Source organism: Corapipo altera, unplaced genomic scaffold (genome assembly GCF_003945725.1).
Source record: "Corapipo altera isolate COAL_440 unplaced genomic scaffold, ASM394572v1 255, whole genome shotgun sequence".
Classification (NCBI taxonomy): Eukaryota; Metazoa; Chordata; class Aves; order Passeriformes; family Pipridae; genus Corapipo; species Corapipo altera.
Window position 1 is genome coordinate 814,977 of NW_020884929.1, and position 144,179 is coordinate 959,155.

General features: G+C 41.9%; 1 protein-coding gene and 1 long non-coding RNA gene across 5 annotated transcripts; one reads left to right on the top strand and one right to left on the bottom strand.

Moving 5' to 3' along the window:
* Positions 1-11,875: 11,875 nt before the first annotated feature.
* NDST4 (N-deacetylase and N-sulfotransferase 4) lies at positions 11,876-117,820 on the bottom strand. 4 transcript variants are annotated; one of them, XM_027659010.1, is made up of 17 exons: positions 109,700-109,874; positions 108,585-108,713; positions 85,403-85,542; positions 75,751-76,514; positions 61,438-62,684; positions 42,090-42,177; positions 37,474-37,628; positions 32,386-32,571; positions 31,395-31,523; positions 19,993-20,175; positions 19,404-19,500; positions 18,854-18,977; positions 17,864-18,038; positions 16,684-16,854; positions 15,268-15,377; positions 12,406-12,508; positions 11,876-12,143 (listed from the first exon to the last, which is right to left on the bottom strand). In XM_027659010.1, the coding sequence occupies exons 5-17, from the start codon at positions 62,416-62,418 to the stop codon at positions 12,024-12,026; spliced, it is 2,622 nt and encodes an 873-aa protein (XP_027514811.1). In that variant the 5' UTR covers positions 62,419-62,684; positions 75,751-76,514; positions 85,403-85,542; positions 108,585-108,713; positions 109,700-109,874; the 3' UTR covers positions 11,876-12,023. The 4 variants fall into 4 exon arrangements, with proteins under 4 accessions (XP_027514811.1, XP_027514810.1, XP_027514812.1 ...); XM_027659009.1 differs by lacking the exon at positions 109,700-109,874 and adding an exon at positions 109,577-109,677; XM_027659011.1 differs by lacking the exon at positions 109,700-109,874 and adding an exon at positions 109,325-109,415.
* LOC113954533 lies at positions 109,824-113,093 on the top strand. Its single transcript, XR_003530260.1, has 3 exons — positions 109,824-109,998; positions 110,722-110,783; positions 112,942-113,093. It is a non-coding gene; the product is annotated as an uncharacterized LOC113954533 (long non-coding RNA).
* Positions 117,821-144,179: the final 26,359 nt, after the last annotated feature.

The window sequence follows — 144,179 nt, forward strand, 5'->3', positions numbered from 1 at the left end:
GTATTTGGCTTAGCACGGAATTATTGAAAAAGCAAATTGAATTACTTTTCATTGGTATGGAAAGCGGGAGCCGCATTCCGCAGGCTTCTGGAGCACCGGGATCTAACCTCATTCCTGCAGGCACTAGAGACCTGGCTTTGGCACAACTTTTCCCACTCAAAATGCAGCGGCTCCGGGTGTGCTCAGCATTTTTGGGAATTAGGAGAGCAGGAAGGCCACCCCTCAAGGACACTCGTCCCGGGTTTGTCTCCTGAATTCCGCTGCAGGAGCTGGAATTGTTTCCATCAGCAGGCGCCTCTCGTGTTTCGGGGAGGCTCTGGGAGGGGTGAAGGGCACGAATGACACAAGTGGAATATTCCAGCTCTGTATCTTAAGTGTAGTTATTATAGTTAACTTTGGGGATGGGGTTGGTGGTGCTGAAGAGTTACCAGTTTGAGTTGCCTTGAGCGATCCAGAGTGTGGCCTGGATCCTTTCCCTGCCTTTCCAGTGCACATGGGTGGAGGATGAAAACCATGTGTAGGCATGGGGAGGTCACAGTTTGGTTGTTTTGTTCGTGTTTCTTCAGGCATTTTGTTACATTGAGCTTTTGTCTGTTCATTTTTGTTTTAAATAATGGCTTGGGAGAAGTAAAAAAAGCTTGACTTTATTTTTTTCGCTTCCCTGTGCTGCCCGGGGTGTGCAGGCAGGCTGGTCCATGCATCCCCAAATAGAGAGGCCAGGTTCCAGGTGCTCTGTGGAAAAGAGGCCATCCCTCTTGGCTGGGACTTTGGAGGAGTTGGGATTGTAGCTCTGCAGCAACACCAGCAGTAAATCAGGTCAGGGAGGAGATGAGGCCCAGCCACTGCACCTCCCAGACACCCCATTCATGGAGGGATGTGAATTCCTGCTGGGAGGGTGGCGTGGGACTGGAGAGGCATCAGTTAAAGAACTGTCTGCTGGGGCATAAAAAAGATTTCTCCCTTTCCACAGGTTGTGAACTGGGGCTCCAGTGGTGCTGTCTCTGAGTTTCCAAACCTGTCCATCACTGCATGCTCTGCTAATTCCTGGTGAAGCGACCCCATTCTGGCTGGAAACAGTGAAGGGCTGGGAGGGATTTGGGAACCTGGGTGAAGGGGATGAGTTCATTTTAATTCCCCCACCTTTAAATTTTTCATACTCTAAGGGCAAAATAAAAAAAGGGTGGCTGCTTTTTCCCCCTGCAGGTGAGGCAGGATGAGTCAGCACAGCCCCCCCCTGCTCCGTGCCGTGTCCCTGGCACTTGGCAACCATCCCCACCAGCACACCCGGACTCCAGGAGCAGACATCCAATTCATCACAGTCTAATCACGCCAGGACAAGGCTTTGGCTGCTCCAACAACAGCGAGAGGGGTGTAAATTACGCCGCCCAATCTCGGGAAGGCGGCGGGAAAGACAGTCCATCAAAGCGGCATTCCGTGGCACAGCACGGCTCACTGCTGCTGCTGCTGCTGCTGCTGCTGGCTGGGCAGGCAGGTCAGTGCCAGCTCTGCTGGGTGACAGATTTAGTGGCAGAGCCCTGAGGAATTACTGCTGGTTACTGTCCTCACATCCCTCTCTCCCCACGGGCACAGGCGGGCGCTCGGCAGCCCTGGGTTAAATCACCCCCCCCACCCCCCGGCCCCGTGTGAGACCACTCGGAGCAGCAGCTGGAAACCCTCAGGTGTGGCTTCTGCTGGAAACCCTCAGGTGTGGCTTCGCAGGAAATCCCAAAGGAGATAAATACCTGATTTAAGACCATTCTGCCCCCAGAAAAACCCCTCAAACCAACAAAAACTAAACTAAGAGTTGGAGCTCAGGCACAAAATGGATCTGCAAGTTGCCTATTTATGCCCCAACTTCCCTGTTTCCCAGGCAATCCCTGGAATCATCTTTGCAGGAGGCGAAGGCTTGCTGCTTTCCTTCTGGTGTCTAATACTGATCCTTTGAAAGGTTATTATTGAGACACAACTGGGAGCAAAGACCTCAAAATAATGTCATCAGCAGTGCTGCCGGGCTGTTCTGGGCTTTGTTTTGTTGGTTTTTTTTGAGGAACACTCTTGTGCTGTCACGTTGTTTTGTGCTGGTTTTGCTTATTTTGCCTTTTTTCCAAGTGATTCCTGAACGTCTCTGTCATTCTTTTATTCCTTCTGAAAAAGCTTTGTCTGTTTGAAGAAGCTGCAGCGTGTCAGAATAAAGTGCAAATACCCACTTCAAGGCTCTAACAAGTTCTGTGCCACTAAGAGCCTTTGATTCCTGCATTTCATTGTGTCTCATTGGATTATAATAATCCTGTCTCTCCCTGTTTCTCGGTCTCAGTTTTCCATACGTGCCTTGCACTTAATTAAAAGTGCCTCCTTTGCCAGTGGTCTGGTGAAACAAAGGCTGACACGTGGGGGAACTTTTGCATCTCGAGGAATCTTATTTTTAACCTCCCAGACTCAGCAACTCTGTACATATATTTATCCCACTTCCCATTCTTCCCTTCAGTAAAGAAATACTCATCACAAGTCCAAAAGAGTGAAAGGTTACTTTGTGAATCTGCTGTTAAACATTTGCAAGCTATTTAGAGATGGAAGGAAAGGAAAGGTTGAACGCTGTGCTGGTTTCTAGCTAAATTTGGCTAAACTGCAGTTAATGTCTTGCCAAAGCTTTCCCCACCTCCCCTTTCTCTTTTAATAGTAGCGTTTGGACTTGCTGATCTTAAAGATCTTTTCCAACCTCGATGATTCTCTGATTCTCTGATTTTATCCTTAGTGATGAGTTTGGTTTTTTAACCACCAACAGGAGATGCTGCGAGGAGACAAAGCAAAGAAAATATACTTCTGGCACCGTATCTGTGATTGCATTTTGAGTTGGCAGCTGCTTTGAGGCATAGTATCTGATTTCGAGGTCTGTGTTATTTATATTTAACTTTTCTGGGAACTTTCAGCTGCTGCAGTTGAGAAAACTCCTTCAAACTTTGCGAGTACCTGCAGTTATTTCCAGCCCTAATCGCCTTATTTCAGCTTTGCTCCATTCGGCTCCATTCAGTGGAGTGTATTTTCCTGCATGGTCTATGACTCAAGACCCTTGAGTCGTCCTGGCTTCTTGGGATCAGCCAAAGGATTTTAGGGCATTATGCTCCTTATTCCTGAAGTGGTGATTTGGGATTTTTGAGATTAGCGCGGCTTTTTCCTTTGATTCCTACTTTCTCCTTTGATCCCTATTTTCTGTTTCCCGTGGTGCTAGAAGTGCAGATCTGGACATGGTCCTCCTGTGCCCTGGCTGTACCCACAGCCACATGGCTGGGTTTTCCAGGGGCTCCTCCCAAGTTTTCCAGAGGTTCCTCCTAAGCATTTCCAGCCCGGTCTAAGTGCTGCGGGTATCCGGTCGTTCCGCTGGCTGTCATCTCTGCTCCGGTGGATAAGGGAAAGCTTTTAAACTCTGCCACCATAATAGGATTACTCTTTTAAACCCTGAATGATTCCAGCTTCAGAGAAGCATTTTTGAAATCAGATTTGGATTCCCACGGCTTTTGATTATTTTGGGAAGCTGGAGAGCGATGGTGCGATTCCTCGAGCTAATTACGGTGAGGCACACACAGCGTGGGCTCCATGCTGCAAGGAGCAGGGCTTTGGCTTTCCTGCAACCAAAGAAAGCCCTCTGCTGTCGGAGGGGGCAGGACTCCCAGGGGTGACCCTGTCCATGGAGCCCAGGGGCTCCCACAGCGATGGGAATTCCCGGTGAAGCTCTGCTGGTTCCCGGTTTGGCTTCCAGCGGTTTGGCTCGTGTCTGAAACCAGCTCCCTCCTCCAGCACTCCTAAAACATTCGGTAACACAGAGTATTTAAAGGTGGTAATTGCTCCTCTGATCCGGTCCCTGTGGAAGTGCCTCTCCAGGTAGGATATCCAATCCATCCACCACTGAATTCCCTTTGTTGAGGCCTCGCACTTCACGCTGCTGCCAATTCTCTGCTCCTCTCACTCGCTAAAATAATATGTTGCAGTCGCCTCTTAAATTAGACTCAAGCTTAACCCTCTGGCAAAGCTCACAAAACCTGTTCCCTGTGAGGGTGAACTGAACATGCTTTTTAATTTGGGAAATGCCACAGGTCTGTCAGCTGGCTTTTGCATGGCAGTTCATAGGATCATAGACTGGCTTGAGTTGGAAGGGACCTTAAAAATCATCTAGAGGGCTTGGTTTTCCTGAGATGGTTTGCTAGGACTCCAGACTTTCTTTACCGTAGGCAAAACCCTGTCTCCAAGAAGGGCTTTCCCCTTCAGGATGTGTTAGTCATTCCCTATTTATTGCTGTGTTTTCCTATGCCCTTTTATTACATAGAAGGATGGGAGGTATGAAAGAATAAATTCCTAAGACAATTAATCAACAGGTGGCCAATGGAGAAGGCAGCCAAAATGTGATGGAATTATCTATGGGCAAAAGAGTCATTTCAAGTGGGTGCTAAGCTCTGTAATTGCAGGTGCAGGAGTGCAAAACTTAATGTTGGAAGGAAACCAGAAAATGGATGTACTTAAGGTTGGGCACCTAGGAAAGTAGTTTTACTGCACATTACCAAATTTTATAGTGGCTTCCTTGGGTCACTGTTAAGTGTCCAGAATTATTCTTCTTTAATGTGTCAAATAAAAACGTGTTTAACGTGCCAGTATTAAACAGGTCCACGGGAAAGACGGGTCTGCAAAGGACATTTCTGCTTTAGCACCCAAGATTTTGTCGAACAATGTTTTGTGGAAGACGTAGGAAAACCGTCCTTCTTTTAAGGATTTCCCTATAAATGAACATTCCAATTTCAAAAATCACCTTCAGGTTTCTGTCCTGAGCTCATTCATAGGCTCGCCCTGCACAATTCACCTCTTTACCTGATTAGTGGTTGGCTCTGCTACGCGAACGTGCCAAGCCTTAAGCGAGAGCACTTGGGGTTTATGAAAATATAGAGCTATTTGGGGGAAAAAAAAAAATCTGCAGCACTACAGAAATGGTGATTTAGGACCTGCACTAAAGCCTTCAGCTGCTGAGCAGGCCGTAAAAATTCTCCCTTGTACAGATGTTTTCCACAGCAGAGCTGAAACGCTGCTGCGAGATGTCCACAAGTATAAAACACCCCTGTCAAAATTTTGTCTCTCAGCTTGCCCCACATGGGAGGGGAGAAAAAAGAAATTGCTTGTCATGGAATGAGCTTTAGAAAGACCCTGACAATGTGGTCAGTGTGAAAGCACCAAGAGAAAACCTTCCTACAGCCACCCAGGGAAGCCCCAAAATGCGGCTTCTTCTGCCACGTTTTCCAACGTGGAGGGAAAGAAAAGAAGGGGCTTCCTGGGTGTGTGTGTGTCTGACCTTTGGAAAAATGGGGTTTGGTGTTGTGCCGAGCTGCCTGTCCGCTCTGATTGTCCTGGCTGCTTTTGATTGCCTCCCTGTACATTCCTAAGCTTTTATCCTCAGGTATCGGATCATATCTTTTAAGAAGATTGAAGGGAATTAGGTCCCGGGGCTCAGCTCTCTCCTCTTCCAGGCAGCTGACAAATTGGAGTGTGTTCTGTGTGGCAGCCACTGGAAATAGCTGAAGTCTGCAGAGGGTGAACCAGGATCCATAAAAATGTTCCTCCTGCTTAAGATGACGATTTATAATTGAACTGCAGCTCCCAAATTAATGAGGGCAGATTTCCACGTGGTGCCATCCCGCTCTGCCTCACTTTACAAATGGGTTCTGGGCACTGGGAACAGTGGGAAAAAGTGTGGGAATAACGCAGGAAAGCTGGTGACATCAAAGAGATCCTCAACACACTCCTAGAATGTGTCTTAATTAACTAGGATATTTAGAAGTAATTAAAGCCTGTATGGTCTAGGAAATGAAAGATTATGCTCACTAGGGAGATTTGCGTTTTTCCTCTCTGGAAGCTGGCAGCAGAAGTTAGTCAAAGAAGAAATTCAGTTGGGATTGAGATTTACAGGTAAATTAATAGAAGCAGCCCCAAGGAGGGCGGGTAAGTAGGAAAAAAATGGAGGGGAAGCAGGCAAGGAAGATGGCCTTGTGGGAAGGGAGAAAACAAGAATATCTAAGACAGAAAACTTTATCCTGAAATAAAAAGGTACCTGAAAGGTGATTTTTGCCTTTTTTTTTTTTTTTCTTTTTAAATCAGATTGCTTTATGAAATTTTAAACGCTCCACGTTGCAGAACAATTTTTCTTTGCTTACTCGGTGTGATTACACAAAGCTCTGCAGGAAGATGTGCTGCGGCTACAATGTCATTAAATAACATTTTCCGTTGGTGGGTTCATTCTCTCCTTCCCGAGCATATTTAATTGTCACCGATGCTAATGGGAATTGTTTGCCTTTGGAGGGCGTGCAGATTAATACGGAGATGATTCCCCGGCCAAGGCAAACACAGGGAAACACACACAGGAAAAAAATTAGAGAAAAACTCTGCAAATAAATATCTGCCTCAGAGCAAGCTCTGTGAAAACTCATCCCCTTGTATATCCAGCTCTTTCTTGGATCTGCTATGAGGGGAAGTTAAATTACCCAACAGGGAATGCGTGTTACAGATAAGTTCTGCAAGACGGCGGAGTTAGAGAAGCAGCGAGTCCAAAATCAATTGAATGGCAGGCAATTATCTCCCAAATTATAAACCGCATTTTTCAACCCCCGTAGCATTTTATGGAATTGCAGCTTAGATGGAGGAATCCCACTCCACCCACTGCTGACCTTCCCCTGGCTGAAAATAACCTCTGACAAAAAGCCCGGGGCGATTCCAACTCCCAGCTCATCAGCCGAGTTGAGCTTCTGCGATGGAAGCAGATTTGTGTATTAACATTCCCATTCCCATTCCCAAAGAAATACAGGAGCGCTATAAAGCTGGCCTGTGTTTGGTTAGACTTGGCTACAGCAGGACAAACAGCTTTGTAAACCCAAAGTGGCGTTTGTTTGGATATTTGGGATGTTTTCCTCCCCACCCAGCAGCTGCAGCTGACCGAAATGCAAACAACCAATCTGCTTTCTCTTGGGAAGTCTTTAATTCTTCATGAGTGGAAATAGGAATATAAATTATATGCAGAAATCATTTCTGCAAATCTACAAATCAGTTTCTAACTGGAATTTGGATATTTACATGCCTGACAAAGTGGTTCTCTCCTCTCCTCTTGCAAACTGCACATGGAAAAAGCCCTTTTCACAAACGGATCAGCTCAGAAGTTTATTGAGTGCTTTCAGGTTTCCAGTTTCTGGGAGGGAATAATCTGGTTCTAGGAGGGGAGAATACAAACCTTAATGAATTTTATAGAAATAGTAAATTTTTGGCAGAACTCTGCTGTTGTTTCACTAAATAAGACTCAGGCAGGAAACTCAGCTGAGCCTGGAGAGGTTTCTGGTTCAGGCCAAAACCTTTCAGGTTCAGCTGCAATTTCCACATGGCTTCCTTTGCCACCCAGGGAATATGAAAGGAATACAAGAAGTGGCCAAGAAAAGGCAAGGATCTGTGAGTGACAGGAAAACAACCTGGCTGTTTTCTTTTTATTCTTTTATTTTTTTTTCCAGTAATCACTTCATTTAACTCTATAAAGGCACTTGGGGTCCAAAGGAGCAGGGATACGAATGTCTGTGAGGGCTTTTAAAAGACATGATAGAAAGCTGGTTAATTTTTAGTTGCTAAGGACCAACAAGTAGTTTTTATCTTTTTTTTTTTTTTACGAACAGATTTAAAGTCCTGAAATACTTTGAATATTTCACTTAGCGTGTCTCCCTTGTCAGCAAACACCAAGCAGATCTGGGGGAAAAAAACTCCAAAATCCAAAACTGGTGTTCAGATAACTGTAGCGTCACTTGTAATTTGTGTGATGATAAAAGATCTAGAGAGGCGTAATTTGCTATTCTGTAAGGTTTGTACTAAGAATCCTCGACTCTGAGATGATTTAACCTCACCCTGACATAGATCTGTGAAACAAATGAATATTTTATAATAAAAAGTAGAAGCATTATGAGATTTTTGGAGGAGGGGTAATTCTGAGTGCAGGGTTTGGGCGATTTGCATCAGCTGAAATCAGAGCCTTTTTAAGTTCCTCAAACAGAGCAAGGGGAAATCATTATTAATTATTATTAATTAGAGCAAGAGCTTGCATGGGGCTGCCTGCATGTCCCCACCTCCCTGGGTGCAGGGAGGCAGAACTTTGGGAAGGCGGGCCCAGAAATGCATGTTGTGCAGCGTAACAAATATTGGAGTGTCAGACTTGCCTTGAATTCATGTTGCCTGCCTGGAGAAGGAGAAGGAGAAGGAAGAGGAGGAGGAGGAGGAGGAGGAGGAGAAGGAAGAGGAAGAGGAAGAGGAGGAGGAGAAGGAGGAGGAGGAAGAGGAGTTCAGTGGCACTCCCTGTGCTGGCGTAAATCCCACGTTGCTGTGTCACCTTGAGGAGATGCTGAGACAGAGCACTTGAAATACGTGACAGAGGTTATTGAAGAGCAGATTTGGGCTTGGGAAACGAGAGAGGGGATTTAAGGAAAGAAGAAAAGCGCTCTGTGATACACCCTCAGAAGTGTTTATTCTGCGGCAGTGAGAAGAACCGGTAATCAGGTGTGTGCACATCAATTATTTAAAACCATTCCAACAAATACAACCTTTGACCTCCCCCACCACCACCACCCCCCCCCAACAAAAATACTTTGAGGGATCAAAATTTATTTTGATTCCCTTTGCTTCAACACCAAGTACTCGTTCAACTGGACTTGCTGTTGTCACATAGGAGGGGAAAGAAAAATTTTTTAAAAAAAGAGCTTGGGCAAGACAGTGAAGTATTTCCTTCAGCTCTATCAACAGGATGTCTCTTGTTTTGAAATACTACAGAAATGATCATAAGTCTTATAAAAGTTATCCAATCACTGGAGCACTGAACACTTCAGAATTTGTGTTGCTTGCAAATCCTTATTTTTTTGGTAGCTTTTCTGGAAAGGAGTGGGATGGAGGAGTCGAATCCATAGGCAGGTCCACACCTTTGCAGTCATGCTAAAAGGATGAACTGGAAGGACAAAAAGAGACAATAAAGACAATGTGAGAGATGTTGTCCGATGGAAATTCCTGTCCCATGAACATACACTCAGGTAAAAGAAAAAGCAAAATGGATCTTACTTAACTACAATAGAATTGGACACTTGGCCACTGGTGAGTTCTGTACCTGTGTTGGACCCATTTTACATGACTGTCACATGCTCACACACCTTTCATAAACATCAATTTTAACTCATTATAAACAGAATTCCCTACTGGTGGAGACTAAGTGGCTGGTTTGGACTTGCCCTAGGTGTGGCAAGTCCACCCTAGGACTTGCCCAGTCTCACCCTAGGGTGGCCCAGCTGAGGGGAAATGAACACCCCGCACCCAATTTATTCTTGGCTGACCATTCAGGGGGTGAATGTTCCCCCATTTCACTGGCTCAAACTTTAGCAGGAATGGGAAGGGAAAGGAGGAGAGGGAAGAGGAGAAAACACTGAGCTCCTGCTTTTGTATTCAGGGCACCGTCCTGCTGCCTCATTATCACATCAGAGAGCCTGGACCCAGCAGCGCTTTCACTGTGCCATGTATCCCTCCCTCCAGAGTTTATAATTCCACCTGTCTGAGGGGACACTCAGAAGTCTGATCCCCTATTAGAGAGGAAATTTGTTTTATTAGAAAACATCCACGAGCAGTTAATCCCACAACTTTATTTTAGACCTTGAGAGGTCAGTGCATAATTTAGGAGGGTCTGGGTTCCGTTCTGATTGCTCTGCGCTCAAAGACAACCTCAGTTATGGGAATTGGGTTTTCCAAGCCCTGAAGTCCTGCTTTAATCATCAAATATGCTGCCACGGGCCCTGATGTCTGTGTCTGGCCTGTAGGGTCAGATCCTCAGTGTGGCAAAACTCCCAGAATCCCTGTTTCCAGGGGAATGGGAGCAAACCGCAGCTGCAGCCCTCCAGTGTGTAAAACTCTTACGGATTTGCAGCCTGCCCCATGTGAAGGACATAAATCCTGTGCCTTGTAAACAGGAAAGAAGGACCAGCACTGTCTTTCCTAGCTACAACCCCCTTGCCATGAATAAATGTTTCATTTTTTGTTGGGTTTGTGTTGCTGGTCTTTAAGAATCCCAACAATTACGTGGTCAGGGGATATGAAAGGCATGAAAGAAATGGCGATCATTTACGGGTAGTTCACAAAGGCTCCTCTATCCTAGGCTGGTCCAGAGACATTCCATGTTGATGGGTCCCATTACAAGTGGAAGGAATTAAACTTTGAACTGCTGTTATTTCATCTTTATGACACAAAATGGAATCAATTCAAATGTCAGTTTTCAACGGGACACGAGATCTCTCGGAAATGCGATGCCCATTCAAACTGGAAAAAGTAACAGTGGGGTATAAAAATATCTGGTGTGTTTTAAGGACATGATGCTATCACAGAGCTGAGGGTTGGGAGAGACAGGCTTCTCTCCTTTCCAAATGAAAAGCTAAGAGTGAGAACTAATTTTTTTAGATTTTATGGTATTGGTCTCATTTCCTTGAAAAACTCCTGAAACCAATGTCATGTTTATTTAGCTTTTAATCAAGAAGTTGGGAAGTCCTCTTTTAATTAATGATGAGCCAATTCTAATGCATTTTAACAGCTAAAATTCTACCACATGGTTGATTTAGATCTTCTGCACTGAGCAAGCCTTCCTTACCCAAAGCTCTCATCACACTAAGTGATCTTTGGCATTATCAGTGCTAAAAGATAAGTGGATTTGTGTGGTACATACAAAGTATGTAAATGACTCCTCTGCCCAAAAATGCCACATAAAGTTCCTTTTGTTTGACATTTATTTTGCCCTAGCTCCTTTTGTGGAGTCCTCCTGGTCAAAATATAAGGACAGTTCTGTCTCCTAAGCTGGGAGGTAAGGATCGAATCCACGGGGAGAGGAACTCATAAGGCCACTGCAGCACCTGATATTATTTGTGCCTAAGAAAGACAGAGAAGTTTGAAAATGAAAACCCGCTGCATTTTGAGCTGCATAAAGAATGTACAGCAAAACTTTGCCAGGTTTTGCTTTCCCGAGGAAAAGTGTTACAAGGCTAAAATGTCTGAAGGGTCTTTGCTCCCTCAACTTAAATTTCCCAGTGAATCTCTGCCCAGCCTCGCTGACCTTGGCCCTACATGTCTGAGACCCAAGCACAGTTCATATAATGGTTTTGGTAAACCACCCTGCCATTTCTCTATGGACACAAAAAGCAGATAAAGCTAAGGATGTGTCTGATCTAGATGCACAGTAGGTGGATACTGAGGCATTAAAATATATACATCATACATGTATATGTGCTATATACTGGCTGTGTTTGTCCTTTCAACTCCATAACAGCCCACGGAAAGAGTTTTGCTTCAACAGACTGTAGTTTGGGTTCAAACCCTTAAAAATGGTCATTAAAGTTATTTTTCTGTGACAGCTTACAGACCAGGACCCTGAACGACTTGCCCCATCCCTGAAGGCTTCAGAGCATAAACATTGCTCCCCAGACAGAGGCAAAATGGCTGATATTGGGTTATGGGCAGGGCACTGCTTGCATGGCCTGCTTGGAGTTTAAAAGGGTTGGAAAACAAATGTGGGAAAAGCCCAGGGGATGACCAACCTCACGGTCCAGAGAGAGATGTTCCCATCCTTTGCTCGTGTCCTGACAGACTGCAATTTGTCCTATACACAGTTTCTGGTACTTCCTGGTGGAGAGAGGAACTGGGCTATGCACGAATCCCGGCCTGGATAAGGGGTAATGCCACGTAGCTCCGGGTTATTTCCTGGAAGCCGACGAAAGGGGTCGATGCTGTGAACTGTCAGCACGTGCATATGAATGGTTGTCGGGTCTGGGGGGATTATTATTATTTTTTTGTTTTGTTTTAATCATTCTTGGGTGGATTGTTGTTTTATTTTTGCTGGGAAGAGCGTTGTCCATGAGGTCCGGCACTGACGATCACGAGTGAGTCGGAGAAGCGGGGGTTTGGTGGTGAAGGGAATGGTCCTGCTCTCGGGGTGCCCCTGGGTGCTACCTGACCTTCTGCAGCTCCTGTCGCAGCCAGGAGGGCAGGGGCTGCCCCAGCCTGTGCAGCAGCTTGGACAGCTCCACATTGTGGTCTCTGTAGTAGCTCGACAGAAACGCTCGAGACTGGAGGAGGGTGGGGAACAAAAAAAAAACACAGCAAAGGTTAAAGAAGGAAAGATTTCAGCACCCGCTCCTGCATCCCTGCTCTGCTCCCAGTGAGGGGCTCTTACAGGAGGCAGCTCATCTCCTGCTCCTGATCTTTTAAAGTATCAAGCTGGTGGAAATATAACAAATAAATAAAATAAAAACAAATCAGCGCGTCTCTATTTTGGGAGCCAAACACAGGCTCTGTGTTAAAAGTTGTAAACCCCTGGGAAGCCCTTACCTCTTGGTCCATTGGTGGGTATTTCCGACCTTTGCTTTTTCCCAGGCACTTTGTTTTCCCTCCTTCCAGTAACTGGCACCAGAAACCTTTCTGAGGGTCAAACCTATAGAGGATTATATAATTTAGAAGACCTCACCACAGAAGAATCTCTCAGCTACTAAGACATCAGTGTTAGCCCACAAATATCTCTGCACACCTCTCTCTAGATGAGTGGAATTCTGAGGACAGAGTGGGAAACAGCTTTCCTCTCTTGTGAAAGCTCGGGGGATCCGTTTTTTCCCTGCAAATTTGCCTTGGAAGTGGCTCAAGGCAGGGAGATTTTTCACACTGTGATTTACCTACGCTGAGTAAATTTTTATTCTGCTTGTCAGCATGCAGGGTACAAGTTTGAAGGGTTGATCTACAGGTCTCCTGAATGAATTACTGATTGGGTGTTCAGCCTCACCTGGGAAGTTGCTGTTCCCTATCACTAGATCCAAATACCATTTTCATTCCAAAGGTGGCATTGAGCATAAACACTGTCTCAGCAGCCTTATCTGAGATAGATCATTTGATTGTGATGTCTGAAATCCAGAGATAGAGGAATTTTAGATTAAGGTTCTAACACACGCACCCACTAAGGAATGAGCAGCACGTGGCGTTAAGTTTGGAATTCATTGCCATGGGACTTGCAGCATTGCATAAAACACTGGAATGCTCTGCATTCCTGCTATTCAGCAGATGTTTGAAAAGCATGAAGTGTAATTGGCTGGCACACAGAGGTAATTAGTTACAGAGCACCTTCTTGCCCTGGCTCTGTGTGTGTGACACGGGCGCACTCACAATTCGCTGCTGTGCAGAACTGAACTTATTTCAGCAGAAGGGTGAACCTTCTTCATGGGTTTTTTTGTTTCCTAGCCTATTACTGCAGGCCTGACCTTTGTTTCCTAAATTGTCTCGGTAGCTGTATCAATTAAAAACAAATAAATCGTTGATTAAAGGGGCATATTGATGACGGATTCATTTCTGCTGTGGCCTTTCCCATCTGCTCGTTGCTGGTGAAGTGCTTTGCTGCCTTGCACTAATTTCCCAAGAGGAGCAGCAATACAGTGTGCTGGGTAAAAGGAAAACTGCAAAACTATGCCCCAAACCATATTTCTGCCCCAGAAGAAGCATATTGAACATTATGAAGAGAATGTGCAAATTTGGGTAGGGGAAAAGAGGGCGAGACATCTCAGGTTGAATTCAACCCGCCGTGTTCAGGTCTCGCAAAACTCTCGGGTCTTCTGTAAACATAATTGGGCACAGTGGAAGTATTTATTTAAAAATAGTGATAGCCCCGAGGCTAAGGTTACAAGGGAGCTTTTTAAGGCAGTCAGCAGAAACCTTCCCAGGCCTGGTTACCTTCTCTTCCTGCAGAGTAAGCCCGTGGGAGAGGCAGGATTTGGGGATGGGCGGGTGCAGGGGTGAACAATGCCGCCGCGAGGAGCTTCCTCTTAGCCTGACAAAATGTAGCAGCACTCCAAGAGAGAAGATTTCCTTAAGCACACTCCCCTAATCCTGTATTTTCCTGCAGCCCTGCCTCTGTGTGCCCCCTGCTCTCCTTCCAAGGCTCTGGTAGCACCTCCCCTCTGCCTGGGCTGGTTTCACCCTCCTCTGAGACCTTCCCCTCATTACTCAGGGTGATGGACTTGTTGCTCACTGGTGTTGCGGGACTGGGTCCTGGGGCTGCTTCCTGACAACTTTAAAGATGTGTGGTGTGCACTTGTTAGGCAGTAATGACTAGGAACAATCCTGTGCAATCTTTTTCACTTTGACAAGTCCTGCCATAAAGCGACTCCAGGGTTTAACGCATTTTTCTCTTCCATCCCAAACCCGTGCGTGCTTCCATGGCACATTTGTATTCTTGATGCCTCAAAACAGTGAGTGCATAATTTTATAGATCTGTTTACAATCCATTTTTTCCTGTCCAAACCAGTAGGAGAGGCCAAATTTTTTTCCTGCCATGCGACTCCACTGACTTTAATTTAGTTCCGGAAAGGAAGATCTATGTCTGTGGGTGTGTATTTTAAAAACCTAGCAGAAGGCACTGCAGATGTGCAGCAGCAGTTGTTCAAACATCAGTAGCTCAGCTCTGAACTCAAACTCCTCCTCTCTTTCATCCGCTTCGGAAGCCAGTGACTTAAAAAATTACATTCTGAAATCCAAATTTTTTCCCTCTGGAGAAAGGTTTTGGCAGAGCAAGTCTCTTAAACGCTGAACTCTCGCTCTGCGCCTGTGACATAAATAGCATTGAACGGTAATTGTGAGCGGAGAGGAGCGGTGTGGGGCGGCTGGAAAGTCCAAAGGTCTGCTTTTCCCACAGTGTTCCTGCTACCTGCCTGCAGGGAAGGCAAGTGGAGGCTTTTCTGCTCCCCACCCCACTTGCAGGCTCGTGCTCTCTGCTCTCACAGTGACTCGGAGAGACCTCTGCTGCCATGCCAGGCTTCCCACCCCACGGATGTCCCAGGCCTCGGGCTGTGGGGAGATGACGCTGCTCACGTGGGGAGGCTCCATTTTCTGCTGGACTAAGGGGGGAGAGGGAAATTCAGCCCACTCCCACCCCTGCAGGAGTCTCAGCCACACGTGAAAATGGGATCAGGGAGTGAGAGCTTCTAAGCCAACCTCTGCCGTTGGGGCTCCTGTCTGAACGGGATAAAAACATGTAGTTGAACTTTTCCACAGCTGACAGCTCCTGCAGACTGACATAGGAAAGCCCTAAGCTTTGCAAAATTATCATTGTCATAATGTGTTGGTTGTTTGTAACTCATGATCCAGGGATCTGGGTGGGAGAGGATGTACCCCCTACTCCCGTGGGGCAGGTAAAAAAGGGAGTAGACTCACGTTAGAGCTTCAGAGTAGTTGTAATGAGGAGAGACTCCAAGGAACTTCTGCACTTCGTCCATCACAGTGGCTGGGTCACTCCTCAGCTGCTGTCCATCAATAATGAGCAACTGCAGGGGTAAATGGGGCAGATTTTTAGAAACAGGACTAAAGCTTCACAAAATGATGGCATTGTTTCCCTCCTGTGACAACCTGGGTTTAAGTTAGCACGTGACTTTGGACAGTGCTGATAACATTCATATGGATGGACTTTTCTTTAGGTATGCTTTTTATTTTATTGGCTTGAATTTTTGTAAGTGGGAACCTTTGTAACTCTGTGTGTGTGCCCCTTGTTCAAATACAAGGGTTAAACCTCCCAAGCCACACCCGAGTCTCAGAGAATTCTGAGAAAAAGAGATAAGGAAAGAATGTAAAATATTATTGAGGCTTACGATGTGCCCGTGGAAGATCTGGCACGGAATATGAAAAACAACAAAAGGTCATATACATATTGTAGAATTGAATGCTCAGAACAAGATGATTACACGTTCAAAAGTGATATTGTGGCAATTTATTTGAAACTTCCCACCAGCCTATCAACCATAAAGGCTTGCAAAATTGTTGACAGTGGGCTGGGTTTTTTGGTTTTTAATTAAAGATTACTGCGATGTAAAGGTGCATTGACCCCCATAAGCAAACAGTAAGACAATATGCCCACAGACTGCTGGAATACCAAGCAGAATTGCTGATAACTATTCTGGGCAGGCTTGTTTTGTATTTATTGTGAGGGCTTATTATGAATTATTAAGTTTTTGAGTGCCCAGGCGGGGTGAATGCACGTTACTGAGTGCCCATTAGCAGGCACTGGGAGTGCACTCCGTGTGTGCACCTGATCAGCAACGAGAGCATTTTGTCCTGTGTCTTGTAAAATTAATCACCATAACTGTGAAACACAAGCGCTTTGACAAGAAATGTGTCGCCGTGCCCCTGAATGTTTAATAAGAAGGTGTAGTAGGCAGACATACGGACTGACATATCACCATGTCCATGGATAAGGAGTGCCCACGTATGCATTTTGTGGTACTAAAAGGTTTGCCTTAGGTCAATTTATTGGTGTGATTATTTTAGCCATTTTCTTTAGGTCTCTGTGTTTAGGCAGATTTTTCATGGGAAAGATTACAAAAGACAGCACAATAAAATACCTGAAGGGAGATGAGGCAAAAGAAGGAATTTCTGTTGGGACCCCAAGAAAAGCCAATTCCATACCAGGATCAAAGACTTTTTTTAATTAACGGGAGTGAGTGGGAAGCAGGGTGAAATTTCTGTTTAGGAAATGAATTGACCAAAGCTTCCTACCACGCCGCAGCTGCTCTTTCTTGGGAGCCAGCAGCCTTGGGAAGCTTGGCTGGTGCCGGAAGGGAACCCCAAGGGCGTTACCTGGGAGGCGGGGTAGTGGGACAGCCACCTCTCGATGTGCACAGCGTACCATCCCGGGGTCAGGCACCTCTTCTGGAGGGCCCTGATCTCCGAGGGCGCCCGGGGGCCGGACGTGATCACTTCGTAAAAGTTGAATTTCAGGGCTGCGGGGTCCTCGTGGGAGCGCTGGTGCTGCCGGGAGATATTTGGGAACGCGTCACAAGGATGCTGAAGGTTAAGCCTTAAATCTTTCAAGAGCTGCCCCTCAGTGCCACTTGTGCCACGTAGGAGTGGGGGCTTCAAGGCAGCAGAGCCCCCATTCAGTCCGGGGCTCCCCTGGGAGCCGAGGAGTCAAATCCTGCCCAAGCAGGCACAATTCCTTTACTGCTTTGCACTGGCAGTTGTAAAGGTGCAAATGAGAGAGTAACAGGGTGCAAATGAGATATTAAAAGTGTGCAAACTGCAGCCCCAGGCCAAGTTTTATTCCTTGCAGAACTTTCTAACCACCAGAAGTGGTGTATTTCGTGCTTATTGCAACGTTATTAATTTCTATCTGTTCTGAGATGGCTTTTAGTCTTTCCTATATCTGTAGGCCCACACCATATTTCACATGGAGGGTTACACATGTCTCTAAAAGGAGCTCTTTTAAATAGTGCAGATTTTGTTAGGGAAAGGTGTGGGCTCAGTAAAAGGCAAGAAGGAGCATCCTAGAGATTCCACAGGAGAACAAAGGGCTTGCTTTTGCTTCCAAAGGGAGAAGAAGCCAACCTCTCCAGACACAGCTCTTTTGAACTCCTTGGAAACTTTGGAAGATGCCCTGTGTACACAGTCACGTATTGCTGAGCTCACAGCAGGGAGGGGATGAGGTGCCAGATCCTCAGCAGCAAGAGCTGTGATTTCCTGGCTAGGACACTCTCCTCTTCCCTGTGTCCCTCCCTGGGTGAGGAGCCCAGCTTTCCCTCCGGGCACTGTCAGCTGTGATGGAGATGAAGCTGTTTGTTTACTGCCGGTGGCAGCTCAGTGCCGGGAAGTTTCATCGTTTGTGACACCGGTGTCACAGGTGCCACCTGCCAGAGCTGGCACTTGGCACCCTCCTGCTTCCACAGGCTGCAGAGGCTTGGCAAGAAATCCCGCTCCTTGCTCAAGGACACGAATTCCCACCGATGCCGACCGTCATCCCCCGCCACCGATCTCCCCGTACCTGGTACCAGGAATACGCCCGGTCCGACGGGTCGATGAGGATGGTGATGATCTTGGCCTTGGGGATGAGGGAAGCAGCTCTTTTGGGAGCTTCCTCAGAGTGGAAATAGTTGGCACTTTTCTCGAAGAGGAGGTCGGTGGTCACATTGGAAGGAGTGGGGAAGAAACCCATGTACCTGGGAGGGGAGGAGACTTGTTAAGAATCAGCAGCAGCACAAAAGGGCCGTGTCCCTGCGCTTCCCATTGAAAAGGTGGATTTTCAGACATAATCCTGCAGAAGCAAAATTGAATTTCTCCACTCACTCCAGGCTGGAATAAGGGGAATGAATCTTGGCTCTTAGGTGGTGCTGGTAATAGCTAAAGCCACCCCGAAGTCAGGTAATTAGGTCTTTCCTTTGACGGATGGGATTTCTGCTAATAAGTCCGGTGTCAAAGGGATATCTTTCACCAGTCTGGAGTGAGTTCAGTTTTAGCTGCAGGATAAAAAAAATGGGAAAAGCTTCAAAATGTCAACCATTTAATTTTAACATTGCTGAAGTACTTCATTTTGGAGCTGACAAATCTTTGCTTTTGGATGCTTTTGGAATGCGAGATTTGAATTTTGGCTTCGATTTCTGTTTAAAATTGATTGGATGGATTCTCATGGAGAGAAGAATCAAACCTTACTTCATGAAAAGCCACTTTTGAAGGAAAAGGGTGTAACTCAGTGCAGATACAGAGATGCTGTTCAGCATGAAGACAGAAATGATGCCTGAGCTGGCTCTTGTATGAAAAATCTTGGTGTGAAAAATCAGGAAATTGTTACTGCAGTATCTAAACAAAATTAAGGACTTGATTAAATGTCCCATCATAGCCAATTAGACTCTCCCTCTGTCTGATAATGCCAAGCATAACAAATTCATCCAGTAATTATGGTGGTGTCATACATGCTCCTGGAATTGTTCCATTGTCATTTTCCATGTATTAATAATGAATTTGTTCTTCTCCTTACCAGTCAATTCCCTTGTGGTAGTTGTTGCCATTGAAGAACTGAACTTCTTCAAAAGTTTTTGGGCTGGGGAGGTTACTGATAATGGAAGGATGCATCAGAAGGAATAAATAAAGGGCTGTTGTTCCTAAGGTAACAAAAAGGGATGCCATTAGAAATAAGAGAAAAAAGCACCTTTGACTTTACTCGTTCCAGAAAGTTTCTGAAAGCTCTAACTGTGGGATGATGCTCTTGGGGCTCCCAGAACTGCACTTTTGTCCCCGGTGTGTTTTTCCTGGGAGTCTGTTCTGAGGAATGAATTGCCTGTCTCAGGGCTATCCATTCTGTGTGCAATAAGTACACTTTAAAATCCCAGGAATGTTTTTTTTTTTTATGGTGAACGAAGCAATTTTACAGCACAAACAGTTGTCTCTTTCTGTTGGCAGTGAAGGAGTAACTACAGAACTCTGGAGGGATCTGAAGTGCACCATCTCCATGGCAAGGAGTTGTCTTCTCTTTACAGAACACAAACACACGGGTACAAAACTTGGCTTACAAATTTGTGGCTTCTTACCTGTTTTCTGGGGTCCTATCACCAGGAATTTGGGCAGGTGGTCACAAGTTTTGTCTCTGGACCAGATGTCCCTGTGCCGTTTGTCGTCACATGGGTTCTGAGGGAGGAAAGGGGTTTGGGTTCATCGCACCACCCTAAATTTTTGCATGAACAATCTTTGCAGGATCTTAATGCACAGCGTTAGTTACACTGAGGAGTAAAACCCCACAGCGTGTGTCTAATGGTTTTGCATGACTGAGGATTAATTTCGGTCATTAGAAGAGAGAAGGAAAAGAAGGGGAAAAAAAAGATTAAAACATTGATTTAATCAAGGTTTTTTAAAACATTGATTTAATCAAGTTGTCATTCGAGGTTAAAAAGGAAACCTCTGAAGGCATTACTTTCTGGGGTGTCAAGATGCTTTTGGTTGACGTGAGGATGCAAAAAGGAAGGATGAAATAGAAATGTGGGATATTATTCATCTCCTTATCTTTCTACTACCCGTGAAGGCAAAATAAAACCCGGCGAACGAAAGACCCCTTTTTACCTGAAGAAATTCTCATTGCAAGAGGCGGATTGCGATGGGAGGAGGGAGAGGATGTGGCATTACCTGCCAGAGAGGGTCTGTCTGCTCCGGGAAGAGCTGGAAGTACTTGTGGGCCAGCTGGAGCGGGGGCAGCGTCTGCAGGTTGAGGTTGGTGGAGCTCTTGACGAAGCTGGCCAGGTTGGCAAAGGTGTAGAGGCCCAGGCGGTCGTTGCCGTAGTTGGACAGGTGGGTCATGAAGATGCTGATCTGGGAGGCAAGAGGGGGGGCTTCCAGTCACGGGACTCCTGGCAGTTTTGCCAGACCCTCTCCCCCCCACCCCCGAACACAAAAGAAGAGAGTGGAAAAGTTAAACTGGTCATGCTTCTCCTCCTCCTCTTTCCTCCCCTGTTCCTCGCCCCTGGGCAGGTGAGGTGCTGGCATATGGGACCCCTCCGTGAGGAGTCCCTGGCACCTCTGAGGGAGCTCTGCTCCTTGGATGTGCAGCTAAAGCTTCATTTCAAGGCTGAGGTGGTTAAACTCTGGCTGCAGGGCCTGGTTTCATAGAATCATAGAATCAGCTGCGTTGGAAGGGACCTCTGCATCAAGTCCAACCCTTGATCCACTACCACCACGGTTACTAGACCATGGCACTGATGCCACATCCAGTCTCATCTTAAAAACCTCCAGGGACGGAGAATCCACCACTTCCCTGGGCAGCCCCTTCCAATGCCTCATTGCCCTCTCTGTAAAGAATTTCCTCCTAATATCTAACCTAAACCTCCCCTGGCACAGCCTAAGACCATGCCCTCTTGTCTTACTGATTTTTGAAAAGAACAACTGTTCATTAGATTGCCATTATTTAGGTTTATGAAGGTGCCATAAACTGGGTGTTGTTACTTGGCTCTTTCCCTCAGCACGTCAGCCTGGGACAGGATGGAATAGCAGTGGAATCTGATTCCAGCTGCAGGCAGGGGTTGGGGGTATGAGCCAAGAGTATTTAAGGATCTGAGGACAGCTGATTCGCAGGTAAATGGTTTGATTTGCAGAGAGGTATCTGTGCCCATGTGAGCCCTGGTTTGGATGATTAGGAGTGGGAAGTGTGAGCTTATAAAGTGATGTGCAGGCAGAAGGGAAGAGACTGCAGGGGAGCATGTGCCCCTTCCTCTTTGGAAAGCTGCAGCAGGAGACACGTCCAGGTCAGTGAGTTGTGGTTTCTTTTCCTCTCTAATGTCCTGGGGAGAGCTGGATGTAGTTTGAGGCAATCCTTGGAATATCAAGGTGTGTGCTCTTGTTGCTGAGGGTAGTTTACGGCTGGAAACCAGGTGGGCTGTCCTGGCACCCTGGTCCTTGAGTTAGAGCTCTGGAAACACGTGTCTCAGTTGGGTGGCAGCCAGGCTTCCCAGCATCTACATTGATGGGGAGTGCTGAGTCTCAAAATTTAGGACCTTCATGCCTAAAATGTCTGCAGAATGCCCAGGTGTGTCTCAGAAAGGTTGTTACCACTGATCCACCCGGACATGAAGATTTCCCTTTGTTTTTTTTGAGGTCCCAAGCTTGTCCAGAGCACACTGTGCTCTCCTGTCTTTCATAATCCCTGTGGGATAACAAGCCACAAGCTTCCCACTCTCCCCGTCTCGCTCTGCCAACGTGGTGCTTCTCTAAATGAGAGTCCACAAGGTTTAAAAACACGTCCATTAGTTTGTTAAATTATTAACAAGGCTTTTAGTACTTCTGTAAGGTGGAGACAGATGGAGCTTAGGAGAGTGTCCCTCATGGCCCCTCTGCAGTGGGTTTGCAGTGTACACACTTTATCCCACTGAAGGTAATTTATCCTTCACTTTTATTCTGTTCTGAGCCTCTGTTGAGCCGAGGTTGGCAACTGTGCAAGTTCTTTTTGTTGTTGGCTTGACTTGGTGGGTTCTAGAGCCAGTGCATTTTATGACCAGAAGTATTTGACACGGAGTGAACGTGAAAAATTACCCTAAACTTGGTGCATGTTTCTATGTAGTACCCCAGAAACTTATAGGGAAGGTGATGAATCACCTTCTTCTCCCCCAAAAAAGCCAACACAAACTTATCCTTCCTGATTTAGAGTTCAGCCCCTCAAAATGTGACAAGTGCTTCCTCCAAACTAAGTGATGAAAACACTTGTAGGAAATGTTAATGAGGGATATAATCCTGTCTCTGAAGTGGTTTTTGATGAGTGCTCACAGGTCTGCCAATGACATTTAATATTATTGCAGCAAATGAAGTTCTGCAAGTAAATCTGTGTGCTCCTTGTGCTTTGTTTACCCTTGGAAATGGAGGAGACTTTCTTTCAATGTTAAGTTAATACCTATTTCCTACAAGTACCTTTATTTCAGGAGTCTCATTGGGCTGCAAACCCATTTAAAAGATCCAATTGATCGGTTTTTATGGAGCCAAAAGATCTTGGACCTCTCTCCAGACTTCTTTTGCTCCGTTGATCTTCTTTGAAGTGAGAAACCTCAGATCTGATGGATTATTCATGGGATAAAAACAGGGCTAATTCTTTGTTATCTACCTCCAAATCACTTGAGACAAAGGAGGGGGTTTTTTGCTGTTCATGTTTACAGCATGGATGGGCACTAAAGCCTGCTTCCACGCACATGCATCAATCCATGGAAAATGCAATGGGCTGGTGCTGGGGAATTACATGGATCTGAATGGAGACCTGTGGCCCTCGGACCATGGAAATTCAGATTTTTACTGTTGTAATGAGCTTTTCCCTCCTGTTTTCTTCTGCCTGCTCTGTACTAACATTTCAGAGGTGCCCTCAGTGGTCTGCAATAGCTGTGCTCTCAAGAAAGAGGTGAGAGGAGAACAGAGGTCCTAAATTTCTGAGAGCACCTGTGAAGTTAATGTGCCATTCTGGCTGCTAAATCATATTATTTCCACTAGGCTGGGTGGGTAGAGGGAAAGAAAGGTATTTTACACAGCCTTCACTTGACAGACCCCAACAGAAACTACATTGTGCATTGGGCTGTTTACCAGTTCTTCTGCTCCTAAACCATAATATTTGGTGACTGATTGACAAACCTGAACTGGTCACACCTATGACATGAGATTAATTTACAAACAATGGCAGCACCACCACACCATTTCACACTCTAGTTCTTGTTTCCTGGGCTCTTTAAAATCAGTTCTATCCAGAAATTATGCATCTATAGTGTATTCTCTACCTGTAATTTTTGCGTATGCATGCTTGTGTTATACATAAAATGAAATGTAGATTAGGTAGCAGAGAAAAACAAAGGGCTTGTTTCAAAATTATTGGACTATAAACCATGGTGGATCTGCTTGGAGTGCCCTGAAACTGCTTTCTGTGCTCACACTTGATGCACAGCTATTCATGCAGAGTGTAGAGGTTTGTTTCCTCCTGTAGTTGCCAAACTTAGTATAATCTTAGCAAAAAGCACTTAGTTTTGGACAAAGATTATCCACCTGCCTCTGGAGGGCACTAGGATGTTAGTCTACTCTGAGACTGGAAAACATGCTTGGTTTTTTTTGGGAGGTTTACTCTGGAGAACTGCCAACTGCTGTAGGTCCTGGAGTGTGGACAGAGCTTTAGAGAGGAGTTTGTGAGAAGTGTTGAACTCAGTGGGGTTTTCAAACTAACCCACCCCTGTTAGTGCTCCAGCTTCCAGCTGAAATGGCCCCCAATCTCAAGGATGGCAATCCCACACGGGGAATAAAACATTGGATGATTTCTCCATGTTGATGCTTGAAACTCTTCTTATCTGTCGATCAAGCACTTGCCATGGAGAAGTCAACAACAAAACTTATGTGTAAATGTGCTCCGCCTCATTCTCTCAGCCATTCCAGAATTAAATAGGATCAGTGTTCCCTTTTAGGTCCTTTCCTCCTGCTCATCGTTTGGCCCTGACCCATTGCTGGACAGCCCAGGAGCCAGAGATAGGGTCCATGTGGAAATCCTGCTCCTCTAAGAGGAACTTGTTGCTCACTGTCTTTAAGAACATTTTCCCTTGCTTTTGCACCTCTTCAGTAAGATTGGCAAGGCAGGGAGGGATTAATGCACACAAAACAAACCAGGGGTACAGCTCAGCCTTGTGCATGACAGAGACACGCTGGGAAATCCATGGGAGTACATTTCCTGCTCAGCTCCTCTCCTGCGTGCGTATTTCCCAGAAAAATGAGGTTTGCTGTTCCACCTTTTCCCGTTGTGCTCAGAAAACGCTGCCTGGCTTCTCCAAGAGCGAACTGTCCTAACGGGATCTTGCTGTTGTACGTCGCGATGGGATGTCACAGCTGAGGAATGCCCGGCTGCCAAGTGTTCCCTTGCTAACCCGGAGCAGCTCCGTGCCAGGCTGGCCACGGAAGTGCCTCCTTCCCTTTGGAATGTTTCATCCATTTCCCAGCCTGAGCAGCCTCCCGTTGTGGATTACAGACTTTGTACCTTGTGAGCCAGAGCCCCGTTCCCGGTGGTGAATCCCGGGACTCTCAGGTCCTTAACGCAGCCGTTTGTGCGGCAGCGCCCGGAGGAACCGGGGAAGGGAGAGTTCTGTGTTGACAAAGCAGTAATTTGAATAATGACAAATCGTGTCTCTGGAATTCGGCGCTATTCATATTCATGACCCTTCTGCCGCTGAAGCGAAATCATTTATACGCCTGAAAATCACCGCCTGGTTTTTTTTTAACTTTTACTCTATTTCCTCTCTGCACATCTTTTTATATTTGAACCTTCTCGACAGGATAATCAAATATTTTCCAAACATGATATCTCTCTCTAAAGAAAGCAACAGACGCAGTGTCTGGAAAGAAACATTTTTGCCTTTGACTGAAGGGGAAACAAAAAGCAGTTGAATGATGTTTTATTTCCCGTGCCCATATTCATGACTGGGTCTGTTTTCCAGGCCAAGTGTTCCCAGGGATGGGAGGGGAAGCTGCTGTCCATCAGTGGTGGGACGTGGCCTTGGGACAGCTGTACAAAAGAGCATCTATGTTGTTTTAAAATTCCCTATTCAAAGAGCAAAATTGTTTCTCATTTACCCGGGAATGCTTCCTACTTTTCCATTATTTAGTTGCTACGCTTTAAATGAATTCTTTATTATTGACAGAAAAATGCTGTGCGTTGTTCCTTTCCCTGTGAGAATAAAGCTGCTGGGTTTGCTTTCTTATTTTTATTTTCTAATATTTATCCAAGTTCTGCTTCTGAAATAAAGGTCAAATCATGACCATATTTCAGCACAGCAGCTGTTTCCCAGGTTATACACATTTTTGACACCATGGATGTGCAGGGTCCAAGATAAAGGAAACTAGTTAGGAAGTTTCAATCCATCAGTTCTATCTATTAGTTATATATATATATATATATTTTAAAGCCTGCAATTAAATAAAATGACTTTCTTTTTTTTTACTATGAGGGCATGTGAAATTCATGATATAGGAATTTGTTTTCTTGCCATCTGTGTTTTCTCATTGAAAAGACTTCCTTAGACTATAAACTCCCTCAGAAAAAAAATAAATCTACTCAGTTCAGGGTCAGGAATAAACCCAAGTTCAAATTAAAGAAGTAGAGCAGATTAAACTGTTTTTGGGTACAACTGGCTTAAGTCACACTCAACATGAAGCAGGGCTATAGAGGGAGGAAAGGGGACATCCAGGCAAAAAACAAAAAAAGGTCAAAATGATTCTTAGTTTGGATAAGACATTTCTCTTTAATGTGGTTAAACAAGGTCTGGCTCTAGCTGTGCTTGGGATGATGGGATGGATCTTGTCTGGTATCCTTGACATGGCCCTTCATAGTCTACAGGCAGAGGAAGGAAAAGTCTCTCAGATCATCCTTTAGATACTGGGCATTCTCATAAATGCTAAGGAGGAGTTTGCATCAGGATATTTACTCTAGAACTGCAAGGAAGTGCCAGGCAGGTTGATATAGATTGGAGGTGCAGGAAATTTATCACTTGTTTTTATAACTCTTCTCCTGTCATGTTGCTATTCCAGCAGTTTTCTGGAGAGCTGACGGCTCTGCGTTATGGAGTGTTCATAAATGATGATTAATTAATCCATTTCAGTGGCCTACCCTGAGCAAACAAACCTCAGAGTTAATTTAATTCTCCACTCTTGGTTTCAGAGGAAAAAAAAACACCAACAAACCAAAAACCCAGCATTTTCAGTTCACTAGAGGATATAATATTCTCCAATCAGCCACTTCCCAATTAATTTTGACTGGCGAACGCAGCAAGGAGATTTTGCTCTTGTCCATTTGCTTCTATTAAGGATTCATTTTCAATAATCAGGGAATTCTGAGTCAGCTGGTTTTTTACCTAAAAGGCTTGCTCCTGACACTTTAATAAATTCGTGGGTGGTGTGGGCTTGAAGGTAACAGATTCCCTCCCTCTCTCTTTGCCCAGTAACCCCCTTGCTGGATGCAGTTGTTTGTTGCTATTTCTGCCATCACCCAACTTGCTGGGGAGTAATTCTGCTAAAATAAGTGTGGTGTGGAGCATCAGCCTGCACAAAGCAGGGAAATGTCATGAAAGAAGGAAAGAGGGGATGTGTTATCCTTCAGATATTTTCTTCATGCTCCGAGTTTCGAGCTAATTAGTTTCTAAATCTGCTCCTGGAGGCTCGAGTTTCCACGGGATAATATTTTTCCTATGCCAGCTCTGTGCAGCTGGGGTAGCCATGTGGGATGAGGGGGGGGAAAAATAATGATTTACAAAGAGGAGAAAGAAAAAAAGAAGAGTCAAAAGCCTGAGGAAGGTCGGAGTTGCTTTGGTGCGTTTGTGACCGCTAAGATAAATTCTGATGAACTCGCTAACAAAACTCCCTTTTAATTTGGTAGATTGAACATTTCCCTCTTGTCAGGTTGGAGAGGGACACATCTGTCCCTGTAGGCAATACCTTGCTAATTGCAGCTCAAGAAATATTGACTTTTTTTAGTGGGGAGGTTGCTTCCTTTTTTTTTTTTTTCCTGTCTCCAAATTATGCTGAGATGCTCAATTCACAGGGCCCTTAGTAGAGCTGCATTATGAATTACTTTTGGATTGCAGCACATTTCCTCCAATGCCCAAGGTTATTTTTTATTCTTTCTGCAGCTCTGCTCAGAGAAACAAAGCAAATAAGAAGAAAAATATTATTAAGACTCAAGATGTTTCATAATAACACTCCCAAATCTCTTGTGGAAGGTATAAATTAACCCCTCTCTGCATTTACTTTTAATATGCTGAAGCAATAACATGTGATTCTCATCTGTTTCTGTGATGAGGGAGAGCAGGAAACAAGAAGAAAATCTTCCAAGTATGGCCCATGTGGGACATGGAGAACCCAGCTCCAACGGGCTGGGAACGAGCAATAACCCTTTAGTTACGGTGAGAGTTTAAAAATGTAAATGCATTTAAGTGGCCTTCAAAATTAAAAGCATCCCATGCCACTTCCAGGGGAGTTGGAATAATAATGTACATTATTATTCTGGGCTGCCTGTAGCTTCTGCTGAGTGGAGTTCAAAGTTACCTTTCAATCACCAGCCTGGTTTCGCTCTCGCCAGCCAAATTCCAGCAAAAGGAGTTAATCTTCCTGAAATTCATCTGCTACACTTCACCTCCAGCTAAAGCTTCTTAGGGACGTTTGATTGAAGGGGGAAGAGGAGTCTGAAGAAGTGTTTCACTTTTCCCTCTTTCTGCTGCTTTTCTGTTTTAATGAACTTTAGGAATGGACTGAGCTCTCAGTGGGCAATAAGTGGCGTTTTGTTGGCTTTGTGGACAAAGAGTGTTGTGCAGGGTGTGCTTGACTCTGGATCCTCTGTGGTGAGACAGGTGTAGATCTAGAGGAGAGAGATTTATATATATCTATAAAAATAAAATGCAGGAATGGCCTGTGCACATTATCATGGTGGAGCTATGGAAAGGAGATAGTGGGAGATGGAATAAAAACAGACCGTGTTTGACAGAGGTGCCTTTCGTGCTGTCACTTGCTGGCTTAATAAAAAGCTCTCTGGATTAAAGAGGTGGGGTTTTTTTAGGAGAAATGACTCTCTGGCTGTTGTTTGTAGGGGCAATAATATTTAGGGCTGTATTTATTAGCTTATCTTGGCTGTTAAATGTTTATGGCTGTTGTTTATGGCCTGTGGAGCAGGGGAGTAAAGGAGAGGAGCCAGCAGACAGATAGTGGGAGACCCTGTGGCTGCTGGAGAGGTGATAAATGGAACAATTTGTAAAAGCACCCTTTAAATATGTCAGGGCTTTCCCCAGGAGGCTGAATGAAGGGCAACAGTCAGGGAACATGGGCTGAACCCACTTAGTTTTGAGCCTGACATGTGGAGGTGGAAAATTCCCCTTAAAACTTCAACTCCTATGGAGATTTTTTTTGCTTTTTGCAGCTGGAAGTTTTTCAGTTTGGGAATTGTATGTTATCAGAGGGGTTGATTTTAGTGCTGCTTAACCTGTCTTTCTCTATGGAGTGTGTCAAAACCAGAAGTGCATGGAAAGTTGATGGGAATGTGTTTAAATAGAAATGGGAGGCTGAGAAAAGGAACCTGGCACAGAACTGCTGAAGTGAGCAGAGAGGAAGGGGGCTTTGGATATATTCTGTGAGAAGAAAAAGTCATTCTAAAGGACAATTAAGCTAAGTAAATAATGAGAAGTAGAATTTAAAAAAAAATGCTGAAAATGAATGTAATGCCATAGAAAAATTAATTTTAGTTATAATTAGATTAGGCACAAAACCAGTTTTTTCAGCTTTGACTGACTGAAGTTTTAGATGTCATATTTTCCCTTCCCTTCTTTCTACTGATTGTGGTGGTTTTGCTGCTCTGCTTTCACTGCTGATGTGCCAGTGCTGATGCTACGACTTTTGGAAGGTCTGTCCTAATTAAGCTGTAGTGAATAACTGGGGTTTGATGTTTGTCAGACAACATAGCAAATAACATCAGAGATGATAAAACTTATCACTGATTAAACATCCAGCTTTGGCCTGGCAAGGGAGATAGATAAAAACATTTCAGCTGAACGTTTCATTGCTTGTGAAGGAAAACCCCAAGAAGGCAATAATATCTCATTTTCTACCCCAAAGGGTACCTGTATTTCTTATTTGTGCATCCAACTAAAGCTCCTTGTTATTGTTCTGAGCCTCCAAACGAAGGAGACCCTTCGGAGGGGAGCTGGATTGATACCTTTTGGAAGAGTTTCGCTATTTGGGTTTATTTCAAGCCCAGTCTGTTCGCCGAGACTTTCCCACTACCTTTAATGAGCTTTGCTTTGAAGTGTTTATGCAAAGAATAAGTCTCCCACAAACTGCAGACTCCCTGCATTAGCTGAAGCCTGGAAAGGTCTGGCTGGGATTCCTGTCACCCTCATTAAAACTCAAAGGAAAGTTGGTTTGATTTCTGTGGGTCTTGGTGGAATTTATCCCTCCTCTGCCTGCTACTAAATCATCTCTGCCAGACGTGACTCATCTTCAGGATTCATAAATTAGAAAGTGAACATATCTCTCTGAGCCACAGAGTGCTCAGTAGCAGCCATTTAAAAAAAAAAAAATCCCTTCGGAAGATCCCCTTGACAGTGTCTCTGCAAAGTCTTTGTTCCAATGCAGTGTCACTTGGGCACTTTCTAATTTAACCAACTGCATGGAAGAGCAAACATTTTTGGTGTTTGAGCTTAATATTTGTTTGTGATACATTTGCTGGAATTGCTAATTAAGACCCGAGTAAGGGACAGGGTTCCTGTAAACCCCACTTGAAAAAAATGGTTCCTCTCAGCCAAAGGAGATGATGTGCTGATTGCTGATTTTAGTCAAGGCACTGGGATTATTCCTGAAGTTTGAAACAGTCTGAGAAAGTCTGTCTTGAACTGTGTGTGTGAGAGAGATACATGTAATAATTCTATTTACTGGAGTGTAAATTGTGGCTTTTCACTTTTGGAAGCCTAGTCTGTAAATAATGTGGAGCTGAACTGAACTACAATGAGGTGTACTCTTATTCTCCCTGACCAGTGAATATATTTGGTACTGGTTATCCAAGCTGATACCCAAACACTAAGGAAGCTTATTAATGAGGGGAGGTGTGTGAAAAGCTTCCAGGATATAAGATGGGAAGTGTCCTGCTGCTATTGCAGCGTGTGCTGCTGCCAGTTTGGAGAACACATCACATCCAAGGCATATCTTTTTAATCCAGCTGAATTTGCACCTGACCAGTGGAATAGGCACTGTATTGATTCTTTTCAGACCCTGGATTTTGGGTACTAACTTGTGAACTTTTGCAAGCTAACCACTGAAACACTACACTTTTGCACTGAATAAAAGAAAAGTCTTCCCTTCCATAAACGTGGGAGGGGGGATTTAAACATTAAGAGCAAAGAGAAGCTGTTCTTTTCAAATGCCACACAACAATATATATTGCACTCCCAAGTTATTGGGATGTAGATTGGCTGAGGAATTTGGGCTGTTTCAAGCAGCACTCGTGGAGTGAAAAAATGCTCTGCCCACATCTGAGGGAATCTTCAGATCAGTGAAAAATGCACAGGTATTGATCAAAGCGTGCTAAAGCTAAGCTTAAATTCCAAGTTACACTTAAGGAAACTATAGGGAGAAAAGCCAGCCTGAGAGAACTGCAAGGAATGGAGGGATAGGATAAAGAACAGGGATGTTTTTTATTCTCAAATTAGGTGTCATGTGGGTGGTACAGGCAAATTCCTGATAGAAATATCCCATTTCTTTAAGCCCACTGAATCTGGCTCGGATGCCAACTTAGCTCCCCAGCCAAAATTTTCACCCCCAAGCATCTAATTATATAATACCAAAAAAAATCAAAAAAAATCAAAAAAAATATCTATATTTAGGTGTCTAAATAAAAGTGACCTGGATTTGAGAGTCAGCTCCACCTGAAGTTTCTTTAGCTCTGCAGAGGAGTCAATGAGTGCTGCAATTTAAACCCACTGAAAATGAGGCCACCTGGCAAGACAAGGGACATTTATCTTGTGACTAGCGCAGCTTCTTTGGGTGGAGCAGGACCAAGGGAGGACAAAATAACTGACATATGGCTTTTTTTGTTTTGTTGTCCTTGCTCCTTGCACCTTTAGGCTGCTGTCTTAAATGGCATCAGACTTTTTAGCTGCTCAAAACCTGCTCTTAAGAGCCAGTGGTGGAGGAATGATATGAGGCCTGAGCTCTGGGGTTTCCACTGAGCTGTGTCAGGAGTGCCTGAGGAACCAAGCTTGTGGAAGAAAGGAAAAGAGGAATAAGGTCACAGGTTTTTCTACCCTTGCTGTCTCAAACAAGTTTCTTCCCAGTTTCACTATGAAGATGAAATTCATGCATTTTCCAGGAACTTGTTGCATACAGCTGTAGTTCAAAATAGGCAGAAGACATTATTCTCCTTTCTTCTCAAACTGCTTTTAAGCCCTGAGCAAGTGGTCCTGCTTTTTATTTCCCAAACAAGATCCAGGAAAACTGATCTCCCTCCCTCCCTCTTCCCTGTTAGTCCAAAAAAAATAGCAAAAGAAGGTACCTACGGGATTCAGGAGAATGGTGAGGAACAGTTCACCTCCTCGGATACTTTTGTCCAGCTCCTGAGGACCCCCAGGATATTCCTTGTAAAAAATGGTGTGAGTGAAAAGGCCACAGGTCTGTCGAGGGAGCACCTGAGAACAAAAGAACAGCTCCTTACAGGGATTGCCTAATCCATGCAGAGACGTAACTGACCCGGGGAAGGACTTTTGTCTCCCTTAATTCAATATTTTGATGTTTTTACTCGGTGAAAACAACAAACTAAACCCACATTCAGCAGAGCATTTGGATACATGCGTAAACACACTGCTGATTTTGAGTCTACTCCAGTAGGAATTGGACTCTGTTCAGGAACTTGGGGTTAGGACATTCCTTCTGCCTTGTTTAGGGGATCACGATTTTGGCTTGATGTGCACGGGGAATATTCAGATCAGCTGGGATTTGAAACCATCCCGGGGACCTGCTCTTGAAATGTGGGACAGGCCAAATAATTTTATACATTTTCCTGCCCTCTGTGCACTTTGAAGCGTGTGTGAGGAGCCTTCTCTCTCCTCACACACGTGCAGGGTCTGGAGCAGTCAGGCAGGTGTCCCAGTCCCTGGCTCTGGGAATTTCCGAAGCAAAGCCGACACCGGGGCCTTGCAGAAGTGTCATCCTCACAGGAGGAGATTACTTACACCTGCTCACCTTCCCAGGTGATGGCTTTCTAATCCTTTCATGCATAAAGATGAAGCAGAGCTGGAAACACAGGTCTTAGGCAGTTTAATGACTTTCCCAGAGTTAGTAGTTGATGGCACCACAAGTGCCTGAGTTCGTATGACTATTTTTTTTCCCCTTTGCTAAACTGGCTGCATAACAGACACACCATTTTGGCATCCTTACAAATCCTGGATCACGGGGAATTTTAATGGTTGCTGGGAAAGCTGAAGCCCAGCAAGCCCAGCCCTGCTGGGAGGCCCTGCAGTACAAGTGTCTGAACATGGAAATGCAGTGTACCATGATGCCATTGTGGATGAAGCCCCGTCTGTACCGTGCAGGCTTCAGGTGTGGATACTCTTCCGTGCTGGTCACTCGGATGTGCCAGACCTTCTTCCAGGCCTCGTACAGCTGGATGTGCACGGGATAGACCCCGGAGTGGTGCGGGGCCACCGCGTAGCCCATGCCGGTCGGGATGCCGTGCTCCTGCAAGGCAGCACAGGAGGAAGGTGTTTTAGGGATGAAAAAACCCCCCAGGGAATTATTCAAAGCTTTGTTTTTCCTGCCCACAGTGCCATTGGAGTGTCCTTAGACTGACTTGGGCCTGTTGTATTTAACCCAAGCTGACGATGGAGGGAACTGGAACTACAGGTTGGTAACTCCAGAGGAAGAAATCATCCCCCTGGATTATGTTACATCACTGTTGCACGGAATAGATTTGTCATCTATTTGAATACCCATCCTGCCTGTTTGGCCCTGTTTAAAGGTAATCCAGTAAACCAGTGCTAAGCCATCAAACAGCATCAGAGCAGCAAACAGATGGAAAAAAAATTGTTGCAGTGACATACATGGGATTTCATTTCTTATTTCTGGAATAAGAGCAAGACTCCTTCCCTGTTTAATAAGTAAATAAATATTCCTCGTAGCTTCTGAACTGCTTATTTTTTAACATGGTATTAAGGTAGAAGCAAAAAAAAAAAAAGAAAAAAAACCAGACTTTTTTCATTTCATAAATATTTATATTTGGCTCAATTTCTATGTGGAAATATGTGCACTTTCATGAATATAATCTATAGGTTATCTTGGAAATATCTTCTGGAGGCACAAATTCATTTTACTCCCAGTACTGCAGGATACATCAGCTCTTTTCCATTCCTATAAAATTGATGTGCAGAGAGAAATGGCCAAAATATGAGAAGATTGTATGAGGTTTTGTGTCCTTCCTCTTGCCCACATTATCCATTGATTACTTTAATTCCAGGAACAGCAGGTTCTGCTGGGCATCTTCAAGTACTTAACAAAGAAAGGGTTTTGATTCACTGACAAAAATTAAGTTAAATCTGTAGGGAGCACTTCTTCCAACATCACATAATGCAACCACTTAAAATTATCCATTCCTTACTAGTAAAGATCTTGAGTTACTGGCTGATCTTGTAAAAGAGAGACCCAAACTCTCCCTTTCACAATTTGCTGAGAACAAAATGTAATTTCAACCTATTAATGCTATTACCTACTCGAGAGGCATGAGTCAGTTCAGGGGGGAAATGAGGGATAGTTCTACAATGGGAAATGTTAAATCACCCTGTCCCCTATTTATTTTTTTTTTGACCACGAATGTGTATAAAGGAAAAAAAATCTGTACCTAAAGGTTTCATGAAGTCTGGCCATTTATTACGCTGCCTGAGTGGTCTGTGATGCTCACGCTGTTAAACTGATAACTTAAATATCCTGGGCCAGCTTGAATCTGCAAACCTGCACCAGACCTGTGCTAGGGAGTGCACAGAACCAGGAATGGGAGGTGAATGTGTCCCGAGGCAGATAATGAACACACTGCCCTGAACGGCAGATCCAAAGGGAGGGGTCTGGCTGGATATGCGTAAGATCCTGTTTATCTGCTTACTACTTGATGCTGGTGTTGCCATGGCAACGGGACGGTGACATGGTAATCTGCCATTCACAAATAAAACGAGGCAGCTTTTCATGAGTTCTTGACAAGAAAAGGAAATGAGCCTCCGGATACAAACCTGCTCACTCCATAGCTCATCCCACAAATACATGGCGGGCACTCGCATACCCGGCATGGCTTTAAGGAGAAACAACTAACAGATAATCACATTTCCTTTGGCCACTTCTATTTTCAGTTTACTCGGGAAAATTAAATGTTGTGTGTCCTGACTGCCCAGGACAACGTTATCCTATATATGCAGACCATTTACAGGCCATTTTTAGAGGCAGTCTCTTGTGGGCATCTCTCCTTCCCAACACTGAGTACAGATATTAATAATGAGACAAATTAGACACTTTTCATCATGTGTAGATACTTTGCCTTTGATATGTGGTCACTGGGCTTCACATTCTTGGTATTTAATTGGTTCATTAAAAGCCCATGGTTTCCTTGTGGTTTGAGCAGCTCAGAAGTTTCGGGCCGAGGAAGTGCTAATGTGCATCTGTAGTTGGTTTATAAGAGGAGATTGAGGCCAAGGAGTGTTTCTGTAAAGGTTCTGAATTGATTTGTTTTGTATCTGTTTCTTTCTCCATATCAGATCACAGCTCCCTTGACAGTCAGTGAGAGTTTTTTTGCCCAGTTTCTCCTGTGCTTTGGGCACGTGCACTCACAAATGAGCCCAGAAGATAATCACTGAGCAAACAAATCAAGGGATGAAATAAAGAGCTACAGGCTTTGGATTAAATATGTTCTACTTGTTTTTATCAGATAGGGATGTACGAAAAGGAGGAGGAAGAATATCTTGTTACTAATGGCCGTGCAAACTCGGTTTGGTTTATTTTTGGAATATGCTATCAGAGACAGGAATTTGTTTACCTATTTGTGTATCCATTGCATTGCCTACAAACAAAGACAATAATACTGGAAGTATTATCAGTTTGCACAATTTAATCCAAGGCTTAGTGTCTTTAAAGGGTTTTGGGATCCTCTGAAACAAATGTGCGTGGAAAGGAGTCCTTTGAAGGCTGTTGATTTTACTAAGCCCCAGATACACAGAGGTGTCCATATCTGCACTGGAATCAAGGCAATTAGTTACCTAATTAGCAATTAGTTCTGTGTGTACAAAACTGTTTAGGTGTCCAATTCCTACACGTGTTCTACATGAGCTTTGTCAGTCCCAAGCCTGATACTCTCTTGCATGGAGAAATGGCTGTGATGGGATTTGGGGGCAGGTTTCCTGACAGTGTGATCTGGTTTAGTTTTCTTCTAAAAAGAGAAAGGCAGAAGGAGCCAACAGGTCTTAACAAACAGAATTTTTGTGTCTTATCTGGGATCTTAAGCAACCTTGACTGTTGTTCTTGGATGTAATGATGTGCTCTCCCTTCCTGAAGACCCTGTTAACTTCTTAGTCATGTTTGAAACAAAATGAACAAAGAAATACCACACTAGGCGAGGAATTAATGTGATCACACTTCCACAGAATTACTGCAGCTTTCCTTGCAGAAACTCACACAAAGTGTCATGTCTACCTGCAGCTAAAACAGGAGGTGGGGAAATATGGTCGATAAATGAGAAACGCAAGAGGAAATGGCATCAGCATCAAGCTGTGCCCCCCTGAGTGTAATACTAAATGAAGATATCAGAAAACAAGCAAAACATGTGTAACATCAAGCAGATTTTATAAGTATTGTTCCAGATCTCTAATTTAAATTTGGATCCAGGTCGTGAAGTCAAAGAATAACGAGAAGATGTTTGCTTTAGCTTGGAGGACTTTGAGAAGTGCAGCTGTGGAACGGGGAGTTTCTTTCCCAAGTAATACGTGATGCTGAGGATGTGAAATCCAGGGAGGAATCAAACCCACTCCAGAGTCGTGGCTGGGACCTCTCTGATAGCCATCAGGAAGGCTGTCATAGCGGGAAGATGAATTTCTCCCACAAGAGAGACTTTCACAGGAAGCCTTTTGAAAAGAAATGTTCTCGTAAGTAAATTGTACAACTCATATAGATTCAAGGTCAAGGGGTTGGTACAACCCCTGTCCAAATGTTAGCAGGAAATAAAAGTGTAATAACGGCAGCCTTTCACTCACATCAGCTCCTTATTTATAGGCACCCTGAGGAGTCCCTGCCCTTCAGGATACGGGCTTTATCTTTCTGGAGTTAAAAACAGACTCTATTACCAGCTCTGTTTTCAGGTTATACTATAGATTTTAATCCTAGAGGTGGTTTGACCTAGAGGACTTCATGTTTCCTGAAAGCGTGAGGAGAATTTCCCCACAGGTTTAAAGATGAAGGGACTGTGTGTTTTTGAGATACGGATTATTTTAAAAATGACTCTTGCATTTAAATTCTCGACTCTATTTGGGTCTATGGCCAGGCTACACAAAAGGCCATGCCAGGAATGAGGCTGACAGCAACTGTAGGAAGGAAGAGAAGTCATCCAAAATGCCTCTATACTAACAGGAGATGGGAAAGGGGGAAGTCTGACAAGAAGACTAAACAGTTAAGCCATTTTTAATTAATTTTCTTTAAAGGTTGTTAGGAAAACATTTTCATAAACAAGGCAATAAATTGCTTCCAACTGCTCGTTCAGGTATTTGCCTCTGCCTTTTTCCCCATGTGCCTTGGCTCATGTGAGGGGTGGGAGGAGGGGTCCTGGCCTCTGGGAGATGGGAAGGGCTGAGATTTCTGTTCCCTGAGCATCTGGGAAAGCCCCACTGTGTCACTCTGCTCCTCTGAGTGGCTCTGGTTGCTTGGCATTCCTTGGCCTCCTCACAGACCACACAGTGTCTCTACCAAAGCCAGCATTTGTAGATTCCAGGTTTTCTTTGTCCTGCTCAGTCAGCCAGTAGAATCACCCTGAAAGGGCTGTAAATAGTACAAGTGCTCTGAGCTCTGGGCAATGTGAGGAGGATGGAACAGCAGCAAAACCAGGAAAAGGGAAAGAAACAGCATTATCTGTCATGATTAGCAACAGGTTAGCTACGTAAAAAGCATATTTTCAAGCAGCTCATTTTGAAAAAGCACAGTGAAATCCAGCAGCTTCCCTCATTTGCTTTGTCAAGATTTCTCCCAAACCATACACATGTAGGGTTTGCTGCAGCTTTCTCCCTCCCCTAGTGAGGATATTTGTGCCAGACTTCAGGGAACTGATAACCTGTGTACAAACCCTTTCCTAAAGCTTAAAAGGTCAGCTGGTACCTGCTGAGTTCCCACTGATTGTGTTCCCTGTGATCTCACAGGGATGCTTGGATGAGGGGCTGCTCCCTCCCCAGAAAACTTGTGTCAGTGGGAAAGGCTAAGACAAAATTCAGCCCAAGTTTAAGTCACAGAAAGGCTCTTTTCGGGCTCAGTTTCTAACCTTTCTGCCTTTGCTTATCTATGGAAATGCACAGGTGTCATATAGACAAAGGTATCCTAGTCAATCTTTTGGGAACTTTTACTCACTATTGCAAATTCTTTGTTGAGGATCATCTGCTCCACCAGCGAGGACTCGTTGTGGAAGAGATGGGGCTGCATGTGACTCCACATGTGGGGAAACCACCAGAACTCATCCACTGATCTCAACAGCAGGTCATCACCTTCATCCTCCTCCTCAGTCCCTGCAAGAGAAAGAAAGGGAGGGGAAAAAATGGTAATAGAAAAGCAACAGCAAAAAAAGAAAGGCCCGTGATTGGTTTTTAAACACAGAAGAGGCTGCCATAAAACCTGGTGTCCTTGCCCTGAGTGTCTCACTGTGCTGGGGGTGTATCACACAAGGCTAAAAAAAAAAAAATCAGTAGGGTTTTTTTTTTTTTTTTTTTTTTTTTGTGTATGTGATCTTAAAAGCCCACCCCCCCCATTTTCTCTATTGGCCTAATTTTAATGCCACTCTATCTTTACATCACCATAACCTGACGACTTGGATTTAATGGGACAAAAGAGTATCAGGAATATTAATGCTGGTTGCCAGGTCTTTTGAAAGCTGGACAAAGGATGACGTTGGATCAGTATTAAAGCAGGAAAGGTTCAGCATATGTCTGCTGTTTTCCATTTTGTCCTGATAATAATGTCACTGTTAAATACAAAATACTCTTAATAAAGGCAACATATGGGTGATAATGAAATCTTATCAATGCCACCCCTCCATCCCTCTTGGAACTGCCTCTTTATTAGCCTTGGTTAATTGAAATCTGATAATTTTTGGTGAAGTGTGAAACAAGTTTGCAGTAGTTTCAAAGTATAATTAGGTGGAAAGCATGCAGCAGCAATGGCAAAGGGCTTCCAAAGGTTTACTAGGGCTCAGTGTTAAGATTTAATGTTGAAGTCAAACCAGTCAAACCTCCTGTGCTAGTGAGGAGGATCTACTTCAGGCAGAAGAGAGGATGTGTGGTTATATCTCAGAAAACCTTCCATTTGGGGAAGGGTACAATGCTGCTCCACCCTCTGCACATGTGTGTGCCCTGCTTTTTAAACTGGAAAGGCACAGTGACATTCCAGTAACTTCCCCTCAGATAACTCAGCAATGTTTGGTTTATTAGCAGCTTTCCTCTGTGTTCCTTTACCATTTAAATGCTTTCATTTTGCTCCAGTGGAAGGAATAATTGCCAAAATCAGGGTAGTGATGCAAACACACAGATCCTGTCTTCTTACAAGCTTTTTTAATGTGTTGCAAAAATCACTGGGAGAAAAGGCTGCACGGATGTCAGTGTTTACTTGGCAGGAACACGCAGAGATGCCTGTTCAGTGCATGCACTTGAGCTCTTTAGTTTTATTATTCCCTTCTGCAGTGGTTTTTGAAGGATTCCACTACACAAGGAGAACATTCTTTGAAACTTTCTCCCGGAGTCCCTGAATCCCTTTGCTCCCCTCGCTCTGCCAGTTCTAAGGAAGTTGCTCCCACTGATGGAAGCGTTGCTGGAAAAAGAAAACAACCTTGTTTACCAGGTAATTCCTTACTGGAAAGAAAGGAGGGATGGCTGCTCCCTCTGTATCCTACGTTTGTAGAGTGACTGCTGACTTGCTTTCTGGGATGTGTGGTTCACCTGCAGTCACTCAGGCACGTGCAAGGGAAGAAACTTAACACAGGCTTTCAAAATAGGACAGAGGAGAGAGAAAATGGGGCTTGTGAAGCAAGTGAAGATATTTTTGATAAGCCAAAGGCAGGGAAAAAAGTGGATATGTGAAATATATAAAGAACTACAATCATGTCACAGAAGATTTAGGTCAGAGTATAATTTAGTGCCTTACTAGCTTTTGAAGTAGAGTGTGGTTCTTGAAATAACATCATTATTAAAACCTACGTTTTAAAATCCTATTTTTTCCTATTCATTACTTTGTAAATTTAGATATACAACTAATCAAACTTTGCACTTTTTTTTACTGTAACAAAAATCAAACAAGATGAAGCATAACATTTTCCAGTGTGAAGACAAACAGCCCCATCCTGTAATGGTAGAGCTGAAGCAGAGAGGTTGGGAGTTTAATAGTTGTTGTTGGTGTTGCTTTTGAGGACAAATTTCTTTGCAAACCTTGGGAAAGAATATTGTTTGAGTTTATGAATTCTTAAGTAGTGGTGTTTCAAAAATAATCTCTTGTAAAGTTTTAATGGATCATTTGGTGGGTGCTTATATTGTTTAAATATTGCTGCCCAACCCCTTACTCAGAGTGTTGGAGACAAAAAATTGGGATTTTTGGGTTTAATTTCTTGTACAATCAACATTGTCTATGTAACTTTCTCCATTTTAACCTGAAATCATACACCTGCTTTGGGATGTGGAGGGCTCTTTACACAGGTCATAATTCCAAGTTCGTTTGTGCATCGTAAGCAATCCCAATATTTTAAAACTTTTTTGTTAGTGGTGTTAAACCTGCAATGTGGAGTTTTTCAGTGCCACAGAGGGGATGGTGGTGGGGAGATGAGCAGCGTTGCTGATGTGTCAGCTGTTGTGGTACAGATGTCAGCAACGTCTTTGGATGAAAATGTATCACTGTTAAATCTGCCAACACGTCCCCACGCTCATCTCCCTCCTGCAGTTTTAAAATGATCCAAGTCTTGGAAAGGAGAACAAACTCACACATTAAGGAAGTCAATAAGGCACAGCAGTTGCAGCCTGCTAATAAAACACGTTGAATATCTGATACTAAAAGCGCCTCTGGGTAAACAAGCCACATTTCCAGTAATTAAAGAACACCTTTCCATGCTTTATTTATAACGAGTCAATAAAGTGTATATTGCATGGAGAATACTTTGAAACCTTTCCACTCAGCTGATATGACAAAACACCATCTCCAACTTGTAAATGAAGTGTTCAGTTAAAAACCCAGCTGCACCACTGAGTCCGGGTCCCTACATGGAGGCGATGACATCCTTCAGCTTGGAAGTGCCTCTGTGCTATTTCTGGGAGCCTGGAGAGCCTTAGGAGGATGGCACACATGCATATTCTTCTATTTTCTCTGTTAGATTTCAGCATTGTATCAGCTGATGGCCGTGTGGAGGGTGTTGGGATGAAGGAAGGAAAAATACATTGGCAGGTCAGGGGGTTGACTTGCAGACAGGCCGCATGTTTTCTGCCAGCCACTGTCCACTATGTCATAATATCTATTACAAAAATCATCCCTTTCTCCATCTCCTCCCTTCCTTGGACCACTTTTCTCCACGGTGGACATTAACAGCCACAGCCAAGCAGCTCCTGCTTTAGAGCAGCTCAGCACCTCAGGCTATTTTTGTTTGATTTCTTGTATGAAGTGTGTGTCCAATTAATCTCCAGAAGGAGTAACTACACAGGCAGGTCAAGATGAAGTGAGGAGAACACTGTAGTTCTGTCTCCAAAGTTGCTCTCTGATCACAAGTCTGCCACTGCCTTGTTATGTGACTCCAGGCAAGTAATTCCATCTCTGTCTCTCTCTCATTTTTCTCAGCCTCTCCACCCTGTATCCTCAGTCTGTCGGGTTTCCTGGGCAGCAGTTGCTCAGCATTATGTGCTTGCACAAGGGGAAAACAGCCTGGACTTAGGGACAGGGGGACAAATACGTCGTTTTGGTTGCCTTCTCTCTGCTCAGCCCTCGAAGGCTTCCTCATCTCCCTTCTCCCAGGGTGACCTGCCTTCCTCCACAGCTGCCTCATGGTCCATGGAAGCAGGGACTGCATCATTCCCAGCTTTTAAACTCACTCTCCCATCCTCTTGCTGCTCCAGATGAGCATCCCAGCTTCCCTGAATGTGCTGACACCTGAGGATTTTGGAGCTGGTCCTCAAAGGTGGGAAGGGTGTGGGGTTAGGAAAGGAGAAGGACAGGAGGTTCTCCCCTGCAGTGAGTCTCTTTTGGCAAAAGATCCACCAGGGATCCTCACGGCTCAGTGGCAGTGGAAGGAAGCCTGAGTGGAGGTGCAGCAAAATGTTAAGGAGAAGGCAAAAGAGGAGGAAAAGAAATAAAATTTTTAAAAAGGGGTATTGTGCTGGGGAGAAATGGAGCAAAAATGAGAAAGGGGTCATGAGGAGGAGAAGTAAAAGTGCCTAATGTTCCACAGGAGCAGTGCAAGTGCGCAGCCTGTTAGTGCCCCCGGTGTGGAGAGAGCAGGGTTTCAGGACAAATTCCTTTTCATGTTGTTTTCCTTTTATCATCCCTCCTGATTTGCAGATCCCTGAGACAGATCACCTTCACAGGCACGACAAAATCTTGTGCATCCATTCAAACGCTTCTGCCTCTTCAGAGGTTATGAAACAGGATTTTTCCAATCTTTTATATTTCATCGTGCCAAGAAAAAAAAACCCTTAGCACGTCTTCTGTGCTGTCCTGTGGAACCAAAGATAACTCAGCAGCTACTGTGCCTCCTTTAGCACCCTGAGATTTACTACCACACATCTTTCAGGAAAATACCAAGGGCAGCTGAGGATGTACCTGAGCAGCTCATCCATAGTGCACCTTTACCCCTTTGGACACTGGCTTCTAAACTGGGGGAACATGTATTTCCCACTGCTCCACTGGCTCACTGCGTTATTTAAAAAGGGCATGTTTAAAGCTAGGTTTGAAATTCTGTCCCCTATTTAACTGCAGCTACCTGAGAACATGAAGTTCCTTCTTACCTGTGTGGTAAAATTTTCCTGAAAATCCAAGGTTGAAGGTAAAATTTGCAACCTGAGTGCGCAGTAAATTTTGAGTCTCTAGTAAAGCCTGAAATAAATAAGAAATTAAGATGCATTTAGAAAAGTTAATATTGATTTTTGGAATGCCTCGTTTTAAAAGTTGTGTCCAGCTGAGGAGATACAAAAAAAGAAGATACTGTTAAAATGCTTCACATTTTATTTTGGGCTCATTCTTTTTTATGAGACTGTTACATCAGGGTCTGATGGTCTAGAAATGCTGGTGATAGTACCTAAGTACCCAAGGAGGGGATGGTTCTGTGGCTTGGACCAAGATATTATCCACTGTGGCAGTGATCTATGGCAGGACTTGCATCCAGCCATTCAGAGGCAGCAATACACTGGCTCTTCAAGTCCCCCATGCTCTGGGTTATTACTGAAGCTTGATAAAATGTGCTTAAAACCCAAAGTAAAATTAGGAATACTACTTGCCATCCAGACAGGGAGGCATTGGGCTTTACTTACCTGCAGAAAAGTTATGGATTGTGTCTGAATAGCAAACTGAGGCCTAAGTGTGAATGAGCAAAACTCCAGTGATGTCCACGTCAGGAAATAAATCCCTGTCTAAATATTTTTAGTCTCTCCTCCAGGTAAAAGATTGGCCTACTCTAAATGAAATGGAGGGAAAGGGTGTTGCTTATAGAAGAAATAGGTGTAGTCTTGCTCACTCATCTATTTGTTTTCCTTGGACATATTTCCAGTTACTAGAGAAGGAGAAAGGATGGTTCAGTCTGTGTGAGCTATTTACATTTACTATGAGTTGTCAACCTGGCACTGCTTCTAAAGCTGCTCCTTGTGCACTTCTAATCACCAGCCCACAGAATGCGAGCAAGCTACACGTGAGATGGGCAGTGCATTTATCTCCCTATTGGTCTTGCCAATGCTGGATGGGTTATAAACTCTTATTTTCATCAATTTTCCATGTCTCCATTATGTGGCTCTCAAGAACTCTTCCTATTATCTATTAATAACATTTCTATCGATCACGTTCTTGCCGAGTTCAGCGATAAAATGATTGCGGTGCTTTACACGCGCTCCCAGCCCAGCTAACGTTGTCCCTCATTTGAAAAAATTACATTTTGCGTGGTCATTACTAATTTCGCTGAACATTACAGGAAAATAGTTTTTTTTTGCCTTTTTGCTGAACCCACTGCTCTAATTTAAACTGCAGCAACCACCACCACCTCTACCTGGGACTGTAAACCAAAGTTATCTCTGGTCTGGTGTAAATGATGACACCAGGTTTAAGCAGCTGAGGTGTGTGAGTGTGACACAAAAGGTTGGCAGGCATTGTGCCTCTGCCTTCATTTTTTAAATAGAACCATTTATTAGGAGGCAAAGGAAGGTGTAAAGCAAAGAGGGTGTTTACCAGCTACAGCAGCCACCAAGCAAATTCCTCTCCTTGCTAAAGGAAATGAAGTAATGCAAGGACAGTAAATCTTGTGCTTTAGCATTAAATATTAAGGTAGCAGTATGGTTTGCAGCCTGTCTTGCCAGACATTTAGTAAGTTGATTATTTCAACCCCGTGACAATTTCACATGTGGGACTATATTTACATAATATATAACAACTAAACGCTCACTAAAATGTAAAACCTCAGAGATCAACACCACTGTTAGCTGAGACATTGAGGAGAACCCCCAGCTGGCAAAACCTGGCACTAAGTTGACACCATTAAAGTCAGAAGCAAGGAATCTGAGTCATTACATTTTAGAGCATCATTTTCCAAGCTGTATACAGCATTTTAGATACGTTGAGAAAGACTGATGGGCTGAGCAAAATCGATTTAATTTCCCTTTGAGGAAAGAACATCTCGAGAAATTATCGTCACTTAACATATAGTGCAAGGAGGTGCACGAAACCATCATCATTTTATATCAGCCTGGCTTTATCCCTCTCCTTTCCCTCACACCTCCATAAGACAACTGTGGGATGGGCAGGAGCCTTCCAGCCCGGGGAGGTCTCTCCAAAAACGCAGAGCGAGGATTAAGATGTAAATCCTATAACCTGCAGCGTGTCAAGCGTTTTTCTCTGTCTAAAGGGCAAATCTGTCACTCAAACAGGATTTGGCTCGATCCTAAAGACTTTTTTTTTTATTGCCATTTCCATATATGCATATTAATTAATATAATGTGCAGCCAAATTTCAGTTTTATGACCTCACCTCTTTTCAGTACTAAGAAGACCTTGTCACTTAAACCACTCCAAACTTATTTTGTCACTACTTGACTGTTTGGGGGAAGGGGAGTAATGTCTTCTACATCTTTAATTATGAAAAAACAGTTAAATAGATCATACTTAATCATTCTCCAAGGAAAGAACCATGGAACTCACCTGCACACGGAACACCTTTCCGTACCAGGCTAAGCAAAAAGTGGGTGTTTTTTAAGGTAATCTAAGCTGTTCTTTCAAACAAAAACCCTTAATTGCCTGGAATCTCTCAAAACCTCACGGTTTTCATTCCATTAATTGATTCTTTGCTTTGTCAATGAAGCTTCTCTCTGACACCCACAAGACACAGTTTTTTCTTTATGTTACATTTACATTCAGCAGCCTTTTACATTAATCCATATAATTACCTTTTGTAGATTTGAAGTTGCCATGTCTTTATTCTTCATAATTGGTGCATCTATTAGGAAGAAGTGATATTTTCCTGCTCTGTCCTTTTTAATTATAACTCTGTCCTTCATTTACATAATAAACTTTTTGGGGCGATTTCTGCAGGAACATTTCATGCCTAATAGGAAGCAATTTGCTTTCCTTCATTAAGTACATTAAAACTTCATGCCCCAGACATCATTGACTGTAAACATTTGATTCTGCTCGAATTTAATGCACCAAGGCATTTTGCTCTGCCATATTAGGTTTATTTATGTGCTCTGCTCTGGATTGTTAGCTGCTAATGAGACTTGGGCTCTTATTGCTCTAAGGCCTGAGCACTAACCTCATTTTAATGAGTTCATTATTTGCTGCCTCCTGAATGGAAGACAACAAATTTTCCTTTTAATTAAAGGTCAAAACACCTCTGGGTAAGGAAAGTGTAGAGGTTATCAAATCCTTAGAGAAGGGAGAAGAATGGCCATTTCTGATTTTGGTGCCAAGCATGGGCAGGCCAGGCTGAGGTAGGAGGTGTTTCTCTGGGGAGCAAAACTCCGAATCTAAGCTAAGTGATAACAACACTAAAATGTGGTACTAGTTAAAAAACAAACAAACAAACAACAAAAAACCAAACAAAACCAAACCTGAAAGTCAGCCAAAGTAATTAAAGGGGCTTTACTCCTCACCCAAAGGTCTGGGTGGATCAATAGTGCTGCTGAAGCATGAGCCCTTCTTTGCATGTGCAATGATTTATAGGGTGAAGAGGACAGAGCCAGATTAATTGAGCCAACCAAACGTAAGCTCATGTTTCTTATGGGGGAAAGTGAGGCAAAAGTGGTCAGTGCTGGGGCTGTTTGTAGCGAGACAGGTGGGAAATGCAGCCCTGGGTTTTTGTGTGTGCAAATGCTCCAACAGGGGGTTGGAAGCACAAATGGAAACTTTAGTTAAACCAATAAAAGGTTAATGATGGGAAATACTAGAGAGATCCTTGTCCTCTCTCTAGCATTCCATGCCTGGTCACCATCTTAAGGGCAGGCTGGCCAATATTGGTTCATGGGCAGGGAAAGTGTTCCAGACAGGAAGGGCAGAAAGCCCAAGATGTCATTAGAGCTCCTGGTCAGACATGCGCCCTTCCAGAGGCAACATTGGGAATGGGAATTTTGGGAAGCAGCAAAACCTCAAGGTCCTGGAGGTTCCTGTCCCTGTGGTGATGGTGCCCAGAGTGCCCAGCCTATGGGGCATTCCAGGCATTTCATTCCATGCCCAAGGAATCATGATTCTAAGCCTGTCCATGAGGGCTGCACAGTGTGGAGGGCAGATGAGAAAGTACCTCTTCACTCTGTCTGGAAGGAGATCAAGGGAAGGAGGGGAAGTCAGATATCCCTGTTTTCCATTGTATCTGTAATTTGCTGTCATCTTGAATTATTTTGCTTGCACAAACTCGTTCTAGGAAGTGCTTCTGGCGTGGGAGGATGTGCCAGTGTCTGGCATCCCAGGGGTACTTGGCCAAGGTTACGTTGTCCCATCACCTGCTGAGGGATATGACTGAGAATCTTGTCAAAAATGGGCTCACTTGCCATTACTCAAAGTCATTATTCATTTGGGAGCAGATCCTAGTGCTGGAAAGCGATTCCACTGCTGCAGGTTTTTTCTGTCTCGTGTGTGTGTATATAATATCTATATATATGCTCACTAGATACACTTTTCTATTTCTTTATATGTGCTGGAGATAGAAAATATGTGCAAATATTTGCACATTTCTAACTTCGACATTACCTCTGCTTTGAGCAGGGGCTTAGATTAGATCACCTCCAGAAATCCCTTCCAACCAAAATTGGTTTTCGCTTCAAGACAGTTTTCTCAGGCTTCTCTGGCACATAGCTGTTATTAATGCCAAGAAGTCTTTTAATGCATTTATTCATTTTTTGTCCCTAACATCTGTCCTTAGTGCTTTTGCAGTTATAGAGCCCCAAGGTTCATTCTCAAGCTGTTCCTTCCAGCAATTTGCTGGTGGTCTGTGGAAAGTTGGAGGACTACAAAGTAGTAGTTTTGCTCTTGATTTCCAACTGAAAATTTGTAGGGAAGAAAAAAAGCAGAGAATGTTTTCAGTGATGTTTCTGTGCATTGCAAGCAGCTGCTGTCAGGATGTGATTTTTTTTTTGGTTACCTCTTCCTGCTCTTGCTCATTCCCTGAAATCTATGCTAGGAAAAAAAAAAAATAAAAAAAATCTGACTATACTTGATGTGGTCTTGGCAATTTTCAAAGCCAGTGGAACTAGAATTGATAGGAATACCAAAAATAGTTATAATCATAGTAAAGATTGGAAGGAAGGTGTACAATAATAACTAGTCTTTTTTTTTTTTATTCTGATAGGGAAACTGAATTTGTAAAGAAAAAAAGTGCTGTCTAGCCTGACATCACTGATGGGGTCACTGCAAGACCAGAATTCTGGGTTCCTTATTTTCAGCTTTCAGTTTGGAGCCCAAATTTCTATCATAAGGGGGACAATCAGCTCAGCTGTGCCCGCACTTGGGGAGGAATTACAAACCCCCTGAAGCCGAGGGGATGATTTCTGGGTGGGGAGGATTTCAACCACTTCACATGCTCGTAATGGATAATACCATAGAGCAGGAATTGTGAGAAATTCACATTACTGACATACTGGCTGGAGTCTGAAAGGAGTTTAGGGGTTGAAGTTAGTCCAGTCTTTAGTGGGATTTTGCAATCCCTCACCCTGTGTGCCTGTGCCAAGCCTGGCTGGCGTAGCTGGTAACCAGTGCCCGACTCAGTGGGCGGCTGCCAACCCTCACGGATTCGTGTTCCCTCTGGAGACACTTTTCACCCAGTGCTTTACACACATGGTGTCATTCCCAGTGCTGGCTGCCAGAGCACTCAGCACCGCAGGATTTGGCCCTTGTCCTGCCTTCCTGAGAGGTAGGATTGCACTTGTTGTGTATTTATTTCTGTGAAGTGCTATGCTAATCTATAGTGCCATATAAATAATTAATAGGCAGCTCTGGGATGGGGCTGAGCGCAGCCAGCTCTGTCTGCAGATCTATTTTTTATTATAGAGCTATTACTTGAGTTCTGTTCAGCATTTCCCCCGAGTTGGCTGCCTTTGTGTGAGGTCTGAGAGGATGTGTGGGTTTATTTGAAGCAAGAAGAAAGTGATGATTTGCACTCGTGCGTAATATGTTTACTGCAAACAGAGAAATTTATTTTTCCTTTATGAGTGGAATACCCAATTTATCAGATCTACTTCTGCTGCTGTTTTGTAACTCTGCCCTAAAGTCAGGAGACTGCCAGGAGTCTACTTGCCTTTAATTCAGCACAGAGGAATGCATCTGTCCCAGCAAAGGTTCAGCTTGTTTCAGCTGAATGGGATGAATGGGGTGATATTGCATCAAATTTACTACCTACTCATGACCGGTTAATAACATCCCTGAGAACTCAGAATGTGCCTGTTGGTGAAGTATTAGATGAGAGATGATGCTGGAATTGTGCCACAGATATCCCAGAAAGTGAGACCACCTTGACCAACCACTCATGTTTGGGTGCACAGATATATAAAAATATCCATGGAAATTATTCAGTCCCCCGTCTTGGAAAAAGGAATTCATGGCCTTGTTAGAACACCTAGCAGCAAAAAGCTGAAATGAAGAGCAAGGGGACAGGCTAACGGGGCAAAAGGTATAAATTAAAAGTAAAGAGCACGAATAAAAAGCAGGGTTTGTTTTAACCGGGGCCACACAGGTGAGTTAATGCAACTGTTTCCCATTCTCCAGCCCTGTCTGGCTGGGGAAGATCAAAGGCATTGGGCAGGGCTGGGAGCATGCACAGGACCTGCTGCTGGTCCCACAGGAGCAGGGAATGGCTGCAGCAGTTCCCTGCCAGCAGTGATTGCTGTCCTGTGTCGGCGCTGCCTGCTGAAAAGATTTACAGCCTCTTTGGGAAATCACTGAGGGGCTCCAATATCAATCACTGCTGATTCTGAAGGATTTTTTAGGAATACTAAGCAAATCTGCTGACAAATCCTGGAAGGGGAAAACCAGCAGGTGCCCAGGCTGAGAATGGGTGGTGGTTCCCCGTGGCTGTGGGGACCCTGCTGCCTCAAGCCCCAGGGCTGGCAAGGATCCTTCCCCTCAGGTTCCTGCAGCAGGGACAGGAGCTGGGGGCAGAAGGGCTTTAGAGCTTATTTCTTATCAGTTCCAATTTCTCAAAAGCTGAAGCATTTTCAGTGAAAGAAATCTGTAGCAGAAAGGCCCTTCAGGCTGGGGAAGCAGGAGGAGGCAGGTGGGGTTTGTCTGTCTCCGGTTCCATTGCAGAGCTGGCAAGGAAGAGGCAGAACCATCATCTCAGCTCTGATCAATCACCAAAATAACCCCTAAAAAAAGCATTGAATGAGAAAACCATCTTGAGGCTTTAAAGGGACCAATCACATCAAGGTTTAAAATAGCATGTTAATAAAAAATTCAGGTTCAGTGCTCATGATCCCGTTGCAGCAAAGTGTAGTGTGTCAGTCACCGTGCTGTTTGTCACAACAGAAAAACCCAGGGAGGAGTTTAGAAACGTTTAGGCCATGCCAAAGAAAGATCAAAGTCTCCCCTTCTTTGGCACAACACAAATACAGAATAAAAGGCAATTAGCATCAACAACTGCAATTTGGTTTAGTTGTGTGTGCTTGCTTTCTCTGGTTTCTTGGTGGTTCAGAATTGCTTCCTTAAGCAAAAAAAACCCCAACAACAAAAAAAACCCCAACTTGTTATAGATGGGCACTCAGTTGCTGTAAATTATTTGAGGACTGGTCTAATGGAGACTACCTTATTTATCTTCTTTCATTTGTGGATTTGGATCTACTAAGCTTTAATCAGAGTAGTTTTCTGTTCCTTTACTGCCCTTGGAAATAATTTACTTGGAAATCTTGTCATAAAAATAAAACTTCCTTAAAGTTCTCAGCACAGACATTTATCTCAAAATTCTGAACTCCTACCAGCAATCTCAAAGTTCTGCTTTAATTTACTGCTTTACAAACTAACTGATGTATATGCTTTGTGCTGGGGAATTAAGCTTTTTTTTTTTTTTTCCAGCACAGTTTCAATCATAAGGAGAGATTGGAAGAGGTGATATATTGAAAATTCAGGTCTGTCCTTCAGCTTTTGGAATGGGCGTGTTGGCACAGTGATGGATAGATCCAGTGGCTCCAAGAGAGCACTTCCATATGTTTAAATAAGAGCTTCTAAAGCTTTTGAATGGGGAGGGGGGGGAAATGAACTCACAGCAGGTACTAATTTCTCTTTTCCTGTTGTCAGTGGTAAAAAACAGGAATGTCCAAAATATCCAATGCGAGAGCAGAAACAGGCCTTTCCTTGGCAGTTTTTTTCACCTGTGAACAGATATTTTTAAACTCACATGCTCAATACTTCCAATTTTATTGTCCTTCCTATCATTAATTGCTATTTTCCCTTATAACCTCTTCTAAAGTATGTAGTGGGAATACCAGATCATTTGCTCAAATAATTTCTATACACTTGCAGCCTGTGTGCTTTGTTAATTTTTTTTCCACTATGCAAGTGTGTGCATTGCCCACCCTCTCCATGAAAATCAGAAACCAGGGAAGTCCAGAGAACTATTTTCACCAGTTATTCTGAAAACTGGAGTTTGCAAAATCCATCCCAGAAAACCCTCCTGCTTTATTATCCTTCCCAGCTCGAAGCCAGCACAGTGAGTTGTCCAGTGAGAAGGAAGCTGGAAGACCCAAAGCAATGTTAAGTTTCTACTCAATTCTCTTGAATGGAAACATCAAAGGCCGGGATGTTCTCCAATAAAATCAATCCAGATCACCAACTGGGGCTGGCACATTTGAAATCAAGCACCTCAGAAATTCCAGTGGGTTACTTTTTCATAAAATTGAGGAATTATAGAGAAAAGTGACAATGGATCTCTCTAACAGTCAAAGGAAATGGTTCAGGTCAAAAAGTATCATCATACCTCCCCAAAAGCTCCCTGAGCAGGGATGAGGATCACCTGGCTCTCCAGGCTCTGGAACAGATCCTGAGCAAGGACAATACCAGCAGTGGGAGGTCCCCAGGGAATTTAGGCCACCAGAGAGAAAAAGAGGTTTGGGTTAAATTTCCTACTGTCTGATGGAGCTCATCCCTTTCTAGATGCTGCTAAATCATTCCTGACAGGGATGACTTTATCCTCAGGGTTTCCAAAACTGCTTCTGACAAACAGCCTTGTTTGGTGTTGGAATGTGTTGAATTTCCCGGAGCGCTGTACATCCATCCACAATATTTCCTGTTGGGAAGGTGTGCCTGTGTTCTCCTCGAGCTCCTCATCCCTGATTTCCTAAGTGCCACGGGACCAATGATGTGCTGTGCCTGAGAACCCCAGGTGAATTATTTGGCAGGGAAAGAGAATATTTCCAACAGGTATTTTTTTACAGAGAGTGGTTACTGATGTCTTTTATGACGTATTTTCTCGGCTGCTTGGAAGAGAATGGGAACATAATTCCGAAATTTCTCATTCCTTTGCTCAACTTATCATTTGTATGAGAACATGTTCCTGTGGTGGATAGAGCCTTCCACAGGGAACAGTTCCTGGGGAAAGCTTCGGCCAGGATCCTAGAAGAAGGTTATGTCTTCCAAGAGAATTAATGCCTGATGACAACAGTAATACGGTGGAAAATCAGTGTTTCTGATGTTTGTGGGCCTTTCATAAGTCTCAAAACAGCTGAAATTTTTGGGTTTTCTCTGTTCTCACACGTATGAGAATACTGGTTGTCAAACTTTATGGTGAATAGATCTCTAGGACTTAGGAAGAGGGAAGAGAGCTGGGCTCACCAGCACATCAAATACTTGCATAGCATTGTCTCAGAAAACAAAAGAAGCACAGAAAGGTTGTTTAAAAAAGGTCCCTATTTCAAATCATTCCTATGCATTTCAGTGGCAAGCCATTACTGAGTCAGTTCCCTTTTACATCTAATTGCTTTTGATCTTAATCATTAAAGGCAGAACTTTTTTTTCTCTAAATATTCCCGTTGAAAAGTGTAGAAAAGTATGAATCCATGTGAAGTATGAATCCATGTAACACAGGATCATCAAACAGAGAAAAATATGTTCAGCCGACTATCCACCTTTTAATTTTAGTTGTTACACTAAATTTCCACTCATTTCTGAAGTGAGGGATTCTATTACTCTCCTAGCTGAAGGGTAATGCCATAATTTTATTTTACACAGGAGTAGCTGTTTAAAAGTCATAAATCCTGACTTGCTGGGATAGGTTTCACTTGGCTCATGCTCTGCTAGACAAACAGGATCGTTGGGCAAGGTGTACATCCAAATCCTGAAAATAATCTGCATCGGGACATAGGTGGTACTTTTCCATTGTGGAAAATATTCCTTGTTCCTCAAGCTCTTCCATGGGCTCTGCATTCCCTCTTCTTTGCCCCCTGCTGGGGTTTAGCACCCCTACAAAGGTTAGAGAACTGGGAACCAGCCCCTGACATGACTAAAACCGGAATATTGTTGCTGGGCTTTGAAATGCACCTGCTGCCTGAAATCCCCTCTGGTCTGTAACTTGGGGCTCCTCTGCAACACCCACCTTGGAATATTTACAGCAGGGATGGGTAGCTTTTATTTCCTGATAATGTACTGGCAGCATGTTCCCAGTTACAGGAGAAATAATAGTGAGAGCATATGGGGAAACTGTATTCCCTTTCCTAATAACAAATACAGTGGAATCACACTTTATAATACCACAGACATATTTGTTTATGATGCACATAAATCCTGGGATATGTTACCAGGAAGACACATGCAGAGCTTTTTTTTATTAAAGCATTTGCATTCTGCAGATGAACCTGATTTTTTTTTTTATGTAATGCATTATTATTATTATTATTATTATTTTATTATTAACCATGCAGAGGGTATCCTCAGCAGTTCACACTTAAGCCTGGAACTCCATCAAAGATTTCCTAAATTAATACGATTATGGAGTATTTAGCCTCTATTAATTATAGATTCATATAGATTAATGCTTATTTATCCGTGTATATTCAATTAATTCCCAAACATTTGTGCTAATTTGTTTAAAAACTTACAGTAAATATTATTACAAAGGAGGTTTTCAGTCTTTGTAGCCCTTGGGGATTAAATGTTACTGGAAAATGGAGAGAGCATGGCTTTGATCCTCATCCCTTGGGCCTCCCTCCCGTATCCTGCTTTTCCCCAGGCACAACCTGCAGCCCGTGTGATCTGCCCTGTTCAAACAATTGGAACTCCACCAAAAAAGCACTTGTGCTCTGCAGAATCACTGACAGCTTTAAGAGCCAATATTTCATGAGGTTTGGGGAAGGCAAGCAAATCCAGTCTGCTGTCAAAAATGTGAATTCCAACATCCTTTATCCTGCTTTTACTTGAAGGGCTGATGTTTTGGGGTGAAAAACATACAGGTGCTTGAAGCCCATGGCTTTGATTCAATCTGAATTTAGTTCAAGTATAATATCAAGACAATTTTTAGAAATTGCCTCAGTGTTGGTATTTGGGATTTAATATGTAATGTAAAAGCTACATTAATAATTCTGGCTTTTACACGAAATGAAGAGGCAGTATAAACCTGAAATATCCATTGCCTGGGATATTCTCATATTAAAGAAGTCTCTCAGCAGAGTGTGAATTATTTTCATTTTTTAATTTCTGGAAGATCAGCAATTCCAAAGCTCCATTTAATTATGATCTTTGGAATACTTTTTTTTTTTAATATTCTACAAACTGCCCACTTTTGCTTTAGTCTGCCAGAGCAGATGAGCTGGCAGAACATAATTTTGTTTGAATCATATTCTGGTGAAACATTCTGCATTTAATAAATCAACATTTTGCCACGAGAAGCTGTTTCACTGGAGCAGTCCAAGTTGATGGAGTAGCAAGAATATAAACTTCATTTTCCTCTGCATTGCCACTTTGCCATTATGGAAGGATTTTTCACCCTATTTAGTCCAAGGATAAATGGCTACACAAGTTGGAAGGAAGGAAAACTAAAATCCTAACCTCAAATCCTTTAAATTTTTCCATGCTTTGGTCAGAAAGTATTGGGAAGGTGATATTAGTGGGAATTAAGAGAAAGAACAAAAACACAGAGAAGAGTAAGGTTTACAGATATTTAGAGGAATTATCCTGGCTCGGTAAATGATGTTTATAATTTAAAAAATTAATAATCCATGGTTTTATTTCCTAAACAAGACAAACTCTGGGCTCTAAGCAGGGAAAGGTGCTCGTGGAGAAGCCCTCAGTGGAAGGACACCACACTGCCCTGGTAGTCCTTCTGTGCCAGCCTTAACTGGAAATACAGGAGCTTTTTGTCATCTACTCCACTCACCAGTGATAAATGCTGGAGTTTTTACACCAGGACACTCCAATGCATCCAGTGTGGTGCAGTAAATCAAACCCTAACCAACAAAAACACTGCAGAGTGCTTTAACTAATGCACTGGTTTGCAGGAAATTGTGAATAGCTTATCCTCTGACTTTCTTGTAAATTTTGGAAATGAAATTCTACTTGGAACTTAACAAAAATAGTTTTGTTTTCTTCCTGAAATTTCTGGAGAGAAATTCCTAACTTTTATGAAATATTATCTATAAAATAGTGTAATGGTTGAAATGATAAATAACAGTATTTAGTATTTCCATTGCAAATTTAGAAGTTTTGTCAACCTATTTAAATTAATAAGTAGTCTTGTATCAGAATATTATAAATGCCTAAGAGACCAAAAATATTCTTTTGTACTTTTTTTTAAGAAACGAATTAACAGCAGTCAAAAATCATTTTTATCCAAGTAGTGTAGGACTGGTGAGTTTTTTACAATGTTCTATTCAACAGTAAAGAGAAGAATGTGAAAAATATATAGAATTTTAATAAAGAAAAAGACACTTAAACTGTAAGGTCCTGTGCAGGTGAATCTCTTAAACCGTGCTTTTGGTGCTCCTGGCTCTCACCCCACCAGGAGGAGGCTGGGGATGCACGAGCTGCAATTTGGTAACTTTTCCCTAAAAGCCCTTAATGTTATTCTCCCTGTGTGGAAAGGAGACAGGTGGAGATGTAAAACATCATAAGCAAAAGCAGTAATTGGAGGGGTCTTTAGCCATAGTCATAGAAAAGATAAAGATCATAGGATTTGAGTTGTGGGAGTATATATGTATATAGGTATAGGGATGGATGGATGGACAGGTGTATAGATATGTCTAAGGATTTGAAGCCAGACACAGTCACATATTTGTTTTTATACTACCTTATGATACAGAGATGGACAGAAAATGCCCAGTTAATTATTTAATTTAAACAACTGAAGTTTCAAATTTCTCCTTTTCTCTCGGAGATTTTCTCCATTACTCATCTGTTTGTCCATCCCTCTGTCTCTTCACCCTTTTCCCACTTTCCCATCATTTGAATAATGCCCACGGTGCCAAGCTGAGCTTTTGCTCTAAGTGTTCCTTCTGCTCACATTTGGATGACAAAGGCATATTTAAAGTTCACTTAAGTAACACTGCTCCTGAAGGCACTGCATTATACATGGCATTCAGGGTAATGTGTTTATTGCTGCATCAAGTGCTTTTAAGGCAATAATTACCACTGCTCTTGCAGCCTGCACTGCCTGGCCTTTCTACAAGGCTATTTCATCATTCCACAGTGGTATTTTGTTGTGCAGGAAGCAATTGTTATTGCTCTTTTTTAACTAATATGCCTTGTTTTAAAGCTCAGGTTAATGCAGGTCTCTCGAGGGGCTGCTATAAATCAGCTGTGGTTTTTGGCTCCTATGGATTCCCTAAATGAAACTAAATTAAGTAGAGTACCACGAGTGTCCTGGAAATATACTCCAGTATGACACAACCTATGACTTCAGAGTTATTTTGGAGAGGGGATTCAAGAAATCAGTACAAATCCAGGAAATTGGTGGAAGTGTAGCCAAAGGAATGTGTCACCAGGTAGTGGTGCTGAGTCAGGCTGTGAGCACTAGAAATCTCTGAATGAGACCAATAACTGAAAAAACTGCCCATTCCATATTTGAAAATGCATTGTGCTGGTTTTTTAACATTTCAGAATGGTTAATCTTTTTCAAAATTAACTTTTTGTTAAATAGCCGGCAGGATGATTTTTCTCAGATTTTTTTTTAAATTCACTTTCTTGCTTCATGGAAGAGTCAACTTTTTTCCCAACCCTTTCAGATTTGAGATGATTCTGTAGGGCTTGTACAAACACTATTGAATTGGACTGCTTGGAGTCATGCAACCCTGCAGACTAAAAACCAGTGTGTGTCCTCTGGGACAGGAGAACCCCGAGTGAGTCCTCAGACGTTCGGAAAAATCTCGATTAGACCATGTCACAGAGTGTGAGACACATGGAAGGAATGTAATTGTTTAACAAATGAAAGAGTGAGAAAATTAGAGCCACCAGAATTTGTTTTCTGTCAAGACCTACCAAATCTTCAGTGGGAATCTGGTGGAGGAGAGAACCCCAAATCTGTTATCATTCAGGGAGGGTACTTGGATACGCAGTCAATCCATCAGGCTGCCAAGGAGGAAAAGAAATGTTTTGCTGGTGGCAAAGGAATTGGTGGTTTTGAACTACACTGGTACTGAAATTCTGAATGAAAGAACAGTCTATTGAAACAAAAGAAATATAGAACATTTGGTGTGATGTATCTTGACAAGGCACTTGAGCAGTATTCAACACTCGAATTATTACAGAAAGAATTGGGTGATTCAGGAGACCCAGACAAGGAAAATATTGAATGAACTGTCATCTCTGATGAAGCAGAATGGAGCAGACACTCCCATTTTTAAAAAGATTGTCTGATTATTAAGGTTTTCTTATAATGCCTCTCAGCTACTATTTAAATTCATTTTTAAATGCTTTAGGACCATCCAAAAGTGGGAACTCCAGAATTTCACTTCATCGTGCTCTTCACTGCCACTCTCAAGTGCTTTAAAAGGTGACATTAGTGCCACACAGCCTGTAGTGACTAATGCTGGGCTGTCTCCTCTGGCCTCCTGTGCTCATTCATCTCCTGCTTTTGGTTTCTCCCTGAACTGCCCAGTGGTCTGGGGCTTATTAGAAGGGTAGAGGGATGATTATTTTATCTCACATCATCAGCAGGGAAGCAACTGCTCTTTGCGGCTTCTACTGAAGGAAAAGCCCCAGATGAATGAACAATAAAAAGGGGTTTGTTTCCTGGGTCTCTTCATAGCACAAGGGAGTTTTGAGTGTTGCCCAAGCTCTGGGGATTTAGGGGATTACAGTGAGGACATTTGGGAGCACCTGGATGCAGATTGAGGTGTTGGGCTGCTGTAGCTTTGCCATAACCTTCCCTGCAGTTCAGTGTGAGTGTAGGATGGGTACAAGGGCATCCAGAGGAACACCTCAGAAACCTGAGTTAGAAATCCAAGTATCCGTTGTCATCTTTGCACACATCTGCCTCTTTGCCCATCAGTTGTACCAACTGATCATTCTGCCATGCCTGGGGATGTGGCCCAGACATGTCCAGTTATTCCACCTGAAAGCAGTTGTCCTTGCTTAAAGATCAGGAAAAGCAAGTGCTGGAGAGGTTCAGTTGTTCAACTCAGCCTCCTGCTGAGCCAGTACTCTTTAATTTGGAATTACCATAAAAGATGCAACTCCAACATGAATTGTTGCCTTTGAAATGAGCCAAAAATCACAGCCTTTAAGTGTTCCAGGCATTTTAATGATGGTGAAGGTCAAAGACAAAGTGCAGACTGTGGCAGTGAGGAGGTGTCAGAGACTAATGCAATTCTTATTTTCACTGAAGTAAGTGGAGATCAGAGTGGAAGAAGGAGAGAGAACACAAGATGGGCTGCAAGGAGAAGGAAGGACTGCAGTCAGCAGCAACACAAACAACATTCCAAAGCTCCATCATTTTGTAGTGTCCCAGAAAGCCCAAGGATGCTCTTGTCCTTGTGGCAGCAATTAGAGGAACAGAGAAAAGGGAAGCATGGCCTTTAGAGAAGGGGCTGTGTGATATGGTGGTGCTGGGATGAGCAACTCCTCTTTGATTATGTACCAGCTCCACCTGAGAGAAGTAGGGAACAGAGGGAAGCAGGTGATTCCTAAGAGAGTCCACCTGAAAGAAGGCTATAAAAGGGGAGCTGTGGTGCAGTGTAAATTCTTGAGCTGAGAGGAGGAGTGAAAGTGCGTGGCTAATGCTTTTTAGTCTGTTTGGATTTTTTTTTTTTTTAAAAAACCTTTATTTGTTTTATTTATTGAAGAATAAATTCCCTAGCTTGCAATGTGCTCTTGCAGTGTTTTTGAGTTAACATTAGAAAGTCTATTTGAGAAAGGTGCTGAAAAATCCCTGGTCGCTGCGCTGAGCTCTTCCTGGGTGAGTAAATATTGTTCTATCTCATGCTACAGCAACAAAAAATAGAAAGGCTTGAGCAAGTTCTTACTCCCTGTTTGGGTAATGCAGCTTTGCTTGTGCTCAGTTAAAAAGAAACTGTAAAGGTGTAAGTTTTGTGTTTTTCCTGTGTGGCACTTCCAGGCACAGCATAACCAGATGTTTCTAAGAGTTTTTTGCTAAATCACTGATGCCCGTGATACTGGACTTTTGTGTGCTTGGGAACCAATACCATTTGCAAGTACACAAGTTCAGTAATTCTGCAGATTAGCTGATGACTTTTTTTCCTTCTAAAATCAAGCACTGAGATAATATATTGGCAGGCAGGAAAGGGAGACATTCATTTGCAGAGGCTTGCTAGGCTCAAGATAGATCTCTGCAAAGCTTGGGAAAATAGCTTTCTGTGGCTCTGCTGAGTTCCTGTTTAATTACTGAGCCAGACATGACCTTGCACAACTTGTACAACACAGGGGACCAGGAGATCTTCTGTGGTAAACACAGCCCCGTAATAACTCTGTTCTTTAATCTCTGTTTCTCTAGCTGATGCCACCCTTTATAAAACTACATATTATCCCTGAAGCGCCTAATTGAGGAAAGGCTTTGTGAGGGAATAAAAACATTGGAGTTGCAGGAAGTAATTACAGGGGAACAGGTTGACTTGTGTTATTATGGTTACATACTAATATTGTTATCAGAAGACTCATTTCTGGTCGTGTCCTCTGGGTTGGCAGTTATGTTTGGTCACTGAAGAGGTTGAACAGGGTGATGTTATTTAGTGATATTTTTCACCCAGATTAGGAGGTGTGTAATTGTTTACTTGCTTTTTTTGCATGCAACTGTTGTGTATTAAAGCATTTCAAAGGGACTTGGGTGTGCATGGCACCTTAGAAGAGCCTAACAGAGAGTCCCTATAGCTCTGCAAAGCAAACCCTCTCTGAAGGGCTGGACACAGCTGCTCCTTTGTGGAAATGCCTTGGCATCACTTAAATATCAACCTCCTAAATACTTGTTATTTCTGCCTCTCGAGCAGAGCTGCTCTGCCTTACGGGGTGAAGGAAGGTCCTCTGGTTCTCAATTGCCTCCTTTCCCAAGTGACTGGGGAGATTGTTCTCTAACTGGCTGTAATTATCCTTTTCTGTAAGCTAACCAAAGTGCACTCTGATTTCAGTGTTATGTTCATTAGCAAGTGCTCTGGTTTGTGTGTTAATGCATTCTGGGAACGTCCAGTCTCTAAGAATGGACCGAGGTGAGCAGCAAGTGTTTGTGAGACACCCTGAGGAACAAATCTGTGCCACGTAACTGATTTGAAATTAAGCCACAGAATACCTACAGGTGGTCAAGTTGCAAGTGGATTTGTGTGTGAACATCCATCTAAAGAGGGAGATGAACTCTGTATTGTCCCCAAAAGAGCACTTGATGGGAAGGTTGGTTCTGAGCCTGTGCCTGCCAAAGATTCCTCCCCGTGGTTTGTGTTTGTGGCATGATTCTTGTTTGAGGTGAGGAGAGGGTTTATCCCGTGAGTGGCACCGTTGGTGGTTTTGTGATGAAAGTGGGCAGCTATGTTGGCGCTGGAGAAATGTGGGAAGAATGAAAGCTTCCCTTTGTACCTTGACTCAAACATACTCCGTAAAGGAATGCTCACCACGCATTCCTTGCAGAAAGTCTGGATCCTAGCAAATCTTCCTTGTTGCTGTCTAGATGCTCAGCACTGTGGACTGGTGGGTTTTCAGATGGCTAAATGTGTGTGCAGCATATAAAAATAATGCTGAATGCTTTTAACAGCAGCCGGCTCCTACTCAGGCCCCTGGATCTGGAGTTCTTTGTCTCCTATACTGAGCGTGGAAGTGTGGCTGCTCTGCCAAGCACAGGGGGAGAGGTTTGCCTGGTAATGTTGTTGATTGCTGGGTAATAAAGGAGGTGACTTGTTATTTTTTAAGCATAATGAGATTATTCCGGTGAACAGTATGACCTGAATCTCCAAGTGTCTCTCTGTGGACTCTCCTCTGCTGGTAATGGGGGCTCTTTAACCGGTGTGGAATAATAATAGACTTCCTTGGTGGAGCAAACCACGTCAGAGAGACGCTCTCAAAAATGTGCAGGCGGAAAGCTATTGCTGGAAAACTTGTTTCACAATTGCCTTCTCAGTTAATTTCCTCTTGTATCCAAGCCCTTTCTCAGAGCATTTTCCCCGATATTTCCAGAGAGAGAGAGCACTTGATCACTGAGCTTGTGCACAGTGCTCAGATCTCACAGACACCAGGCACTCCAAATCAGCCCTGATGAGCATTCACATGCCTGGTTTGGCTAATAGAATTACCCAAACTGCTCTGATGTGCAAAATGGTTTTAATTGTATATGAGAATATTGCTTTTGCTGGGTGTTTTGATACGTCAGTGGTCTGGATGAGGAGGTAGATGAATACAGAAATTGTAGACATGGAAATAAAAATTTAGACATTAAATAGAAATCTGCATTTCAAAACAAAAGGCTTCCTTATTGTCCTTGAAAGCATTGGGGTATTTACAGAAAAAAACCCTCTAGAATAAAGGCTTGAGAATGTGCTATTGCACGCTTAAGGACTTCAATTAATCTCTGAATGTTATTCCCACATGTGGAAAATTACAAGGAAATAACTGTCAAGCTACAGAGTTGTGTCTATTCCTTCCAAGTTGCACACATCTTTGAAAATTACTGTGAACAAATCTAGTGGCATCCCTGGATACTCCAGATCATCAAATAGGTGTAAAGGAGCCCCTGAAGAATAGCCTGTTGGCTTTTTACTGTGTCAGATTGTTATGTCACTTGCTCCAGTGTGTGCTGTGCTTCCATCCTGTCATTGATACCTTTAAATGCTTATCTCAAACTTGAGCTGTAACTTTTTCAGGTTTTTTTTTTTTTTTGCTTTTTCTCTTTTCGTTCTTTCTCAATACAGTGATAGTGAGGTTTAAGAAGGCAACCATCTTCTATTGTTCTGTCTACTTTACAGGAATAGTGAAAGAAATAATACAGAAAAGGCCTATAAATGATATTTTTGATATATATATCCCCCACATACATGTGTATGCCTCTCCATACATCCACAGGTACATCTCTGGATGTGTGTGGGCAAACAGGCTTTTGAAGTAATCTCAGGTTGTGGTTTCTGTATCTGCTGGCTGCAGTTGTGCACTTTCAGCCTTTATTAGGAAATGGAGCTTTCCAGCTTTTCCAAGCTTTTTGTCTGTTTTTAAGCATCCCTTTGCACACACGTGTGTCTGGGATGGTATCCCCCAATCCTTGCCTTACCTTCACATCGTTGACGTTCATCCTCGTTCCCTCCTTGCCGACGAAGATGTCGTCTATGTCGACCAGAATGTACCTATCCAAGGACAGCGTGAGCTTCTTTCCCGACAGGAAAGAGATGGCGTCGATAAAGATGAGTTTGTGCAACCAGAAGGTCAGGTTGTTTCCAAAGAGGACTCTCTGGATCCCGTCATGGAGCCCCAGGTCCTGGATGACGGTCGCGTACAGAGCAGCCCTGGGCAGCGCCGGGGGGGTGGGTCTGGAGGGCTGCAGCTCTGTTAAAAGCACAGGTTGGTAGGTGGAATGGTTGAACTGGAACACTGTCCAGTCCTCCCCGGGCAGGGGCCCTTTCTCAGCCCTCGGTGCCTTGGTGATGCGCAGCAGGGGCGACTGGGGGTTCACCACGCAGTCCTTGAGGGCCACGTTGTTGTAGAGGTGTAATGGCAGCCCTTTCAGTTTGGTGCTCGGGGAGCTGTTCTCGTTGGCTTTATGAAAACCAATTATGCTAACACTGTATTCCACACAGTATTTTTCCAGGAGCTCTCTATTCCATGAGTCCATGGATACGTACTTCAAAATATTCTCGTATATAACAATTGTGTATTTCCCTCTTCCGTTGTCTGTGAGAGGGGGAATATCCCCCTTGGCTGGCGCTATGACCATGTGGTACCGGAATCTGCTGGACTCAAGGATGGCTATGATGTCTTGCCCCAGCTGGGAGTACTGGCTCTCCACAAACAGCAGGACAGTGGGATCAGTTTTGGACGGATCAATTGGCTTGGCCGTTCTCATCTCCACAGACCTGTAGGGTAGAAGTTGGAGGGGTTCACACTCTGCTTCTCTGGTGGTTTCCACGAGGGTCATTTCCTGCTTGTATCCAGTGTAGAGGAAGTAGGCAGAGATGAGGATGCTGGCCAAGCAGAAGGCTGCCAGGAGGATGACCAGCGTTCGGAAACTTCTGCGGAGCTTCACGATTAGATTCATCTTTCGCGGGACTTCCAGCCGCGGTTGGACCTGCCGCTTTTCCAGTTCTCCCTCTTCCTAAAGCGCCATGGGAATGAGGAGCTGCAGAGGTGCCGATTCCCCTTCCGAGACGTTCATGTGACCATTGCAGAGCATTTATGAAGCTGTCAGGGAGGTTGTAAAGCTGTCGGAGCGGGAAGTCAAAGGATCCGGAAAGCTAAATTGAAAGAGGTTTTCTCAGAATGCAGCAGCTGCCAATAATCAATGAAGAGAACTCTCAACATTATCTGCAATGAGAAGTAAAAGAAGAGAAAGTAAAATAAAATCCATAAAGCAATTAAAAACACACGTTAATAAGGCTGGTGATTGATGCTGGAAATCTGAGCTGAGAGGAAAGTTTGTGAGCAGCTCCAGGAGCACTCAGTGTCACTTTGCTTTCTTGATGCACTAGGAGAGGCTGCATCAAACAGCTCTGCCCTCTTCTCAAGGTATAAAAACAAAGTCTAACCATAACTTTTTGAGGATGTGTATCTATTTATCTATTTATTTCTTATCTGAAATGGCTCATTGCTTTTGCAAATGGGAATGATTGAAGACTGTAGGGCAAAATTAGGAAAAAGTAAATGTTATTTAAACATGGGGACGTGTTCCATGTCAAGCTGCATAAGTATTTTGAAGGGGTGATAAATTCTATGTTGGACTGGGAAATTAATGTGACCAAGGTGAAAGACACGAGAGGACTTTGAGGAAAGACTTGTAGGACTTGTCTCTCCAGTTTCCATTCCTTACCTGGAGTGATCAGTACTTCACAGTCATTTTAAGGAACAATAAAGATTGTACAGGGATTTTCCAAGTGGATGAGCAGGCTGTTAAAACTGCAGGGTGCAACTGTGCATGCCTCTGCCTCCATCAGGGATCAAAGGGAGGTGCTATGTAGAGTGAAAAGTACCACAAGGGAATTTTGTGAGTGTTGGGTGGGCACACAGGTGTGTGTCCTGGTCTGTGAAACCCGGAGCTGAAGGACTGGGCCTTCAGTGTCCTTGCATGGATGAAGTACAAGGTGCTCAAACCTCACTGCCTGGCTGGCTCTGAGGCTCTTGTGCCATTCCTGGTAGTTCTCCCTGCAATCATGACAAATTGCCATTGGTAACAGTAAACCATATGACTCAGAGGCAGTTCGAGCTAACTAAATAAATAACCCGTGCTGTTCTATGGATTTATAAAGGAATTAACATCTTCCTGAATTATTTATGTTGTTTGGCTGTGGGAACAGTGCGAGATGGTAAACAATGGATAATTTTGGAACTGCAAGGAAGAAGTGCTTTTTCCAGGCAGATACTTGGCAGTTGATGTGTCCTCCTCTAACAACTCGCGTTACACATTTTGAGTTTTATTCTGAAAACTATTCGTTTATCTTAAGCTTTGCACCTAAAACTGGAAAATGCTTGTAGGAAGCATTTAGAGAGAGGGAGTTGTTGCCGAGGCCGTTTGTGACTTTGCCAGGTTCAGGTTTGTGACTGATTTACCTTCCTCAGTTGGAAGTGTGCTGGGAGATTCATCCCCCTGGATTGTGGGCTGTTCCATCAGTGACCCTGCTGTGTGTCACACAGCAATTGGCCGAAAGGTGTGAGCGAGGCGGAGAGTTTACCCGTGCACAGAAGTGAACAGAAACGAGAAAAATGTCCTGCATTTACTAATTCCTTAACGTGTGAGAGAAGAAATATAAAAGAAATCACAGCCTTCACAAGGAAATTAAAATCATCCTGATAATTTTAGGAGTATTTGCCCTGCTTCGGTGCTTCCCTTGCTCTGCTGTTCTGTCTGCTTGCCGGGATTTCACTTCTTATTAAACCTCCAATTAAGATTTCCTCAGAAGATAAAACCGGATCAAGTGAAGCTTCTTCTGTGAGCCCGTGTTCGAGTAGCGGTGACGTTGATGAGTCACTCAGCCCGACTCCCGGGCTTTACCAGTTCAGGAGAGCAGCTCTCGATGGGAAGGGGAGCCTCGAGGGGTGGGTGGGTGGGTGATCTGCCCCCCAAAACAGCCGATTGCAACAAGCCTTAGTTGTGTTGGCGTGAGACAGGCAGGCGTCTCGGAAAAAATAATTGAACCCCCTGTCGGACTCTGCATCCTCCGCTTGCTTTCGGCACTAGAGGGCAATATATTCTTGCTTTTTAGAGCCAACACCTGCTCTCCCTTCGCCTCCAGAGCGCACAGCCCTGCCCGTGGGCGCGCTCCCTCCAGGAGGGGCTCCGAAACCCCCAGGGCAGGTAGAACGTCTTAATTAAGACTCCTGTGGTTAAAATTATGTAAAACCCAGGGCTTCTGCTCTAAGAAATGTGCTGCTAAATCACCCTGAGTACTTAGCAAACGTTTCAGCCCACACCTGTAGCACGAGGGAATAGCATGCAAGGAGACCTAAAATTGCAGATTTTCCCCTCAGAATAGCATGCAAGGAGACCTAAAATGGCACTTTCTCCCTCAGTCTACGGTCCTGCTGGATCTCCTGGGTACTGCTACTGCAAGCTGTCAAAATCAACTTCACAAATACTATTGCTTGTGTTACTAAAATGAGAAGCTTCTGACTTTATAGAAGCCAAAACAAAACTATGTCTTCATCCCAAATTACTTCCTCCAAATAATAACACTGGTGAAATCTCTTCCAGTTAAAATATTAATAATCAGGTTTAATGTAAACTGCTATCTGTTGTATGCAGATGTTATAACAGGTGCAAGCATTCTCACTTATCTGGATGTCTAAATACTAGAACTGATAAGGAATTTAAACTTGCCTATGGAAACCTGGCATTGGAGCAGACCTTCCTTTTAGTTTGCACATTTTGTTTGAACTGCTCTGTTGAATTGATTGTACTGTTCAGTGAAAAAAAAGAATAGTGTGAAGTAATTAAAGTTTATGAAAATAAATCAGCTATATTAGCCATTAGTGGGACATTTTCCAAGGCATAATTGGAAGTTAAGTGCCATTTGTGCCTTTGAAACTCTCCCCCTTAAAGTTCAACAGCTTTATATTCGCTCAGAAATTCAAAGACCTTTGGAGAGTTCCTGTGCTATATTAATTTGAAAAACATGGAAATAGGCTGTATTTCATAATTAGTGTTACTAATGGAGTTTTAGAAACCGGTATTTGAGGTCTTGTGTTCCCATGGTCACTGATGAGCGCTCATTGACTCCTCAGGGGGGTCAAGCCCAAAGCTGGGCACACTTTGGTCAAGGAATCAAGGAATTGGCCCTCAGTAGATCTTCAATTGTGGGGCCTTTCCCCAGCAAGAGCAGAGCTCTGCAGTGTAACTCTGTCGTCATGTCAGACATCTGCAGGGACTGTAATTTTTCTTTAATTCAGGCAGCTGAAGAAAAACGGAGGTTTAAAAATTGCTGCCTCTTTGCTAAATAATACTTCCTGCTTTCCCCCTGCAAATGCATTTGATTGATGACTGAAGTGTACTGATTTGGAAGATGATTGATTGGGAGATTAGGACTCGACTATTTAAAACCGATAGCATGATAGTGAAGAGAAACAGCCTCTTATTAACACCATGTGTTAACACTGCATCAGGAATTAAAGCTGTGATCCTCTTGTGCTCCAGTTCCTACACACAGACCTTCTCCCAGAGCTCAGTGGTGGAACAAGCAGGGTAAGAGCATGTTGCTGATGACAGCCCTGAGGAGGGGAGCGGGACACTTGTACCAGAGCACTGTGGTCATTCCTTATCTCCTGTCTGCACCGGAGTGTGTCGCTGGGAGTAATTCACCTGGAGGCAGGCCAGAGGTTTCCTTTCATCTTATTCCAGCATCAGTCAGAAGTCAATGTCTTTATTTTCTATATATAAGACTTCCCTTTAGGCTAAAAAAAATAATGTAAACCCTTCCCTCTTTTCCTTCCTTTCTAAGCTCGTATGACTCCTGCCGTTTACCAGCAGCCCAATGAATCATGATACCTGCTTGCTGCTCCTTGCATGTGACTCCTCATTCATTACAGAAACAAGTGACTGATTTGAGTGATATATGACTCCTGCTGGCCATTAGCAAAAATTCAGAGTTTCTGTTCACTGCAGAGGAAATAAACCCCAGCTTTTTTGTAGTTTTTTTTTTTTTTTCCTTCCAGAAGAGTTTCTAAGAGACATTTTTAGGGAGCTCACAGAACTGGTATGCTTCTTGAAAGTAACTTTTTTTTTTCTTTCTCAGGCTTAAGGTAGTAATGTGTTCTGTGCTTATAAGTGTGGCTTTGCTCATAAGGGGTGTTGCTGACAGCTGCTCATAACTCACCACAAGGATTTAGAAAACTCTTTTACCTAGACAAGGGCAGCTTCTCAGCTGGTGAAAGCTGTTGCAGGTCTTCTGGCTTCTGTTTTATGATTTCTGAGTGGAGGGGCTGCTCAGTACTTTGATCTCTTCTGTTTGTTTTCAATGCATAATCATCTGTAAGTGAAACCACCAGTTTTTCAGTATTTTCAGCAGTTTGGTCAGTCTATAGTGCACATGTAATCTTGTGTGATTTCAGAAAGCTAAATGATGCCAGAGGGTGAAGTCAATAATCGATGAATATAAAGCAAAGTGTTTGAAATACCTCAACTTGTGCACTCAGTGAAAGTAGAGTGGTCTTAGCGTGAGACAATACTTGGAAGGGAGCTGTTTGACCCCTCTGGCTTCTATCTCTCTGTGGCTTTCAGCTTTCCCAGATGATTTCAGAAATTGGAGCTTTGAAAAAGGCTCCCTGTAGCAGAGTGGCCAGAGGTATCTTTGGAGATGGGTTTTACACATGTACATATGATGCTTTTAGACAGGCAACTATACCTTCTGCAGGAATTTTACAGAAATTGGTGGGAACCTTTTGCAAATGGGAATTAATGGGACTGTTCCTTCTGCAAATCCTCCCTCACAGATTTGTTGCCTCCTTTGTTTCCCCAGCTCACATGTAACACTTTGTGTTGCTTTACTTGTGGCACAAATGTATTTATAAGAGTTAACTAATCCACACTTGTGGTGAATGCTGCCTGATGGACCTCAGCACTTTTTTCTTCTGACCCATTAACTTCCAACAGCCCCACAGTCATTTGGACCACCCAGGAACTCCTATAAATATCCCATCCATGATGTTTAGGTGACGTTTCCTCCAAATGTCACAATTTATGGATCTCTGACGCCTCAGTACTTCTGAACATAATAAGCAGTTGTAATATTTCCTCAGAAATAGCTGACTGCTGATTTCTCTGGAGTGTCAGGCGTGGAAGCTCCTGGAAACCAGTAATTTAGGTACAGTCTTAGGAGAACCATGGGTGAAGAGAGAGCCTATGTGTGTATTTCTTGTTTATTGACAGAGTGACTCTAGTCACCGTCATAACAAGTAGCTGTTAGTGACCACTTTCACTGAGCAGCTCCATAGGTTGTGTGGTGATATCACAATATATTAGTTTATCAAAATTACCAAAATATACGCATTTTGATGTCATCAGGTGAAACACCTTATCTCTGTGTCCAGATTTAAAATAATGTAATAATAATTTAAAAGTACCTTAGTTTTCAATGTATTTGTTCATCTTGCCTGAGGGGTGGTGATAAGATCTGTCATTTTAACCAGTAACTCACCAAAAACTCAAAAAGCTGAAGAGCATTATTTGGCACAGGCCTGACTTTTCCAAGGTCACTTGGCAGCCCCTTGGCAGCTGAGCTGGAAGCAACAGGCACTTGCTCTTGCATGACACCCTTCAGCAAATGTTTACAACCCTCATGACATCTGTAGGAAAGTAACTGAGCCACCAAGGATGAAAGGAAGGTGTTGAGAGATGATCTGAAGGTCAGAAGCTTATTGCTAAAGCCATGATGACAGAGCCAAAATGTCACGGCAGAAAGTTGTGCCTGCGATCACAGCAGAGATGGTGAGGGTGTGTGACCTACAGGACTGAGTCCTTGGAGTTGATGCTTTGCCTTCCCAGTGGGATTAATGGGAAGTGCAGATGGAATTAATGTGCTTTGACTGCCCCAGTCCTTTTGAAGGAAGCTGGTGAATAAAAGCAGGCTCCACGTGTTGTCCTGAGGCTGCTCACAAAACATTTCTCCTGACTCTGTGCAACAAATCTCCTGCCCTCACTTGGTTAATGGCTCTTCATCACTTTTCAATTCATAGTTTAATGCTTCAATGGAAGCCAATTTGAATTCATTTAGCTTTTCAAATGAAACTTCTGTGAGATATTGTATCAGAAGTTTTATTACAGTCCATCTATTCTGGTACCGTTTTCTGCTTTTATAAGGCTGTCAATTAGTTATCCAGTTCCAACAGAATGATTTGTGTTGTGAATTCAGCTGAGAGACAACATTTGTGCAATATAATGGCTGCCTAACTAGAACTCCTTAAAGTCAATCAATGCAGTAGTCAAACCCTGTACATCTTGTTTGATTGTATATACAAGGTAAGGCATTAAAAAAAAAATAATTTCAGAACCTTTTTATAGTTCTACTAGAATCTAAATATCTGCAGATTTTCTGTATCAATTTTGGACGTTTACCAAGGATTGCAGATTTGGTGGATGAGTGTTGAAACTTTACTTTTTGGAGGTTTTTCAGACAGAAAAAGTTTGAAAGCTCCCTTTTTAATGAAGAGGCCCTTTGCCTACAAGATACAGTCACAGGCTCTGGAATAGTCTGTTAGAAACTAAACTATATTTGATCTTTTTTTTTTTTTTTAAGTAGTTAATGGTTTCCCACACTGTCTATTCTCCTATTGCTTTTATAGGACCTAAAAATCTTTGCCACCATGTGAGATAATTAAAATGTGTCCACCCTGATATCAATGACAATATATTTCCCCAAATAACATGTTTTGTGGTGTCTATATCCTTGTCACAGGGGCTATTTGTGAGAAAGTCAGATGTGGTCACATCTGTGCTGGGAATTAAAAGGAGGCCACTAACTTATTTCAGAGGGACCACTACTGTCACATAGTGATGATCTATTGCTACTGCAAAGGAAGTCTATTTAAACCCAGATAACCAAGACTTTGTACCTAAATCTTTAGAGCAGCATGTTTACCACATGAAATTTAAACAGGGGTTTATTCTGAGTTTACTCAAGCCTGGTTCCAGCCAGCCATAAAGCATTTTCGAGCTCTGTATACATTAATTCTCATTATAACAACATCCTTTTATTTACTCTTTAAGTAATTTCTGGAGTTCCCTTGCCCAATCTTTTTGTCCTCGCTGGCTGAAGGGTTTTGTTATCACTGAGAGGATCTGGTAGAAAAATGGGGAGAATACACAGAGTTTGGTCCCAGCAACCTCTGATCAGAGCAGAGTTTAGGCTGGAGCTGGTGACAGCCTGGCTGGTCTGGGCAAGTAGTGGCTTTCAAGCAAAGTAAAGCAAGCAGAGTGGCCAGTTCTTTAAAACAGGCAAGGTGGGCTTTTTGTGGGAACCGGTTATGGCTGCACATATTATTGTAGTCAGTAAAACTAATCTACACAGAGCAACCTGATGATGCACTGAAAATACTACAATGCCCAACAGGCTATATCTCACTTTAATGTACTTAAGCATTGCAGACAAGACAGTCTGAGGAAGTTTTATGGAAGATTATTAATACAAATTCAACTCCTTATCTGGAAATGATTGGGTGGGTATTGTTTGCCTATTAAGAGGACTAATACCTGATTGGGAGAGGATAAGATAGGGAGCTGAACCTCTGATTTCTGTCTTTCTGCCACCACCATCATGTTTTGCTCTCTGGAGGCCACTGGCTTTTTCTAGTACTTTAGTTTTTCTGTCTATGTTGTGGGAATATTACTCTTTTCTACCTTTACATGCATATCAGCTGTAAAATGTTCTAAGATGATTCATGTTTGGTTCAAATGTGTATAGTGTGGATATTGCAAAGGGTGCATTTGGGAAAGACAGTGCAAAATCCATACTTTCATGTACAGTCAGATGTGTTTGCAGAGCTTGCTTCCTTTTTCCTATTTCTTGTACCCTTTTTCTTATTCCTGGTTAAATTCCGTTGTGTTAATTTCTGCCACTGTTTTCATGGGGTTTCTCTGCCAGAAGCCACTTTGTCAGTCAAATGAAAGATCTCTTTAGAGATTTCTGGTGTGTCATCCGTGCCCTATAGATACTGTTTTTTCTTTTGGTTCCAAATATAAACAAATGTTTCCTTTCCAAAGATGTATTCTTTGTTTTGTCTAGATAAAGTTCAATTGGGAAATGCCACTAGTAGGATAAGGGTCCTACTTAGGAATTCAAGGGATTTTTTTTGTTGAGTCACACTGAGCTCAGAGACTGGAGCTAGAACTAATAGCATTAGGGCTCTGTGACAGAGTAGAGAGGCTTTGATTAACCTCTTGTTTTCATGAAAAATCTCTGTTTATTGAACTACTGAGGTATTAACTTAGATGTGAAGGGGGAGGGTGTGGAAAAAAAAAAGAAAAATCCAAACGGTTGTCAAAGTCTTTCTGAGTGCCCCTGAATTAGGATGGGATTATTTATGTCTCTTTACATCCCTATGCTCTCCTGTGGGCTGGGTGCACAACTGTAATTGTGTTTTCCAATATGCATGTCCCTGGTGTATCATGGAAGAGAAAATCCTGGTTTTCTGGTTTACAGAAGGGTCTTACAAACCAACAGAATGATGTCTCATTAGTTGACACAATGATATGCTGTAATCCATAAAGCTCTGTTTTAGGCAACATATACATAGATACTTATATTTTCTGCCTGAGCATAAATATCTATCCATGGAGAAGAAAGCCTTTTTGGAGGCACTTCAGCTAAAAATCTGAATGTGCAGGATGATTGCTGCTGATTCATGCAGGCTCCAAGGCTGGTGGAGAGTTGGCCTTATGGAAGTCTGAGTTGTGGCAGGTGTTTTGAGCTGTGCATGGATTGCTTTGCTTGTTTTGTGGACAGTGCATGTCACAGAGTTCCCTTGAATTTTGATTGTTCATGTACAAATTACAGTAACATACAATTCTGCACATGATTCATTCATCAGGCTGGTTCCACCCTGGACAGTATGGGGGTAGAATAGTGAAACAATTTAAAATTGCAAACCAAACACAGTCTACTGACTAGTCATGAATAAAAATGCTCTAGTCTGTTATACCAGCTATTTAGGTAGGTAAAGTGCAGGTAATCTGGCAAAATATCCAGGCAGATGGCCCTGCTTTAGTTTAAATTTAAAAAAAAAATCTCTGAGGGCTTTAAAATCAATTGTGACCAGTAAGTCTAATTTCTGAATCTTACCCAGAGGCCTGGACACTGAATCTTCCTCTCATTTCCAAAAATTTGCCTGTGAAGCACTGACCACCTGCCCACTCCTCTGGTGGTTTAGGGGGTGATAAATATCCCAGTGAGAGAGAACAAATTCAAGAATACCCTGAGGCTTTGGAACTTGAGCTCTGGTCTTCTCCTTGCAAAATATGGTCCCACGAAAAGGCAAAGATGTTGGATAAAACCTCCCCTGAAACTGGAACATGGGGGTGGGTGCATATTTCATGACAGGCTGTTTTAACTTCCCAACCAGTCGCCTCTTTTATGGCCAGCAGCTACTATTAATTATTAATCAGAACACTTATTAATACACTAAGAGCTAAATGCAATCCTTTCAGTGGATGCCTGGCAGAGTGTGGGGTGGAATAAGTAGCTGTGGACGGTCCTGCAGGAGGGGAGGTTTTGCACAGGTCTGCTCAGGGAAGAGCCTGTTCACATTCTTCTCTCTGCTGCGTGTCTGATAATGATATTTATGTTTGGGGGATGAAGACCCAGCCATCAGTAAAAGTGTGTAGCTGTGGGTGCACCAGCCTGCTTTCCCTTGGCCAAGCTGAGGAAGCCAAAGGCAGTTCTTATCTCATCAGCTTCCAAGGAGGAAGAGGGAATCCCTTCCTCTTTACTTCCCTCCTCATGAAAGAAGCCTCCCCTGCCCTGGCTTCTACTTCTGTGTTTACTCTGGCTCTGAAAACCCATCCTGACAGCAGAGGAGGGAGGGTTCATTTGCTCACCTGAGGAGAGCAGTTGTGACCCCTCCTGTAGCCAGAGGGAAGGAAATATGTTTAAATACTTCTCTATTTCTTTTGGAATTGAGTTTAAATCATCTCATGGCCATAAGTGACTTCTGGTGGTGAGGAGTTTTTCTCGTCAAACACTGTCATGGTTTCTACACTGGTGTGCTGCTGCCATGTGATTCTGGTGGCATCACTGTTTAGGTAAAATATTATTATTTTTCTATTGCAGCTGTTTGTTTCAGAAGAATCTGTGATTCCATTGTAATCATTCCTGACAGTAGTTGTAACAAATGTTTTGGATTGATGTGAATGATTTTCATTTCTTCCAGCACCCGATTCTTTTAATAGCTCAATTTTTCTAATTTAAATGTTGACATAGATGGAGAATTTATTCTGTATTTCTCTCTAACACTCTTCTGGGTGGCTTACCTTCCTGAGGAGCATTGCTTTAACATCTTAGTAGGACTTGTTGCTATGATATGAACCTTCTTCAGCCTATCTCAAAATGTGGGACAGGGTACTTTGATTAGTGCCCCATGCAATTTCCAGCACAGAGACCCTCCTTCTCCCATATTCCAGCCCCTCAACCCGCTCCAATGGTCCTCAACTGCATCCCAGGCCTAAAAAGATGGGATCTGCTGGACTGCCACCTTACACTGTGCTCCTTAACACCTGCAAATGGTTTCAAACCCAAGCTCCCCTCACCAAATGTGGAGAGCCCTTGGCTCACCTTAAGCTCAGTGCCCTGCTCCTGCCATGACTCCACAGGCTGGGGAAATTGCAGTTTTCTGCACAATTCCAAGTGAACCTTTCCTTCAGCCATCCGGCTTGCAATGCTTTGCTGCCCTTAGTCCAAGGTTTACTTTGTTCAGAAAAGCCAGTTTCACAGGTATGGAAAGCAGGTCCTTGGATGCACCTTTGAAGCTGAAGAGAGGTGTCCCTGTCCATGACAGGGGAGTTGGAACTAAATAATCTTTAAGGTCCCTCCCAACCCAAACTGCTCTGTGGTTCTGTGATTATGAAAGCTTTGCAAAGCAAACACCTGAAACTCATCCAGCCCCTATGGTCATAGGGGCAATCAAACCAAAATTGTTTGTGGGCTAAATCAGACAGATTTGGAATAGAAATTATGTGGGTTTGGGGTTTTTTTGTTTGTTTGTTTGTTTGGGTTTTTTTTTGGTAAAAGATCATGGTATTTTTCCCTTATTGCTTGTAGAAAAATGGGAAAAATCTTCTTCTGGGGGCATGTGGCTAAATGCAATTTTTTGTTTATCTAACTGAAAACTCCTGGGTCACAACTAATAGTAACTCATCAGCGTTTTCTTTGCTCAGTATTGCCATGGGTTTGCAATATAGGGCCACATTTTCCTCAGAGTATCTCATTATACTGCTGGGATAATTCCTGTACTGTAAACCTTAAAAAACCCCATCTTTACTATTAGCATATTTTTCTCCCACTTGTGCTGAGTGATGGTTGAACTCTAGAGCAGCTCATGATTTCTGCATGCTGCCACATCAGCTGAGTGTGCTCATTGCCATTACAAACAGCGATATAGCAGATACCACAACCTCTAAGCATCCATAAAGTTTTAATAGGACTTCCAGAACTTGATAGTGTGAGTTAACAGGGTGTTCAGACTGAAATGGAGTTAAATGTTGGGATGTATATATATATATGTGTGTGTGTGTGTGTATGTATGTGTGCAAGTGGTCAGTCATTCAAGCCTCCTGACCCTTTGCATCTGATTTACTCCAATAAAATGAAAGAGGAGTATTTCTCCAGCCTCACAGAAGAGGGTGGTGTCAACAAGACATTAAGATACTCCTGCTTTCATTTCTGGGGCTTTCAGACGTTAGGCATCTATTATGAATCAAAAAAATTGGCCATGTTCTGAGGAAATGGCACAGAAAACTAATACACAGCCTTAAACTTCTACACAGAGCAATGCCATTAGGAACATCTAATCTAATTGGGCAGATCATATTGTCTGCAGTGATAAGATTCAGAGGAAAACTGGAAGCCAGGAATTTTCTTAGTTAAAAGCAACTTGGCATTTCACACACCACCCCCTCCCCTTCCTTTAGAGCAGTATTTTGGAAAGCAAGTCAGACAGTGCAGCTGGGGGGATGCAAAAATGTGCACGAGGGAAGTGTACAGGCGTGGTGGGGCAAGACAGGGAAGTGCCTGGAAAACGTTGCCAACTATTGAAACTTTGTGAAGAAGGAGGTTCTGCTACCCTTCCAAAAGCTGAACATCTTGTAGCCAGAGAATGTTAATTAAAACTACCGAAGAAATGGGGTGAAAATGACTTTATCTTTTTCTCTGATGGTATTCAGGGCTAGAAGTGGCAGAGTAACCTGCTACATGGGGTAGGCCAGACTCTGCAGCATTTATTCCCGGGGTGGGAGGGTTCAAGCAATGTGATTGAGAACTGCAGAAGTTGGTAAATGGTAAATTTGGTAGAATGGCATGGTAGATTCTCTGGGGAAAAGAGAACTCGATGAGTGTGGGGTTCTCTATGTGTGTGTGCTGACACTAGTGTAGTGCTTGTAGGAAGGGACTTATTCACCTCTAAACACTCCTCCTTTGAGTGTTCATTCCCAGCAGCAATGACTTGGAGCTGCTGTGCCAGCTGGAAGGTGAAAACACAGGGCTGCTGCTGGACTCTGGCTCTGTAGTGTCTGAAGAGCACACACTGATTTCTTCAGTTTGCCTCTCTCTACCTGAAACAACCCTTGCTTCCACTCTATGAATGGCCACGCTCTTTAAAAAAAAAATGTTGCTGACAGATGTTGTTTGGTATCAAAAGTGCTGCAAGAGAGCAGATCTGTAGGTCTTGGCTTCCTCACAGTACAATTACTCTTACTTTAAATAGTGCATGTTTAATATATACCCAAGCTTTCACTCCGTTATTTTAATACAGTAGTTCTGCTTAACTTTGCTAGATGGTAGCAAAGTAAAGCAAAGGATATGGAGTGGGCTAAAGAACTACAACAGCATCCTCCTTTTCCCCACACATAACTTCCCATGCTCTACCTTCCGGGATCTTTCATATATTTAGGCAGACAAGTTTCCCTTCAGAGATTGTGCATCTGTTTACATCGAGGGCACTTGCATGCAAACGTGGCAAAGACTATCCCAAACTTTCACATAATCCTTGGAATGCCAGGCTCTAGGCAGCTTTCTGAGGTGTACTCACTGTGCATAGGTTCAAGGCACATTGTCTGACACGCTGTGTAGGTATTTGTACCTGCTCTGCACTGCTTTCTAGCCTGAGCACAGGCACTGTCTGTGTGGTTGTATGAATATATCCCCAGAAGTATAGGTTCAGAAGCTGAACAGTAGCTTACCTAGAGAAGAATTTCTCTTGCTAGCGTGCAGGAGAGAGACATCTGCTATTCAAACCTCTTCACACGGCTCCAGGTAAACTAGGGAGAGTTTTCAGCTGATAGCAGCTGCCTGAGCGGCATCCCAGGAAGGCTCCTCTTGCTCCAGCCCCAGTAGCTGAACTCTGCCGGCACGGTCACATCTCATTTACACACAGACCGTCCTCTTCAAAGCGAGCGGCCAGCTGGAATGATTCGAACCTCTGTTCAGCACACCGTTGAGAAGGCGGCTTCCTCCCTGGACCCGGGGATTGCTCCGGGGAGCAAGCAGGCTCCAGCGGGAAGGCAGCGAGAACTGTTCAGTCACCCCAAGCGCAGCCGCTCCCGTCGGCGCTGCCGGCGCTGCCGCTCGGCTCCCGTTCGCTGGAGTCAGCCTCCTCTCCCGCCGATCTCCAGGAGTATCGGGGCGGCCTCGCAGGGCTGTGATTGGCAGAAGCGGCCGATTCCTCCCGCTAATCAACCCGCAGACTTTCAAGGACTCGGAGCCGCTCTGATGTCATTCCATCCGAAGGGGGGATACTTCGCGCGAGGACGCGGCGGTGGAGGCTGATTCGGAGCTGAGCCGCATCCCTCTGCCAGCGCCGTGATTGATTAGATGCTCCGCCAGGATTTGCATAATCTGTCATTGTGCGGTTGGACCACCCCCCCCCCTCCTGCCCGCCCAAAATGCGGGAGGGAAGTGTCACTTCCAGCTTCTGATTTTACACCTGGAGCCTGCAAGAGAAAGCCTGGGAGAAAGGAAAAGTTGAGAGAGTCATTTTCCTGACGGGAGGAAGCTTGAGCCCCCAGCTGGCCCTCACCATCTCCAGGATGCTCAACAAAGTCACAGTGCTGGAAGACTTTTGGTTCCTACTCTTTGTTAGGTCATTGATAAGATCACCTGGTACAACGAAAGGTGGATTTTAGTGTGTGACTGAAATCAAGCAGAGGTCACTCAGCAAGTGGGTTACAAATGATGTCCCTGATAGCAGCAAATATTCGGTGCTCAGAGTTGCAAAGTATTTTCCTACTCTAGGTGACAGAAGTTCCACCTATTTGTTGCATAATTCCTTATTAAAATCCTTTATCTCCTCCAGCTAGAGATGAAAACCTGCCTCCATAGCCAAGAAACATGATTGCTATGTGACTTTAAATTATATTACAGAGGGAAAACTAAACACTTTCTATATTAAAAGAATTAGATTTTATTCCAATCTAATTTTCAATTTTTGCCAGCTTGACACCTTTCACTCCAAAACTGTTCTTTGTACAATACACCTTGGAATTGAAATTCAGCCAATTCAGTGCAGCAAATGTGAGGAGAAAATAGTTTTGTTCAAGGAGACTGGAACAAACCCATTCTGAGATGATGAATGACGCTGTAAACTCAGATTTGAATCATAGGAGGGTCAGCTCAACCTTTCGTGTTTCCAAGACAGTGTAAATAAATGGTGTTCCATGCAGCTTCCCATTTGCATCCTTCAGCTGGGACCTGCTACATGAAGAGCTGTTTGCTCTCTGTGAATATCCAAGTTTCAAAGATGGTAGATACTCCTGACCGGGGACTAATTGATTCCTTCTGGCTAAATTAGAAACTGAGGGAAAATTAAAATTCAAAGAATGTCTGAGTCATTTCCTGCAATTTGTAATTACAAAGCACTCACTGGGGGTCTTTTAAAAATGCCTTATGCCTACGGCTGGCTATGGATTTGGGATTTGTTTTCCAGAGGCTGTTGTGGCTGTTAGGTGTGAGGTTCCCACTGCAACTGGGTGGTGAGCAGGTGCCTCCTTGCATCTGGTGTGAACATTAGAGCTTCAATCAGACTGTAAACTAAAATAGCCAAGTTGAGTTACAGGGTTTCTTCCCCCAAAAAAGGAAAACTTCTGGTGCAATTTGTCCCAAAGCCGTGAGGGTTTCCCAACCCTAATGTGGTGGTGCGAAAAGAACAAGTCTGGTTTCTTTGCTGCTCTTTGTACTCCCACGCTTGACTCGTGGCTGCAGTTGGAGCACTGGAGTGACCCCTGTGAGCAGAAGGGTTTGGCTGCAGGCCAGCTGTGCCACTCCAGATGTGGTGGGAGCAGCGCTCTGCCCCTTGGAAGCTGCTGCTGCAGATGTTCCCAAGGCGGGCCAGCGGCCAAATGGTGACACACACTGTTGAGAGGGTTTGAATTCAGATGCTGAAGTCGCTCCCTGAACTGAAATCCTTGGCTTTAGCCCGTGCCACGCTGAGTGAATTCCACGTGGAGAAGCCTGGCTGTGGATTTGTGCTGCCTCAGTGTCTATGTGTTTTGCTAGGGATTCATTTGGAGTGCAGGATCAGGGGAATGGCTGTGCCAGGGTCTGCCCTTATGAGGAATGTGTTGGAAATCAGTTGGCAGGATTGCTCCAACTCTGTGGAACAGAGAGAGCACACCAAGCCTTGGGAAAAAGTGCAATTTGAATTTTCACTTCTCTCTCCTTTGGGTAATAGAGAAAATTGAACTCTTCTTGCTCGGTCGCAAGTGCACTTGAGTTACCTAGAATGTCCTTCTGATCATGATAGAATTCTCATGCTCTGCTTTAGGGAAAAATATGCAAGGAAGGAAATAGAACAGCAAGAAATAGAAATTCAGTATGGATGGAGAGAAGCAGAAAAAGATAAATTCTAGTAATATAAATACTGTATTAATGAGGTATCACTTTTATGCTGAAATCCTTGCCACAGGGTGTGTGTTCCTCTGGCTCCTACCTGCAGCACAGATTTTGCATTAGCTGGTGGAAATTCTGTACCTGTTGGTCACTGTGTGATTTATTTCCCCCCCTGTATGGGTAGACAATCACAACAACCTATTCCTCATATATTGGTGGTTCAAAAGTTAGAGGTGAAACTACCAATACTTTGCCCAAATTAGTATTACCTTTCTGAAACATGACTTTCTGGTTTTATAACTGTGGGTTCGGTGGGGGTTTTTTTTGTTTGGCTTTGTAGAGGGGTTTTTGTTTGGTTGGTTTTGGTTTTTTTGCTGTTGTTGCTTTGTTTGGGTTATGGAACTAAATGTTTCTATGTTCTGTCCAAATTTTGTTAGAGCTTACGCACCTATCCCTACAATGTCTGCATATGTGTTTTTGATGTATTCATTTTCACAGCACATTATGAGGTGGAAAAACACAATTCCAGCAGTTCTGTGCTTAGAAACATAGAATCATAGAAGCATTTAGGTTGGGAAAGACCTTTAAGGTTATAGAGTCCAACTATTAACCCGTCACTAAATCATGTTCCTAAATATGATCAATAGCAAGCAAATCCTTTCAGAAATTAGTACATGTAATATGTGATGCCTCCCTGGTTCACTTCTCTAGACTATCTAAAAACTTTGGAATGTTTGAACTGAAGTTCTGTTGGTCTCATGATGAGCTTTTGTGATCTCTGACTGCCCCCAGTCTTCTCACCTGTTATTTCAGTGCTCTGGTGACACTGCAATAGGTACCTCCCTACTTCTCCTCTCCAAAACCACCTCAAAGCACTTGAAAATTAAGTTCACTACAATCCACAGAACTGTCTCTTTCAGCTAAAGACACATTTTTTGTCTTTATTGAAAGAAAGATGGCTTTTGACACTGAACTTCATAATGAGTTGAAAAGAACCAAAAATGACTATTCCTGAAAGGACCAGCTTTTTCTTGAGCTTCTTATGAACTCGCCTGTGATTAAACAGTAGTGTCTTCTATTAAACACACAGAACAGTGTCTTTTATTGAACACACAGAGCAGTGCCTCAGATGGTGTAAATTGTCAAAACATCCGTTGATTTCAGAGGAACTATGGCAACTTATAAGAGTTTTATAGATTAGACTTAATTCTTCAGCAACTCCTTGACATATGTAGAACTTAAATATTCCCATCAAAAGTGGAAAAAACATAAAGGCATACCAGAATGTGGTTTGGGTTTTGTTGTTGGTTTGGTTTTGTTTGTTTGTTTGGTTTTGTTTTTTTTGATTATTCATATAATTCATTAAGCAAAGTCTGTTTGGTTTTCTTGGTGTCTCAATAAGTTGTTGGGGTTTTTAATCTGAGTATTTTAACTCTGACTCAAACCTTGTTAGAGGTTTTATGTACTCAGAAATGCAGGGATGAAATATAGATAGACTTGGAGCTGGGTTTCATGCACCACAACTCAGTAAAGGCATTTGTGTCTTCTACTCCGAGTGCCTGCCTTGTCACAGGCTATTCTTATTTCCCAGATGACAGGGGGGAATATGCTTCTGGTAGTTCACTTAAGCATGAAGCACTGATTTGCAACACCATCAACAACAAAAATGCTGTGCACGGTCCTAAAGTAAAATAAAAAGGAAAAAAAAAGGAGAAAAGAACTAAATTCCCTGACTGCTGACTTTCTCCAGCTGCACAGTCTCTATTTCAGCTTCTATTATCCTCCCTTGTTTATAGCTGGACACACTTCTGGAGATGATAAAGGCAAATCAGTGCACACCAGCTCTGTAATGACCTTTATCTTTTATTCCTTTGTAAGATAACTTTGATATCCTGCTGTGGCTTTGTTCCTGTAAGGCTTCAGATGTATTAGTTTCAGAAAGGGTGCTGATATAAACTAATGTTGAAATATCTGTTAAACCAACATACATTCATTAACATCCAGCATTAGAGCTGCTCCACATCTCTCTAATTACATTACTGTTTTATGTCTTAAGTGCTTACTCAACCATAAAAATATAAACTGTGGTCTTTCAAGGACTGTTACTGAGATATCATCAAAGCAAAAAGTGAGTTTGTGCTTGATCCACAGCCTGATCGGTGTCACCACTTCCTGAGTGACACTGAGACAAGGGTTCATGTTGTGTGAGAGAGAAGCATGTCTTTGTGTATCCATAAAGCCTTTGGGCTCTGTCCCACAATTTTCCTTACAGGATCTTTCCTGGGTTCAACTTTGGCCTGAAGTCAGCAGAAAGCTCCTGGGAAATAAATGGAGGTAGGACTGGAGCTTAGAATGAGAAGAGCTTTTCCCCAGGTCGCTTTGTTGTAGCAGGAGAGACTGAAGCACCAGAGAAGGTTTATATTCTGCTCAGTCCTTGTGTGATTTGTGTTTGCACCTGCAACACCTCGCAATGTGTGGGAGCTGTGTCCTGTTTGGTCTGTTCTCATGATCGCTCTTCTTGGGACCTCTTTGCTGATAAACAAGTCAATCTGTATTTGTAGATCCTTGCTAAAATTAAACTAAAAGCCAGGTGCAGGTCCAATTCACCAGAAAAGCTTGCTGGTACCCCCACTGCACTCTGTCACAAATCTAGATCTAGACACTGCAACCATGCTCCTATTTCCCCTTTCTGTGGAAGCATAAAGAATCATTTACTTTGTCTTTCCTGTGTGACTCATGAAGGTTACGCTTCATCAGAGATCATCAGATGGTTTCTCTCATTCCCAGTATTCCAGACAGCAGCTGTTGTCATCCTGTTGTGGTGCTGATCTCCAGTGCCTGCTCAGAATCTGAGTTCAGACTGGGGTAAATCAGTGCCATTTAAATGGTCACACATTCTGTACAGCAGTGCTTTACAGCACCTTGAGGAACTCCTTCCGAGCCTACGCAGTACTCTGCCATTCCCCACATGAACCTTAGCAGATCTATCTATGAGCTCCTGATGATGTCTGGACAGCCCACCATGATTTGTTGCTGATTTGTGATTTCCATAAAATGGAACCATTACCCCTGTATAATACCAGCATTGTTGTCATGTGTCAGCTGCTTAGCTGAGCTTTGGTGGCTTTCTAAGCCAAGAGAGAACAGTGGGGTTTGTATCAGTGTAGCATGTTGGCTTTCCTAATGGGTAAGTCAGTACTGCAGGTACCTGCCTTGAGGATCCAGTGGCTAACAGCTCATGCAAGAGAACAGTATGAACAGCAAAACTGTGGCAGGGCTGGTAAGATGTGCAGAGGAAGGTGGGGGAAGATGTGCAGAGGAAGGTGGGGGAAGATGTGCAGAGGAAGGTGGCTTCTCACAAAGAGGAAGGCAAACCAGCTGCTGCCAAAGCAGTTAGCACAAAGGACATAATCCAAAAAATGAAGTGAGAGCATACAAATCTTAAAACTAAGCATTTCTTCTTTGATTACAAAAAATAAAGGAACTTGAACTCTTGGTTTAATGTTTTAAGAGTTGGGTTTTTTTAGTTCTTTGAGTTAGTCAAACTATGGAATGATTTGTAGAGTAGCTTAATTAGACCTGAGCTCCAGTGGGAGTCCCCTTTACCATGTCTACAGAGGCTCTTCAAATACTCTGATCCACTTGTGAATGAAAGGTGAAACCAGGAATGACTTTCAAAGGAGAAACTACAAAGAGCATTTATCTTTCTCTTTGTACTTTTCTGTCCTTGCGATCTTGATATCAAACTTCCATTGCATTCTGAGGATGACTTTTTTCCCTAGGTTAGCTCTCACAAATATATCTTCTTTTATATACCATAATTTAAAACTTAAAAAAAAACCCCTCAAAGTGAAAAATCCATTGCTAAACCACTCTCGAACTGGTGTTCTAGCATTACTGGAATAAATGAATCCTTTTGCTCAGAGTGTTTTGTTTCAGCTCTGAGCAATTTTTTTTAATTTTAGATCATCCCATTATCATTTGTTTTCTGCTTTATCTGGTGCAGATACTCCAACTGGGGTGGGAAATCGTAATGTGGAACCAATCCTTTGTAAATCAGTTCCTATTCTCTTCCCTGACCCTCTCCTTTCTAAATTGCCACTGCTCTGAGGCAGGTTTATGGTGCTAAAAGAGGTCTTACCTCTTTTAAGAAAATTGATTTCCTAGGCTGGTGCTCTGGGAATGGTATCTCTCTTGTGGGCCACAACACTTTCCAAAACCACCCCCAACCATGGAATGTGACACACGGCAGTAAAATGGGAAATGGAAGTATGCCCTCTGAGGTCTATTTTTAGACTGATGTGACCATGCTGTGTCACAAAATAAAAAATCCCAAACCAAACACACACAGAGCTGGTTTCAACAAAAGGGAGCCCAAAAGACTTGAAAATGTTGTAGTCTGACAAGGGAAACCAAGATCATGATGTTATATTTATGTTGAACTGAATTACATTTACTTTCTTTAGACATGTGAAATCTGTCTGCAACATCTGTTAGAACAGAGTTAATAAGCTAAAGAAATGCTTTTAGTGTCTAACTGCTATTGATTCGCTTTTCCTGAGGTAGGAATTGCTTACAGACTTTCAGCACTGCTCTGAAAATATCAGAATGGCAGCAGGGTGGTTGAGGGGTTTTTTGGCTGTGCAATACAGTTCAATGTGAGCAATGTCCTCTGATCATTGCTCTTCAAACAATCACCTTTGTACTGAGGTTTCTTTAAAAAATGTTTTTCTCATGGGAAGAAACAAAGGTAGCTTAATTAAAATGATCAAAGAAAAACAAGGACGGGGTAATCAAGAGTGAGAGCTCTCCAAGTGAATTAAGCCCTTGGTGTTTGACCATTATACTCCTTTGTCATGCCCATTCCTTCTTTACCCGTGGCACTCATGCTCAGCAGGTTACATTGGAAAATATCTGTTTCTATCTTTAATGACATTTTGGAACTGGCTCTTTGCTCTCTGAAGACTCTTGGGCACTTGGAAATAATATTCAAAATGTTATTGACCTATTCATACCAGTGATGTGTGGCTACTGGGCCATGTGTATTTTGGTTTGTTTTGTTTATTTGTTGTTTTTTAAGCATAGCAGAGAGGCACACACTCTTCAAGCAGGAGTCTGTGAACTGAAATTATCATATAAAAGCTAAGCACTAATAATAGATATTTGTTACAATGTGAAATGTAGGCTCAAAAGAAATGGATTAAATGAGGAGAGGATAGTAGGTTGATTTTTTTTTCCTGGTGGCATAAAGCTTTTATGTTAACAAGAAAAGTGTTTTAGGCAAGTAGATAGTATACTCAAGAAAATGAATAGGACAAAAGAACAGGAGCGTGCATATTTCAAATCTGTTACATCTTGGGCTCCCATAGAGGGCAATATTGTATAAAAGATAGTTTAAAACCATGTATCAGGGGCTGCCAATCCATCTATGTGGATGTACTTTAAGGAGAATTGCTGTTACTATAAATTTGATGCCACATTTCCCTTCAGTCAGGCTGTGACTAATGCACACAATAATGCACACCCAGCCACAGAACAGCACCTCGTTAAAGGTGAAGGAAATTAATTTCGTAGATTACCCAGTTGTAAGTTGTAGGGGGGGGAAACGTCACGTTTTGGTTTACAATGCTCTGTTCAGCCTCTGAGTCACAGCAAGGGCTCTCCTTTAAAGTTGGTTCAAAAACTGATAAGAAAAAGGACCAAGTCTGTGGTGCCAGTCCTGGGAACAGGGTTTGTGGCGAGATGTGTCTGGGGTGCAGTGAAAACATCTGTATTTCTGATTCTGTCTGGTATTTCTTTCCTGTGGAATGCATGGGTGGACTTATCATAATGCTTTCATTTGCTTCTGTGCTTCTCTGAGTTTGATGTGTTGTCAGCACATGGCTCTGGACTTCAATCTCTCTCAGCCTCCTGGGTATTTGAAGCATGGAAAGGTCCATGCTCCTTTAAAATAACCTCATATACTAAATTTCTCTCCCGTATTTATTCACCTGCTACATGAGCACTGCTGTAGAGTTGCATCAGAATAAGCTGTTCACGTTGTCTGTGCTGGACATGAATGAAGGTACAGAGTAAGTTTATCTGGAGTGATTGGACAGAGGCAAGTTCCCCTTTTGGAGGAGTGGGAGCCTCATAGTTACACGTCTACAATTAAAAAGTGTTAGTGTCCCCAGTGTTTCAGGCAATGATAATTATTTACAAATATCTTTAAGTAATTCAGCTGGATTGGAGGGGAGTGATTAAGTCTCAGGAGATAAATCCCCAGATTTTGACTGGCATTCCCCTGTATTACCTCACCTAAGTTGGGTAAGTACAGTGATGGTTAAATTTATTTTTTCTTAATATCTGTTCCAGCAGTGGCACTAATGACAAGCCCCACTGCAAATGCTGTACTCAACCCCAGAGTTCAGTCAGTGAGGCACTACTTGTTTCACTGTTTACCAACAGAAGTGGTCCAGGGAGACTTACAGTAGTTTCTCATTGCTGTCATCTTGGAAATCTTCATGGAGTAGGAAAGAAAACCAACCAAGAGGAACAGAAACAGAAGTAGTTGTTCTGCCCATTGCATATGTTGCACTACCCCTGTAGGGATGAGAACTCTCTTTCCATCTGTCAAAGAATCATAGCAGAACAAAGGAGGACAACAAGGGTATTTTAGGTATCTGTGGTATGATCTCACTGGATGCCATAACTCACTGGGGATGGACAGGAGGTGCAGGATAAATCCAGATTGTTGTGTGAGAAGTGACTGCAATGAGGTAAAGATAGTGACTCTGCAGTCCAAAAATACCTTTCTTTTGTAATGAGAGATGGCAAGGTTACTCCTGGTCCCAACAGCTGGCTTGGAAACAGCTCAGGGGTACAGTGAGGAGTGAAATAACAAAAATAAATCTTTGTTCAGAACTTCAATATGGGCTAGCAAATATTTTTGGCATATAAATGATTTGGGGGTGTTTGTTTGTTTGGGTTTTTTAAATCTGATTTAAATTTTCCATCCAGGTCTCATACCTAAAGCCTGGTCCCCAGCTGGGGGTCCAGATGCAGCCTTAGGGGCTCTCCTGTTGCTGCTGTGGAAGTCTGTGCTGGCAGCCAGCACCTCCTCTCTGGAGCCATATGCCTCATTTTCTGCTCTCCACTGCTTCAGGAATCTGGAAAGAACGGGAAAGAGCAGGTTGTGGCTGTCTGTGCTAGTCAGGCTCCAAAAATAGGCAGATTCAATGAAAGAGAAGAATGATAGGGAAGTGCAGTTAATGGAAGGGTCTCCGCTCTGTAAATGACAATTTTCAGCTCTTAGCTAATATGATATTTGGCAGAGAGTGTTTTTCTGCACTTCTGGGGAGTTCACATCTCATTAATTTGCGCGTTCAGTGCTTATTTAAAAGTGAGTTGATGACACTTTGTTGCACTTTGTATCCATCAATTTATATTATCCTTATTTAAAATAACAATGAAGTATTTATGTATAACCATTTCTTAGATTTGAATATTTATGTTCTCAATAAACAGTGTTTAACACTGGTTAAATAATTAAACGTTTCCAGCTTCTGTAAACACAGGAGGGAAAATAAATATTTCTGAACAACCCTCTATATTGGTAAATAGAAGAATACATACATTAGATCCAAAGGAACAATCAAAAGTGAACTCTGATAAATTTATTGGAGGCTTTCCAGAATGACATGTTTTCTCTGGTCACACAGACTACTCAAAGGGAGGATGAGAAAGAAGGGAGCTTAATATTTGCTTTGCAAGTATAATTTTTGTTCTATTTAGGGCTAAATCGAGGCCTGGCATTTCAAATGTTGTGTCACTACCAGAATTGCATCTGACTGTGCTGGATTCAGATGTGGTGTTGACAGACATACACATGACCACTGGGCAACTGGAACCTCCAGCATTTAGTCAAAGAACTTCCCAATGTATGAAATCTCTCCCTTTCCTTCCTCCTTATTTATTTACTCCTTATTTGCTAAATGAGGCAAGAATCAAGAAGTGCATTTTTTCCTGTCTCACATTCTACTTTAATGGACTGTATCAACCTTTCTCTTCCTGCTTTAGGCTGGGATGTAGTCACCATCTGATCCTCTTTCCTTTCTCCCTCTTCTGACTGTAGTCTGGAAAATGTAATGATCAGTGAGAAAAGACTATAATCACACATTCCCTTTTTTGACAGAATGCAGATTTTAGTAAATTGCAGCTAACCAAAGCATATGTATTTCCAAGACTTAATTGGAAAAGTAAATTGATCTTATAATAGGAAACTCCAGCTCTGACTATAGAACAGCTACTGGCTCTAACACACTTGTCAAAAACCATGAACATGTTTTTAATAATATATTATTCAATAATCAATACCTCTCCAACACAGCCGTTCTTGGTACTGTTATTATTTTACTGCTAATAAGTCATCAGTGATGACATTGCAATACAAAATGTACAGGGAAAATGAACATGTGTCAATAGCACGTACTGAAAAATTCTGTAAGCCATAAATAAGAGCACTAATTATGGCAATGGAGCTGCCTTCCCTCAGGTACAAAGGAGGTGTGAGGTAGGGATATCAGTGTGTTCAGAGCTCTGCTCTGCATAACTGCAGCCCATTTGCATAGATCTGAGGTTTGGAGAATCCCTCTGTAACCTGGACCTAAGAATTTTAGGTCCATTGTAAAGCTCCATAAGTTCCAAGGCTTTGCGCGGGTTGGTGTGAGGAATTATAACGCTACTTCTTGGACAACTGAAACCTGAGGTGTGGGTTAGTCATGCAAAAGATGAACTGAAGTTACAAGTTTAGAGGTTTCATTTCTAAGTAGTTGCTGCTTCACGGTGATGGGGCAAAAACCTCTTCCAGAACTTCTCGTTTTGACTTGCTTTCCATGGAAATAGGACGTGGAAAAAGTGGAGAGGAAGTGTAATATTTGCATTTATGGTATAAGAATAGGGAATTATTTTCATCCCGTTATTTTCACAAGTTCTGCAGCTCTACCTGTGCTGACACAGGGGACCATGGGGGTGTGATCACCCCAGGGTGGCCCTGAGCACCCCTGGCCCCAGCTGGGCCCTGCAGGCGGTGGGGAATTGCGGAATTGCAGGGGGTCAAGTGCGGCAGCTGTCAGCTCTTCAACTCTCCTCTACAGTGCTGGGGCTGGAAGCTCTCCAGCTCCCAGACGAGCTCAGCCATCACACCAACATCCAGGAGCTCTGCTCACTCATTTCCTGCCTTTTCATCCCCATCTTTGCCTTTCAGAGGCACCACAATACGTCTGACAGGGATCCAGATTCCAGGGACATGTCTGGTCCGCCTCACGCATCCCCACATTAACGAGGAGGGCACATGGTGCATTTGGGACTATTTTTGCAAAATGGTGTATTTGGGACTATTTTTTTCTGTTACAGTTTTAGAGGTCTCGGTGTATGTTTGGGAGGCTGACTGCTTAGAAGGGAGAACTGGTCAGATTTGTGTGTGTTTTCACCTAAAGTTCACCTCTCATTAACTGCAGTGTGGGGATAGTGAGATTCCTGTTGGGTAGAAATCACTTCACTTCGGGATAAATCAAAATTTGAGGGTGTGCTTGGTGTGATATACTTTCTATGACTCTAAGATCTTCTGTATCTGTTGCAGTCAATATACTGACAGGACAAATTATCCTACTTAAAAATATAACTGAGAAGGCAAAAGGATTCAAGATAAACTTTTTTTGAGTCTTTTAGTTAAAAAGTCTTCATTGATTGTTACCCCTTACCTTTCTAGTTACGTGGCTACACAGGCATGTGGAGATGTTACTAGCAGGAGATGCTATTTAAGTCAGCATTTTACACCCACTTTTCCAGACACCAAGACCTTTAAAAACAAAGATGCAAATCCAAGAGGAGTCCAGGCCTTAAACTCAAGGCAGGTAAACCCAGAAAAACTCAGCAACGTGCCAGGACACTGAACTCTCAGTCCCTCAGCTGTTCTGACAAAATCCACATTATTGTGCAGACAGGGCAGAAAGCCTCAAAACTGATTTAAGAAAATCACAGTAGTGATTGTTTGGATTTATTTGATTTTCCTGAGTCAGCAGGAAAAAGTAGGTTTATTCTTGTATCCATTGTGGGAACCAATTCTGTTTCATACCAAAAAAAAACCACCTTCCATTTCAAGGAAATGGTATTTAATTTAGTTTTTAAATTAATTCCTCACCATTCAAAATTCAGTTTTCTGTTTGTCCATGACCAAAGAATATTCACAGGAAACAGGTTTATTTTATTGTACTTCAGTAATGCCATACAGCTTCTGTTCTCTCAGCAAAGTCAGCTGAAATAGAAGCAGGTGTTTCAAACCCAGCAAGAAGATATGAATATGAAAGCCCTGCTATTAGAAAGCAAAAAGCTTATTTTCTCAGTGTTTAAACTTACTTTCTCGTGGTTGCTATGGTACCATCTCTGCACCTAATTTATGGAGGTTTGAACTATATTAAAAAAAGATTTTTTGGAAAAAAACCAGGCCTGAACGAAACTTGAAACCCATGCGAGACCATCCAGTCAAGTTTTTATAGTGGATAAAAACTTGATATTTAACAATATTTAAATTGTTCAACCAAGGAAACAGTGAGCCATTTCCTCAGGACATACTGGACCTTTTTTGTTTTTCCAACCCTTTTTACATACAATATCTTTTCCTAAGCTTATACCACCAGCATTAACATTATTTGTTTCAGGAATAACCAAGTCGCTGCTACTGATAAGAGTAGTCGCTGTTATACTCTTTAATATACATGAAAAACAGATCAAACTCTCAGTAAAATAATATTTGCATAATAGGAAAAGCCAGCCTGCGTTCAGATGATGTATCACAAGAGTGCTGGGCAAGTACTCTGGTATTCAGAAAGCAGAAAGCTAATACAGGCAAGTGGTCTAAAGATATTCAAAAGCTTTAATAAGCATATTAGTGAGATAAGAAATGTGGGGAAGAGAGAGACCTAAATACAGAAAACATGAAATATTATTATGCAGTGCCTAATGGCAAAGAGGTGGACAGGATCACCTCCTCTGACTTATTTCATCTCCAGAGTGATTGTTTCTGTGAATTGGAAATAAATAAAATTGCATACTGATATATCCACCTCGCTGCTCTCGAAGTATCTTAAAAGAATCATTCCTCATGGAGGAATATCAGCCTTGCTGAAAATCCTTTCTCTCTTTCCTTCTGCTTTTGGACACCTGTGTGCATACACACATGCCTGCACTTGGGATGGATAATTCCTCTTTATGGCTTTGGAAGTCTCCCGTGCGATTCCTCAGTTTGGCTATTTATCATGTGGCTGTCACTTCCATGCCTCCATACTGAAGCAATAAGGAAGGGATGCACTTGCTTATAAACATCATAACTACAGGGACAGTCAAGATGGGAAGGAATTATTGAGTATTTAAAAGGTGCAATGGGCCGAAACCAGAAAAAAGAAAATTCTTTTTATGTGTTAGGAGAAAAAGGCATTCCTGAGGGAAGGTCGGGCTTACAGTGGAATAACGTAAAGAAAGTTCACCATAACTGTAGAGGTGATGATGTGAATATCAGATATGGTGTGTGAGGAAATAGAAAGGTATAGAAAAAGAATGCTGTAGTAAATATATTGTGGAAACTGTTAATGCACTGCTGAGCAGCCGGAGGGGAGAGCCCAGAATTCCTTCCCCATACTTGTGCTGTTTAACATTCTGCTCTTGTGACACCAGCAGCTGTTAATGGCAAGGGGAAGGGAGGCAGAACAAGATGATCTAGGAGGCCCCTTCCAGCTTTAACATCCCTGGGATTCATTTGGCTCCCTCTTGGCACAGGAGTGAACTCACCCTGCTCTGATTTATACATCCAAAGTTTGTATTTTAATACTCTTGCATGGAGGGGAAAGATATTACAGCCTGACAGGAACTTTAAAAAGTTCCTTGCCACGTGAAGAAGTGCATTCTTGCCTTTGTCACCAGGGATTGCTTATTTTCTGCCCACTGGCCACAAGTGCATTAAAGGCTCAGCGGTGGTAACACCAGCAATAAATAATTATCCTAAGCTGCAATATATGCCGTGCAAAGACTTTTAGCCATCATAAAGATTACTTTCTGTACTGTCAGATTTCCGTGCTGTGGAATTACCAGGATTTATTTTACTGAAAAGAAAAAGCTGTCTGCTGATAAGATCACATATCAAAAATATGCAAAAATGTTCCCTTTACATTTGGCTAAGGCAGAGACTGCATTCTTCTTCTGCATCCTAATTTGGAGACCCAAAAAGTGGTGCTAATGTAATGTCTCATCAGCCTGTGTCCCCTGTGTTCAACCATCTACTTTTTCCTCTCATAAAGTACAAGGAGGGGCTAATTTTGGTCTAGGACCAGAGCGTGCTTTAAACTGAGATTAGTGTGCAGTTTGGGGTACTTGCTCATCTCTGGAACACCGAAACAGTCAGGTGGGAACACAGCCTCTCTTTTACTCCTATCCTGCACAGTGAGCCAAATGCAGAAGAGAGTGGGAGCTGGAAAAAAAGCAGCATGTCCCTCTGCCTTTCCTTGGACAGCTCTGTGGAGCGCACTTGCTTCCCAAGGGTGCATCCCTTCCCAGGGTATTTAACAGAAACCATTTTCCTGGGAGATAAGTGTGCCTGTTCTAACTCAGATTTCAGCAGCATAAATGGAGTGGACAATTTCCTCGTTCTTTTGTGTTTAAGATTGCCATATCTGGGAAAAGCAGAGGTTTGGTTACCGGGGGAGGCACATAATCAGGTGATCTAAGCGTATGCTTTGTTGAACATACTTCATGAAAAAGAGGGCCAAGCTCTGAGGATTATCCCTGTGCTTTCCTGGCATTCCCCTAGGATGGTAAACAGCAATTACTTGCCCAGTGCAGGCGAATGCATCCAAGATGTTCAAATTCCAGCAACTGCAAGGCAGTAGGTGGGGATAAATATGGGGGGGTTTTCCTGTTTATTTCTTGATTTCAGTCCTTATTTTTCCCAGAAGAACTTTGGTTTTGGGCTTTGTTTTCCTCAGTGATACACAATATTTGGGAAGCTTTATCTGCACAAAACAGACCAGACTCTGTTCCACTTTGCAACTTCAATATGCAAATTCTCTTCCCTTTTAAAACTTAGTTAAGAATACATACAATTCAGAATTTGTGAGGTCTTTGCATGGTGACCTTTTCATCTTATCTCTTCATCCTCCCCTCTCTAGGCCTTTAAACTCCCTTCTATTGAGTTACTTTGTTACAAATTGTTTTTAAGTTTATGCAAGTTTCTCAAACTTCTTCTCATGCATCCCATAGAAAAGCCCAGGTAAATACACTTCAGTCTTAATTTCTTCTATCACTGACAAAACATTCATACTTGGGATTCCTTTTAATTTTCCCCTTTTCCCCTGTTTTTGACCCCAGGTTGTAGGGCTGCTCTATTTCAGGTGACCTGATTGCTTTCTGAACTCTCACACCTCATTGAAAGATGTCCTCATCTTTCCGCTCTTCCAAAGCCCTTAATATTGATGAATTCAGACAGGTGATCTCATGACACCCTCTGTATATAATTTACCCCGAGGTTTCTCTGGAAACAAAACTACTACTTGTTTGATGCTCTTGATGCAAACACCTTCCTGCCTGGAGCAATGTACAGGTAATTAATTAGCAGCGCTCTTCTGCCACAGGGAAGGATGCTGCTGTGCTGAGGAGGCCACATACAAGCTCCTTCTCCCTGGCAGCCAGGCTCCTCTCATTTGGAGATGCTGGTGTTTAAGATTTGAGAAATTTGAGATCTAGTCAGGAGAAATGGTGAAATAATGGAATACAAATGAGGGATGAATAAAGCAGACGCCGGGTCTGCATCGCAAGAGGGAAGCACAAGCAGAGACACTGTCAGGCTTTTCAGTGAGATACACATTCAGAGGCATGGCAGCTTCAGTAAATTGCTTTTGTAATCTGTAATTTTACAAGGTTTTAAAAGTCTTGTTTTCTGAACTAGTAGAACTTGAAATGGAATATCAACACTCTCATTTCGCTACTTTTCCTACGAATTTGTTTTGAGACCATCAGCTTTTCTCTCCCCGCTGACTATTGTCGAGTACTTCACTAGAGCTATCAACACAAAATCTGTGTGTGACAAAACAGCCCTGCCACCGGCTAAAGCATTACTGGAGTCAGCTGTGTTAGACTCGATGCTGCCACACTCCATTAAGTGGCAGCTGCCACTCCAAGCCCACGGAGAGCGGAGCCTGAGGACTGCCACGCTCCCTCCACAGAGCAGCACATTTCCCCCTCGGAAATGCCAGCGTGCTCAAGAGCTGCTGTTTGTGCCAGAGAAGGGTCTGAGCTTAGACATGGACTAGATCCAAGTTTTGCATCTACTTCCTCTCTTAAGAGATTTAAGATGCAAAAGCAAAGGGAGATGGGAATGCAAAGATACGCTGGTTGTTCCCGCCGGCATCCTTCTCCCAGAAATGAGGAGCAGCCTTTTTTTGCAGAGGGATGGAGTGCTGTTGAGACCTTGGTGCTCTTCCCCCCCAACCAGGCTGCTCTTTCCAGGCCTGACAATCCTGGATCAGATGCCTGCACGTCCGACAGCTGAAGGCAGCCCACTCCTTCAGACTGTGTGCAGGTCAGGAAACCTGCCAACATGTCCACATCTACACGATGAGGGAGTTGAAGGGAGCAGATCTGACAGCTCATACGTATGTGTTCCTTAACTATAGTCACTCTAAGTAGGTGTAAATTGCCTGCATTTTAAGAACAAGCTCCTTGTTTTCATTGACGTGCCAGTGAATTTCTGACAGTGTTCTCAAACAGGATAATTTTGCATAAAAGACGAAAAAGGCCTCCAAGGGAATTCGCACATCAAGTGCAACCCAGTGTAGTCTTTAGGAATCCATTTGGCCTTTAGCATTCCTTTTGTTCTGTGCCACGGTGTGTGTGTCCTGCAATGAACTGAGCTGCATCTTATGCCTGGTTTCATCTTCTTGTGCGTTGCCAGCCTCTTTAATTTTATACCTCTGGGCTGAAGCCCAGCATCTTGTTTGCAAGTTCAGATTTGTATCTGAGATGAACTTATGGCTCTAAAAGATTTTTCTTTCACTGTTTCTCCAACCTCTTCTTTGTCAGCCTGCAGTTGGCAGTAACGTGTATGACAAGGTTTTTGATTTTTTATTTTTAGACCCCACTTCATTTATTCCTCATTGCATGAAAAAATCCTGGTCCAGGCCCATAAAGTTGAGAAAATCCTTCTGAATCTCAAGGTTTTGTTCCTATATTTCTTTGTGATATCTTTCAGTCAATTAGAACAAAATTGTTGAATAAAGTAAAAATCTTGTCCTCATTATAATAATCTCAGCAAGGAACAGCTAATAAAGAACGAAAAATCTCCAGCACTGTGGGAGCATCCTGCACAACCTGAAGTCCAAGCATCTACCCTTTCATAAATACAGACAGAATGTGAAGTGCTAATGATACCTTGGACACAGAAAACAGATGACAGCAGGAGAATTTCTTGCCTGCATTATTCCAACAGAGCTTTTGAAAATAATTATACTTTCTTATGCGATTTCAATAGATCCTCACGCCTACTGTATTACGACTGCACAATTCCAAGTACGAAATCACTAATTAAAATGAATTCACAGCGAGGTTATTTACTGAAATGAAATAGTTGGGGTGGACGCAGAACACTCTTGAGACTAAATTAGCCTTTCACCTATCAATAAAGCACAGTGGAGGGCGAAGAAGAAAAGAAAAGAAAAATAAAGGGTCCTGATTCCAAATTGTTCTACTTTAGTTTCACGTTTGAAGAGTTGAATTGCGGTTGATTGCCATGCAGGAAAATTATTTCACGATATTTCACTTTTCCACTGGCAAATGAGAGTCCTGTTCATACTGGAAGTCTCAAAATGGAGGGGAAGTCGAGGTGAAAAAGGTAGAAGCAGTGTTGAAAAACTGCTAAACAGGGAAGCTGCTGCTGTCCCAGATGGGAGAAAGGGTAGTTGGCACTAAGAGCTGCCAGAGGACACATCAGCTGGGTACATTCCCTGTCTCAGCAGAGCGTGAGCTCACAGGTGGGAAACAGAGTAAACAGGGAGTGCAGGGAGTACAATTGTGAGATGAATCTGTTGCTGGAGCTGTGGGATGTGATTTCCTGTGCCAGCCCTGGTGAATATGACCCTTGGACTCTTACTTTTATTGTAGAAACCTGTCACCAAAATTGATGGAGAGTGTTTTATGTCCTGCGCTCTCCATCGCTGAGTTCTTTTGTGTTTGAACTGTGTTAGTTCATCTTGTGGGATTATGATCTAAGATATGAGCATTAGTTAAACCAGGCCTTCTGAAGCAACAGTTGCAGAACAGTTACAGCAATTAAATTTAGAATTTTGAATACAAGCATCAGGGCTCTGATTTTCTAAGAACTTGCATACAATCAAAAAGCAGCCTATGTTGAGAGGGCCAAATGTTCCACCAAAATGTTCCTGTTGAGTGTTGGTTGCTCATGAATAATCTGAAGCCAAGAAATTAAACATTTTATGCACAAATATGACTGAATACCAAATATTTAACTGCAACTTGAGTTCCTCAGTGTCTCCTACACACAGAGCCTGGAAATATTACAGAGCCATGCTGTGTTTTCTCAGTGTGTAACTTGTCACTGTACTTAGCACAGCTCACACATGGAGTAAATCAAGGTTGGTTGTTTTGCTAATTTATATGTTCTACAGGCTCTCTGGAACCAGGCTTAGCTTATAATATAACTAGAGGAAAGAAAAAAAAAAGGTAGTTGAAAAGATTGGAAAAGCTTTATCTTTGGCATTCCCCATGAGAAGCCTGAAGTTTTAAGACAGTTGTAGTTTTGGCTTCTCAATTTAAATCATTTTCAAAGGATCTGGTTTTCAAGAAACGGACACTTTGGAAAGATCTCTGCAACATGAAAATGCTGGGACAAAGTCATCCCTCACTGCAGACTGTCTCAGTTCTTGTGAACTGAGTGTGGATGTATCTGGGCAGTGGGAAAAATGCCGAGTGTCAGAAAGGAGGGTTGTATTTTCATTGCCAGGGTCTCTCCTGTTTGGTTTTGGCATTCCTTAGGAAGTTTACTCCTGGACTGATTAACTACAATAGTATGGTCTAAGGTCTGTTAATCTGCTCAGCCTATAGGTGTCCTTGCCCTAAAGGAAATTTGCTCATCCATTTTTTCCAGGAGAAAGTGGGGCTACAGTAAAGCTGCTTCTGTGTAGGAGGACCTGTAGCTTTAATTCCAGCTGAGGACACAGCTGCAGCTCAATCCGTGTTATTTTGGCTGCACCAGTATTTTAAAGCAACTCTAGGCACAAAGAACTAGGTGGAAGGGTTTTCTGACAGCTCTAGCAATTAGGCAAATGCTAATCCAGACTTTCAATGCTTTTTCAGGCACTTTTTAGCACCTTTTACAGCATGCTGTCCTTTGCTCCTGTGTTTTCTGCTGGCAGTGCCTTACATAATTACTGTCTTTTGCATAGGTCCCTAAAAATGGATAAAAATTACCCTGGTCATATTCATAATCTCTCACACATAATCCACTAAGTATTTACCTTCCATTTCATCTTATTACAGCTAATGATTTTGTGATGGTCACTGTAAAATCGTTTTGGAGGCTACTAAAGTATTTCAAGTAACAATAATGTTTTTTACAGCACCTGTGACTGACTTTGTTGAGCATGAACAAGGAGTCACTCTTTCTGTATTATATATGATTCTTTGCTTTTAGGTATTTTGCCAGGCACTTACATTATAACAAAATGCTGGTTTCCACCTCCAAATTTCATGTGAAACAAAGACTGAACTGAAATCCCCTGGATTACATGGCTGTCTAAAATATGGCATGTCATACTTTTGGACAGGCTGAGAAAAGACTTGAAATCAAATAGGATCAAAAGGGGTTGTGCTTTCTTCCCTGAAAGGTGGATAACAGGTCTCTTCATCAGGTTTTTGTACTTCCATTAAGCAAGTATGAATAACCACATGATGCAGCACTCTCTCCCCATTAGCAAATTGTCATGTCTGAATATAAATACCTGTGTACCTGAATGAAACTTCAGAGCAAGTGTTCTTCAAGGTAATTGAAAGGTTACTTTTTTTTTTAATCAGAATTTCTGAACAGTAGTTGTGTTGTTTGCACTGATTAATTTACAATGATTTTTTTTTTCCACTGGAAGTTTTGGTTCTTGACCTTACAGAGGGCAAGTTGTAGTCAGTGTCCTACATCTGTTCAGCCTCCTCAGTGCAACTGTGCTTCTGCCCAGCCACACTGTGCTGTTGTTGAACATCACCTAAAATGACACCTGAAAAGCTGCTCCTGGAGGATTTGTATCTACACTTAGGGCTGCACACATCCATTTAGCAGGTAAACAGGCATTTCCAGGGTACTTTAATACCCTATTATTCTGCAAAACCAGATAAAGCAGCACTTTTTATGGGTGAAGCTCAGAGGGGTTGCTTAATTATTTTGCTAGATGCTTACATAAAATCTTCTAAACTTCAAGAAATATATCTGATGTTCCATCATGTGACAGTAACATTGGTGCAGTGCTGACAGGAAAGGCTATAGGTGTACATCTGGGAATGTAATTTTCAGTTTATTTACTGGCACATAGCAAGCTAGCTTGTTTTCTCTCCTTTCCTTATTGTTTCTCCTGTTTTGGTTTCTTTTTTTTATGGGTAGTAATTTGCTCTCAGGTGCTTGAACACTTTCTCTGTGTCCACTTTTCTACTATTCTTGCTGTGGATATGTTCTTAATTAGTGTTCCTAAATGCGGGTTTATAATTATGCTGTAGTAGGTGGAAAGGACTGGGGGAAAAAAAACACTAAAAGGGCATAATTAGATTCAAAGGAAACAAAAGAAAAAAAAGAAACGTCAAATTTTCTCACTTTCCATTAGGTTTTACCATTGATTTCTGCATTAGCTCATTCACAGTGGTCCTGAGTTTAAAGTTAAAATATGTTGCCCATTGTAAGTAGGGAGCTTTAGACCTCAGTTCAACCAAACTACTTAAATGTTTAAAGCTAAGCAAGTGCTTAATTTTGCTGCTGAGCTGGAATTTTAAAAGGCTTGTAGAGTTTCACAAGAACAGAATTTACACCTTAGTTTCAATCCTGTCATGGCTTTGCCTGACCTGAATCAGATTTTGACAGCATCTTGTCTTACAAAAAAGCTACAAGAAATTGGCAGACAAAATATATATAGCAATATTTTCCATTTGGAGTTGGTTTGGGAGTTTTCATATAATTGTGGTTGATAATTGTGGCTATTTCAGATAAGTGAGATAACTTTGTTCAAGTTGAAGAATAAATGGAATCTGCAATGAAACAGAGTAAAAATGAGTCAAGGCCTATTGTAAAATGCATAGAATAGTCCTCAGATATCTGCATATGGTATATATTTGCTTGCTAAATTCCAACTAACAACTGAACCTAACCAGTTACCTGTAGCAAAAGATGAAATCTGATCCCATGGTGTTCTGTAATAAGGGACATAAAGCCAAAGTAAGAGCTACAGCTGAAATCTGAGCTCACAAAACTCAAATGCAAATATACTTGTAAGCCTCCACGTAATTTATTTGTTTTATTCCCTTGCAGAAGGATAAAGTAACTTCCCCATTGCTTAGTGCCTCTGAATCTGATTATTTTTGTAAAGGTGCACTTCACTGAAGCTATTTAACTCAGTGCCAAATTAACATGTTATACAGGGTTTAATACAATTTTGTTGTAATGGTTCCTGTTGCTTGTAGATCCTTACACACAGTTGTACTCTTCAAGGAAGATACAGGGTATTTTTCAAAGTGTTTCAGTGTCACCCTGTTTCAGTAGAAACCATGACTATTTGCCAGAAGGAAAGTACCCTACCCAAAACACTGTTTGAATGAGCATCGCGAAGTTTGTGTTCTAGTTGTCATAATGAAAGATTAGAAAAATGCAGCCTGACAGATCTACTGAGTAAAATTAGAAACAGGAATAATTCTGAGGCATATGAATAACTTAGGGAGAAAAAACCATTTCTGGGAGCGTGGTTGTTGACTTCAACCTTATCTAGAAGGGAAAGAATGTGGCACCTGGCCGTAGATGAGTCCCCTCTCAGTCTCCTCTCTAGCAAGAACAAGGCAGTATGGAAAATTTATGGATGAGGAATTTCCTTGTGAAGCTGCTGTCTAGATTTCTGGAGAAAGGAAGCCCACATATGTTCTGATGCAGACCTAAATGTTGGAATACTTTTCTTCATGGGCACAGGGCTACATTTAAACTCCTCTGGGTTTCTGTTTCTTAGAACTGGCTGTATCCAAGAATGCTGACAGAGGTGTGAGGGGCAGAGATAAAGTAGGAACCAGGGCCTCTTCTGTGGGGTCCTCTGCTCGTAAAATCAGTTTATTTTTCCCTTGAATGAGGCAGTAAGCCAGAACAGAGACCACATGGACATTAGGGAGTTTAACCCTCAGCTGGAATACTAGTCCTAAGCTCTCCAGTCAATACAATGGGAAAATCCCAGAAGACCCTGTTGAAATCCACATATCCATTTCTAAATTTCACAGGACATGGAAAACAGTGCAAAAGGCTGCAGTGCCACTAAGGCATTTTAAACTTGTAAAACAAGGGAAAGTAAACACAACCTAAAGTAATACCAGACAAGTACAGCATGTACCAAATTCTGATTTGGATTATGGAAATCTGCTCTGACATTACAAAGAAGCAGAAAGAGAGAAGCAAAAGGGGAAAGTGTCTGTGTTTTACTGGCTGTTCCACCCAAATAGAAACTTCAGTTAATTTTTAATTTGATATTTGGAACAGAAATATTCGGAGCTTTTCACTAAGTAAACCCTACATGAATCCAGGTGGTAGCTGGATTTCAACATGGTTGTGATGAAAGATATAAATTTAGATGTCCAGAGTAGGCTGGAATGTGATGTCTCCCTTAAAGAAACATATTTAATGTGGGTGCTGACAGAAACACTAATACAATTGATGCTACTAGCTTACCATCCAACAAAAGGAGAAAAACCACAAGGAACAAGATTCTTGCTTTAACTCAGTTAAGAGAATGAATCTTATTGTTACACAAATACTAAGGCTAAGAGGAAAAAAAGCAACAGATGTGTCTTATTTTATCTGTCTGGGTCTAAAGCCGTTATTTAAACAATATAAGCTTCCACACAGGATGTTTGAGAAGGACGTGTTTGGTTGTTTACTGTCTGGCATAGAAACAGGCATAGTGTAGAAAGTTTCCCTCTGTCTAGCTGCAAGCATTGAGTTTCATTCACCTTAGAAGCCCAGATAAACCTTGGCTTAAAAATCATAAACAAGGCATAATAACGGAGTTGGACTGAGCTGGAAAGAGTTATAACCTAGTATTTTTCATGAAAATTAGTCTATAGTGTTCTCTTACCTAACAGATTCTGTTATTTATAGATCTGCAGCATTTAAAGTTGTTGACTCAACCCTTCCCATTGCCAGAAAGAAACTCTTGACTGGCCAATATGGACTATTTAAACTAAAAACCTCAGTCCTTTTCAACTTGGAACTCTTTAGAGCAGCACTATCTCTGTTCATTAAGAGATGAGGCAATACAATACAATTCTCTGGTGATTTTCTCTTCAGTCATAGAAATGAATCACAACCACTAAAATTAGATCAGGGCATCGACTTTAAAAGTTGAAGGCAACCACAAGTGAGAAATAATATATCAAATTCTGTAGCTCATGCGTTCTTTGTAAGAGCAAATTTAAAGACAAAAGAGAATTAGGGCAAAGGAAGATCTAGTGCAAATCTATGGAACTTTAAATTTCAGAAAGATTTAGAGCTAGTCTTCCTGGTGATGTACATGCTGACAGTGCTGTGTGCAGGTAATGGAGGGTAGACCTGATTGCAGGTGACAAATTGCAGTGTTTAGAAAAGGTCAGATATTTTTCTCCCCTCATAATTTTATTTTTCACTTCCTGACTAGGAAATCAAAACACATCTTATTGCAAACACCCAAATGCTTGTAGGTCCTGAAGAGTGCTAAAACAACTCTACCTCCCCTGAAATCTTTAACTTATTTTAAATAGCATGCACCAATTTTTAAGCAAGTCTGATCTTCCCTAACATTTAAAAGGAACATTTGAGGTTTAATTGAAGGAACACAAACAGAGAAATTAGGCTGTAGGTTTTACATTGCATTAGGTACTGTGTGAACACTCTTGCTCAGTAGTCAATATGAGGTTGTGTATATTGTTCTGGAGACCCTTATTGCCTGTGTGATTAAAACAGAGGAGGGGCTGATCCAAAAATTTCTTATATGAAAGCAAAATCATAAAGTAGATACAAAACTTCTGTTAAAGACAGAACTTAAAACACCGTATTTCCAAAAATTGTAATTTCTTAATAATGGGAATTCATGAGAAAAAGGTGAAGAATACTTGCTGTTTATGCATGTAGAGCCCCTTGGGAAGATAATAGAATCACAGACTGGTTTGGGTTGGAAGGAACCATTAAAGTCCAACCCCACTGCAATGAGCAGGGGCATCTTCAGCTGGATCAGGTTGCTCAGAGCCCTGTCCAGCCTGGCCCTGAATTTTTTCCAGGGTTGGGGAATCTACCACCTCTTAGGCAGCCTCTTGGTCAGGTAGGACAAGGGAAAACCAGATCTATTTATTTTATTAATCAGTAGATCCCAAATGGACCATCATACAATTTGTAGCTATCTTACTGGGAACTTTTATCTGTGATTTAGCTCATTTATACATTCCTGTTGGAAAAAAACATGGGGCTTGTTGATATTCTGCAGACATTTATTTTCAGGAACACCTCATGTGTAGTTTATGTCCCTGAATGATTATCCGTGAGAAGTGTACGGACATAGGACAAGTCTGAACAAAGTACAATATTTGTTGTCTTTGGAATCCAAGTAGGGGGGTTATTTGCTGGATAAATCTGGGAGGTCATGCAGTGCTCAAAATAAACTCTCCCTACAGGATTAAATATAAATTTTAATTGTTATGTGGCTGATATAATATCCTAATCAACATCTTATCCTGGGTTTATAGAAACGTTATTATAAACATGCGGCTTTAACCTTCATTGATTTCAAGGACTCTGTCATTATCCATTTTCCAGGGTGAGGTCTCTAATTACTGAGCATTCTGGTGCTTAATTTCTTGTGATAAGCCTGAAACTAATAGATAAATGGTCTTGCATCAGTCTGAGGACAAAATCATTTGTAGACAAAATGTATTTGAAAGACAGATCTACGGATCATACCTAGAAACATACATTTCACCTAGCAAAATATCATTTAAGCTGGGCTTGCCTACTGTCTGAGTTTTTAGCACTGTGCTAAAACAGCTCCACCAAAGGAGATGACCATTTCATTTTTTAGCCAAAAATCTAAGCACAAAGCACACTGCACTAATGGGAAGTCTGTTGTTCATTGAGGTGGTTTCTTTGGCTATTTGCTTTGAAGAAGGCAGGTGGGTTATAATTTCAAACAGCCATTTGTTTCTAAGAGTGCTGTAGCAGCTAATGTAAGCCGCTCACATGTCACACAATGAGTACTTGGTTTTTTGCAACTGATGTCAAACTTATTTAATACCCTTTTTATCGCAATAGTTTGCTAGGGTGGGTTTTAAGTACATGCTAAGCACTTTACCTACCCTGAAAAGATTAGGCAAGACATGGGCAAGAACTTTGAAATAAACCTTCATCTTACTGAAAATACATGCAAACTGTTATTTTTTCCATAACGGTGAAGATCTTCCAAACACTTATTTATTCCCAGTTCCATTTTGGAGCACACACATAGCCAAGAAAGAACTCTGTCAAAAGAGGGCTTGTGTAAGCCCAGTTCTGTGTAATTCCCATCCATCAGTGCCATTGCACAGGCAGCCAAGTGTCCTGGACTCAGCTCATGCACTGCTTGTTACTCCTGAGTACAGATTTCCATCAGTGAAAAGTAAAGCCAGATGAACAGCAATCAAGGCTTTTTTGTGGCCGTTATAAAACTCTCTTTTTTCTTCACCCTCTGCCCATGAGCAGCTATGTTTGAAACAGCTGGTCAACCTCAGCTTAGGGAGCCTCGGGGGCTATTTATGTCATTGCTTTTCATTTTAACCATTCAACAGTAGGATTAAATTGCAAAACTGGGGATGCCAAATTAAAAGTAAGTTCCTCTTCTGGCTTGCTATTTCTGCAGTTGTCAGCCTTTACAAAGCTGCACTTACACCTGACCCACTCCTTAAGTACCTTGTAATCAAGAGTGTGTCATTGATCTGTCCCACCTCAGCACAGACTGTGTGGCATTGCAGAATGCAGAATCTCTAGTGCCAAGGTTTAACAGGGCTCAAAAGGACATTTATTTCACATAAGAAAAGATGAAACAAATTATTTTGACCTATGTATTATGTGCTCAGTTGTGTGTGAAGTCAATGTAAAAATAGTACAGTCTTACAGGAAAATGCTCTGACAGTGCAAGAGGCTGAGTCATCTCTTTGTGTAGGAGAAACACCTCCTGAAAGGGATTCTGGTGTTGTAAGTCGGGCTTTGTCTATGTATTCATCTGAGGTCTCTCTTAACTATGTCTTTGTGAAGATGTTTTCATAGTATCTCGCAATGGAATTGTGTAGGTAGCTTGGAACTAGTGGAAATCCAGCAAGGAGCCTCTTCTGGTATGTATAAAATAATCTCTAATTCCAGAAACAGCAGTTTGGTGTTTAGGAACTCCTGGAGGATATGCCAACATTCTACCTGCTGGTAAAGTTACACCAGCTGGAAAAAGTCCATAGGTGTTGCATATTATAGATATCAGTGAACTGTCTAGATGGATAAAAACCACTTTGAATTCCTTTAGTAAGGACTATAATGCATCCTTTCTGAAAAGTCCTTTGATACCAATATTTTTATCCTTTTCCTCTTGTTACTGCATAGCAGAAAGGGGGAACAGAAAATAAAGGCACTCTTCTTAAATACTGCAAAGAGTTGTGGTTCTGTTCCTTCCCAGCTATCAAGTATTTCCTGGGTTTTCTATTAATGGTGTAAGACACAGAGTTTTTGATCAAGATCAGATGTTTTGCTTCAGAGAGAAAGAGAGGGGGCTGTTATTTCCTGGCAGCTAGCAGAGTTACTGCTGTAGCTTGAGGGGGTGAGACACAGATTCATTCCGGTGTCTGTCCCATGACATTTCAGGTGTCTATATAGGGTCCTGCTGTTTCTTACAGAAAAAAAACCCACCAAGGAGCTGGAAATGTTGAGACTCCTAAATGCTCAAAAATAACTTGTCTAGTAAGTTATGTAATGCTAAGTGTGTTGATAATAGTCTCCCACTGATGTCTAACCTGTGCTGACAAAGAACAGGAGGGCTAGCAATGGATAGTTGTGTGAGCTGTTCCTTTAGCTCAGATGTTAACTGAATGGGTTTTTTGTTGCTGGAAGTCACAAAGGTGATCCCTGCTGGGCCTGGTATGGGTGTGTGTAAAGCCGGCACGTAGACAGGTTTTACACACTGTACTCTTTGCATGGGTACAATTACTGTTAGAGAAATGTAGAGCCCTTGCAGCAGCCGGAGCAAGAGCCTCCCGTACACTGGGGCCATGCTCAGTGCGGGAGAACGGGGCGGGTGTGTGCGTCAGCAGAATCTGGAGCATGACTTGGATTTGCTATTAATCATTCATCTTTGCATGGAATCTTAACAAGGCCTTAGGCTCCACAGTGCCTCGTGTTTGGGCAGCCAACCCCTGCATTAGCATTCAGAGCCCATGCAGGTTGTCTGGGCTTTCTAGACAGCGCAAGGTTACGGCGAAGCTGTGCCCGGGCTGTGTCTCAGTGAGATGTGAGCGTGAGCCAAGTGCTGCAGTAACGTGGCGTTGGGCTGACTTCTGGAGTTGTTCAATGCAGCCAACACACCAAAGAAGTCTCCTGAAGTCAGACTGGCCAGTGCCCAGTTACTGGGAGCTGTCCAAAGTCCAGGAGATGGTGAGTTCTGTCACGTACAAGGTACTCCTCAAGAAGTGTCCCCTTCCATTGGTGAGCCTGAAGGTCATCTCCAGAGGGCAGAGATGATTTCACTCAAGTCTTTGTAAAGCACAGCTTTACAAAGAAGCCAAAGGAAGAGGGGACACAGAACCCTCCCTGTCTTATTCTCCTCTTTATAGTATCTCAAAAAGTAAATCACTCAGGCACAGAAAACACAGAATTGTTTTAATTTTCTGCTGTAGGTTTTTAAAACCTACATTGTTCCCCCTTGCTTTAGGGGCTAGCATCAGTTTTGGAAAAATGACCAAATACCTCCCTCCCAACAAGTTTTACTTCAAAATTATTATCCAAATAACTGGGCCAGAGGGACACTACAGCAAAGAAGTGTTTAGTGTTTCTGGCAGGATTATTGATGGATCCCACAGTAGTTGGATGAGAGCTCTTTTTATTGACTCTGTGTTGTAACGAGGAGCCATAGATTCAGCAGCACATCTATCCTTCTAAATTAAAAGATGCATTACTTCTGTAAATGTGTTATTCTCTGTCTCCATACATATAGAAAGCAAATCCTGTATCTGCAATTCAGATGTGGTTGAAGTGATTCCTGTGTATAATATTTCCAGGATGCACATATCAGTGCACAAGCATGTGCAGTCAGATAGTAAAGTACTTGGGGATGTTTTGAAAGAAGAGGCACATAACTAATTGGTAGTAAACACTTTGTCTCCTAATGTCATTTGCTGGATGCTCAGATTTAAGCCATGCCTTTCATTTTCCACTGTGATTAAAACTAGGTGGCTGTTTAACTGCAAAAAGGCACAGTGCTAATGCCCAGCACTGTTTATCAAAACATGCATATGCATTTAATTCCTGTAATGTGCAGCCAGACTGTGATCAGAGCTCAAATCTTGAATGTGGACGCTGATTTTGATTAGTGGCACTTACACACTGAGGCACAGACATTTCATATTACATGATCTACATTTTAACTCCATTTGGCATAAAGGTAAAATCATTTTTCCTTGCATAAAAAACCGTAAATCAGATAAGAATTGATTATATTTGTTGGTTTAATGAAGTAAGATAGTGGATTTCTGACTAATGCATTGGAAAGTATTTATGTAATAGAGAGTTTTGCCATCATAAATCACTTTGTGGTGAATGCAACAATTTTTTATTGGAGGTCACCAGAGTTAGCAGCAAAATCAATTCAAATCAAATCACAGAGCTGCTGTATACATCAGAGAACTGCAAAGGAATTAATACACTTACGTATTTGCTCACTGTGCATGCCTAAATTAAATATTAACAGCTTGCATGAAGATGAAGATGTCTTGCATTACAACCAGTTAATATGCTTTTAGGCCAGGCAGCCCAAGGTACCTGTTCAACAGAGATTGGTTCAGTTTACATTTAAAAAAGCAAACTACATCCTGCTGGCTAAAGAACATATTGATAGTGTTTTTCCACTATAAGGACCAGGATCCAGTTTTGAAAGTGTGATGAATTGCTCTCACAGTTCAATTGCTTTTTTTGGGCAAGAAAGCTCATCTCGGAACTTTTAAACATTTTTTTATGTTGTCTGTGTTAATTCCCACGGAGCAAAATTGTTGCAGTGGGTGTTGTTGAAGCCATTTCTGCTTCCTCTACAGCTCAAGTTCAGAGTCTATCTCATAATTTTGGTTAATGAGCAAATTCTAAATTACAAGGGTTTTCCTCCTTTAGTTTTGATGGAACCTGGCACAAGGATAAATTGCACGGAGACATAGAATGATGGCTTTTAAACTTCTTTTTTGCAATAGAAACAGGAGTAATTCTCTGAAACAGAAAACTCTTTGTAGTTGTGAGGCAAAACCTAAAAAAATCTGTGTCTTTTAATATTTTTTTTTTTCATTTGGGAAAAAGAAATGGACATTTAGTACTCAATCCATCCAAGGAAAAGGAGCATCACAAATATTTACCAGACTTGCAGCTTGGCATACTTCTGCTGCTGAAGATAAGCCAGGGACTTCCAGTACATTGTCAGACCTTAACTGCCAATTCATATATCAGCAATATTTTGGACCTTCTAAACTATAGCCTTGTTCAACAGAGAGGCCTCTGAGCAGGAATCTTTCTGGAGTGCTCTGTTCAAAGAAGAAGCTGTAAGCTAAATGCCAGGAATAATAATAATGTCAAATAGATTAACAGTCAGTCAGTTCCTGGCCATAGAACTATATACAGGGCATATTTAAAGAGTGTGATCTAAATTTAAAAGCACAAACTCCAGTCAAAAGGACTAACTTTAAGCCTTTTCCTGGGTTCTGCAATTAGAGAAATGTGATTAAACAACAGAGTGGTCACTAGGGGAATTAAATAAGGTGAGAACTCAGTCCACTTTTTTCTTACTCTTATGAGTTAAGCTTTAAGTCGTGCACAAGGGACACTGAGAACCAAGTCTGCTCTTTATTTACACCTGTGGAGCTTCCTTTGGCCCTAAGCCTGAACTACCATGAACAAAACAGAACCACTTTTCCCTGGGCTGTGGCCCCTTGAGCACAGCAACGCAGTAAAACGGGAAGAAGCTACATAAAATTAGATGAAGAAAATCTTAAACCCATTCCTGAGACCTACAGACTTGCATGAATTAAACAAAATGACTTGGAAGTGTGCTAGATCTTCCCTTACATTTCACATCCCGAGGGATACATGCTGCCATTTAGTAAGACCACAAATAATCTGAGTCAAAATAGATCAGGCTAATCTGTAGCATTTCCAAGTTTCTGAGGTACCTGGTAAAAATGTGCATGAGCTTTTCCTTTCAAGAAGCTAAAACTTGGTTATATAATTAGATATTACGAATTATAAATGCATATATTTTAGATAGTTTTTATATATACATAGATTATAGAGTTATATGTTGTAAAATGTTTATTATAAGTTACATGGAGGCACACAAATAATGTTTCTACACCAACCTATGATTAAGAAACAAATCCACATTTAACAGTTACAATGTGTGTTTTCCTCCAACTCTTGTTAACCCCTGTTTTGCTTTGCTTGCAAATGGTGATGTTCCAAAGGCTGAGAGAAGGCTGTGCTTAGAAACATGCTGTTAAAATTCCTATAAGACAGGAATAAGCCAGGGGCCTACTGGGAGCTGACTAATGGAGTGTTCCCTTGTATGAACACCCAGTGTGGTGCAGGCTGAAATCTGAGTGTTGTACATCGTACCGACAAAAAGCTGATTCTTAATGCTAGAATTAACTTGACTTCTGTGAAACATTCATGACTTGCAATCTCCTTTACTGTGTTTTGCTGGAAAAGCCATGCCTGATGTCCTCTGCTGTAACCCATTTAAATTTAATGTGACTGAACTGGATTGTGCAAAGTGGGCAGGCACTATTTCCTGGGCTAAATTTACCTCTGACAGGGAGGTTACTCAGACTCAACCAATATAACTCATCACATGATGCATTATTCACAGTAATGGATTTATTCTTAATCCCATCAGCTTTATCACCAAAGAAATGGGATGGGCCTTTTGAGGAAAGCTAATCTTCAAGATGTTCATAAAAACCACGCCAGTAATTGCCATGAAAAGCATCAATTGAAGGCTTGGTAAACGTTTCCTTCAAAACTGGGGCTAATTTTTCTCACCTTCACACGGAACTCTTCTCTCAGGTTTATATTGACCTATTTAATCCTGTTTAGCCTTTCCATTACTGATTTTCAAGATGGAACTTTTGGAAACAGGTAATAATTTTGCTTTTCCTTAATGTGCAGAGCATTGCAAAACACAGAGTACAAAACATGCTGAGTTTAGCACTGGTGCAAAACTGTATTAAATCCCCCCAACTTTCTCTGTTAGAGCTATGAGACCTTTCACTGCATGAAGACTTTTCATTTTTTTGAGTGGATTATCAATTCTTTTGCAATCAGTTGCCACTTACCAGCCTTTAATTAGGGATTACTGATGTTTCCAGGTTATATGGATAAGGTTACAGGTAGTAAGACTGAAAATATTGTTATTACTAATGACATTATGACACAACAGTCTAGGAAATAGGATTTTAAATATATAGCTGAGGTCTCATAAAGGTGAAGCTGTGAAAGCCAGGTCATTTTGGGGTTTGCCAAAATGCATCCTGCTCTCCAGTTCTGCTCTGGTCAGTGCCTTTGCACAAGCCCACAATGATGTTTGTGGTGTCTGAGGTGTAGATGAATGAGAAAGTCAAGCACCCACGTACATACCATACTCTGGGGACTTCCAGACCAGAGGTTGGAATGGTCAGCAAAGGCAATACAGAAATGCCTGGTCTTCAGAGGCTGGGTGTTGGCAAGGAGCTATGAGACAGTTTTAGGAGTAAATGGAAAACTTGCCTACAAAAAAGAAATAAAATCAAAAATTCAATGAGTCATGGACAATAATGCTTTTAGAACAAAAGTTCAGACAGAGGTGCCAGTGGAAAAGAAATCAGTTCAGAGGTGTCAGTGGAAAAGTTGGATGAACTGATAGTTGGGGTTTTTTTAATCTATTTGTCCCATTGGAGGAGGAGGTGTACTTTATATATAATCTTGATAAAATGAGCAAATCCGAATGTTTCATAAGGGAATTAGGGAATTATGAAAATCTGGGTGAGGCACTGGCACAGGTTTTCGCCCAGAGAAGCTGTGGCTGCCTCATCCCTGGAAATGTTCAAGGCCAGGTCGGACAGGGCTTGGAGCAACCAGGCGAGCTCTAAGGTCCCTTCCAGCCCGAACTGTCCTGTGATTCTATGACTCCAAGGACCACAGTATATGTAAACTCTGCTGGCTGCTGCTTTTCAGCGTGTTTAAGAGCTGGAGACCGCCGGCCGGGGTTGTGCAGCTCCGCACCAGGTACAGCCTGCACAGGTACGCTCTGTGCGCGGCCCGCAGCCGCGTCCATCTCCTGTCACCGCTCTTGCCTCTCCTCTGTAATCGCTCTCCTTTCCGCTGCCTCTCTCACTGACTTGGCAACCTGTAACTTCCTTCCTGAGGGGAGCGGGACCCGGACCGGGATCGGGACTGGGACGGGCGCGGCTGAGGGGAGGAGGGGGGGGGGGGGGGGGCCCGGGGCGGGGGGGGCCGGAGGGGGAGCGCGCGACAGGAGGCGCGTGTCAGTTCCCATCCCGTATTTTTTAGGAACCTCCGACGTAAGAGGTGGGAAAACAGGTGGCTCGGGGCAACCGGCTTGTTCCAATACCCTCAACTATAGCTTCCACCTGATTTTAGCGAACCCTTTCGGTCGGGTCGGGTCAGCTCAGGTGTTACTCGGGTGGCGCGAGTGCGGCTGAGGAGGGGGGGGAGCCCGCGCGCCGGGAGGCGCCTAAGTTCTTTTCCCGTACTTTTAGGAGCTTCCAAATTAGGAGGAGGTGATAAACGGGCGGTTGGGAGCAACCAGCTGTTAAAATCCCCCCAGTCGGCTTCCCCCGATTTTAGGGAACTCTGCGAGTCCTTTCCGCCAGGTGTGCCCCGGGGTGGCGCGGCTGGGGGCGGGAGGTGCGAAGGCGGCGGGAGAGGGAGCTGAGGCGAAGCCCCCTCGGTGCCGGCACCGTCGAGGGACAAAGGCGGGTCCCCTGGACCAGGGAAGGAGAACTGATCGATGGAGAGACGTGGACGGACGGGATCATTCGTGATGTCCAAGGTAGGTGTGTTGGATTAGCCCTATGGGTGAGTTTGGTCAGTGTGCAGGTGAGGAGAGTCGCTGCGGGGTTGTGGTGATGGCTCAGTGCCGTGGGCTCTGGAGCCTCTCCGATGGGCTCTGATGGTTACAGCCCCGTGGTACCGCAGTGCAGAGCTGCCAGGTTGCTGGGGGCAGCACCTCGGGGACTCCAGTGCTGGTGTGGTGTCACCTTCCCTGGGGGCTACAGTGTTTTTTGTGAATTCGTGCTGAAGCACGTGGCTGCGTCAGAAATGTGGTGTACAAGGTGTGAAATCTATCGAGATGATGACATTAATTCACGTGTTTGAACAGCCTGGTTGGTTCTCCCTCCAGTTCCCAGTTAACACAGACTTCTGGTGTTAACTTCCAGTCATGGGGCAGCCTGACATCTCTTTTGCAAAATACCTGTGGTCCCTGAAGTACATGTGTTATATGTCACTATATATGTTAAATACATTTGATGGCAATGACTGAAAGGATTATTTATGTCTTGATTTATTTGAAGTCTGCAGTACTATGTAACGTTCTGGTATACTTGCCCAGGTTTGGTTTGGCATTTTCAGCTTCCATACTGAAATTCTTGGGCTGCTGTGAGGGCAAGAGATTAAATGCTTTCAAGTCTCAGCCAGGTATTTCAGGTGAAGTTAAAATAAAAGCAGCCCCATCTATTCACACAGGCTGTCCTTCCCTGCTGTAGGGGCACAGGGCTCTGAGCTACTTCAAGAATTACCTGGCTTCTTTAGGAGTGTTATCTTGGTTTCTACCAGGTAAGCTTGCACGGTTGTATTGACATCTTTTCTTAGAGAGCCTTTGGTACCTAAATTAACAAACAAAATATTATTGAGAAAGGATAAAGGCTTGCTATGTTAAATAAATATTGACATTTTAGCTACATTGTTTTGAAGTTCTCATCGCTCTTTTAGATAATTCTGAAGCAGCTTTGGGCTCTCTAAATAATTCTGCAGCTGATTTCTAAGTTACTCTGTATAAAATGCATGTTTGTTTTTTTAGTATAAACTCACCAAATTGGATCTGTCTCAACTGAGTTACATCGTATCTACTTTTTGCCTGTCCCTTCCTCTTAGGTACATAACTATCTTTAATTTGGGCAAATATTTGTGAGTTATTTGGGAGGGTCTGTGTTTTCTGCTTAAAAATACTTTTTTTGTGTGTTGCCTCAAGTGAAAGTGGTAAGAATTAGGTCAAATGCTGAAATTACACACAATGAGGAAAAAAGGAAATGAAAGATACGAGCATAGACAAAATGAGACTTTGGTGTTGGTAGCAAGGAAGACATAATATTTTGTTTGATGGTTGTGAAAATATTTATCTTTCTAATACGAGTTGTTGATACAAAAGGTAAAGTACAAGGTAACTGCAGCAGGCTGAGTCACTGAGGTGTGTGAGGTGTGTGGGAAAGGAATGGATGCAAAAATTTACAGCCAACTTTTAAAGCCTTTAGTACAAGAAACTTTCTTTTATGTCAACGAACCTCTATCATGGGACCTTGAAATGTTTGGACCCCGGGTTTTGTAAAGCCATTTCATATCCCATAAAGGCCTACTGTCTGCTTTGTAAATACATATCTGGGGGTTCTCAAGTCAGACTTGTAAATCAGTTCAAAAGATGTTGGGGGGGGACCCTTTAGGATTTGGGCTGCTTGGGCTCACAGTCTCCCAAATCTACCAGGTCTCGCTGAAAGCAGCTTTGCTTTCCCGTGGTCAGATCCTGTTGCAAACCCTTCTCTGTGTTCAGCCTCAGATCTACGCGCAGTGGGGACGAGGCCTTAGGTTTGATACTGCAAAATGAATCTTTATCTAAAGAAAACAGACTTCTCCCTTTTGGATACAGTTCTGAGAGCCGGAATATAAAGTGTTGGCTGAACCGAACCAATTATGGGTGGTCATAAAATGCTCCAAATCCCTGCCTGGGAAAGCTGCTGGAAGAAAATTCTATTTCTTCCCAACCCCTTCCCTTCTTCTGGTGAGAGGAGATGGCTCAAGTAGACTGCACCAGGCTGTTTTTCCCTGGAAGGGAAATCCTCCACTGATGAGAGCTGACAGCTCTTTGACCACATTCCCTAAACAATACCCATAACAGAGGAAGGCATGTCATGTAATTTTGAGTGTTTTCCATCTAAGCAAGGCTGAACCTAAAGACTTTCCTTAATTGCCAAAATGACACTTGTTTCTATTGTGCAGGGACATACACTTCAGGAACTCGTGCATTTGTGTTTGTCAATGGTCAAATATGAAAAATAAATGCACATAACGTCTGTCATGAGAGTTCTCTCCTGAGACATGCAGTCTAAAAGCTACAGTGACTGAAAATTTAATGTCCATTATAGTGTAGCAGACTTGCTTTCAGCTTAACTAGGTGTAGCACTTAATGAAAAGTTTAAAGGAGAACAGTTTTCTTCATGACTTTTCTGCGAATGTGTATGGGCTACTTTGCAGTTCTGTTGGTGTCCCCCACAGAAAAGCTGTGGCTGCCCCATCCCTGGAAGTGTTCAAGGCCAGGCTGGATGGAGCTTTGAGCAACCTGGTCTAGTGGAAGTTGTCCCTGCCCATGGCAAGGGAATTGGAACTGGATGGTCTTTAAGGTCCCTGCCAACCCAAACCATTCTGTGATTCTCTCTGATGAGTGTACTCCACAAAAGAGAAAGCTAGCACTTCTTTTTTGGTTGAATATTAAATGCTAGTTGTTTTTCCCCTTATGTCAATATTTTAATGAGATTCTTCAGGCACTCTTCACTCAGTTGCTCTGAGAAAACTTAATGAAAATCAGAAATCTTTCTCATAATGCATGTGTGGACTGCAGAAAAGCCTTCTTTTACAAGGCCAGTGTCTGCTTCAGGCAGTAGGTATGGAAGAACCAAAAGTGTTGACTGATTTCTGACTTAAATCTCAACTTCTTTACCTTCAGGCACCCTGAAGTTCCTCTGATCTTCCAAAAATGGGAGGAGAGACACTGAGGCTGTATTTCAAGTCACCATATTCCTAGTGAAGAACTAACAGGTGTGGCTTTTCCTGTGCTTGGATACTGTGTGGCAGGGTGAAATGAGTGATGTGAGGGCAGGGAAAAGGAAGAGGGAAAGTTGTGGGAGAGAGGAGTGAGAAGCAGAGAGCTGTGAACACCCATTGCTTTGCAGCATTACACAGGCTGCACCCACAGCTGAATTTTTTCAGGGCTGATCAACACAGATGTTGAACTGTAGGTGAACTGGACTGTTCACCTCTTTGAAACACTGACCCAGATATGTAGCTGAGAAGTATCAAATAATGTTACCTGTGTAACTTAAATGCAGCTCTGCCTGATTATGCTCGTCACACACAATTTGTTACTCTAAGACCCTCCTCTTTTCCCTGGGTGGAAGAATTCCAAATGATGTTGATTAATCTTAAATTGTTGTATGTCCAGTGCAAGTGAATATTTAAAAAATCTTGGTACTCTGGAAATTAGAGTCAGTAGGCTTAAAACTTCTAATCAAACAAACAAAGACAATCACTTGGCTTTTTTGAATATAGGTGAATGCTCATAGACATAAAAACTAATTTAATGTGTAGCTGGGTGACCTTTAGCACACACCATCAAACTCCAGTGCCCTGAGCAGGTGTATGGAAATCTCATGAGAGCTGAATAAAAACCAGCTGTGTTTCAGTAGGGATGAAACAAAGTCTACTAGGGTGGGGAGAAAGGGAAAGAAGGTGAAGAGAAAAATATAATGCTTCTTGAAAATGACAGGCTGTTCCAGCAGGAACTTCCAGCTGAAATACTGGCCCGAGGCGCTCGTCGAGCACGGACTATTACACTCCAACCAGTTTAGCTTTTGCAAAACTATCATCAACAGCAAGCAGTGAGAAGTGTCAGTTAGTATTAGCCACAGGGAGCAGTGAATGCTCCAGCTAAAACACTTGCTCTTCCATCCTTGAGCACGGTGATGGCACACCAAACATTGCCCTGAGAGGTAAACTGCTCCCTTCAGGGGCTGGGGCAGAGGTGGAAACAGGCAAACGACTTGGCAAGTCCTAAAGTCTGGGGTCATTATATAAAAACATTCTTTTTTTTTTTTTACTGCCTGTTTTGCTGTCTTGCCTGCAAGGTTTGTTCTGGTTTTGCTGTTGATGTCCACAGTTACACATTAGTGTAGCATTTAGAATGAGATTAGATGAGGAACATTGGATTAACCTTATCCCTTGTGCAAGGCTGAGAAGCTACTGGTGGTTCAGTGTGTAGTGTCTGGTTGATGACATGTATTCAAATTTATGTGTGCATCATGTTTTTCTACATCATTTCTAGCAGAACAGATAAGCTGTGATTCTGTGTTTCCTCTATAGAAACTTGCTTTTCCTAACTATAAAATAAAGTTAAAGGAGTGTGAATCCTATAAGGTTTTTTTCATGGTCAGGTTCTGAAAGGTGAGTTTTGCCTGTTGAAGACTATCAATTTTCTCAATAATCTGAAAAGCACTTCAATGTTTTTGTGCTTGGCTTAGCAGAAAAAAAAAATTGAGCATCACATCAGCTTTGAGCACATTCTAACCTTCAGAATTTTTAACAAAGGATTCTTCAGGGCAAACAAAATTCTCTACAATTGTACAAAAGTTTCCCCAGAAGTCTCTCGTGATTTCAGTGCTTCTATTGCAACATTTGGAAAATGTGAAGACAATCTGGTTCCATGGATAGAAAAAATGAGGAAAATGTGAGAAAAAGGAACCTAGACAACTTGGAATAATTAGGCCAAATCTGGGATGCTAGAGGGAAAACAAAACAAAATAAATGAAGAAAAACACACCCCCTCCATCAGGTCCCAAAAATACAACATACCAACCAAAAAAACGAACAGCAAAACACCCTAAACTCTCCCTCCAAAGCAAATTTAAATGCTTGAACAAGATTAGAGATCAGCATACAAGCAGATAGTTTAGAGAGATGGTATGTGAAGGGACTGAAGAATGAACAAGAATGAAAAGGAAAATGTTTTAAACTTGAAGGAGAAGCATTTTTTTTTTCAGAAACCTGAGCATGTTTCTCCACTAGTGCAAAACTAGCAAATATCTTCAGGCAGAACACTTATTCTTATGGCAAATATGCATGCAGTACTCTTTGATAGAGTGAAATTGGAGTATATAGAGTATTAAAATGTTTAACACCGTAATTTCCATGGATTTATATAGCATTTAGTCTCTTATAAAATGACAAAGTAATAAAACCATTTCTAACAAGAGTGCTTAATAGACAGTGGTAACTTGGTGATATGATTGGAAGGGTCCAATCCTGCTTATTCTGGGGGCAAAAAGTCTGTTTTACTTGGAGGGAATAGGATTACATTTCCATAGAGGAAAGAGTAACTTGTACATACTAAAGGAATCTTCAATACAACATAACTACGAAAGAAAATAGTTCATAGAACATCAAATTAAAGTCACTCTTCAATTTTTATTTGTTCCTAAGTAAAGTCAGTTTTTGGCATAAATATTTTCACTTCCCTCTGCTCTTAATAAACTGTTAACTTGTTGCAAGCCTTGCAAGTCATAAAAACCTCGTTTGCCTTGGAAATTCCTTGCAGTGAGAATTTTCATCCTGGCTTAAGGCCTAATGTTATCAGGTGAAGAACAGCCTCCAGTTTTATCTAAAGGTAAGAGTGTGCCTACTATGACACAGAGTTGCCTTCAGGTTAAAACCCACAATGCTTGCTATCTCACTGCTGTTAATGCTGAAGAAAAACTGGGGATTGAAAGGGACCTGTAAGTACATTTGTGTGTACAGGACTGTTTGTGTGTGTATATACATGTACATAAATAAGGGGTTTTGCTTGGAGTGTGCTGTGTTGTAGTACCTGACTGCAGTAGAATGTAAAGGTCACAAAGGGATGAATGAGGAGTTCAAGGGTTTATGTGGGTAGGGCTTTATTCTGCAGTAGTTTGAGAGATCTTGGTTTTGAATTGGAGAGAAGGTTTGCTCTTCACTGAACAGGAAGGCTTTGCCTGCAGTGCTGCTCAGCCACTTCCTTACCCTCTCTCCAATGTGTTCCCCCCTTCTGTAAGTTCTTTGTAACAGTTACTCCTCTGTTGTCTGCTCCAGCCTCCTTTCAGGGACACTTTCCTTCTTTCCTTACACCCATTCTCTGTATTTTCACGCTTTTCCCCCCTATTTATTAATTTGCCTCATTCACTGAGATGATCAGGAAAGCAGAAGAAGAATTACTGTAACTGTGCAGCTTCCCAGTGCACTAGAAAATCAGCTACCCTGAGTGTAGGGGGTGGAAAGGGCCTGTTCCAGCAGTAGCTCTGCTATGGTACACGTGCAAGAGGCAGAGCATGAAGATTTATGGAGATGGAGTTCAGGTGAAGAAAAGAGTAGTTTAATGCTGTGCCCTACAGGAAAGGATCTTCCCTGAGTCACTGCTCAGTTGTGCAGGCAGCAGCTTAGATGTTGTAGACTCAGGCTTCTGGTTTTTATAGGAAAGAACTGAGAAATTACTTTGGAACCAGCCTGGTCTTTCCATGCCCAGCTCAGAAGAGGGTTCAGCAGCCAGAATAGCCATGGTTGTGATGTACAGTGTAATTGGGTTCCAGAGCACTCATAATCTTGGAGCTTTATGACAAAGCTGAAGGAGCTGCTGTAATAAAAGTGACATTCGAGGTCAATATTTTTTCCTTTGTTTCATTTAAAAGAAAAAAGTGTGAGCTGTTTCTTCCCTCAAGTTACACTGGTGGAAAAGCATTACTGCTTTAAAGGTAAAGTTCATCACACTTGATATCCATGGATATTTTGCTACAGAATCATTTTCCTTTATAATGAGAGAAAGTTATTTAGCCATTATCAGTAAATAGTGCATCTTAGAAAAGTTGATGCTTTTCCTGACATTTTAATCTCTTTTTATATCCCAGAAAGCAAATAACATCGTGATTTTTCTCAAAGTATTAGTGAGATTTATTTTAAAGCCCCACAACCAAGCCATGTAAACAGGTGTTAAGTCCTTTAGCGATGGCTCAACTGTTACAGAGCTCTAAAGTAATGTTAATTTTTTTTTCTGTCAAAGTACTTTTAATCTTACACTAGGATTATGTGAGTTTCTGTGCCTCACATAGGATTATATTTTTAACTGTCAAAAAGTTTTTTCAGAAATTATTTGCACTTTTTGTAGTCAGAGTCCATAGGCAACTATCTCCATAACAACTGGGTGATGCAGGACACATCTTTAACTGAAGATTTTGAAGTGTGCTCATTGCAGATGTGTACTACTTGAGAGAATCTCTTAAGGCATGAAAATATTTAGTGACATTGGACTATTGTCTTCGTTTCACTATCTCTGTTCTGTAAGATTGCTATGCATCACTTAAAATATAAAGCTAAGACGAAATGTAACAGCTATAGCAGTTAGTCAAATGATATAAAATTAGCATATAAAAATGTTACGTATTTTCTATTGTATAGATGGGAAAGACTGATGCCTTTCTGCTGCCCTGTGTAATAACAGGCATCTGTGTGCTGCTGCTTCTGAGATTCAGACCCTCTGCAGTCTCTTTGCTGGCTGTATTTCATTAACTTTTATAAACCTCTTGCCTTCAATAACAGCAAATGAAACTCTGGCACAATGTCTCCCTCTAGGCCACAGACAAGTCCAACTCCCAATAATTCAGTGTTGGAGTTGAATAAAAGACAAATTATTCTCTCATCTGTCGGTAGCTACAATACATCAAGCAGTAATACAAGGTACTTACCGTGAAAGAAGCAGGGATATTTTCAATTACTGCCAGCTCCTTAATTACCCGTGGCACGGGGGGGGGGGTGGTGAAAGCCTGCACAAAGCACTGCTTCCTGTTTGCCTCCAAACCCTGCGTTTCCTGTGCTCGGGCACACGGGACCAGAGACAGAACCTGTGGTTTTGGTGGGGTTTCTGTGTTAGTTTAACAAGGTGCAACACGTGACAAAGGTAGCTCTGTAAAACGAGGTTTACCTTCTGCATAACGTGTGTTTGTGCACAGCAGAGCCGAAGCTGAGCGGAGCACAGCAACCACAAGCACTCTCCAACTTTTGCTTTCTTAGGACAGACTTTAAATGATCTTGCTCAAAGCAAAACAACACGTGACCCTTAGAGGCAGCTTGATGTGGGAACTCTCTGATGCTCTGCAGCATTTGTTTATTCTCAACCTAATGGTAAAACATTCTGACCTTGTACGTAGCACATCTGTGCTGGTTGAGGAGATTCTGATTGACCCTGCTCTGAGGAGGGACAGAAACAATGTTCTGGTGGTGCCCTGCCCACACAGATTGACCTTCTTTTACCCTCTTGAAATGCTGCAGCTTGTTTTGTTCTCCAGCAAATATTTTGGTTTGGTTTGGGGTTTTTTTTTTGAAATCTTCCTAAGACTCCAGCATCTCACTACTTTTTCGGTTGTGCAAACAATGTGATGCTGAAAGGCAACCTACTGAAAAGTCCCCTGTAAATTGCAAAAAGAAAGCAATGGTTTTATGGTTTTCATGGTTTTATTTGATTTTCAATGCTTTTATTTGTTTTCATGTTTTCTTTTTCAGAATACAAAGCATTTTTCCCCCCTTACCAAAAAAAAAATCCCAAAGTCTGTCATTATAGGCACGTGTATGAGAGGATTGGTATAGAAGGATTCAACCAAAATCCTTGAGAGATTGATTTTCTTGAGACTGTCTCTCTTCTTCTGGGAGGTCTTTGTTATTCAGGTTTCAGAACTGAAAACACCTTGCTGGATAGGTATTGCCATCACATATATGTGTGGGGTTGTACTGGTTTTGACTGGATAGAGAATATTTTCTATGTTGCAGCCTGTGTGGTGTTGTGTTTTGCTGTGTTTAGTCCTGGTTGCCTGCCATGTTTAAACTGCAACAGGGGCCATGACCAGTGGAGAAAAATTACATGGATACTGGGGGCTAAACTTACCTGATTTAGTGCTGTCAGTCCAGAACTTCTAGTTTGCAGAATTATCCAAAAGGCTTCTGTGATTTATTGCACAGCTGGTTATCGGGAGAGGACAATATATTCCAGTTTTGCTAAGTAATGTATGCACACAACAAGCTGCTTTGTCAATGTCACATTAATTATCCGATAATATTGAACTTAATTCTTGCTGTAAACTTAGATGTGCATTTCCTTGCATCATAATAAATTATGGACTAAACCATACCTGTTAGCGTGAAAATGCTTCTAGTAAAGCTTTTCCCCTCCAATTAGCTTAAAAATTAATAGCAAGAGATTTCCCCTGTCCTCTGTTTATTAATTCAGGTATTATTAATGATCCTCTTCAATTGGTAGGGACAGACTTTGCTGTTTAATAAGCACCATCATATGGTGGGTTTGTGGCAAAACAGCAGTCAAATTAGAAGATTCAATTTTTCTCTTTCTGGCCTAGATTTCAATGAAGAGATGAACTGCAGTCATTGCATCCAGTTTCCCTGGTCCTTTCTTCTCAGAATACTTCAGTTCTTTATGGTCTTTATCAGGACTCTCTGCAGATGACCTTACAATAACTACTTCTGTTTTGAAAACCTCTTTGTTCAAATGAATCCTTCAGATTTTATTTATTGGTTAAAAAAAACAAACAAAACCCAAACAACAACTACTACAAAACCCCAAATCCTGTCTTCTAAGTATTTAAGAACTCAGAGAAAGTGTCATGACTTGCTATTGCTGTGCTGGAGCAAACAGTGAAAATTATCCTAACCCAGTTTTGGTCTTTGTTTTATGCTTGGCAAATAAAAGAAATAGTGCAAAAAGAGACCAGTTATAAGAAATGCTATCTGTTTTGGGATTTATTTTATTTTGCAGTTGAAAACTAGCAAGAATATTTACCATCTGACAGTCAAAAAACTTTAGTCTGTCAAAATACTGTACTAGAAACTAAGATGGACAAACCATTTCATCTGATGAATAGGGGCATGGAAAGGAAAATCAGGTTAGAGAAACATAAAAGAACAAAGGAGGAATATTTTTTTTTCCTGGCAACCTTTTAGCAATATACTGCAGTCCAGAGGTGGTTCTCTGTAAATTCATTCCATATGACAGTGATGTGAAATTTTATGCCTTGTTTTGCAAGCTATCCCTTTTGTCCAAACAATCGAAAGCTCTACTCATGATAGCACAGAAAAAAACCCCAGAGGGTGATAGAGCTTCCCTTCTGATTAGCAATTTTGCACTTGTTGCTGGTGTTAGTGATGAATAATCCAAAGGTATTATTAAAGGTGCTGGGATGTCTCCTCTGCTGCACTGAGTTAGTTTCTACTTTATTCAGTAGGTATAGAGGGACCATCAGGGTACAATTTTTTGTTCCTAATCTGTCTAGCTCCACCCTTGTTTAAAGCCATCCAAATAATTTCCTAACATGAACAGGTACATTTTGGGAGTTTTTCAAATAGCTTAAGGCAGCAAAGACTAGTTAGTGGGCAGTGCCTTCTGCCCCTGTGGCTTGAGATGGAGTATCTCAGGATCATGGAAACCACAGTTCAGTTTACTTTTTAAGAGGGAAGACCCACACTAAGCACGGGTTGCTTACTTTTCCTACTTTTGGCTGCTTGGTTGAGTGAGATACCCATTTATTCAGTCTTTGCTGTTCTCTTACTAAGAGTTCATACTGATAAGATAGGAAATAAATACATACCTACTGCTTTCAACTGTGCCTTACCTCAGTATCTGAACAAATCTGGACACTTCTCAAGGAAGTGATTTGTGTTATACACAGTAAGATGTAAGTAACCCCAGGAATCCTGTTCAGATGTGAAGTCAGTGTAATTCTGCTATTATTAAAAAAACAAAAAAACAAAAGACCCCAAAACACCACCCCACCACCCCCAAATTGGGCAAAGATGCTTTTAGACTGTGTTCACTGTAGCATACCTCTTTTAAAAAGTATTTTCTCGTGACCTTTAAATCTTATCTCCCTCTACAGAAAAACCTCGAAAAGTTACTGGTTGATCCTCCATTATAGAAGGACCACACTGATCCTCCATTATAGAAGAAAATGCATCCCTCAGCATAGTCCCTCTTCCAGGAAGTCCCTACAATGTCCTGTCTGCAGCTGCTCTTTCTTAGGTAAACCCACATGAAGGGACAATGGTGGGGTATGTTGTGTCCTGACAGAAACTCTGTTCACAAAAATCCTGGAGAATGGTTAATCAGATTAAGGTAAGTTTTCTATGCTTTCTCTGAGTTTACCTGTGGTGTGATGGTTATTGCACACTGGGCCCTGGGAACCAGTTCTCTGAGGGCTGATGACATCTTAGGTACATCTCTCCTTCACCTGAGGAAGACAACACAACTGGAGAGAGAACCCATTCTTTGATCCTATGTGTGTGTGTGTAAGTACCATGTGCTTCTCTTCACAATGGCACTCACACAGTGTAAGGTAGGATTTGATTAATGAGGAGACAGATATTTTTTTAGGAATAGCTGAGGTACTTCATGTCCACCGGTTATAGTACAAGGAAATCATCCCAGCAGATCTGGCAGGACATGCTTCATTCATCTCTTCAGGCTTATTATCTGAACAAGTCACAGAAACATGCCAAGGAATGCCTTCAGACTATGACAGCTCATTAATCATGTAGTCCTGCAATAAAGACAGACAGAAAATGCATTAATTACTCCTCAAACAGTTCCATTTGTTGGGATTTTTCCTTAGCTAATGTTGAAAGATGTCTAATTTTCTAGAAATAACACTCACTTTGCTTCATTTTTTCTAAATAATCAGTCAAGTTTTAACAGAAAAATATCTTGAATAGCAACATGTATAAATATAGATTAATGAGCTTGACATTCTAAGCCAAATTCTGTGCTGAAACATTTATGCCTTTAAAATGGAGTTAATGCAATTTTATTACATCATACTACTCTTACAACTAAAGAAAAGTCATATGGAATAAAAGATATAATTTAGAACACAAGGTGGAATATAAGGAATATATTCTGGGTCAGTGGGTCTTCTTTTGAGTGATCTTTACAAAGAAATCTTTCAATCTTCTCCTCTGATGCTGGCTTAGCTGTAGTAACTCACCCAGGAACTGTGAACAAGTTTTATGGCAGGTAGTAATGGGGGCTTGTGCCCTTAAAGCACTGTGGTTTTTTTTCCTCCTCTCAATCTACAAATGTTATAGCCAAGCACAAGTTAGCCTTTTTTTTTTTTTTTGAAAATGCAACCTCTTCAGGTAGTAACTCAGTAGACCACGCTAGTAGCCACCAGATAAAGTTTGTAAGCCCATATGTAGGGGCATGAAGGAACATGCTGTGGGCTGATTAGCCTTCAGAAATGAACAGGTTTTCTTTTAAATGGTTGAGGGATTTTGGTGAATCACTGTGAGCAAAGCTTGGTGTTATTTCTACATAAACTTTCTTTGTAGATAAACTTCGAAAAATTGAAGAAAAATAAAATAATATCTGTATAAATAAAGTATGGAATTAATACAGATGAAAGTACAATTAAGATTAAATGCAGAAGTGCTTTATGAACGTTGGCTTGAAGACATTAGACAGTCATCACAGGGTCTGTTAGATATAAATCCTTTGGCCAGGCCTTAATTGTCATTCCTGCTCTGTGCAGACATCACCCCAGTGAAGTCTGTAGTCCTTTTACCTGTGGCTTGAATAAAATACAGGATTCATTCTTTTGGCTCTTACTGTCTTTATGGGATTTCTTTCAGTAGCATATTCTATGGTTAATGGGGCTCAGAGGTGCAAAATTTAAAGTAAACCCTGTTTTCATACAAAATACTAGCAAATGTTGAGGAGTACCAGAAATTTACCCTTAATATTTCTGAGAACCAGCCTGGGGCTGGAGAACAGAATGGTGGTTTAGGGACAGTTTGGTTTGTTGAAACACGTAGACGAATCTGTTGGCACCTCACTCTGAAAATGCTGGAGTCATCAGTGAAACTGGAGCTTGAAGTCTGACTTGGCAACCAAATTGGCATTGCAAACTGCATATTACCTCTAAAAATGAGGAAGACTATGTGCACTGCCATCACAGTGAAATAAGGACTAATAAAATGCTGGCAAAATGCTGCAACTCATTTATAATGATTTTGATTCAAACTTTCCCATTTGTATTTTTTCTTATGAACCTAGAGAAATGCTTCCTTTCATTTCCTGCTTTTGATGATTTATCAGTTCTGTTTTTGAATACAGGTGTTCTGATAATACTTAGAAACTCTGAAATAGGTGATCCTGGCTCCTGCCTGATAAGAGAAGCTGTTTGTTGGTCTGCAGTACAAATATGTATGAGTTTAGTGACAGAAAAACAAAGGGAAATGTGAATGCATTGATGTTTCCCTCTGGCTGTTTCTCCCATTTTCTTTGAAAATAATATCTTTCAGGGCCAGAACCGTGGAGGGGTCAAAAGGACTGGGGGAGTATCAACTATGAGAGCAAAGGATAAAGAAATAAAAATGAACTGAAGTGATTGAAAGATTAGTCGGATTTATTTTTTCCAATCGTTCAGCCTTGATGCTGTAACATGAAAGGCCCAACAGAAAAACAGAAGCAAGAGCAATGGGCAGAGCATAGCACCAGGAATTAGCCAATGCATTAGGGCCACATTAGTGAGGGAATGTGTGTAAATCAAGTATTCCTGCCTGTGTGTTTGCCACTGATTCCTGCTGAGAATGAAGGAGAGTTGTGCCTTCTGCCTCTGAGTATCTGCCATGGACCATTTGGATATCCCAAATTTACAGGACAATGTACTGAGTACATTGAAGTTTATTTTATGAGCTCCTTAATAAGTATAACAAACAAAAGGGTTCAATTGCCCTTGCACAGACTGTATTTCTATTATGTGAATTCACTGTTTGACTACTCAAGTCATAAGGTTTCATAACTTGTAACCTGTAACCCTTCACTTGTGCACTGATGAGCAAAATTAGTCACCCAGCCAATGATGAGAGTGCTCATCATCCTTCCTTCTCTGTTACTGTCTCAGGAAGCACGAAATCCTTGGCAGTTCAACTGCTATTAGATCTAGTTCAAAAGCTTTTTTGGGTAAACTCCTGGTTTTATACCTTCCATCAAGGAAATTTGATGTGTAGCATTTCCATGAGCTAGTGGGTTCTGGTGGAGCCTCTGGACACTCGCTATACAAGGGTGGTGGCTGCATCCCTCTGCAGCTGGTGATGGCTAAAGGATGGCCTTGGAGCTCTTTTGGCCACCTCTGCTGCCTCTGGAGCTCTTGCTTTGCCCCCGGGGTGCTGCTCCATTAGGTCAGGCCTTGGCATGGGCTGTGTTAGCCAAAATCTGAGCAGGAGGTGGTGCATGAGCAGTCCCCATACCCAGGGAGGTTAATTTAGGCACTTCAGGCAGTCACTCATCTGACAAAAATCTTGCACAAGCATTTGTAGAGTGATGATTCTACAAAGCATTGTTGCTGTGATGTTCCCTGTTTCCTTTGAGCAGCAGGATATAATAAATTCAGACATGAAAAAATGACTATGTAATAATGCCACTAGGAACAAATTTAGATACTTCATGGGACTTCTGTGAAATCAGTGGAAACTGGAGATGTGTTCCCATCATACTGCCTTTATCAAATTTCTTTGTAAATAACCTCTATATTTTTTTTAGATTCAGGTGAATGACCCAGTTTTACTACATAATTTTTACTGTCTCACAGCAGAAGGCTAGAGATTTGATAGTAACTTCCTCTACTCTCTGAAATAGTGTCCTAATGTTTTATTTTCGTCCACTGTAAATTGCTGCATATTCCTCAGAAATGGCTGTGAGTCTTATCAATAGGATATGAAAGCACTGGAGACTACAAGTAAGGAATGTGTTTGTTTTATGAGGTGGTTATGCCTATCAACTCTGGCCTGTTGTAAGACTCCTAACTCTGTGTTGCCACTTTCAAGCTGAGGTGAAAGTTTCCTGTACTTTGAAGTTGATTAATACCTAATTTTCATAGACTCTGAATTCATAGTAATTTCATTTTGAAATAGGCATCATGCAAGTTGAAGGAGACTGATTTATTTCTTGTATTATTATTTTCCTTGTGCAAAATGCAAAGAATTCTGAAAAGCAGAGATAATCACTGTACATTTGTATGTTAATGCTACCAGGTAATCATCTTGAAAGACTGAATATGATTAACACCTCGAATCATAAACTAGGGAAAATGTACAACACTTGACAGGGAATGAAACATCTAATACAATGTGAAAACATCTGGCCAGGAAATTGTTTTCCAAACACTGAAAATTATAAGCAATTATCAAGTATTTTACCTGACTATTCTCATAACTCTGTTTTAGTGACACTTTAACTGATATTATGCTTCATTTCTCAGCAGTCTGATTTTTGGATAATCACCCTAGATCCGTGATTTACACTCTTTCATCTTCCTGCTTGATGTGCATAGCAAATATTCTGTGGTGTGCTTTAAGGGGGCAATCAAGGCTGCAGATGAAATAAGGCACTCGTGACAATTGAAGGGAAGAGCTTAATTTGGCAACTCTCATCACTGAGGGATCTGACAGGGTATCCAGGTGGCCCTAAATCAGCTTGAGCTAAACTTCTAGAGAAGTGAGCCTACATATGCCAATTTTCTTAGCATAAGCTGGGTGTTATTTCCAAGAACTTTGACTTTGGGATGTGGCAAACTGCCAGAAAATGGTGGCAGTTATACTGGCTGATAATAATTTAAGAAGACGCTTGGCTATGATGTAGATGCCCATCTGCAAACCCTACATGAAGAGAAAGGACATCTCCATCCTTTCCATAGCCATTTATGCTCTTTTTTTTCTATTACATATTTTCCCAGAGGAGAAGGTAGAGTAATGAGGACAGAGTCAAAGGGTGCTGGGTTTCCTTTGACTCCAAGAACATTTGTAGCTCATAAATCCAGATGCTGTTTCTGTGCACCGTTCCTGATTTTTATTGTGCTAATAACCCTTTTCCTGTAGCAAGCCTCAGCCACTAAGCAGAAACTATCTTTTCATCTCAGAAATGGAGCTTCCCGTCTCAAATCATTCCAGGACATGCCATCAAACTGACATCCCTAGTGGTCATTTGCTCATGTCTGAGATGAAAGTCGCAGCAAGAAAAAAATGCCACTCTGTTCCTCAGAGAGCGGGTTCGGAGTAGGGCAGATCCTCACATTCTTACCCTGCTCCAGGAATAAAATAAAAGAAAAAAAGAGATGTAAACCAGGTTGGTTTGTAAATGAAATAGGGTGAATTTTCACCTGAGGTGGTGACAGTGCTTCACTACCATATGCCCTTAAGCTGTGTGAGGTCCAACCCTTGCTTCTACATAGTGGAGCTCCTCAGAGTACTGAACCAAGCAACATTTTGTGTTGAACGTGTGAACCTCCTAACTCAGCACTACAGGATGGGCCATTTGATATCCAAGATCACACATCAGTGCAAAATGTTATTGGCTTTCATTTTAACCTCAGGTAACACGACCTCATGGGATGGCTGTACATTCCTAATCTGGTATTTTTCTCATGCCGGGAAACAATACAGGTTCTATTTGGAAATTGTTTCTTTCTACACTGTTTTTCTTTATTTTGATTTTTGCAGGTTGAGGAAATGTTCTTGCTTTTTCCCCGGTGATAATTTTCCTATTTTGCGAGCTGGAAAAATAACAGGGAAATTTTAAAGCAATTTAGGGTTTTCTAAGTATGCTGAAAAATCAAAGTCTCAAAATATTTCAAGGAAAGGCTGAAATAATCAAACGAGCTTTGGAAAACCGTACTTTTCACTGCAATTGAATAATTCATATCAATGCATACAAGAGGATTAAAGATAAATGGAACAAGGGAATTTGATATGAGAAAAAGAAAACTTAAAGTGAGATAGTAAAAACTGTCTGAGGTCTGCATTTTGAATTTTCCTTTTTTTTAAAAAAAAGAATTAGTTGCAATCAACGTGTTCTGTATTCTAGTGCTAATATAACAATATTTTCTGGGGATGACCTGCTGGAAAATTTTTTTTTTACAACTTTATAAAATACTTGGAATACACAATTTCCTGCTGGAATTTAGTCATATTGTTTGACAGCTGCTTTCAGACCTTACTTTCCTTGCATGACCCATATTTGCTCGGAGGCTTCTTTTAAACTTGTTAACTTTATAGAGGGAGCTTTAATCGAGCTAATTCATTAACAGTTCTGCATCCAAAGGAAAAAAAAAAAGGCTAATCTAATTTAAAATTTGCAAATGAGAAAGGCTAGTTTTAAACTCAAGCAGTGAATGAAAATTGAATGCTCTGAGGACCCAGCCTGCTTATGCTTTATGTGACATTTGCTGTCAGATTTGAAGGAGGGTCAAGGTAAGCGCAGGGAACTGGAAAGGTGTGTGTACTTCTGAATATTCAAAACTAAAATTCACCTACAATTTTTTTTCTCTATAAAGAGTTTAAAATCACTGCTTCATGTTACATGTTCAAAATGTTTTAGGTATTCCATTTAATTCATGTGCTCCATTTAATCTGAAAGTTACGTGAGTCAAAGCTGTCTCCTTTAATCTCTCTAAACCCACAGAAACACTTGAGGTACATCTGGTGTATGAAAAAAGGTTGCAAGTGGAGCAGTCCACTGGACCTCTGGAGACCTGGTTTTGTTTTTGTCTGCCACTGGCTGGCTGGATCTGGAGAGGCCACATCACTCTGCTACACTCTTGGTTTGTCTTTCAGGAGGGAAAAGATAATATCACTGACCTTTAGAAAGCATTTGAGATCTAATTATTTATAGATTAGGTAACATTACAGATAGGGTTGGGTTTTTTCAATGTAAAATCTTGCTTATTTTTTGACTATGAACAGAGCATTTTTTCTTCTCAGTTATTGATAGATGAGATCACAACTTAGTGGTCAGTCCAAAGCACGTGCTGGTTTGAAGAGGAGGTTGAAGACAAAAGATAGCTCTGGCCATTGGAAAAGTGCATTTCCTTAACAATAGGGTTAAACCCCATTACATTTATTATATGTAGTCATCTAATAATCATGGAAAGATAAAAAGCTCTATTAGCTTTTCATTGAATGACATTGTAAAAAAATAGCTTTGAAGGTTCTTCAGAGTAATTTGATTTGAGCAAATGCTTGGTACTCACATTCTACCTTTTCAGATACTTTAATATGGAGCTTTCAGGAGTTTTGCCTTATTTATAGCACTGAACTCTCGGAAAAGATGAGTAGGTTATGCAGCTTCTCTTGTTTAGTAAGTTACAGTAAACAGCATCCGTATTTTTGTACCTCACAGCCCTATTGCTCTTTTAAACTGTGCTGACAAAACAATTTCACTCTAATGAAACAGCTCACTGCCACTTCTCCGGAGAAAATAAAACTGGATTTGATGGCCTGGTTGTTACTGACAAGACATTTCATCATGAACACAGTTAAAGTTCCACTTTAATCATTAGACTAGGTTAGAAAGAGCAGAATATCTAATATTCGAGTTGCCTTAGTTGTTCTTAGTGGGAACTTTGCATTGTGCTGTGAATATTGATGCAAACAACAGAAATCTGCAGAACTCTGAAGCATTGGCTTTACTGGTAATCTTTGACCATAGTGTCTGTGGTAATTTAGCCTTTCCAGTCACCTGCCTGCAATGTTGGTTGTAAACTGGAAAACATTGAAACTCCAAATATTTATGTATGGAATATATCCTGCCAAACAAAGTATTTCTCTAGGTTAGCAGTCCGCCTGGTTCAGCAATGGAAATGATGAAATGCAAATTTGCAGCAAAAGAGAATAATTCTGGGTGTTATCTTGTATCCTTGAAGGTCCACCTCAGTTCTCCACAGTGCAGTCATTCCACATGGATAAAGCCTAGCAGTAAAACCAGCTTAGTCTGTGTGGGCTTGCTTACACACTTAGGAAATCTTGTCTGTGTGTTCAACATTTGCCTTACTGAAACATGAATTTAAGTGTTTACTTATCTAAGTGAGTAGCTTTGGATTGAAAAATCCCGATAATTCTCGCTGAAATGTCCTTAAAATCACTACCTCAATCTCGTGAATGTGAAGAAGTGCATTAAAAAAAGAAATAAAAAAAAAATTTAAAGAACCCCAAACCCAGCACCTCCCCAAAGGAAAAAACCCCAAACATCAACCCAACCCTGAGTATTGTAAGAATTATGCTTCAGCTGTAGACTGAATATTTGTCTGCTTGATACTTTAGCAGAGATCAGAGTCTTCTGTAATCCTGTTGTCATTCAGTGATAAAACTGGAGGAAAATAAAACGGGGAAAGGATACTTCCAGCTGAGATGGGAACAAAATCTGCTGAGAAAGAATTTAGGGATCTTCTCAGGGAAAAACTGGCTTAAATATTGTGATTTTATTTGGATTTTTTTTTTTTTTTAAGCTTTGACCCTAGTAAATACTAGAAGGGAATGTTATTCCTGTGGTTTATGGTAGTTTCTGCATGTGAGGTGTGCTGTGCCTGGGTACGAGGAGAGTGTGTGGTTTTCTACTGCTTCTGTATGGCAGTGATATGCATGTCGTTTCTCTATATTTTTAAATAGACGTTACCAGAATGTTTTGTCAGCTGCAAGCCTTGCCTAAATCTTCCCAGGTCTTCAAAGTTAAAACCCAAACAAGTCTGGGCTTCCAGGCGAGGTTTGTGCAATGGTTTCAGAGCACAGGAAACGAAATAAGAAAACAGAGCTCACCATAATGAACCCTGCGGTTATCAGGAGGGTTTGAGCTCTCAGAAATACATCCTTGAGAATCTTTAACTGGCTGACTGAAGAGCAATTGTGCTGTTTTGACGTCCCTATGAAAACACAACTGCTGAGGTCAACAGGAAGCTTTCAAAACTTGTGCAAAATGTAGTCTTTCAGGTGAAACTACTGCAGGCTGCAGAGTGTTTGGTACTTACTGAATTTGAAGAAGAAAAAGGACCTGGTGCCGTGGAGCACTGGAGCTCTGGGGAGTGTGTTTTATGCAGAGGGCCTAGAAATTAGATGTCCGTGCCCTTCCTTGTTGCTGTCATAGCCAGAGAGGCACATGAGACATATGAACTGCCTGGGAGGGAAATGCAGAACTCTGATCACTTCAGTCTCTCAAAATATGATGATTTGTAGGCAGGTGTGGCTGCCCATGAAAGCACTTGTAATCACAGCTCTGGGAAACCCTTGAAGAATTGCTCTGAACATGTGCCCATGATTTCCTTCATGTGAACAGCCCTTAGATACAGCTCTCCTTCAGCATTGTTTTCTTTCTGAACTCCCACCTCCATCTGTCTGTCCTGCTACCCATCCCTTTGCTACTAGATCAAACTCAGAGTGACTAAGGTTACTCTGCCTCTGCCCTTTTCTCCAAGGGACATTGTCCCTTGCTTCCTTCTCTGTGATTGAGCATATCTGACCTCAGTTATCTGGTTTTCTTATACTGCTTTAACTTAGTCTTTTCAGGTGCCTTTAACCATTACAAATTCTTTCTCCAAAGCATCTTTAAGATGTTGCTCTGTTCTATTGCTCCCTGAGCAGGCTTTCAAAGCTTAATGTCCCAATTTTTGTAACAAGTTCCTGTATGATTTGAGAATACTGCCAAAAGATTGTGTACTGGTGGTGGTTCTGATCATTTTTAACTCTGCTTTTTATTCCTCTGCAGACTCCCAATTTTCTTTCGCAGCAAACATTTTCACTTGACCTTCAGAGAACCTTTCTTCCCTTTCCGCTTTTCACACTGTCATTTACCCAGAGGTTGAATTCTGCTTAGGTCCATTTTCTTTGAATACACTTCTGTATACTTTTGCCCCATCTTGACCCCACATTATATGTGACAAAATTTCTAGAAACATCTGTAAGCTTCATTCTTTCAAAGACCTTATTTAAACTCTACAAATCCTGACAGTGACTGTCTGACATACATGACAGGTGTCCATCATGATGATCTGTGTCCTCTTTATTTTCCAGAGCCATTCCAGTTTGTCCCAGCTGATCATCTCTGTGTGGTTTTACTTTTCAATAATGGCAGTTCTGCAGTGACTTCAGTAGTCTGAGAACAGAATTTCACCTGGATAGTTGAACTGCACTTAAATTGCTTGGCTGATCTTTCAGTGTTTATGTAGAACGTTGGATTTGTTTGTACTTCACCCTGATTTTACTCCATAAGATCTCAGATGAGGGTATAATGCTTCCTTGGCACTTCTAGCACTGATTCAAAGAACAATTGTTTCATGACGTCAGGCGAATTGAACACAACCTACACACTCTCAAGAGGGGTCAAACTCCTGTGTTGCATAGATGTTTTTCTGTCTTGGCCAAATATATAGGAGGAGAAAATGTCCTCAAAATTTAAATGTTCAAAAAATAATTTTTTGCTCTGCTCTGTTTACGTGCATTGATAGCAAAATACCTCACTGGGTCACTAAAAATTAAATGTGTAATCCAGAGAAGTTGTTTGGCAGTGATTCACTTCAAATGTTTTGGGACCAGGTCGAGAGTAAATTGCTTCACTTTCATCTCTCATTTTTACTGTTTATTTTTCTTCTTTCTTTAAAAATGCTCTTCCATAGTTAGATTTTGTGTCCTTTAACAAATGTTATAGACTCTAAACGATGACAGTGTTCTCTCCAATTTTTATCCCTGTTCTTCAATTCTAGCCCTAATTAATTTAGCTATTGTGAACTGTATTTCAGTGGTTTAAGTGATTCTTACACATGAAGTCAGTCAAACATTTAAAGTTCTTCTGGGATAAAAATTACGGGTAATTATTGTAGGTCCCTTCCACATGAAATATTCTGTTCTCTGAAATATTCTATGTCATTACCAAGTCCTGTGGAAACATTCTACCTGTCTTGTAATCACTTCAGATTATCAGTTTACATTTGGTCAGTGCCACTGATATATTTCTTTAATGAATAATTATCTGTTTGGATGTATATATTATTTTCTCTGCAGTAAAAACTTTAATAACCCTTAACCTGATAAAAATATTTTTTTTCAATTTCATGTTTAACAATAGGCTCTTAAATGTCTTCTGATATTTTGTGGTAGCAGGGATAAATTGAACTTTTTCTTATAACTGGAGAAAAGACAAGCCAGAAAAGAGTTACCATAATCTTATAAAATGTATCAAGAATGTTAATTCAAATAACTAACTTGTTTTTCTGCCACAGAAAAGTTGAAGGCAAGCTAAAACTAGAGCTTTACAAAATGTTTTAATGACCCTTATCGTATGCTGGTGGGGTACAAGAAATGCTACTTTTTAATTTAAAATAAATCCAACTTCTGCCTAATGTGTGTGGTGGGCAATTTGCAATTATGATCTTCATGATGAGATTCCTCCATGAAATGAGAGGTGTATTATAATTTAAATGGAGCTGTAGATCTGGTTGATTTTAATTTGTGACCCAGGGGTCAGTAGTTACTGGGTGCAATAACCCTGCAGTAATGTGACTCTTCAAGGCACATTTGTATAATGAGAAATCATAACTAGTTATAGGAGGCATGATGATTTTTTTGCCTTTCCAATTCAAAAATGCTGCTCTATCAGTCTCCATTTTATGTGCTTACAACTCCAGTTAACGTGTTTTCTGCTATAAAAGCCTCTGTAGCTGTTGGCAGCATCTGATTTACAGAGGTTTACACACTTCTGTTGTTTCAGCCTGCAGCCAGAGCCCGTTGTTAGCTCCTCCCTGAAAACTCAGCCTCTCTTGTCAGTGGTAGTTGTGATTTTGGTGCCACTTCAGCTTTTTGCCACTGTTCCCCATTCCTGTGGCTTGGGTGACTTGTTGATGGCACTTTGATTGACTGAAATGACAAAATTATGTATGTGTTTTTAACTACCAGGAGACAGCCCAGACCAGTAAGAGATAAAGAGCTAGTTGACCTCTCATCCTGAGCATTTAAATATATCATGTGCTAAGACATAGTAAGTGACTTGATTTTTTCTGTTGGGTACTCATGCATCTGTCAGGGGTAAGAGGAATAACGGCACTACCTTCATTTCCTTGCATGTATCAGAGGAAGTGCTGTCACCTTCAGTTCCAGCAGTAACATCACTCTGCAAGACTTAATTCTTCCTTTCCCTTTGGTTTTCCTCCTGCTGGTTCCCCCATGCTGTTCCTGCAGGATCAGTGGCAGGATTCCAGCTGAAGGGAAACACACCCAGCAGAAGACAGTGTCTTCTGTGTCCCAGCTCTCATGCTTGACATGCAGCCAGGGATCAATGTGCTCCCGGTGCTGCACGAGTAGATCTTGCAATTCTTGTTGGAAATGAGTATTGATTACCTCTGCAAATAGACAGGGGATGAGCAACACAGAAACATTGCAGATGCTCCAATTAAGAAACACATCAGGGATTGTTAATCACTGTCCCAGCCAGCTTTTCAGAAACGCTGCTGGCAAAGAAGATGCTGTAATAGTACACACAGAAAGTGTCAGGGGGAAAAGTAGCAGCAACAACTTCTGCAAATAAAGGAGAAGGTACTCTTTCTTTACCACATGATATCCTTATAGTAGCAGGTGATTCAGAGAAATCTCCTTTTCCTTTACCACGATATCCTCATGGCAGCAGGTGATCCAGGGAACTCTCACTGAGATGGATTTATCTGTATAACGGGGCTCTCAGAGCTGTGCACTGTATCCATGACTGTTATATGTTATATAGGGTTAAATGATATTTCAAAGTAATTTCTGTGCAGTATCTATTGTTTTATTCATAATAGATCTGAGGTACAAAATCTAACAGTGTTCTCAGACTCTGGATTGAATCCGGTGTGTACACATTGCCTTTCAGAGTGAATTTCTTCCAACCTGGAGAAGGAATACCCTCACATTGCTATCCTTTTAAATATTGGCTTGATAAAATAAGTAGTACCTGTTGCAAAATTAACAAGCCTACTTCATTAGAGCTAATAGTGGAGAAAGGGATGATTATCAAATTGAATTTTAGAATTACAAGATGCTTTACAGCTGACATGCAGCTGATGCCTCAAGAATGCTAAGTCGAAAGCAGGTGAAGTATGCATTTAGCCAGGCTTTCTGCAATACGTTCTTATGAAGAGGCATTCGTGGAGTAAGCTTTGATAGTAGTGTTGCTTCTCATTTTACCTCAATTTATCATTTAGACACTTCCCTCAGGCACACCAGGAACTCGCCTCTACTTCCTTCCCACTGAGCATCCCACCTTCTCATTTGGGCTGTCTTGAATGCCTTACTCCATTATCTGACAGCCAGTGTCAAAGTGGTTCCAGTTTAAAAGGGTAGCACGGGTGCAAAAGCAAGCCCAGCCTGCCTTTCATGCTGTGTCTGCAGAGAGGGAGAGGGAGCTGAAATTCCCTCAAAGAGGAGCAATACAAATGTACACTTTGATATGATGGATGGTTTTGTCCGTGTGCTGGGTGCAGAGAGAAATGGGGGCTGACGGTAGAGGGAAAAGAAAACCTCCTTCACTTTTGATTTATAATGGATTACTACGAAGTGTCTGGAGGCCATGGACCGGCAGAGAAGGACTATGAAAGCAAAATAATCCTGGATTTAGAGCATGAGTGCAGAAATCAGAGAGGTCTTGGTAAGCCTTGGGAACTTACTGAAAAACCTCTCGTGCTGAAGAACTTCAAGAAAGTGGCTGGGGAGAGACTAGCTTTGAAGGTGTAATTTTTGAACTTGGGCACCTATGGTAAGAGCTCAGTGGCAGTAAAATACTTCTGCTTATGCCTCTTTTCCTCTCATTGTGATTCTGGGGAGTTCGCTGCACTGACACAAGAGCGTTGGTGTTCTTTGAAGTGGAATGTAGTGTTGCAAGTGTCCATTCTCAGAATGTGCAGACCAGAAATGTAATAGCTGAGCTCACAAGGCCAGTTTTTTCATCTGGCTTCTTTGTCCTTTTGCGAATGTCCACTTTTCCTTCCCACTAACAGGCCTCTTGTGTCACAGTTTAAGAGAAAGTTAAGTTCTTGGATCATCCCTAAGTAATGTGTCTGCCTAAGAACTGCACAGAGCTCAGGGAGTCTGAATCTCACAGAGGAATTCTAAATCTGGGCAAATAGTGGGTGGTGAAAGAAGCACCAAAGGTCTGCCTTGATTAATTTGGAATTAAAAAGCCAGCTACCTAATTGAAGAGAGAACTAAACAAATGCAGTGGCAAACCAGGGCTACTTTTGGAGTAGTGTTGTAATTTTTACTCTTTTACTGGCTGGAGAGGATACTATTGTGTTCCAATGCAAGTCAGTCTTAGAGTTAGAAAGAAATATGTATTTACACACTTATATACCTAGAAAACCCAGCAGTAAAAGCAGTATGCTTTTTTTCTGAGAATACTACAAGTTAGAAACGTATATGAATACTTGTCTATATTTGAAAGAGTTTGCCAACTTCCTCTGTATGGACACTTAAAAACCATTTTTTTTAACCATTCTTTGTCTCGGAAACCTTTGTCTAGGTCATGAAATAGAAGCAGAATTTTTATATATGGAAAAAAATTTCTGAGAGAAGTTTGTGGATTAGTTTACTTCTTACTACGTTAGAAGTTACTCATGTGCATTTTCTATTAATGAAGCTATTAGCTAAATCTCTTGATTTAATATAGCGCTGAGGTGGAGCCTTTTCAGACCCTTCAGACCCAAGGCAGTAGTGGACTGGGTATGAGAATTCTTCTGGAGAACAATTGACAACGCAGAAATGCAGACTTCTCAGCTCAGAGTAGGAGAGGGAGTCATTTGAAGGAGCTACTTTAATAATATGTATTTCAAATGTATATTGCATTTGGAATAGACACCTTGGTGAAGAGTCTAGGAATCACTCCGGGACCAGGTCCTTGAGAGAGATCTACTTCGTTCAGTGTTTGTTCCAACTGTCTCTGGGTCGTACAGTGTTAGCCTCAAACTTACAGCTTTCCAGTCAAATTCTGCCATAATAACAGGGAATAAGTGACACTATGTAACACCATTTGGAATATTTATAACCACTACCTGAACTCGCTGCCGGCATTCGGTCCCCGGCACAGCTCTCACTCCCTCTCCGTGTCAGTGGTTGTTCGGAGGTATTGCAGCTTTCTCTGCTCGCAGGGGCGTGCTCTGGAATTCCTCTGTTTTGTTCAGCTGCGACTCTGCAGTGCTTGTCTGGGAGCCCTCCTTAGCATGGCTTTGAGCCTCCCACCTGGAATCAGGACGAGCTTGTCCTCCTCCTCCATGTGCTTCGAGCTCACTGGAGTGTGAATCATCCCCTCCGGGTGCCACAGGTATTTGTGATAAGGAACCTGCAGTAGAGACCCGCAATATTGTCATTCTGAGGAATGGACAGTGTTCTAAAAAACATTGTATCTGTCTTCCCCTTTACAAATTTTATACCTTCCCTGTTGTGAGCATGTTTGCTCTGATTCTTCTGGTAAATGCAGAATGAACAGCTTTAAAAAGCTGTTCTTTGCCAGTGTTACTCTCTGATTCCAGTGCTAAACGCAAATCCTATTATTCCATTATTTGCTCAGTATTTTGAAATCTCACCACCAGCCATTTAGCCTGTTTGTTACCAGTTACTCTCTCTTTTAATACAAATATATTTTCAGTTAAATGTAGCTGAGGTCAGTATTTCTTCCTGCATGATCCATTTCTTTTCAAAGTCCTACTCCTACAAGAGCCTCAAAAGTTTTTCTTTGTTGCTTACGCAGATTCATTCTTCTCACACTGTTTTCCAGCAATCAATAGAAAATATTCGTCCTTGAAATTATGAGTTCTAAATGATATTAGAGTGTTCAGTGTCCTGGGTCTGAGAGCTCTCCTTTGCATTGATTCAGGGTTGAAATGCCACGAAATCTGTTCACAGTAATCTTCCTCAAGGAAAAAAAAAAAACCACCAACATGTTTCCTTGAACAAGGAAAACAATAAAATTATTCAAATTATTTTTTCCCTCTCTCAATTTAATTGTAAGTATGCAAACTCTGTTAGTGTAGTGCATTGTGCAGTCTCTAAAGAGCCCTTCTGGGAGAGCAAGGCTCCAAACACGGACACATTTCTGCAACTGAACTGGTCAGGAGAGTCTCCTTTACCAAGTGAGCATTGGAATGTGTCCTAAGATAAATGGACCTTTTGCTTCCTTGGAATTAAAGCTGAGGAAGTTACTTAAAACTTTCTTAAAACGCAATGATGGGGAAATTATGCCTCCAAAAAAAGTAATTTTTTTAGAAATGATGTATTATTCCTTGATTAAGAGAAGAAAGCCTGAGCAAAGAATCTTAAATTAGATATCTATTATGCCCCAGGCAAGGAGGCTTTCTAAGCAGAAGAAACTATTGATCCCACGTCTGGCTCTCTAGCACAGGAACACAGAGTGCAATCCATTACAAAGTGAAAGCAAAGCCATTAGCCTCCTCGAGCATTCCATTAGGCTATTACTTTATCTACCTTAATTGATGCTGCTAATAGTATCATATTTAATTGTTTCATATAGGTGGAAAACAGGCTTGTTGGTGAGTCTCAACTAATTCACGCACTGACATCCAAGCAATAGCAGCAGGGCTGGAGGTGTGTTCCTGATCAATGTGTGACACATCACCTTGGGCTTTCCCTGGGATGGTCTGTGTTCATTCCAAATGAATTCAGTGTACAGCACTTGATGTGCAGGGCACTCAGAGTTTGCTTTCAGAGAAATGGTGCTTTGTCAAAGAATATCTCTTGAATTGTGGTAATTATTCAGTAAGTGCTTGCTAATGCTGTTCTTTCATGTCCCACTCTCTCTTCTCAAACCTTTAGACAATAATTTGTTTTAGCTATGGATCAAATGAGATTTTTCTCCTTGGAACCTCATAACATAAATAAATGTGTGTATGTGTAATAATACACTGTAAATATATATTTGTATGTATACCTACAAATATATGGAAGCATTTGTGCATAGGCACTATACAAACATACACACATATCTATATATCTGTATTATGGATAGGAGGAGATTTGTGTCTTGGGTCCTGAAATACTGCATTTGCAATAAAATATCTTCTTTCAAAACTCCGAATCACCTTGCACATCTGCAGGGATGTATCTAACAAATTGAAACTGAATCCAAGTATGGTAACAAAAACTTGCCGAAATTTGATCAACCTAAAAGATGACATTGAAGGCACATGACAAAAAAAAAAGTGACATGACAGTAAATGCAAACTCTGTGTAAACATTTGGTTCCTCTCTACTAGCACCCTGTTCTTCTTCTCCACAGCTATTTACAGATTTTTCTTTTCCTGAATCCTGTATTCTGAGACTTTGCTTAGGGACTTTACATTTTCCTTTCAACTGAAGAAAAAAAGCTGCACTATAATTTCTAGATTGCTTATTATGCTGTACAATACATGCCTCATCTTCCTCGTATTTAAAACCTCTCTTTTCTTAATGTTTTCTTCTATTTTCTTAATTTTTTTTTCTACTTGGAAACCCCTCTAAGAACTGGTAAAGACTTTGTCAGATTCATGGTTCCAGCTCATCTTTCTTGAGGAGCTATTTCATAGGAGCTTCAACCACACCTCAGGTCTGAGTTACTTAATAGGCTTTTACTATTTCACAAACTTCTTACTGATGTTTGAAATAGGCTTTTACTTGTCTGACATGAAAGACTTGACTTGTCCTGTGCTTTGGTTGTGGGTAGGTGAGCTTTGCCTTTTTTTGGTTGCAGTAATGGGAATCCCATGAAGAGTATCTGCCAGCTGCTGCCTGGGTGCAGAGAAATGCAGCATCCCACTGATCACATCCATCTCCCTGGGTTGGGAATAGGCTCGAGAACTGACATAAAAATGTATTACACCAACTTAATATACAATTTACATTTCAGCTGGAAATGGCTGAGAAATTGAGTTGGGAGTGAAAGGCCTAGAATTCTTCAAACAGTGTCTTTCTAGTGCCAGGGTGCCATGGGTGTCTTGAATTGTCATGTTCTAACAACCTTCATTTGAGTCTCTGGGAAGCTTCTGTGATTAGGTTAACCTCTTAGTGACAATGGTTTAATCCTTAGAATTGATCCTAATGAGAACATTAGCCAAAATTTTAAATTTTACTGGCCCGTTTATGACTTTTTAATTACCTAGGTAGCCAAAGAGAGATGTTTCTTGTGGTAATAGGACTGCATGTCTACAATTTAAAGGACAGTAATTATTTAAAATGAGCTCGATAAAATAACAGTATAGAATTTTACAGCTGGTTTTATTAAAACAAACAGACAAAAAAAAATAAAATCAGAAAAACTCTTCCCCAAACCCAAATAACATCATCCTACTATGTGATAGTTTGGGGGTTTTTTTTGAAAGTTAGAAGTACAGAATATGACAAGATCCTTGTTAAAATTACTTGCTGCCAGTGTTTAGAGAACACCAGCCATCTTTCACAGGCATTCTGCGCGAGAATGAAACAAAAGAATTTATTTATTTTTGTGAAATGGAACTGCTGAAATGTCTATTACTAGTCTGAAAGGTCAAGTTTTCAATTTGAGTCTCTCTAGTCTGGAGTAACCAGGGAATGTTCACCTTGGACCTGAGACATCTTCATGTTCGAAGTTTCTGAAATGCATTTCTGAAATGTTCTGCTTTTGAAACAAAACATTTTGACAGGGTTAGATCTTGCACTGCTTGGAGATGTTGTATTTTTCTATGTCAGTTTATCAATATTGTATACAGAGGACAAATAACATTTAAAACTACTTACAATGTACAAATCACTTTGCCTTATGATGCTGACTACATGTGAGGGATGCACAGTGTAGGTTTTATGCTTATTTACAATTAAGTAAATGAAAATGAAGTAATAAATTTCCTTTTTCTTTATGTGTACGATTATTTTAGCAAGTGGACCTTTTTTGGGTGTGTATGGGCTATTTGTTTCTCCACTTAAACCAATACAATATTTTCTAGTACACAAACACATGTAAATATGTAAACTTATTGGCTTGTGACTGAAAAGGCTGTTAAAGGAAAATAGTACAATATTATGCATGAAGTTACATAACTTGCATTTAAAAATTGTCAAACCAACCTTCTTTCAGACATCCACATATTTTATCAAATATTACTGTCAATTTGTATTGCTGAAAACCTGTGAACAGTCAACTGCACTTTACTGACTATAAGTTTTAAAGTAGGATTATGTTACTCGACTGGAAAATAACTGAGGAACAAATTGGGAAAGAAAAATCTCTCTATTTTCCAGCTCAATAAGATCTTTAACTGTTACATAAATTTTAAACTATACCGCATGTAATATTTGAAAAGCACTTCTGACTTGAACATGAGATAAGTGTTTTTGTTCTTATATTGCATCAGTTTTGAAAGTCTAAAGGACATTTCAAATAATCAAATGGCAGCACTAAACCATGAGAATGTAATTATCTTTCTACAGCTATTCTTAGCTTCACTTTGAACAGTTTGATAATTGAATAAGTCTTCTAACAATTTAAAGTCAGATTCACAGTCTACATCACTGTGTAATGGCCTCTGTAATTTCTTTCTCCGAGTTATTTTGTTTAGCATCTGTTTTTTTTTTCTTGCCCATATTCTTTCAAACCTATATGCAAAAAAAAAAGCAATCCTTCAGTGATGGATTTAATTCCGTTGCATTGCTTATTTTTTCACGTAGTTCTAATTGCTAGGTGAACTAGCATCGCAGCAACTCCTAACGACAAAACATTTGAATAACAGAGCTGAAATTTTGTGGTTGGATAACTGGCTTCTATTGCACTACTGTCAAATCTTAGCAGAAGGCAAGTGCTGTCATCAAATGTCAGAATAGTGATATAGTCTGGTTTAGATCTGAATAATTGCACAGTGGGTTTTGTTAATGCTACAGACAGTTCAGAGCAAATTTGCCAAGCTTTTAGCTTTCATGAATGCTGTCAGCACCTTGTTCTTGTCCTTTACTGCTGTTCTGAGAGAAGGTCGGGTGATTACAACCCGAATAGCCCTCTCTAGCAGTGGTGTGAAAGCCCCTGTCCTTAACTGCTCGGTGTGTCTGCTGGATGGAATAATTGACTGCACTCTGTAAACCATCAGAAACAGTTGTGCCACAGGCAGTGAGGTTCACAAAGCAGGTCTACCAACCTTTTGTGACATAAACTAACCTAAGGGGTGTCATTTATTGTTCCAGCTGTCTGGGTGAAGCTCCTGACATTGCCTTCAGCGAAGCCTTTGCTCCTAAGTGTGCCATTGGGAACAGGATAATATTTTACTTATGACATGTCTTGTCAGGTAGGAATAATATTGCTTGTATTTTACGCAGTACTTAAAGTCATATTTGGGTTATTGGCCTTCTCTGATAACAAACATACATCATAGAAAGCTGTGAATGCCTTGACCTATTGTGCTGTTTAACATTTGACATGTGCTAGTCATAGCACTACAGACCTACACTGCTCATGTTGTGGCTTCTGCCTGATTTAGATGTATTAAAACATTTTTAGTATTGCAGATTTTGTTCATAGCTAAAGAATCCTCCACTGAAGTCAGAGGTCACTTTGCCAATGGACTTCATGTCTCATGGAGCCCTTGTAGAGTTGTGTTCCCCTGTCTCTAGTTCCTTGGGTTGCTTCTCTCCTGTGTATTTTCAGTTTAGTCACTTCAACTGACCTCCTTGATTTCAACTAACGTTGCTCTCTTACAGTGAATGTGGTTAAGCCCCTTTGTGCATTTGCTTAGTGTTGTCTCAAATGTTTCTTGAAGCGTTCCTTTGATTTTCTTTATTAACATATCCATACCTAGAAATCTGTTACTCGCATAAAATGTTTCAGTTTTGTGGAAGTAATTGATCTTTAACCTAGAAATAACCATCACAGATAAAATACCCAAAGCAACAGAGTCCTGCAGAAATCTAATCCACATCCCCATTGACTTCCCTGAAGATACAGTGTTTATCTCCTTTTTCCAAGTGTTACCCTCTGTGTATCTAAGGAGAAACTATTTACTCCCAGCAGAAAAAGATGTATTGAAGCTGCTCACTATCTTAAAGCTCTTATGTAAGGGGAGATTATGCTTTGAGTTTTCGGTCATATCTGTAGCATTTTCTTGATGCCTTCATCAGCATTTTGTAACTCTTGCCCTTGTTTTCAAAGTGCTGGTGAGATTAATTAGGCTTTTCTTCACATCAGGCTGGGCTCAGAAGATGGGACAATAATTTTTGCTAGTGCTTCCCACAGTGTACATTCTAACAGAAATGAGGTCTGATGGTAGTTATGTGCTGCCTCGTTTACACCAATGGGAAGGGCATAATATCACCCAACAAGTGGAAAAACTACTGCAAGTGTGTGGATCTACTCTAATTTTTGTCAATGACTTCATTTTAAAACATGGTCCATCTTGCATATCTTGTGCTTGAAGTTATTAGTTTATACATACGTAGTTACAGATGCTTCTTTTTTAAAAAACCTGATACTTTTATCATCTTAGAATTTATTGACCATGGCTTTGTTTGTCAAAAACAGTATCACAAACTGAATAATGACTGATGTAGTAAAAGTAAAGTTGATTGGGAATCTTTCAGCTCTATGAATTAGATTTTGTTTTCTAAGACTGTATTTACTGTAAAGTTTCCACATAATAATATTTAGAGTTTTCACATGTATTGACATGTAGTGACTATTCCCTGTTATTTGAAATACTAGCATTTGTTTCTATTCACTCTTCTTGTCCCGTGTGTACCTTTCCATCTTCAGTGATGTTGTTCCCGTCACAAACACTTTTATAGATTAACTGTCACCAAAACATAGACTTTTTCTAAGTCTCCTTTTCAAAATCCCGTTTTTTGACCCTCTTGAAAAGCACTGTGATGGTCACCTAAGCTGTGACTGATTGATTGCCTTGCTTGTGAAAGAAAGGGTGAAAAAGCAACTTCAGCCTGCTATAAATGTGTGGAAAACTTTGGGATCCAGGTACGTTCTCCATACTTTTTAACAGGTTTCTAAATGACTGTTGCAGAAGGATATGTACATAGGCACTAAATAAAATAACAGGTGACCAACTTTTTATTTTTATGATTATTTTATTATGTTATTATGTTATTTTTACATCCAAGAGAAGCACAGAGCAAAAGTTTTCCACGTTAATGACCAGATATAGTGACACTCAGTAACAAAAGGTGATGGAAGGTTTGAGCTTGGGGTCTGTGGGGAGAGAGGAGACTTCCCAGTGGGTCATGTGTCCAGGCTGGTGGGAAGGCTGGAGGACCCAAGGGCTCGGGGTGCTGGCCTCTCCTCCTCCATGGTTGGTTAGAAAAGTGAGTCATTTTTAGTGTCAGCAGCAGCACTAACTGAAGGGAGGGTGTCAGGGTAAAGAGAGGAGGAAAGGAGTCTTTGGCTGTAAAATTATTCCCAGTTTGTTTTAAGGAAAAATTTGAATCTGCTATACCTGCCAGCAAAGCCATAAAAAAAAAAAGAGATGAACCATCATATTACAGATTATAGAACTTTCTGGGTTTTTATGATTTCACTGAGAGCCAAACACCAAATGAAGATTTTTTTTTTCCCTCCCTCTCCTCCAATGAACATGAGATGGTTTACAGGCTAGTGCTTTCTTTCCCTCCTTTGTGCTTTTATCTCTCCATGCTTGTTATGGCTGTCCTCCCCAAAGCTCCCTTTTCCCTCTCTGCTTCCACGTGAATGAGTCACCAACATTTTCTGCTAAAAATTCTATTGATTTGCCTTCTCTTTCTCTCTTTTTTGTTAATTAAAAAAAAAAGTGCTCTCTTGAAGTAGATACATGTAAGCAGGTGAGAGGTTTGGGCCATGCTGTACAACAACAGTTCTACCTGCCACCCCAGCTACTAGAAAAATAGAAATAAATCATTATTTCTTGGCAGCCACTAATCACGGTGCCTCATCTATGTACTCTTCTAATGGATGAACTCTTTTGTAATAAATATATCACTTTGACAGAGTCACCTCATCTTAACAGGAACATTTTGCAGCTGGGCAGCAAAGAGTAAAAAAAAGTGATAAGACCATAGAGCTTTTGCATCCTGCTGCCTTTCTGTGTAGAGACTCCCCAGCTCTGACAGTTTCCACGTGCACCTACAGCTTACCTCGACCTCTTTTCCATGTAGATCTTGATGGTGATTGAAAGTAAATCACTTTATCCAAGACAACCTCTGTCCTCTCCGGTAGGAAGAGCCCACCCTCAGAGTCTGAGAGATGATCCCTGAGGCTTCCAGGTGGATGGTGGTGCATGGACAGCCCTCACCCTTGCTTTGTTTGTATCATATGCAATCCATGCTTCACCTCCTTACAGCTGAATGTTGATT

Excerpts from the sequence above, each read along its gene's own strand:
- NDST4 (XM_027659012.1), bottom strand. The coding sequence starts at position 62,418 with ATGAATCTAATCGTGAAGCTCCGCAGAAGTTTCCGAACGCTGGTCATC. Across the intron at positions 19,501-19,992 it reads AGACAGACCCTCTCTGGCAG|AACCCATGTGACGACAAACG; the intron begins GTAATGCCACAT and ends TTCCTCCCTCAG. Across the intron at positions 15,378-16,683 it reads CCCACTACCCCGCCTCCCAG|TTGCTCATTATTGATGGACA; the intron begins GTAACGCCCTTG and ends TTACCCCTGCAG.